A 102,701-nucleotide genomic window follows, 5' to 3' on the forward strand; every position below is an offset into this window, starting at 1 on the left:
CAGGCTAACAGTGATTTACAAGAAAATATCTGAATTACTTTTCAGATAAGTACCGTATTTTCCTTTGTTTTCCCATTTATTGACTGACAGTTCTCGTAAAAGTAACTTTTAGTTAGTAACACAATATTGTGTTACTTTTAAATGTAACTTACCCCAACATTGTTCACAAAAATGTATTCTTTTTGTGTTTTGATCATTTGGTTTGGTCAATGTTGGGGGGTTACATGTAACAAAATTACGGAATTTAATTAAAAAATAAATGTAACTGTAATCAGTTACAGTTACTGAATAAAAATGTCAAATTAAATTACAGTTACTTATGAAAATGTCAACGATTACAAAGGGGGTTACCTCTAAATATTCTCTGTAAAAAGCTAGGATGTTAAATAATATTAATTTGTTGGTTTGTCTTGTTTTTTATGTTCAAGACTCCATTTAACTAATGAGAATTACATTTTTATATAAATAATTCATATCCTGTGATGATTAAAAGTCAAAAAGGCTTGCCATATAGGGAATGTGACACATAAGGATCTGCTGCTCCCCCACAATTCTTGTATAGAGAAACACAATTGTTATCTTATTGTTATTCGTTTATTTTGCGTGTATATGTCTATAAACATGTAGCGTGTGTAAATATAGACGATGGCGATGCCAAGAATAAAGTTTGAGTCTCGACAGAGGTGGTGGTGGTTTTATCAGTAGAGGGCAGTGTGCGATGCTCCTGCTGTGGAGTCTGAGTCTGACTGACTGTCAGTTGTGCTACTATTTCAGTATCTCAGGCGTCTGCATGCACATACTCAGTGTGTGTTTTAGCGAGAAAAAGGCTTTAAATGCGAATCAATGCACTAGCTAGTCGGGTATAATAATTAGTTAGTGTTTATAAGACGATATTGCACCTTATTTGATGAGATTTATTTTATTACAGAAAAAAGAGGCCAGGTTAAACGAGAGTCCCTTAAATATCTATATATACATTCTCTGTTAGTGACAGATAAAGCTAAAGATAAAGAGGGAATCGATAGTTTTATGATTTTATTTGCAAGATTAAATACTTTAATTTCTCAGGATTATCCATCAGATCTGCACGGACGAGATGAGATATTAACCAATGATTTATTCAGCATTTAAACTAAAGTAAATAAGCCAGTTAATGTTTCTCAGCTCCTTATTTCAAATATTATTTTTTGTTTTAAATCTGGTGGTATTTTTTTTAACAGTTTTGCGAGTTCTGTTGTTTATGTGGGTTAGCATCAGCTTTAGCATCCGCACACTAGACGAGCGAAAAGGGGTTAAGCAGATAAAATAGTAAAACTGTGACATCTTAACATTATCATCAGGTTTTTATTTACTGTTTTGAAATACAGATGGTCAGTGGATAGTGTAGTTAGATCATATTAAATCGGGTTAGTTGACCACAGCTGAAGCCATTAGCCGGCGTGCTAACGCGAAGGACATCAGGAGGATTTTAAACCAAAACATTCACTTATTTATTTCCTCGCGTATTAATAAGGACATATATCAGATCGTCGTGAAAGAAGGACGAGGTATAAACAAGACGGCTTTCCTTGAGGAGGAATTGACATCAGGTATGTTTATAAATACAATGACCTCATGCTCGTTTCCTGTCATTATCTGTTTTTAAAGGTTTGTAATTATTGTTGTTACGTTTAATGACTTATTTAGGGATGTAATGCGTGGTTAGCACATGTATGATCATGTTATTAACGTTAAGTTACATGATGGTTGCTAAAGGTCACTGATATAATAACATAAAGATATTGAGTTTATTTGTGAACATATTTTTTATGTATCGTTTTGTTATATATTTCATAATCCCTGTGTGAATAATAGATGCTTACGTTGATGATGAGTACTGAATGTATTATTACATAAGACTCACATTGGGGTAGAAACGTGACTTCATCTTTGCGTGTAAAGTTGCGTGTGTGTTTATGTGCGTGTCTGTTTTTTCTCATGTCTGTCTATATTGTAAAGCTGTTAAAAATGCACATGAGCAGGAATTGTTTGCTTGATGATCTTTTGTAATTATGACACGCACTTCATTGACGATTAATGGGTGCTATTTTTAGTGTGCAATGCCTTGGAGATGTTTGTTTTCAATTTTTGCAGTATTTCAAGGACATTTCAATGTAAGAGTAATTGAAGTGAAGTTCAGTGAAGACTTGATTCAAGCTGGATGTTTGATGTTGATGCTAATGTTGGCTAACCCTGAGAAGACACCATGCAGTATTGTTTAACCTGAAATACTGTCACTAGTATTGGAGAGTTACGTTTGTGACCACAGACCAGAAAACCAGTCATAAGAGTATTTTTTATTTATTTTTTATTGAGGTTTATACACTGAAAGCTTTCCATTGATGTATGGTTTAGGATAGAACAATATTTGGCCGAGGTACAACTATTTGACAATCTTGAATAAAAAAAAAAAAAAATATTCTAAATATGGAGGAAATCGCCTTTAAAGTTGTCCAAATGAATTCCATAGCAACAAATATTACTACTAAATACATTTTTGATATATTTATGGTAGTAAATTTGCAAAATATCTTCATGGAACACAATCTTTACTTAATATCCTGTTGATATTTGGCATAAAAGATAAATCGATCATTTTGACCCATACAGTGTATTGTTGCCTGTTGCCACACAGTTCCCATTGTGACTTATGACTGGTTATGTGGTCCAGGGTCACATTTGAGTTTTAAACGTTATAGGAAGGTATATAGCTACATGTTGCTACACACAAGTATAGTCAACGAATGTCAACGAATCTAAGCAATGAAACAAGCCACTTTCTGAAATAAACTACCCTTGGTGCTGCATTATTGATCCTTTACGAGACAGTCAGTCAGATATCTGGAAATCTGATATGAGGAGTGTAAAATCCTAAACCTTCATGTCATGACATCACCTGTAACTTGAGATGTCCTTTAGTCTGAGAGGATTTTTGTTCACTGAGGTCATCTGGGAATGTCAGCTGGAATTTCAGTTGTTTTCAATGAACCGGACGTGTTAAGTTGATTTAAAGGGATAGTTCACCCCAATTTTTTTAACTCCCCCCTCAAGCCATCCTAGGTATGATTTTCTTCTTTACAGATGAATACAATGAGATAAAAACAAAATAAATGTCATGACGCTTCCAAGCTTTATAATGGCAGTGAGTGGCAGCCAAACATTTGAAGCCCAAATAAGTGCATCAATCCATTATAAATGTTCTCCACACAGCTCGGGGTTTACAAAGGCCTTCTGAAGCGAATTGTAGGGCTGCAACTAACAATTATTTTGGTAGTCAATCAGTTGGCCAATTATTTTTTTTAATGAATTGATTAGTCATGCATATTGATTAATATACAAATAAAATTAATTAATTAGGTCTTATTTAATTCTATAAAATATATTACTGATCTGCCAACATTGTCGCTCTATGATAAATTAAAATAAGCTGATAACATCACTGTTTTCTCCAGTACGACTGTACAGCCAAATCTAATTTTGTTGCAATATTATCCTGTTTGACACTGTGAAGCTGCTTTGACACAATCATCATTATAAAAGCGTGATATAAATAAAGTTGATTGATTGATGATTGATTTATCAGATAAGAACCCATTTTTTATTTTATTGCCATAGCACTATCTGTCATCCAGTGATGCCAGTAACGCGTTACTCTAATCTTACTACTTTATTCCAGTAACGAGTAATCTAACGTGTTAGTATTTCCAACCCAGTAATCAGATTAAAGTTACTTATCCAAGTCATTGTGAGTTACTATTTTAGTCATTTTCCTTAGTAAAAACCGACAGTTTATCAAAATTCTCAGCCTGAGTCTGGCTGGAGCCCGTGTTATTTATTAATTAATTTATTTATTTTACCTTGTTGCAGCCATTAAAATAGTTCAGTTTTGTCAACATAGTTATATTTCGTTTAGTTTCTTTATTAAGCTCATTTAGAAAAATGTTTAGAGCAATTTTTTGTGTGTTAAATTAAAGTTTATATAGGCAAGACAAGTCAAGAGTTGGTTTGAGGCCGCTGGCCGCTTGGTCATCATATAAAACAATTAAAACTTTAATTTAACAAACAAACAAAAAAATGCTCTAAACATTTTTCTAAATTAACTTAATAAGGAAACAAAACGAAATAGGCTATAACTACTTTGACATTAAAAACAAAGTAGTTATTTTACCACCAAGGCATTTTTGATGAGCTGAGGCAGGCTGATATAGACTAGCCTACTGCTTGCAATGGCGCTCAAAAAAACGAAAAGTTACACAATCTAAACATTTTTTTTTTAAAGAACATGCAGGTTGTCTTACCTTACACTTCCGCAAAATGAATATTATTCGATCTTCAATTCCAATTCAAAAAGTGCGGCACATGGAGTTAACTGCAGGCATTTTTTTAAACCCAGCTATTTCTGAATGTTGAAGCCCAATCTCTTACTGTAAAAAAAATAAAAAAAAATAAGTTGAGACAACTTAAAAGTTTAAGGCAACCAGCTGCAGAACATTTTTGAGTTTTCTCAACTTAGGGTCAATAGTTGTACAAACTTTGTGTGAGTTATCTCAACTTTTTTCATGTTAAATATTTGAATTAACTTTAAAAGCTGAATTTGTCATACAAAACACAAGTTGGATTTTTTACGGTGTGGCTGCTCAGTTTAGAGTAGTGGGAGGTTGGCTCAGGTTTACTTTGGAGCGATGATAAATGACAGGAAATTATCATGTTAAAGAAAAAAATGAATTCCCACCATGTATTGAAAACACACAAAAGCAACTCCATATTGCTTTGTTTATAGTTTTCATTTAGCTTTTTTTTTTAAACACACTTTCCTATTCTCCTGGAAAGATACTCTGCTCTTGCTGCAGGGTCAGAGTTCACACGCTGTGTCTGCCAATGGCGGGCGTTTTTTCTTTGCTTTGCAGTGACATCTGGTAAAATAATCGGTAGACATAAATAGTTATAAATAAATAATAAATTCATAATTACTCAAATAAAATGAATGCTCAAATTTGTTTTTGTATTTTTTTGTACACAGATTAAAAATAAACCATCTAAAAATGTTTGTAAATGACCCAAATTGGATAAAAATCTATTCCAAATAATAATAAAATTTATATATTAAAAAAAACATCAATTAAATATAAAAGCACAATAACTGCCAATCTAGGACATATATCTATCATGGAAAATACTCTGCAGTGGTCGCAACACTCACTCAAAATTCACTCAAAATTTACAGGCAGGGAATTGGCCACCTAAACAAAACAAGATTCCCACAAAAGGTCACTAGGAAATTTGTAATAAAAATAAATACAAAAAACTTGATACTCATTGGGGTTTTTTGAGGTTGCACCACATGATATCCAAATGTGGGAACACACACACACACACACACACACACACACACACACACACACACACACACACACACACACACACACACACACACACACACACACACACACACACACACACACACACACACACACACACACACACACACACACACACAAAAGACTGATAAATAAAATAAAAAATTCAAAATATTGCCAATCGCGTTCTAATCGCAACCCAAATGCCTTACAGCGGGGGCGAATGCGATCAGAGCTCGATATTTATTTATCATTCATTATGAGTGTTGGAAACAGTTCTGCTGCCTAATATATTTGATGAATAAAAGGTTCAAAAGAACTGCATTTATTTAAAATAAAAACATTTTTTCAAATTAATTTAATATAAATCTCCTTTACTATCAATTTTTATCAATTTAACACTATATTAAATTATTGATTTATTAAAAAAATAAAAAAAATAAAGAAAAAAGACTGACCCCAAACTACTAACCAGTAGTGTATATTGTTAAAACATTTTGCTTATTTTTTTGAAATTTTTACTTTTTATTCATCAAAGTATTATAAAAAAGTATCACAGGTTATGAAAAAATATTTTTCAGCTTTGATCACAGAAATAAATGATCATTTAAAGTAGAATCAATTGAAAACCAATTATATCAAATTGTAATAATATATCACAATATTCATTTTTTTCTGTATTGTTTTTTTCTTTATTTTTGATCAAATACATGCAGGCTTGATGAGCAGAAGAAACTTCTTTCAAAAACATTACAAATAGTAATGTGTCCAAATGTTTGGCCTGTGCTGTACATATATATATTTATAGTGTTGTGTATTTTCTGGTAATCAAGTAAAGACATAAAACGTGAATTTAATTTATATTTTAATTTAATTAAACTTTTTTTTTGATTATTACTTAATAAATAAAAATGATCAAAACTTTATTTTTAATTACATTAGTGTTATGCTGCCGCGTTCCAGACACGTTTTTGAGCCTGGAAATTACAACTCAAAACGCTGTAGCGTTCACTCCAGGCAATGTCACGCCAAACAACCCGATCACACATAAATGCGTATAAATAGTACGAGTGTGCAATGTCGTGGAAAGTATACGCCAAAACTCATTTTGGCGTGCATATGATACGCACTTATTGCGTATATATGGCACGCTCTCTTGGGTAGGTTTAGGGTAGTGGGGTGGGGGGTTCGTATGTATAATACGCCATAAAATGTGTATCATATGCATGCAAAAAACAGCGTATCATATGTGGTAGCAAGATTTAAACAAAGCATGGCGGACCGTACGGGCCTTATGCTCAATTACAATCATGTCTATCGCCAAAGGTGCTTCCTCCTTGCTTATTTGAGGGAAACAGAGGAGCAAAAACACTGCATATAGCAAGAGAAGCTTTTATACCTTTAGCCACACGTCTGCGGCATTCATTCACGCAGACACGCAGAATTCGTACTTTAGGGCTTTTTGTGGTTTAATATCACCAGATGCGTTCTCTGGAATTTGGCACTGATTGATTTAATGTGTGAGATATTTAATATACTGAGATGAGTTCTCATTCGCTGCTTATTAGGGATTTGGATTGTAATTTATTCTCATTTTAATTAACCGATATTGATTCTTAAATCCCCAAAATCGATAAGTCATCCTTTTGTCAGTTGATGAATGAATGGAACAATCAAAATAATCTTTGTGCTTTCTTACTTTTGATATAAAAAAGTCTCAGATATTAAATTGCATCCAATATTGCATTTTTTTTTTAAATATGTACCGTTTTGCTGCTGTTTAATGTGGTGTGAGAGTGAGAGATCACATGAACTGATCATCTCTGCTTTAATACCAGTTACAGCGCAAAATAAATGCGAATGAACATCTCAAGGTTTGTTAGAAGATACATTACAATGACTAAAATCCATATAATGGCTCATGTGATCGCTCAATCAATGTTTTCAACCACGGAAAGACGTCATTAACACAGCTTGTAAACACATAACATCACATTTACCTCAGAAAAAAACATCCAGTGAACATAAATTTGTTAGTCAGCTAGAAAAATTTACTTTAGAGATGTGCATTTTGATAAATATATTAGGGCTGAACGATATGGACAAAATTTCATATCTCGATTTTCATGCCAGATATCTCGATATCGATACAATACGATATGACTGTGTTCGGTGAAAACCAAGCATTTCTCAGAAAAATATAAAGATTTAAGCCTACATTTCAAAAATGTGTGTCAGAAATGTATTGTTTTTAAGCCTTTCGCACGTACGATCACACAGATGTAATCAGTCTAGACTGGTCCCTGGAGCGAATTATCAAGTGCATCACGATCAGACAGGCGCGCTCAGAGCTGTCATATATCACAACTTTTCTGTGTTTTCAACCACATACTGTTTATTTTAGTTTTCAAACATATAAATTCACATAAGTACTAAAAAAAACAATACATGTAGAGTTTGTAAAATACACACTGATGTCTATGGAAGAGGTAATAATAATCCTTTTCATTATAATTCGACACGTTTTATTCATATCAGATTCACATTGTGTAAGTAACTTCAGTGTTTATTCTATTCCCAGTTCACCAGCCGCTTACTTTTCCAGGTGGATGCTGCACATTGGTGGTGGTTGAGGAGATTCCCCCCTTCAATGTAAAGCGCTTTGAGTGCCTTGAAAAGCGCTATATAAATCGAACGCATTATTATTATTATTATTATTACTTTTAAGTATTTCGGGAGAAGTGGATGAATTCACGTGTTGTAAACATAGGGGTTGTAAATCCAACAGATCTGATTCTCTGAACTGCGTCTGCGGCACAAACTAACACGGCGGCGCCCATCGCGCATACAGCTCAACTAACGCCATCGTTATAAAGGGGTTTAAACAACAGTATACTTCCACTTGCATGTATTTGACAATCAGAATATCAGATATTTCATGCCACAGCTAACACATTTGTGAATATTCTGAATAAAAAAGGAAAATGACATAAAAGCAGATCATCATTCATTCAGCGCTGTTGCGGTGTGTCCCGTGACGAGCAATGACGCGTCACCATCAAGCCCCCCCCCCCACAATATAGTTCCCACGTTCCTGGTAAGTGTGTGTGTGCTGGCTTTAGCGGTGTATTGAAGGGCACTCGTAAAACTGATGTTTGTTGTGACTAGGGGTGTCCATGGTTAACCGATTAACCGTTAAAAATTGCGTAACCGAGTGAAACATTTTGCTCCGTTAGGTGGCGTCAATGACGTGCTTTTAATTTAGTTGTAATATATTTTTGCACCACTAGAGACCGCCAGAGCGCTCCCAGACATTTGTAATATCCACAAGAAGAAGTCATGACCAGCTTTCTAACATGAAGTGGGCAAAGAAAAGTACAGCGTGAGAGCACTTTAAGGGTGCGTTCACACTTGTAGTTTGGTTAGTTTGGTTCGTTTGGTCCGGACCAAAAAACAAAAACAAACATAATAGTCCTGGTCCGCTTAGCGTTCACACGGGCATTTTTAACAGCAAACCTAAAGTTACCGAACCAAAGGCACAGGGAGACGCTCACAACCTGATTGGTCGGCTTATATGACGTAGGAGCTCGCTTACCGAACATTCAAAACAATGCTATGTGCGGATTACACGCGCGGGCATTTTATGCGTGTACATATGGCATTATTTTTTTTACCAGAGAACTCATGAAGAGCTCATGAAATGTTCAAAACATTCAAAACAACGCTGTGTGCTGGATTGAACGCGATCATTTTATGCGTGTAACACATATGGCATTATTTTTTACCAGAGAACTCATAAAGAGCTCATGAAATGTTCAAAACAACGCTGTGTGCCGGATTAAACGCGATCATTTTATGCGTGTGGCATTATTTTTACCCGCTGAGAACTCATGAAGAGCTCATAAAATGTTCAAAACATTCAAAACAGCAGCAGGATTTCCTCCGTTGTGCAGAAAAGAGACGGGCGACTCTTATGCAAAAGAGACGGCCGTTCCGTCGTCTGTACCTGCTAATAATGGGCAACACAGGAACTTTGATGAGAAGAGCCAGGTTTGCTTTTTGTGTGTTTTTTCTAGCATTTTCGAAACATGCTCGTCTGACCAAATATTGATGAGGCTCTTCCTCGTTGCTCTACGTTTGCCCTCTAACGTTAAAGTTACTCATTTTGGATACACCGATCTTTCCGCATCGTCAAATCAGCTGCATTATGCGTCGCATCTTGTGACATTACGTCCGGTTACATGTCTTTGGTCCGTGTTGCGTTCATATATCAATCGAACCGCACCAGAGTTCGTTTGGAAGCGGACCGAGACCCGTCTCTTTAGCGGTCTCGGTCCGCTTGTTTGGTGCGCACCAGGGTTCGGATGGCAGCGTTCACATATGTTCAAATGAACCGCACTAACCGAGCAATCGCACCAGGGTTCATTTTAATCGAACCAAACATGACAAGTGTGAACGCACCCTAAAATTGAGAGTGACGGGGCAAAATGCAAGTATTGCAATGCAGTGCTTACCGCATTTTTCAGGCTATAAGTCGCTCCGGAGAATAAGTCGCATCAGTCAAAAAATGCGTCATGAAGAGGAAAATAACATAAGTCGCACTGGACTATAAGTCGCATTAGGGCAGAAGCAAAGCGGGAGCCGCGCGCGCTGTGCATAACGGATCAGAAGAAAGAAAGTTTGAAGTTAGAAACTTGTGAGGGACTAGCGAAGAGCAGAGGTTACTTTAACTGTAATGAAGAAAACGAAACAAAGCTAATCGCGGACTGAAAGCAAGATGGCCAGAGCTGAAGGAACGAGTCCACAGATGCTTGAACTCTCTGCCGGGAGAGGCTCAGCCGCGCGAGTCAAACGCTGTGTGAATCATTCTCGGCTGCATATTTTACTAATGCCCTAATCATGCAGGCGCCCTCGCGGCCACTTGCATTGCTCGTGAACTGGAGTGCATCTCATCCTAAAACTCAGCGTACGCCTCACAGACATGAAATATATCTTAAGAAAGCTTGAAATGTCTTTAAACAATTTAAAATGAAAAGAAATAGGCTACTCTCTGATTATGTAATCCATGATGTGCATTTCTTTCTATAGGCGCGTTCACTACGGAGATGGCGGTCGTCAAATTAATAAACTAAAAATAATAACCCTGACGCACACTATGGTTAACCGAGTATTAACCGTTAAGGGCCTTGGTTAACGGTTAATGAAAAACTTGAAAACTTGCAGCCCTAGTTGTGACTGCCAGAGTTGTATGCAGGGCGATCGCGGAGAGGGGAAATCTATATCATCGATATCGTTGCTTTTTAATATCTTGAAAGTTCATCTCTAGAGATACGATAACGATATATCGTTTAGCCCTAAAATATATGCACAACATATTCATTATTATTTTTAATGTTCTTCAATATTATCTTGGCACAAGGTCCAGCGGTAAAGAAGAGTGTGTTGACGACAACGTCAATGTAAACTTTTTTGGGGCCGTTTTCTTTGCTGAAACAGCAGTTTTCATTGTAAATCACACCCAGTCTTCTCAGGTACGTCAGCACGGAGACAAAGATCTGCAGATACAACCCAGTTTTGTGCTACAGGAGAACTCTTGAAATACCAGTGTTTTAATATTCTTCAAAGAAATGGTCATTCTGTCATCATTTACACCGCCTTATGTGGTTCCAAAACTGCATGACTTTCTTTATGGGAACATAAACATGTTCTTTTTTTGATAAATGTCAAATTTGTTCTCCTTCCACAGAAGAAAAGAGTCATACCGGTTTGGAACCACATTAGGGCAAGTAAATGATGACAGAATTTTTGGGTGGAGTATCTATAACAGTTTCACAACCTTCAGCCTACATGTTTGAGTTGACCCGTGAATAGAGGTTGAAAGCCAGCGCATTACACAGTGTCATGTTTTCCATGACCATTATGTTTGATTACCTGCCTAATCCGTTGTGCCCCTGAAATCAAACGACCAATCCTTCTGCATCAGATGGACAAGCATTCAAATATTCAAGACCAGCATTCTCTCTGCTTAATTGTGTTTTGTGGCTCGGCTCCAGACAGAGCCATCTGGAGTGTGTGTTTGCTAAAGAGGGCAGCCACAGGATGACTTGCTCTTAGCTCATTACATCAGGGTTTCTGAGAGTGCACCAGGGGTTCAGTAATTGCTGCTTGCTGCATAGATTGTCCAACAAATGTATAATTTTTAAAGTTTATTAAGTTTTAAAATGTATTAAGCATTATTTTCTTATTATTGATTACCCAAAAGTTTTTAATTCATACTGAATGCCAGAGGGCGCCTTCAAGCTGAAAACGCCACATTTGCCTCAGAGAAGTAATTGACGTTAGTTTTCAGGAAATCCATGATGTGAACATAGTTGCCAGGGTCGCGGTTTTCCCGCACAATTGGGCTTTAAAAAAGAAAAATTTTAAAAAAGGAGTTGCGGGAAAAATTACGGCGCCCACGGGTTGCGTTTTTTTGGGCTACAATTAAAAAGTACCGCGGCCGTGAAACAATATAAAAGAGCCAAAGAAAAAATAAAATGGAACGGTTTATTAGTGGGTATTGATCCCCGGGAACGAATTCACTTGGCACTAACAACCGCTGCACGTGAGTAGACGCGTCACTTGAGCGTTTCACAAATCAGGCATCATCCCGTCACATGAGTTATGCCTTTGGTGGTTGAAGCATCGGTTCGGTTGTCCGTGGATGAACAAGCAGCACTATAAAATGTCAGGTAAATGGAGAAAAACCATCACCACGGATGCTTTCTCTCTTTACTGCTGAAATCTATTCAGCACCACATGAGAAGGTTGGGGAAGAGACTAGCATATGTCTAAATGAAGACAGCCCTGAGATTGTAAACTGTACACACAATTTTGGAATCGACTATTTTGATTGTTTTTGTAATAAGAAAACAATCAAAACACACGCACGCACACAAAAATAAGTATCTTCACCAAAGCTGCATTTATTTTATTAAAAATAAAAAAGTAATGTTGACTGTAATATTGTGAAATATTAAAATGTAAAGTAATGCCTTAAAAATTAATTAAGTGAAGGTATAGACATTTAAAAAGTTGAAAAAGCTTTATATTTCAGATAAATGCTGTTCTTTTGAACTTTGTATTAATTAAATAATCCTGAAAAAAAAAACTGTTTTCAACATTGATAATAATCATAAATAATTCTTGAGGAGCAAATCATCATATTACAATGATTTCTGAAGGATCATGTGACACTGAAGACTGGAATAATTCAGCTGAAAATTCAGTTTTGAATCACATAAATAAATTGCATTTTAGAATATATTAAAATAGAAAAGTTATTTTTAATTGTAAAAATATTTCACAATAATACTGCTTAGCTGTGTTTTTGATCAAATAAATGCAGTCTTGATGAGCAGAAGAGACTTTTTTAAAAACAATCAATTTTCAAAACCAAAAGTTTCCAAACTCCAAACTTTTATAATATATATATATAGTTTACTTATTTGTAAGCCCTTTATCGGAATCCAGTGGTTGTCTAATCTGATTGGACACTGAAAAATTGGGCTAGTTTTCATTCCATTTGGGCGGGTTTTGAGTTGTCATTGGGCTAGAAATATTTCTGGGACCTGGCAACCCTGGATGGGAAGCTGACGCAGTGTTAACAGAAGATAGAGACGCTTTGATTAAACATGACGACAATAAACACGACTGCAGTAAAATATGGTGTATTTGAGTTCTTCAAGCCGTCAAGGGTATTTTCATAATAATAAAGTGTATTATAATGCAGTGCTGATTGACATAGAATACTATAAAATAACGCATCGTCTGCCTCACTCTGATGAGAAGCCACATCAGCTCACACACACTCGACTGACGATATGAAGTGAGGTAAAACCTGTTATTAAACGTTGTCTTTTGTTGAACAGGTTTATGAACACTTCACTAGTTTGTGAAGATGTTTTGACTCGTGTTGCTTTTTCAAACGCACGTTATAAGCGACTCAAACTCGCAGTCTTTCAGACGGAGCAGCGTTGATGACAGAGCCGCTGTTCGCTAACACACTGGGCATTTATTTATTTAATTAAAATCGCAGCCTTTGAGCTTTCATAATCGCAGACAAGCCAAATCGTTATTGCGGTTCGATTTCGATTAATCGTGCAGCCCTACTCTCGATACAATGTCAGTATTGCAAATATTTACACTCATTTCTGCACTTACACCTGCATGTCTTAATCATTGAGGATCAAACGCAGGCAGCCAGACGGAGCTTGAAACACAATTATTAAACACGTTAAATGGAAAATATTAAACCCAGTAATTAATGCATTATTATTGACAGCCCTAATGTAAATGTAACATCAGGTACAAAACTGCCATTTGTCATCATCTTTGAGCAAAGTATGAGATCATAGTAACTCACATACTATATTGTACACTTCACAACTAATGTAGGTTAACAGCTTTTCCCACAGGATTTTGTGAGACTATTGGGGATGGACCTGGTTAATGAAATCTGGTGCACTTTGAAAGCAAAATGAAGAGCTTTGAACCCTTTTCAGTGACCAAATTTGAACACAGCAAAAAGTCTTTGCAAGCACTTGTACCTTATATTAAGCTTTTACTTTGATGGAAAACTTGATTTAAAAAGGCATTGCAAGTCACACAAAAGCATGTCTTTATTCCATCAGCTGCTCAGACATCTTGCGGTCAATAGCCCTATTCGGACGGGATTAGTTTAACATGGGGACGTCTGGGTAAAGTCATTTTACCTCAGGACGTCTGTAATATTAATGGTCAATTCGCACAGGATTAAGACATCTCAGTAAAACTAGCAGAAGTGGGAGGAGTAACTCGCTTTACGCACAACGGTAACCTCTGCTGTTATCACATGAGCAAACACAACATGAGCGCCAGTCTGAACTCCGTCTCAGGCTATATATGTGTGCTTTAATAAACAGTAAGGTCCAGTCTAACGATTCTGATTGGATTGTGTTGGTAATAGACACTTTCCTAGAGCTAAAATAAGTGTTGTGCCGCTGCTTTTGATCTTCTTTTTGCTTTAAATGATCTGCGGAAAATACTGGAGGTTTGCCACAGAGTTGTCCCAACACCTATCACGCAACCGAATGCTTCAAGCACCTCCATGCTCGCAAAATGCACATTTTAAAAAACGTTTAAACCGGAAATGACGGAATTTTACCATACATTTTTACAGTGGCTCTATTCGAACGGGATTAGTATTTCCCGAGGTCATTTTTCCGGACCTTTTTACAGAAGGTAAAAGTCTCAGTAAAAGTCAACTTCACTGACATTGTCCGTAATGGTAATAATTCACGTCCACGTCCCCATGTTAATCTAATCCAGTCCGAATAGGGCTAGTGACTGTTATCATCACCCCTTTCTGGAACCAAATTCCCCTTATTATCTGTACAAGGAGCTCACACTAAGAAAAGATAAAACTAAACAAAAAACTTTGATAATAAAAATGTTATGTAAAATATACATACAATATTCTTAAAATACACTCACTGCATCCTGTGTAATTTGGCCTTAAGATAGTGATACAAATCATCAATGTTAATAACACAGGACTATTTTTAAACACATGCACTTATGCAGGGAGGTTCTTCTTTCTTAAGAGGCACCAGAGATTGTAATCTCAGCTGCATTCTTCAAAACTATCATAAGTGCAGATAGATTATAGAGACCATTGGCACTAATGGTGTGTATGATCTACTTTAGGTTACTGTGCTTTTGGGAAGCTCAAAAATGGTACCCAAGTCAGCGTTTTTATATCTGAACTCCCTTTACATTATTATGACGTAGACACGTAAGCATGCAAATGGTTATTTATTGATCCTTCTCATTAAAGGCATGAACTAGATGCATATACCTTATAGCAAATGACACACTGCTTATTCTGAAATCTTAATGTTGCACAAAATAACCATGAACATTGCAGTTCACATCCAAATGGCATGACAGACATGAAACTAATTTTGTGTGAACAAGTCAAGACTTTACACTGCTAGGCGTGAGATTTAGTCTCAAATACTGCTAGATGGTGAAACGGTATTAATTCTAAAAACGCATTTCACGTCCAGCCTAGCCTTACAACCAGGTGTACGTCCAGCTGCAACCGATGCATGGTGTGCTGCAATAACCCTATGATTTCCACAACATGGAAGGAATCCAGTCATAAAATGTAATTTGCTATTTGATGAGGAATGTTACGAAATTTGGCACAGAAACAAAAAGAACTTAACAATCTGTCAAAATAACTAACTTAACTTTAACTTAAAGGACAACCCCGGTGAGAAATGACCCTAGGGGTAATTAACAGATGGTTAGCGAGTAGATCGTTCTCTGGGATGCGTTTTCATGAAAATCGAATGTAAAGAGTTTTATCTCTAAAAACAGATTAGCTTATAACGCTTGTCTATGGGGCACAGGGTAAGTAAAATTAAAGGGGGGGTGAAACACTCAGTTTCAGTCAATCTCATGTCAATCTTGAGTACCTATAGAGTAGTATTGCATCCTTCATATCTCCGAAAAGTCTTTAGTTTTATCATATTTATAAAAGAAATATGGGCTGTACCGAGTCTTTCCGGAAAAAACCGAGCGCCTGGAGGCGTATCGTGTGGGCGGAGCTAAAGAATGACGAGTGCGCGCAAAGCGGTGACGTCCTCAAGCGTGGAGAAACCCATCTATCTCAGCTAATACAGATAATGATCCAGAATCAAATCTGAGGCTGAAATAAATTGAACAGGAGAAACGGCAACATCAGGATGTCCATCTCTGTGGTATGTACTGTATTTAGGGGCCTTTGTGTGCAGTTTATGAGGACATGATTCGGTTTATGGACTATTGTATGTGACTAGACCTTAGAGGTAGCAAGCAAAACGGTTTTGCACGTCAGAGTCAGAATAGTGTAACGTAATACAGAACAACAATGGAGTAACCGTTAGCGCATTTGAATGACGAAGCACGCGATCGTGTCGTTTACTGATGTTTACTCATGCGACGGTAGCCAATAGCAGAGACATTTGAAGTTGATTTACTCACCGGCATCTTCCAAAGCAGGACAGCTCTGTCAAAAACACACTTCTTTGGTATGATTTGGTGAAGTCCTGTGACAGCAGTGACCGTGGAAATCCACTTTGCGACGCGACTGAAGCGATGCCTTGAAGCTTCCCGTCATTTCTGCGTTCAAATCGGTTCAAATGCAGCGCTGCCTTCCCAGAATGCTGTGCTGAAGTGCTGAAGTCGCTCGACGTCACCCATAGGAATAAAGTGGAGCACGGCGCGCCACATATGTGTTCACGGACGACTGGATCTGCAGCTGAGAGACTGTTTACAGCGTGCATTTCCTCTCTCTCCCTCTAGTGACGCGCGCGCACCCTTCCGGGAGAAGAGCCCGTACGGCCCATACAAGGACCTTCCGCTCTATTTAACGTCAAATAGACCCATACTCGAAAAAAACTCGCCGAAACTTGTGAGAAACCGGAAGGAGTATTTTTAACACAGAAATACTCCATCAAACGTCCAACATTAGTTTTTGAAACTTTGTCTATGTTTAGGATGGGAATCCAAGTCTTTAAAGGTGTAAAAAGCTCAGTATGCATGAAACAGCATTTCACCCCCCCTTTAAATCGCTAGTTAATACCACTAACAAGGCTCAAAATAGCCTCACACTAACACGGCAGCATAATGAGGGTCCCTACATGCAAAATGAAGCAGTGAGAACTTTGTAAGTGTACAAACAGTTTAATAAGAAGATATTTTATAAAGACAGTACATTACGTTTACGGACAGGCGCCATCTTGGAAAACAGTCTCGACTAGTCGAGCGACGAGCGCTCAAAGTATCATGTCAAAAAAAATTGAGAAATTTCTGAGACTTCAATTTCTTTAAAGCTTCAAAACAGTGAGTAACCCAGTGCTGTCGCATCTTCTCTTTCTCAATACAATGCGCAAATGGCTTCACATCGCCACCCCGTGCCTGCACTACAAGTGAGCAGCACGCTGCGATACAATATGTTCACCTGCATTTAGCATCAATGAAGCTGTTATCAGAGAATCAGTGGACCACAATGCACTGCTGGTTCGGCATGAACTAATATGACCATTTTGTCCACTACCAATCATTCCTAATATTTGAAACCTGATTTAACCAATAAATTGACTGATGTATCTAAGGGTGTGTTCGTATATATATATATATATATATATATATATATATATATATATATATATATATATATATATATATATATATATATATATATATATATATAACATATATAACAGATCGTGTTTATGAGGATACACACTATATATATATATATATATATATATATATATATATATATATATATATATATATATAAAATATATAACAGATCGTGTTTATGAGGATACACACTAAGACCAGAATTTGACATAATTTTCTGTGTATTTGACTGTTAAAGTGATATAATCCTAGCCTAGAAATCTAGACGCACCCTAGCGGCAGCAAATTTAATTTGCCCGCAAGTGTCGTCTAGGAACTCTCAATACACGTCTGAGCTGAATTCCTCAGAATCTGGACGGGCCAATCACATCATGTATAGAGTCGGTGGGCGGGGCCATAATGACGACGGCCGAGTTGCGTTTGCGTGCTTCTAGTAAACACAGAAACTGGCGAACGGCGGCGGTCGTTTGAATCAGCTTTGACCGCGATCCTGGAAGACTTGGAGTTAAGCTTTTCTCTGAGAAAAGAACAAAGAACGGCACTGAAGTCATTCTTAAAAAGGGAAGATGTGTTCGGAGTTTAGCCGACCGGATACGGCGAATGTTTAATCTGTCAGCGAGCTCTTTTTTACCTTCGTTGCTCTGGTTGGTTGTAGCGCTATCCTATCGCGTGCAGAGGGAGTTTGAAAGACAACCGTTTATCCGCCCCTCGGATTGAGCCGTCAATGGAGAGTTTCCAGACCAAACATCTTGATGTGGGTCTGGCTTGTCAGGCTAATATAATTCGTGAAAGAGAACCGTTTTTTACTCACAAGCTGTTTGTGATGCGGCTTTATCTCTCAGTGATCGTACAAGTTCCGAATAGTTTAAAATTGCTTAAATGTTTAAATTGGTAAGATTTGAAAAGTCGTGCAAATGATAAACTTTAGTGATGATGCAAAACTGGCCAATTGTGTGTGATAATTCTGTCAACTTAGCCTGACGTGGTCATACTCAATTCTAGTCAGAATATGAGTCTGCTGCTCCATTGGGCTGTGATTATGGGGCGTGTTTCAACTCAACCAGGAAAGACCTCAATTGGATAGACCTACAACCAATCAGAGCAACGGAGCGACGCATGACGCTAGTTGTCAAATGTCAACAGACAGAGCTCAACTGCACTGTGTTGCCAAGTCTGCGTTTTTTTTCCGCGGGTTGTTTTCTATGTCCGCGGGTTGAAGCGACTTTTACCTGATATATAGGCCCATGAGTGCGATTTTTAGCAGGCAACCTTGCCAAACAACACACATTTTACCCCCCTAAATGGCATTTTTCCCCGAAGAACCCCCTCGAGAAGCTATTGTTTAGGGCTAGTAGTTGGCAGGTTTTTAAGGATTTTAATGATACACACTTAATAACATCATCATCATTTTTGAGAGAAATAGTGAAGGGAAATGCAGATACAAACAAGCTCTCCGTTTAGGATTCAAACAAATTCAACCCAAGCCCCTTTGATGACGTGATGATTACGTTACTGTCGATCATCCGTCCGTCATCGTCTAAAGCCCGCCCTGATGATTTCATTGGTCCGAACAGTTTCTGTTCGGGGATAATTACTCCTCTATGGAACGAGGCCAGACCGAACCGCCCGACCTGTTGTGGGCGGGACTAAGTTTGCCGCCCGTTTTGTGTGACCGAGACAGAGAGAAGACTCACCAATGCTGAATCAATCATGTGGTTTGTGAAACTGCCTCTCGCAGAAAATTTTTAAATTACAGGGCCATTTTTTAAATACTGTTGAAATGCAATACCTTTGCAAATAAGGCTGTGACGGTGGCAGTTTTTACTACCGAAAAAGTACATCGGCTCAGTAGCACCGATGGTGGTCAGCCAAATATTTTTTTATTGTATGTATTCTGAATATTATGACACGAGTGAAGCACGATGCTTTATTTACAAAATAAATAGGTTCACAATTAAACGTTACCTTGCAGCCAAAACATAAAATTCATGCCGAACGAGATGCTTCATTTATTGATAGCACGCCAAAATGGAATACGAATTGGCATGTCATACATACGCCATTTTATGAGATCAGTCTGCATGTCTTAATACTTTTTTTTTGTAAACGCCATATTTTTTTCTTCTATTCTCCCTTTATTCCACACCGCTGTCTCCACTGTCCTTTGAACGGCTCGTTTGCTTCCTGCTTCTATGAAGCCCATCCCTATGAAAAACTCAATGGTCTTAGATTGGTTAGATGGCCAAATGTAGTTTCCTGTATTTTTATTGGCTGAAGTGCCAAGCACAGGTTGTCGGATAGGCCACGCCCCTTCCCATTACGGGCAGAAGTCACATCTGCGGAGACTAGCAAGGGTTTATGATGTCACCAACCCAGGAAGAAGCTCGTTGTAGTCCAAACCGGCCATTTTTGTAGGCAATAAACTGCCGTAACTTTAAAAGACAATATCTCCGTTTGCATTGAACTTTCAGTGCTGCAACTTTGCAGATACTGTTTGTGCTCAAGCAGCAACATCACACACTAACTTAAGTTAAAAAAGTGAAATTGCATGCAACCACCCCTTTAAAGAATGCAACACAAACGTCTTGCTGACATCCTGAGGAAATAAACCAATTAGATGACGACTTCGAAACTCATGAAGTGTTGCCAGATAAGTGTGCCATATGTCTTAAACCGTGACGTTTGAGGCTGAGACTAGGGAAATGTTGGCGATGGAAGCGCAAGCCGGATCAGGGTTTACCGTCCCGAAACGTACTGTACTGGAGCGCTCTGTGAAAACGAGACATAACTGTGGCTTCATATTTCCCAATCAAAGCTGTATGCTATGGTGTGAACGCTATTAAACAGCTTGAGTGGATCTGATCCCTCATACCTCCTTTAGCTCCATGATTATCTTCCCAGCCTTTGATGGCAGCCCTGATTCATACTTTGTCCTTGTAATTCAGTCGTGACGAGGGCTAAAATTAACCATATAATGGCATGCAGCCAGCAGTCGGTGTAAGGCTCTAATCTACCCAACCCTGCCTGCAAACACACAGGTGGTCATTGAAAGAAGCTTAGTAGGGTCACCTGTCTTTCCTTGTGTCTGTCTCACACTTGTATTCTCTCTCAATCTCCTCCCCATTGAGCTTTCCTCATCCTGAGCCACTCCCACTATTGTGTCAAAACAGATCCGACCTTGAGATGTATTTTCTCCAGACGCTGAACTGCTGCTGAGTGTTTTGGAATGAGATATAATATATTTGACTGAAATATTGTGACTCCGGGTCTATCGACACACATTCACGCATGCAGAAAGATGCATGCAGGGTCGAATGCATGGGTTTAAACTTTAAATTGGACTCAGATCCTGAATGAACACGACTGCATCCTCAGTTTTTCTGCTGGATCTAGTCCCGTATTCAGTAAGTAGAAACTATATTTAACTATAGTGGTTGGCCTTGTTATTACTCACTGAGATTGTTATACATGTGTGATTGATTAGATGTGATTGGGCATCTTTACTGCAACTTAGAGTATAATAACGTCACAACAAATGTTGATCATTGGAAGACAGGTGTGTGAAAAACAATTTGGTGGTACTGAAGTTTTACAGTTCATCTTTGAGGTTGCTTAAAGCTGATTTAAGCAACTGTTAGGGATGCATAGGGAACATTTTGGCTGATACCGATAATTCTTTATATTTGAAAACCTGTAACCAATATATTGGCAGATAAATCTAAAATTTGACAGCCTGATTACAAAAGCAAAAGTCTCTTGTTTTTGAAAAATAAACATCTTTCATATTACCGTTTCAAACATTGCACGCGCTGAAGCTGAAGAGCCGAATGAACACTGAAAACGAAAACGCTTAGAGGATTAATTAACATGAAACCTATATGAGATTAATCAGATATATATGCAGCATAAACATAATAATACAACTTGTATCTGCACAAAATGACACAAACTAACTTACGTGCAAGAATGTGCAACTTCTGTCGCGCTCTTCCTGTAATGCCACGCTAAAACACGGCAAATAAACCCAAAGACTTCACAATGTTTTATTACGATTGTGTTTTCTTTATAATGTTATGTATTATAACAGTCCCAATCATAGTTATTGATGTGCAATAGTTTGAGCTGCATGCGATGGTCACCAGTAAACTTGAGAGCTTTAAAAGGTTAGTTCACTCAAAAATGACATTTCTGTCATTAATTTCTCATCCTCATGTCGTTCCAAACCCGCAAGACCTTCATTCATCTTCAGAACACAAAATTAAGATATTGTTGATGAAATTCGAGAGCTCTCTGACCCCCCCATAGACAGCAATTTAATAACACTTTCAAGGCACAGAAAGGCAGTAAAAAATAACTACTTTATTCAACATTTAATTCTGGCCTGTGTCAGTCTCCTATACCGCTCTACGGCAGCCGATGACGACGCGGGAGCTGCCCTGTAACGTAAACTGCGTAGGAGACTGACACGGGCAAGAATAAAAATTGTTGAATAAAGTCGTTATTTTGGTTTGTTTTTGCACAAAAAATATTCTTGTCGCTTCATAACATTAAGGTTGATCCACTGGAGTCACATGGACTTTTTTAACGATGTCTTAACTACCTTTCTGTGCCTTGAAAGTGTTATTAAATTGCTGTCTATAGAGGGGTCAGAAAGCTCTCGGATTTAATCAAAAATGTATTAATTTGTGTTTTGAAGATGAACGAAGGTCGTACAGGTTTGGAACGACATGAGGGTTTCAATTAATTATTTATTTTACTATTTATTTGATTATTTGATTATTTTTCTCCATCATGTCCTGAGTTTTGGTTCCTTGCCACTGTCGCTTTTGGCTTGCCTTGCTCAGTTGGGGACACTAAAATTTCGCTAATCAAGTTTTCAACTAAATATCCACATAAAATTAATTACTTAATTTAACTGTATCAACTATATAACTGATCAGGCCACATTGTCGCAGCTGTTAACATCACCGTTTTCTGCAGAACGAATGTAGCTGAATGAAATTTTGTTGTAATATTGTCCTGTTTAACACTGTGAAGCTGCTTTGAAACAATCATCATTTTAAAAGCGCTAAATAAATAAAGTTGACTTAACTAATGACAGATTTTTGGGTGAATTAACCCTTTAATATCCTGTTAATTGACTAAACCAAACATAAAATCAGATAAAACTAAATAAATATAATATTAGAACTTAAAATTGCACAAAAGGTTGCGAATGCACAAGCGAACTTCACTGTGCTAGTCATGAAGGTATGCACTCTTCGCATAACAACGCGCTAAAATACCAGCGAACAAATAATTCACAACCTTCTTTGAAGTTTGTGTTTTCATTATAATTTTATATAGCCTATATGACAGACTTGCACTGGCACATGTTGCAATTAAATGCATTTTTCTGTTTCAAAACATTCATGGTGAACAGTGCCCTGAAGTCATTTTTAATTACATTTATTAATCATACATTGTTGGCTAACTGTGTGCTTTGTCATTTCTTAATAACTTAATAACCTAGTGTCATTTCTAAAATGCATAACTTCTGATAACAAATCACTTTAAATTGTAAATTTTCTGTGAAGCTGCTTTGAAACTATATGTAATTATGTATTGTGAAAAGTGCTATACAAATAAATGTAAATATTGAATTGAAATGTTACTGATGTAAATAATAATACATTATCTATCGGCTTTAATGTATCAGCCTAATGTACTTATTGGGTCGATAACATGAACAAAATATTTTGGATGATCGATATGGTGGAATATATTGCACATTCCTAAATGCTGTGGATAGAGTACTCCTCATAAAAGCCATCCTAAAATAGTATAATATAAATACAATAAGCAAGTATAAAAATGCAGGTCATTGCGCCACGCTTTTAGACCACTTCGTCATGCATAAGATGCTGCAAAAGACACAAGTGCAATGGTCAAACGTGTCCGTCGAGTGCTTTTACATTGAAAGGTCAAAATAAAATATTAATAACAATATAAACAACACATAAATATGCAGACGTATAATTCTCTGCCGTGACTTTTTAAATAATGGGCATGTCTTTTAATATAATAAGAATATCACAGGGTTTTTTTTTATAGCTAATGTGCTGGATAAAAGAGTGTAGGCCTACATGTTTAGTTTTATTTTTAGTTCACAACTAAATACTCTTAAATTCTCACATTACTTGCCACTGGTAAAAAAAGGTAATAAAAACATCACGTCAAGTCACATTTATGTATAGCACTTTATACGGTACCAATTGTTACAATTGTTTATTTTTTTTGAATAAATGAAATATCTAAGACTGAATTGCACTCAGTTATGATGTTGTTTGTTTGCAGGCGCTCTCTGCTTTAGTACCCGGTTCACTAAACTGGATGCAAATCAGGTAACCAAAAACATCACCAAAATGTGTGCTAGATTTTGCATAACACAGTACCCACGCCATCTTGTAGACTTCTGGAACCGTTTATTGAATATTTACAGCATCAAATAATAAAAGTCAGCTCAGTTGCATTGTATCCAGTTATAAAGCTCATCTCCATCAGTTGAAAACTGCTACACAAACATCCCTATTTAAAAAAAATGGTTTACCTCCTTTCTTTTTTGCAAAAGTAACACAACATTAATTGCATCAGACAAATAGCTGGGGCGTGATGGTGGCAGCTTTTTACCGCTGTGGTTTACCACTGCACAAATTGCGCTTGACTTGTTAAGGCAAAAACGCATTAAAAGTTAAGAGTACAAAAGCCCTTGAATGTGGAAAGCAATAAAAATGACTAGATTTCCACAAAGATAAATGAGTCGTATATCCCGCTCTGAGCTTTGAGATCAGGGACGGTTGTTTTGCAGCTTACTTGATCAGTCTATATTTGAAAAAAGTTCATCGATCAATCTCTAGGTTGAATAATCTCTTAATCAGGGCATGATTTACCTTTGTGCTTTTATATTAATGGAATGTTCCCCATATATAAAAAAACATTGCACAGCCCTTCAAACATCAGGTTTTGGCTAATAAAGCAGAAGATGAGAGTTCAGTGAAAACAAGCCCTAAAATAGCCACTAAAGCTGCTGCATGTGTACTGAAGCAGACACGAGTGATGTAAGCAGACGAGCCTCACAAATCTCATTTACTGCGGGACAGCCCACATTCAAGCACGTCGCAAAGTCTTAAGAGCAGATTAATGTTGTTTGTGAGTCTCTTTCCAAACAACATTTGGCAGATGAGCCAGGCCCTGACAATGGAAGTTCCCTTGTTCAGAAAATAAATAATACTGCTGAGTTTAGTTTTCTTGTGCAGAGTTTTTAAAGAGAGTGTTCTGTGTGAATTAGGCCTATTATTTGACATGGTGAAGTGCAGGTTTGGGTAGTTTCCAGCCATGTCTATGTTTACATGCCTATTCTTTGTGTGTTTACTGAATATTTGGGTGGGATGCTTCAGGTTTTAGAGAGCATTCGCAGGGCTCCAGACTAACATTTGAGAGCAGCGGATATGTAATTTATAATCGACTTTTGTTTGTGGGGTGAAACACTCAGTTTCAGTCAATCTCATGTCAATCTTGAGTACCTATAGAGTAGTATTGCATCCTTCATATCTCCGAAAAGTCTTTAGTTTTATTATATTTATAAAAGAAATATGGGCTGTACCGAGTCTTTCCGGGAAAAACCGAGCGGCTGGAGGCGTATCGTGTGGACGGAGCTAAAGAATGACGAGTGCGCACAAAGCGGTGACGTCCTCAAGCGTGGAGAAACTCATGGCTATCGAGCTCAGCTAATACAGATATGATCCAGAATCAAATCTGAGGCAGAAATAAATTGAACAGGAGAAACAGCAGCAGCAGGACGTCCGTCTCTGTGGTATGGACTGTATTTAGTGGCCTGTCAACATTTGTGTGTGTTTACTCGCAGTTTATGAGGACATGATTCGGTTTATGGACTATTGTATGTGAATAACGTTAGACCTTAGCAGTAGCAAGCAAAACGGTTTTGCACGTCAGACTAGTGTAACGTTATACAGAGAACAGCAATGGAGTAACCGTTAGCGCATTTGAATGACGAAGCACGCGATCGTGTCGTTTCTGATGTTAACTCACGCGACGATAGCCAACAGCACAGACATTTGAAGCAGTTTTACTCACCGGCTGCTTCCAAAGCAGGACCGAACCTTTATCGCTGGGACCGCTCCGTCAAAAACACACTTCTTTGGTATGATTTGGTGAAGTCCTGTGACAGCAGTGACCGTGGAAATCCACTTTGCGACGCGACTGAAGCGATGTTGTGAAGCTTCCCGTCATTTCTGCGTTCAAATCGGTTCAAATGCAGCGCTGCCTTCACAGAATGCTGTGCTGAAGCTTTGAAGTCGCTCGACGTCACCCATAGGAATAAAGTGGAGCGCGGCGCGGACTATAACGACATAAGTGTTCACGGACGACTGGATCTGCATCTGAGTGTTTACGGCGTGCATTTCCTCTCTCGCTCTAGTCACGCACGCGCACCCTACCGGGAGAAGAGCCCGTACGGCCCATACAAGGACCTTCCGCTCTATTAACGTCAAGCCGACCCATACTCGAAAAAAACTCTCCGAAACTTGTGAGAAACCGGAAAGAGTATTTTTGACACAGAAATACTCCATCAAACGTCCAACATTAGTTTTTGAAACTTTGTCTATGTTTAGGATGGGAATCCAAGTCTTTAAAGGTGCACTATGTAGTATTTTTGCAGTAAAATATCCAAAAACCACTAGGCCGGTGTTATATATTTTGTTCAGTTGAGTACTTACAATATCCCAAATGTTTTCAACTATTTGTAAATTGTGAGAAAATTGCTATTTTAACTGAGGACCGGGACGTTTCAGCATAGCGTTTGAGCGAGTCGCCTGTCAATTGCGTCATACCTGCGTTACCCTCGGTTTCGGCTTTTATTTGGCAGGAGCGCTTTACTCTTAGCAGTGTGAACAAGTGAACGCACGGAGTAAAGTCGTAACATCGTTTTAAACACACTTAAATGTATCTAATATGATAAACAGAGCTGCATTACCTCAAAATCATAACCGGAAGAGCGGATCAGTGCAGGCGCCCGGCGAATGTGTCCCATCCCGTCATAATAAAAGTCCCGGTACTCGCAAGCCGTGTGTTTGTGTAACAATCGCTCCAGCAGCTGTGCTCAGGTCCACAACACTCGCTCCTGCTCTGCTTTACACTACAGTAACGTTAATAACCGCATGCATGAACGTGATTTCTGCCCGTGTCCTATTTTCCACAGGCTGTGATGAGAAGACCACATGTCCCAAGATGCTGCGCTCACACTTTGCGTCATCAAACTACGCATTTGTTTTGAATAGGCGCCCTCCAGTGGACGGAAAGTTGCCTAGTGCACCTTTAACAGTGTAAAAAGCTCAGTATGCATGAAACAGCATTCCCCCCCCCCCCCCCCCTTAAGTAATTCACACCTTTAAAGCATCTGTCGTTCCCAAAACTTTGTAGTCTGTAATTAGATGTCTAGTGAGTTTTAGGGTGCTTTCACATCTCTAGTTCGGTTCATTTGGTCCGAACCAAGGGCACACAATTATACATTGTTGCATTTTTCAGATTTTTTGGTTCCTTTTCACACCACACTGATTGCTTTGGTCCGAACCAGTTGAAACGAACCAAAACGCAGGCACGTGACAACATCCACATCACTCATTGGCCATGGCGTATTTCCTAAACTGCTTTTCGATTGGTCAGAATTTACATGTGGGAAAATTCCAGCAGAAGAGGCAAAGCCAGCAAACTATAATAACACTATGGAGAGACGACTGCGTGGGCCAGTTTTGTCCCTGGACATAATCTACTACACTGTGTGTATTTACCACACTATGCAAACACAACATTTCTATAATGAAGCGCGGATGCGACATGAAAACAGCGTTCTAATGCACTGCAGACAGCGAGCGCGCATCGCTCATCACTTCAAGAGGAGACGTGCATTAATTATTAATTCTTGACATGCTTCCATCTTCCGAAAATATTGCCAACGATCTATCAGGTAATAATATCATGCACACAATGTCAGCGCAGCTAACTACGGCAGCTGGTTCAGTCCAAAAATGATCAGTACTTTTGCAGTTGGTTCTGTTCGAGGTCGGATCACGTTCTCACCACAAACAAACCGCTCCAGAGTTTGTTTGAAATCGTACCGAGACCACCTCTTCAAGGAGGTCTCGGTATGCTTGTTTGGTCCGCTTTTGGTGCGCACCCGAGTGCGATTGCTGCTTTCAGACCTGACCAAACGAACCGCACCAAAGAGGGAAACGAACTCTAGTACGATTCAACCGAACTAAATGAGGCAGGTGTGAAAGCACCCTTAGGCTCTGAAGAATGTTTGACTGGTAAGTGTATGCATAGAAGTCTGCTGGGAGTGGACTTGGACAGCAACAAGCCCCAGTGCATTATGGGTGTTGAAGTTTTCCTGTTTGGGAAAGGGGAAGGCAGCAGCTTTTTTCTCTGTTTTCTCAAAATCATGTAGCACAGATTTAAAAATGTTTTGCCTTTCTACTGCCTAGGCAGCCCAGTTTTATTGAAAGCTCATTTTGCCAGCAGTGAAGTGCTCCTTTAAGACATAAACAGATGTGTTTATGAGGATACTCGCCAGGATGGGATGCATTTTGACATACTTTTGTGTCTAAGTGCAAGATATTTCATGGACATGAACCCATGGAAACCCATTTGGAAAAATGAACCCTAAGCTTTACACTGCATGTTTTGATCGTCAATCTGGCTAGCAGATACATTCGGTTATGCAAGAAAAGTTCGATTGAACCAGCACATGGTTCAATATGATATGCGTATCACTGACAGACCAGGTTTGTAGTTGTCTTCCTCAGTTTGTGTGGCAGCCAACCAAAGGCATTATAAATGGGGTCACTCTCCCTTTTCCTGTTGAGATGCCTGAGGCGTCATACAGCATCGTTCTACTTTTCTTTCATGGCTTCAGTCAGTAATGAGTACTAGCATTTCCAATTAGCAGCTTATTAGTAGGCCAGCAAGAAACAGATCTATAGCTGGAGTTTCTTTGTGTTTTATGCTAATACTGTTCAAATATCAAACATTTTTCTTTATTATCAATAAATAGGTATTGATCCATACTAGGATCACTCAGCGGCAATGATACATGAATGTCTGATCTGGTTCCAATCCAAACTCTTAATTTTTTTTTAAAGATTAGTTCACTTTAAAATGAAAATTACACAATGATTTGCTCAACCTCAAGCCATCCTAGGTTTATACTAGGACAGTATGTGACCAACAGTTACCAAAATGATCACGATTATCAATATTATCATGGTTTTGTTAAAATATAGACGAAAGGGTTTAAAACGAACCAACACACACACACTGAAAACATTCCAACAAATCAACAAACAACAAATAAAACAAGCAGCTCAGTGCACTTTTTTAAAGCAAGATTCTGTTCTGTGGGATTTCCCTCCTTAAGGCCCTTTCACACCGGACGCATAACGGAAAAGCGAAACGAATAAGCGAATATTTCGCGTCAAAACCATTCACTTCTGCCGCGACACAAATTTGCGAGGTTTCAGAGCTCCAACAGTCCAAAACATTCGCTGCATCAGCTGAGAAAACACGGACACTTCATCATTCAGTGAAGACGAGCTTTTCAGTTTATTTAAAGGACCGAGAGGAAGGTTTTGGGTGCAGCCAGTCTTAAGAAAAGCATCTGAAGGGGAGGATGCTAATCTTGAACAGGAGCTTAAACTTTATCATGGCCGGTTCTGCACTTAAGGCCTACTTTCTAAAATCTGTGGGACAATTTGAGGAGCTCATGAGACAGCAGTGCATCTGACGAGACAAACCGCACACTTCAGGGAATCTATCGATCCGAGCAGATGTTTCCAGATGAGTCACAATGTAAACATTTAAGTGCCACAGACTTAAGGCCCTTTCACACTGGACGCGATTTTGACGTGCGAATAATTCGCGCAATGTTTTCTTTTTTTTCGATCCGCTGTTTGTGTTTGTGTAATGATCGCTTCCACTCCGAACGCGAATGTGCTGAGGCGAAAAACGACATTTATTTTTTTCGTTTTTTTCGTTTACTCTAGCAGCAACAAAAACGGCTTCAACCAATCACATAGATGGAAACAAAGGTGACGAAATGTCCAGTTGATGTCACAAGCTATTCAATCAACTTTAACCTTTGCCAGGTGTGGCATTTCTCATGAGATTACAACTGCAGCTGTGTTTGCCCACTGTATGCTACAGACTTATAACTTTTAAGTTATTATAACCTTTTAAAAAAGGTTTTTCTAAACATTGTGTCCGCGATTATGGAAAGTGAACGTGTTGCCATCAGTAGGCTACGTCTCTGGCACTGAAATGTTTACATGTGACTCGACTGGAAACATCTGATCGGATCGATAGATTCCCTGAAGTGCGCGGTTTGTCTCGTCAGATGCGCTGCCGTCTCTGGAGGAGATCCTCAAATTGTCCCACAGACTTTAGAAAGTAAGTGCAGAACCGGCCATGATAAAGTTTAAGCTCCTGTACAAGATTAGCATCCTCCCCTTCAGATGCTGTTCTTAAGACTGGCTGCACCCAAAACCTTCCTCTCGGTCCTTTAAATAAAATGAAACGCTCGTCTTCACTGAATGATGAAGTGCCCGTGTTTTCTCAGCTGTGCCGCGAATATTTTGTAATGTTGGAGCTCTGAAACCTCGCAAATTCGTGTCGCGGCAGATGTGAATGGTTTTGACGCAAAATATTCGCTTATTCGTTACGCTTTTTCGTTACGCGTCCGGTGTGAAAGGACCTTTACTGATGGCAACACGTTCACTTTCCATTATCGCAGACAATGTTTAGAAAAAACAACAACAATTTATTGCTGTCTGTAGCATACAGTGGGCAAACACAGCTGCAGCTGTACAGATGACAGTTGTAATCTCATGAGAAATGCCATGCCTGGCAAAGGTTAAAGTTGATTGAATAGCTCGAGACATCAACTGGACATTTCGTCACCTTTGTTTCCTTGTATGTGATTAGTTGAAGCCATTTTTGTCGAAGCTAGAGTAAAAAAAATCAACATCGAAACTGAAAAAATAAATGTCGTTTTTTCGCCGCAGCACATTCGCGTTCGGTGTGGAAGCGCTCATTACACAAACAGCTGATCAAAAAATAAAACCATCGCGAGAATTATTCAGAATTAAACAGAATTTACTGTGAGTTTTCAAAATTGCGATAATCAAACACAGTTTCAATAATAACCAGACCACCTTATGTATTCAGCTTAGTAACTGGCGTATAAAGACGTTGGACGTATGGCTTTAAACTGCGAGAGACGTTACACTTTTCTTGTGAATTGAATACTGAAGGCTATATATTTTACTTTATAAAGTTTTAAATATGGATATTTTTCTTAGAAAAACCCATCGCTTCGCTTCAGAAGGCCAGGATATTTATTAGTATAACTGATTGTCTTTTTCTAAAAGAAGAAAGTCATATACACCTAGATGGCTTGAGAGTGAGCAAATCATTTTCATTTTAAAGCTACACTGTGTAACTTTTTTAGTTTATTCTTAGCTAAAAACACTCAGTTCTTTCAAAAATATATGTGCTCATTAATGTATATTTACTTCTTTCAAGTAATAAAGTATTCTCGTAAGTTTATAATATGCCATTAAAAATACATACGGGTGAGGGGTTCGAATGCCGGTCGCCATGTTGGCCCTCCATCTTGAAAGTACATTAGCCAAAGAGGGACGTCCGTAAATTCAAGCTTTGCGTTTTAACACTCAATGGCACTCATGGAAGAGGTTGAACTGGAAGCCATGTTAATCTTGGACTAAATCAGCCACCGTAGCAGTTGAAATCAGAATTGAGAGGAACTGAAACAAATATTCACTAGATTGTCATATACCTTTTCACCACTAGATTGGGGGAAATATCACACAGTGTAGCTTTAAAGTGAGTTTTCAATTTAAAGTGAACTAATCCTTTAAAGGTGGGGTGAGTGTTATTTCAACACCGTTTTACAAAACAGACTCGGGCCAAGTCCAATAACAAACTTGTAGCCAATCAGCAAGTAAAGGGGCATGTCTACTATTGATGGCGAGAAGAGCGCTCGTCATTATTCAAAACACACGACGGACATGACGGACATTAGCTGAGAACTAATATATGCTGCTTTTGCTTGAATATGCTTGTGTGTCATGTTCGCTTGTTTGTCCATTTGCGATCGTATTGTGTCTCACTTCAGCGATGATAAAGACCCGTTCATTTCCACACCGTATGGAGCGGCTAAATCTCCTCACTGTGTGCTTCAAGGTCAGCTCACAAAATGTGTCTGACAAGTAAGATACTATACTCCTAATATATGTTTGTTTCCTCCTTTCATGATCTATATAACCCTAATCCGGTCATAATTGTAATATGTCGTTAGTTGGACTTTCGTGCGTGTGTGCAATCGAGTTGTTCATGAGAACGGTTTGAGTTTTTGTGATGGAAGGGGTGACTTTTTTATTGAATATTCGACCTGGATTAGTAACACAGATTCGGCCGGAGTCGTTGTCATAGTCGGAGCTATTAAAATAGGGGCGAGACCATAGACTGTAAAAAATATGGCTGTAGTGTCCGTGACGTCACCCATGGATTCCGATAAGCCGTTCTGAAGCTTAAAGTAGGGTTGAGCTGGGCGTTGCCATCTTGTGAGCGAGTCATCGCGTGTCACTCCCGGATAACAGAAAATGTGCAAAAAGGTGGGATGTGCGTGGAGCTGAGGTGACGCAATAACTATAGACGGCGGATAAATGGCTATTTACTTGTAACCACGCCCTTAATTATGCAGAACTTTAAGGCTTTATATAACGTAAACGAATGAGTTATAAAAAAATTCACCCCCCTCACAGTTGTCATGAAGATCAAAATTAGCCTTATAAGCCAAAACCACAATTTGTACCAGGCTGTAAACATGTTTTTTTCTGCTTTAAAGTTGAGAATTTTAACATGGGGGCTCAATGAGATTCTGCTCCCTTCTGGAGCCATGTAAACACTAGTGGCCAGTTAAGGAATTGCAGTTTACATTACTTCCGTATCGGCTTCAAGAGAGATCGCGGGAGGTTGCCGCTTGGGCGAGACCCTTTTGGGGGTAGGGGCGTGTTTACTTTGGTGATTTAAAATAACAGTAACGGTTACCAGAAAGCACTTACCCCACCTTTAACTCTTTCTCAGATAACGCCTGTTTCACACCGCAAGCGTGAGCAGCACTTCAGCGTAACTACACCGTGACTGCAGCTGCAGACGCGCGAGAGCATTCACACTGGAAGCGTTGGTGCAGCGTCACAGCAGCGGCTCCCACAATGATAGAGCCTATACCTGTCTGAGTATTAAATACTAAACTAAAATAAATTATTATATTTTCTGGGTAGTTTACTTTACTTTTTATAATACTTTCACCCAAACTGAATAATTAAAACAAGTTTAAATGGGTAAATCTTCTACAGATGATTTTTATTCTTCGTTTTCTTTTTCTGCATTTTGAGCGCTTTTGTGATATTATATTTATTTTGTCCATCAAAAGTGTGCTTTCGCTTTACACCGTGACTGCAGCTGCAGACCGAGAGCCTTTACCTGTCTGAATATTAAATACTAAACTAAACGAAAGTTTGTTACATTTTCTGGCTAGTTTACTTTATTTTTTATAATCATAACCATACTTTCACCCAAACTGAATAATTAAAACAAGTTCTTCCACAGATATTTTTTATTTTTCGTTTTCTTCTCTGACATACTCCAGTTATTGTTCAAATACACCACACGTGCTTCCTGTGTGCATTTTAGGCACTTTTTGTGTGAAATCACATTTATTTTGTCCTTTAAAAGTGTGCTTTCACTTTAATTGAGCGTCAGGAGCGTCAGCAGCGCAGCAAAAATAGGCTTGCAGCCGAAACCCCCGCTGCACTGCTGCTCACGCGACGCTCCTGCTCCCGGTGTGAATGCACTCATTGATTAACATGGGCGCCGAAAAAAATACGTGCTGCTCACGCGCCGCTCACGCTTGCGGTGTGAAACGGCCGTAAGGCTTCCCCGCCATTGACAGAATTTTCCGGCAAGTCATTATTTCACTGTTGGACGATAGGGGGTGCTATTATCCGAATCTTCTGAACGAGAACAGAATCTCCTGATCAAACCACAGGCGAATAAGCCGAAACAAGCGATAGAACCATTGGTTAAGCTAATGTGATCATTAAACCACATCAAAACTGCGTTACAGAATGAAATGTCAAACCCATGATAAGGCAAAGGTGAAGCTTTGGGTTGATGGACTCGTGGACAACAGGCTGGATCCTTCACTGAAAGGATCCAGCCGTTAAACATTTACTTTTTGAAATCTTGCACCTGTAAAAAATAAAAGTTGACATCATTATGACTAAATGACTTTTTTTCCAGTTTTACTCTGGAAAGTGTATCTATAGCAAACTGTTGGGAGTGGCCATGGATGGCAACATGCCCAGTGCATTGTGGGTGTTGAAGTTTTCCTACCTATTTAGCAAAACGGAAAACAACCTTTTTTTCTCTGTTTTCGACAGTCCGTTTCTTTTCTCTCTCTTTTCTACTGCATAGTCAGTGTTTTTTATTGAAAGCAAATTTTGCCAGTCCCTTTAATGTCATTTAGAAAGTCTGTAGCAGGTGCAAGCAAAACTGTCTGTCCATGGGAATTGACACTCAAATATGTCCAGCAGAGTTTTATCACAAATGCCTGGAATGCACTTTTGGGCTCTGCTGGATCAATTCTTCAGTTGAGGATCTTTTAACTTGACTTTATTAGGGAATGATGCAGTCAATGGCCTTTCAGCCTCATTCCATCACGACTTCAAAGACATTTTCAATACGAAGGGCATGTGAAACATTCATGTGTCTGTTTTTGTAATAGTTGATAAATGGCTGATTGTGTGCGCTGTGGCATGTTGGTAACACGAGGATTAGACTGGGTGTATTGTCAGAGGTGGATGGCTGTCTGTGTTTGTGTATGAGCTGATGGGACTTGGGCTAATGTAATAAAGGCTCTGAGATCAGCAGAGGCCAGCTGTGTTTGTAGGACTACACGGCTTTCTGGGAAGTGCTCTCAAGGTGCAGTAATGGAAGGTTATATTTTTTGTTGTCTCTAGTTGGTTGAGTGGTGTGCGGTTTGATTAATATTCAAACAATTTAGGCCGATCTCTTTCTTTATATATATTTATTTATTGAACATTTTCCAACTTTAGCAAAACAAAAAACAAAAAAACAAGCACAACAACAAAACACGAGCAAAAGCACAAGCAAAAACAAACAAACAAACAAACAAAACCTTGGCATAAGTAATAATGAGCACATTTAACCTAGGCCACTTGAAGAGTGTGATAAACAGGTACATCACATTTTCAAAACCATTATGTTCTCACTCTTGATTGGGGAAACCTTTCCGCAGAATAGTTGACAATTCAGGACCCAGATTATTGATATAGGGCTTCCAGACACTCTAAAACTGGTCTGGCTGGCCATTAACTACACAAGTTAAATATTCCAGCGGAGCTAGTTCCATCAAAATCTTGTGCCAACCTGATATAGTCGGAGTCTTGTCAGTTATCCACGTCAAAAAAATGTTTTTCCTAGCTGCAAAAGTGAGAATATTATACAGTCTTTTTACTTTTGATAAAATCAAAAGCCCCTTTCACACAGCGATTCCGGCAAATAGACGGATAATGCGTCCCGGCATTTGTTCCCGGGTCGCTAGATTTGGTCCATTCTCACTGCCAGCGAAATACCGTAATATGTGCGCTTTCACACACAACCCGTAACGGCCCCGGATCGAGTTGACACGTGACATCCTGATGTGACGTATAATGGCGAGCGATCTCAGCTTCAGCGCGGATAGTAAGGAGCTCCGTGGTCTCGACTTGTGTCCAGTTTGCGCTCATTTCTGCTTGTTTAATTTGAGTTTCTTTTGTATACGAACACTCTCTGCGTTTAAAACACTGACTAGCTCTTCTGGCACTGCAGGGTTGTATTACTGAAAAAACAAGCTCTAGGAGTCGCACGATAACTACGAACACGTTGCGGCAATAGTTTTGGCTTTTGTTCACACAGCGCTCGTCCCGGGTCGAATCCCGCAATATTACTAGGTCCCCGACCCGGGTTCAATTCGGTAATCAATGCCGGGACGTGGTTGCTTTCACACAGAAGGCGACCCGGCAATGTTTCGGGAATATTGCGGGTCCTACGTGCAGTGTGAAAAGGGCTTAAGTGTCATCAGGCAGACCAAGGAACAAAAATAAAGGATTCAGTACCAACTTCTTATTCAAGATATTACTCATTTCAGAAACTATCTTGGCCCAATATATTTGTAACTGATTACATGACCAAAGACAATGAGTGAGTGTACCAATTTGTGTTTTGCACTTAAGGCATAGAGGTGAGAAGGCATTATTGAATGCATGTCTACGATGTGGTGAAATGTGCATCCTATGTGCAATTTTGAACTGTGTAGCCTTGGCATGATTACATACCGAAATAGATTTAGCATATTTCCAGATATTTCCCTATCCTTCATCACTAATAGAAATAAAAAGTTCTCTCTCCCAAGCAAATCTAGTATTCAAACTACATTTCGGCCGATCTCTTTCCATTAAATGGTTAGTTCACACAAAATGAAAATTCTGGGCTGAATGATTTTGGAAAATAATCAATATGCGGATTTATTTATTTATTTTTACCAATATTGCGATTGTGATTTAATATGCATTTTTTTAAAGCTCTTTAACCTCGGTGTTATTCAACAAAGATGCACTGTAAAAAAAATTGTTGGTTTAACTTAAAAAAGTAAGTAACCTGGTTGCCTTCAAATTTTGAGTTTATTGAAACAAAAAATTTGAGTTGATACAATGAAGGAAATTTGTTTAATAAATAGAAACTCAAAATATTATTGCACCACATAAAACATTTGATAAATCATGAAAATAGTACAATTTTGCATGTTTTACTGCATCATCAAAAATAAAACACACACAATTACCCAAAATGCTTACAAAATCTGTTAATAATATTTTAAGACTGTCGAATCTCATAAAATGTTCATTGTATTAACTCAAATTTTTAATTTCAATGAACTCAAAATTTTAAGGGAACCAGGTAACTTTTTGTCTAAATAATGTTTTACAGTGTGAGCAATAAATCACTGTATGCTAATGGTGGGAATCTTTAGACACCTCACGATCCGTTTCCAAAACAATTCTTGAACTTTTTTCTTATTAATTAATCGTAAATAATACAACTTAAAATATATATTTTTTTAATTATAAGTACTATTTTTTATTACACAAATGTAATTAAAACAATTCTATGTTAAGAATTTTAAATATATAAGCTTAATATAACTTCAAAACATGAAAGCTAGTAAGTAAAATAAAAAGGAAGAACAAATATTTTACAAGCAATGAAGGAAAAGTGCTTTCAGTATTTAAGGGTATCTGAACTGAGTGATTTTATCATCTTTACTGTGGTTTGATTATTAATGATAATCATAGACAGAGGGAGATCTGCATTCACACTAATGCACAGATCTTTTTTAAGATGTAGTTTGTCCTGTCTGTTTAATCCCTTAAGACATTACTGACTGCTGCTTTACAATCATTTTGCGTCCTAAAAGCATTTTGAGACGTGCACAGCCACATGCACGAACAAGAATAAGCTCAGAATGAATCCAGAATCTTTGGAGAGAGGATATTTTCTCCCACCCCTATTGTATAAGTCTGACCAACACAATATTAGATTGATTAAAGAAAAACGGTTCTTTCCTTTAGGCCAGGCCTGTAGGCATAATGTGCCAAGTTGATGCTGCTTCTGCAGACTGCTCGTGTGTCACGTGTTCAGACTGTAATCGCAGTCTTTGCGGTTATAAAATCGTGTTATATTATATTGCAATATTATCACAAATACAATTAATCGTTCTGCCCTAAATTCTGCTATCATTTACTCAACCACACGTCTTTCCAAAAGACTTTGTCCATTTTCAAAGCATAAGTAAAGATATTTTTTATGAAACCCGAGTGATTTCTGCCCCTCAATTGAAGTCCATTCACCCGAAACATTGTTTGAAAAAGTAATGAAGTAATTGATCTGAATCGAGCAGTTTAATCCAAATCTTCTGAAGAGACAAATTTTTTTACTTTTATTTATGTAAACATTAATCAACACTCAATATATTGGGCATATGAAGTATGATGAACAGAAGTAGTGGTTGATCGATTGTATTGAGTTTTGGCCAACTTGTATCATTATATTATATATTTTTTTATTTTGATAGTGTGCTGCCCTGCTTATTTAAGAAGTTGTCATCTAAAGTATGAATCTGTATTTTATTAAAAAAACATTTTTTTTCCCCATATCATTTATTTATAAATTACTAATTTAGTGAGTATATAAAATAAATATACATTTGATTTCAGCAATTTTTATGCATGCGTTTTTGCTATTTAAGTTATATTAAATAGAGTGATATCATATATAGGCTTTATATCGGCCTTCAAAAAATCTATATCGGTTGACCGCTAAACAGAAGTTTTTCATGCAAGCACATGTAATCTTCCACAGAAACCAACGAGGCTTGTTCCCACCGATCAGCAACTTCTGTTAACCGTATTTGATTCTAGCAGTCTTCATTTTGTTGAACCTAAATGTGCTGTTTCTCTTCCTCTCCTAGAAGGCCACATCAAGGATTCTTCCCAGCGCTCTTGAGGCCGGGATCTGTTGGCAGGTATTTATTATTTATTATTTATGTTTATTTGGATAGGGACAGATACAAAAAAACTAAATTAGCTTAAGCTAATTTACAACACTTGTCCCTAGTGGGGATTTCAAAAAAATACAGATTAACATAATTAAAAAGAGCTAAAAATAAAAATAAATACATTACTATAATATAAAATATAATATTAGGGATGCAACAATACAGTTAGTCCACGGTTCAATACATACCTCGGTTTTTAACCACGATTTTCGGTTCGTTTTTTTTTTTTTTTTTCTATTCTTAGGCGACAGGAACAGAAAGGGGTTAAGGAGGTTAAGAAGAAAATGTTTTTATTGTAATACTCTTTCTTTATTTTACTCAAAAGACTTGAAAACCCTACTTAACTTTAATTTTAAAAAAAACCTTGTACACATTTCGGGTGTATTGTATAATATAAAATATATATATATATATAAAGATTTACAGTGGCAGCTCAGAGATGAACAGCAGCATTTAAGTATGAAATTGAATGAATAAATGTCGGCTAAAATTAAAACTACATAGTCTTCAATATGTAATATACATTGATTGAAAACTACTGTGCTTTATACCTTATTCAAGAGCAGTGAGTGATTTTTCTCTTTGTTTTAGTTGTTTTATTAACATAATTTTAGAGGTGAACTGTCCCTTTAAGGACAAGTGTTCACAATCATTAGGCAAGGCTTTAAAACTCGGCTAACTTTAGAGCATATGATTTAATATTTGCTCATATCAACGCGTAGACTCACAGGCACACTCAAAAGGAGGCAAAATAAACTGAGAGAAAATATTTAAAACAGAGAGAAATATAAATAATTAATTAAATGCAAAATTCACCAGCACATATTGAACCGTGAATGCCGTACCGAACGGTTCAATATTGTATTGAGTGTTGTGTGACATCCCTAATATATACATTTATATACACATACATATACACACAAATAAATTTAAAAAATAAAAATAAAATAAACTACACACGTGAGCAGGATTGTTCTTGAATTAACCACAATTTTGTATTTTAAAAACAATGGTAATGTTGGCATGCATTTTAAGTGGTCTGGGTGAGATTTCCATAATTTTGCTTCTTTAAGGGTGCGTTCACACTTGTCATGTTTGGTTGGATTAAAACGAACCCTGGTGCGATTGCTTGTTTAGTGCGGTTCATTTGAACACATGTGAACGCTGCCATCCGAACCCTGGTGCGCACCAAACAAGCGGACCGAGACCGCTAAAGAGACGGGTCTCGGTCCGCTTCCAAACGAACTCTGGTGCGGTTCGATTGATATATGAACGCAACACGGACCAAAGACATGTAACCGGACGTAATGTCACAAGATGCGACGCATAGTCAGCTGATTTGACGACGCGGAAAGATCGGTGTATCCAAAATGAATAATGTACGTTAGAGGGCAAACGTAGAGCAACGAGGAAGTGCCTCATCAATATTTGGGCCGACGAGCATGTTTCGAAAATGCTAGAAAAAACACACAAAAAGCAAACCTGGTTCTTCTCATCAAAGGACCCGTGTTGCCCATTATTATCCGGTACAGACGACAGAACGGCCGTCTCTGTTCTGCACAACGGAGGAAATCCTGGAGCTGTTTTGAATGTTTTGAACATTTTATGAGCTCTTCATGAGTTCTCAGCTGGTAAAAATAATGCCACATGCATAAAATGGCCGCGTGTAATCCAGCACACAGCATTGGTTTGAATGTTCGGTAAGCAGCTCCTACGCCATATAAGCCGACCAATCAGGTTGTGAGTGTCTCCCTGTGCCTTTGGTTCGGTAACTTTAGGTCCGCTGTTAAAAATGCCAGTGTGAACGCTAAGCGGACCAGGACTATGTTTTGTTTTTGTTTTTTGGTCTGGACCAAACTAACCAAACTACAAGTGTGAACGGACCCTTGGGAGTTTGGGCAAACAAGGTTCTCTGGAACGTAATGTTACAATTGAGGCTGAAGGGGTGATGTATGTATTTTGCACAGGTGGGTCAGCGGGCTGGCTCCTCCCCCTCCCGGCGGCAGCGTGCGCTCTCAGCCGCCCCCTCTCACCCCCCGCTCGCCAGGCCTGCGCGCCCGAGCCCATGCTCCCAGCTCCACGCGGCCGTCCAACGCCATGTGTGTCCCGCACACGATGGAGGCGGGCAAGCACAGTGCCATCCAGGGGCAGGCCAGCTGCGACGGGGTTCCCCTGGAGCCGTTCGTGCACCAGGTGGGCGGCCACACCAGCATGATGCGCTATGACGACCACACCGTCTGCAAACCCCTAATCACCCGCGAGCAGCGATTTTACGAGTCCCTGCCACCAGAGATGAAGGAATTCACTCCTGAGTACAAAGGTAAGATGGAAGATTTGTATGCAGTGCACTCTCTTAGATTTAGGGTGTGTTGCTCCAATAAAAAATTACTTAAAGGGTTGGTTCACCCAAAAATGAAAATGTGATGTTTATCTGCTGACCCCCAGTGCATCCAACATGTAGGTGTGTTTGTTTCTTCAGTAGAACACAAATGAAGATTTTTAACTCAACCGTTGCTGTGTGCCAGTCATATAATGCATGTGAATGGGTAACAATTCTATGAGAGCAAAACAAACAAACAAACATGCTTAGACAACATGCACAAAAACCCTGCTGCTCCTGACGACACATTGATGTCTTAGATACAAACCGATCGGTTTCTGTGAGAAACACAACAGTATTTATGTTTTTTTTTTACCTCATATCTCGACGAGTCCCATCTATTGTTCCCACCAACTATTACTTCCGTCTTGTAGGGTCAAACTGGCGCGATCATGGATATATATATCGATTCCTCATTAGTGCCTGCGAGGATCGGTCGAATGAGGCATCTACATAATATATATCTATGATCGCGCCAGTTTGACCTCATCAGACGGAAGTAATAGCGGATGGGAACACTAGATGAAAAAAATCATGCTTAGGCCGGGGACACACTGCAAGCGTGCCGTGAGCGTCTCGGCTGCATGACGTGTCCGTTTTTATTTCGGCTCCCATGTTAACCGGTTAGAGCTTGCATACTGCCTGCTTCACACGCGCGGTCTGAGCCGTGCAGAAAATGCGTGCATGCTTCAAATAGAAGAGACGCCTATTTTTCACGCGACACGCGAGCGTGTTGGAAGCGTTTCCAGGCAAAATAGCATAGGAAAAGATGTTTATTTGCCATTTTGACACGAATACATATTAATAAATGATATTTTCATGTTTGAAAGTCTGTAGGTTAGCATACATGCAGATATTGGCCTATTTTGTAATAATAAAAACAACATAATTACCGATTTTGAAATATTAAACCTGTCAATACAGAACAAAATGTTCTGTAGCCTTTTGCCGTCAATACCATAGATATGGTCAATAGGCTACTGCCGATGTTTTCTTTGCGGTATCAATAGGCAATATATTTATATTTAACATGAAGTATAGGCTTCCCTGTACATCAATAGCAGCAGCAGCGCCGCGTCAGACACGCTTCTGGTGTACAAAGAAGGAGAAAACGCCAGGCAGCTGCCCCGCGGCTGACACTCAGCAGAAACGCCACGCTTGCAGTGTGTCTCCGGCCTTAGACAACATGCACAAAGAGCCCTGTGGCTCATGACGACACATTGATATCTGAAGACACAAAACAATCAGTTTGTGTGAGAAATCGAGCCGTATTTATATAATTTTTTACCTCTAATACAACGCTATATCCAACAGCCTGGAACGCACTTCACTTCCGGTAATGAAGGTCAGTATACACGCTCTGGCATCGTGTACGAGATTCACTTCTGGTAAACTACGCCAGATTGTGTATACCGGAAGTGATGTCTTTACACGTACACGTACAGAGCGTGCTTATATTGACACATTAGCTGTGTCTCATTTCAGAAGGCTGCGTCCTCCGGAGGTCGCATTCGAACGGTGCATACGTCATAAGGCCGTCTCAAAAAAGTGAGTAGGACACTCCAAACGGACCTTCGAATGCGTCCTTCTTTCACAGGATTTCGGAGTGTGCATGAGGTAACCCACAATTCTTTGCGTCTCCGTTAACAACCGTCAATTTTTTTTTATATTATATGAAAAAAGGGCACCACCGCCAGATAAACATGCGAGCGTAGGTGTGGTGTTTAAATTAAGTAGTTAAAGCTTTTGTGTTGTTGTTTTTTAAGCTCTATTCTCAAAAGGATAGTTGTGGTAAACAGGATTACAACTGTTTAGTGCATTTTAAACGTTTAGAACAGTACATTGCTGTCAAGACAAGAAACATTTCATAGTCATTTTCAAGTTATAAATAATTTTCATTCATATAACTGGCGTGAGAGCGCAACGAGGCTGAAATTGTTGGCATAGCAACGTGATACTTCCTGCCTGTGTCCTACGAAGGACATTTAGTTTAAGTCTGATTGAGGACACTCCGTATACTGCATCCTACACAGGACGTGTCCTCCGGAGGACGCAGCCTTCGAAATTTAACGAAATGAGACACAGCTATTGTCTCATTATCACAGTAAACACGACAGCGTTCACAGCATTTGTTTCCGGGCGGACCATTAAAAAATGCATTCTGTAGAATTCAACCAGATGAAACTCAATGAAAATCAACCACTTTGAAACTCCTGAAGTGTTTCCAGATAAGTGTGGCGTATGTATCAGACGTTCAGCCAACGGCCCATGGGTGTGACGTCTGAGGCGGAGACTTCTTGTTGTTTGTTCATTATCTTCTCTTTATTTTGCTTCTGCAATGATAAAGAGACATCTCTTGCATTGCGTGCATTTCGGGGGAAGAGCAATTAATAGTCCATCTTTAAACTCTTCTCATTTCCTGTTTTTCTTATGTTCTTGTTGTCTGTATCATGTTCAGCCATAGATAAAATAAATGGAAAAAGAAGTAAAAGAAATGGAAACGTGAGACCCCATAGACTTCAACGGCGAGAACTGAAGTCAGTTAGAAGCACTCACTTCCTGATGGCTGAGTGAACTGCGCAGGCTCAGACTGAGCTTGAGGACGTAGACGTGACATAAGCAACCTGTCGGACAGTTGGAGGTCTTCTAGTAGTTGTGTAAAGTGAAATCTGAATCATGTTGTTTAAATGTTTTGTCCCGTTGCTTTTGGCTCACTATGGGCTTCTCCCCATTCTTCCCCCTTGACTTTATCAGACTTTATGTCTCCACGTCCCCCAGACTGCCTCATAGACAGTAAAAGATTGTTTCTGAGCATCTACTCCTGTCTATACGTTAATTTCTCTCCTGTACGAGAGTCGTGTTGGTTATGACACAATCTTTAGCCTATTTTTACAAAAACAGCTTCTGCGGAGCGATAGTGTAAGATACAAGGTAATGGAGCCTTTTATGCATTGTCGTGTTTCTTTAGAAATAAACAATGGACAAATGGAGTCTTTAAACGTCTCAGATGTAAAGTTATTCACTGTCAAAGTGACTCAAAAATGAATGGGAGTCAATGGGATGCTAACTGCAGGTGATGGCTTGGTTAGCAATGGCAGCCCCTATGGGTGGTACGCTTTCCGGGGGCTGGATTACCCTCTTGTGTTCAGCTCACCTTTTCTGTGTAAAAAAAAAACCTGTTTGCTGTCAGATAGTGAGGTCTACCAATTACCATCATAATACTGCAGTTGCTCTGGTTTAACAGCTCTCAGGACCGCGAGCAGTGAAGTGGGATGTTATGGCATCCAGTGTCAAGTCAGAAGCTCGTCGAGTCCAGAGACTGATGAAAACAGCCTGGCTAGAAATCTGTCCAGTCTTTCCTCTCCAGTTGTTCAGGTTTAGAGGTCCTCTCTGATCACATCATTCACATCGCCATACGCAGATGTCTTAACCGCTGTTAGGATATTGGTTGCTCCAGTCCACACTATATTCTTTTTGGGGCATGCAGTTTTTTTTTGTTGTTTTTTTGTTTGTTTTTGTTGTTGTGCTGGACAAACAATTGCGATTAATTACAACCAAAATAAAAGTTTGTATTTAAATAATATATTTGTCTGTACTGTATAAACACATAATTATACAAATGCACACTCCTTCATGTATATATTTGAGAAATATTTGCATGTTTATACTGTATATATATTTATATAATTTATCTTATTTATAGATATAAATATTTTATATATATATATATAATTTTTTTATGTATATATATATATATATATATATATATATATATATATATATATACATAATAATTATACACAGTACACACACATACAGTATATTATGTAAACACAAACTTTTATTTTGGATCCGATTTAATCGTTTGCCCTGCCCAAGTGTTGTTGTTGTTGTTGTTGTTGTTGTTGTTGTCTTCTGGTTCCTCCAAACATCTCAACACCAGTGATTACACAGAAGTGACGCTATAAGTCTTAATGTAGGTTTGCATACTTTGTGTCGTAATATTTTTTTATTGCATTGCTATTTATTTATAGCATTTTGTTTGTTGCTGCTAGTAACACAGAAATTACACACCTAAAGTCATGATGACTTTGTACTTTAACTTGAGTGAAAAAAAAGCCAAAGAAGTGCAGATTCCCCAAATGAATGCCTGGGTAAAGCAAAAGTGCCTTACTTAAGTTTTTAACAATCCTGGCAGTCGTTCAGAGAGCCGCTATTATTTGTCTTCAGTGCAAATGTGTATGCGTGACACTCGTGTCTTTTAGCATCTGTCCTGTGTTCACCATCACCAAAACATGTCACATTCTAGATTCACAGCATACCTTCCACATGAACCCTGTGAGTTTTGGTGGGGCGAAATGCATGCCATTCATCTGTAACTTCCACTGACTATTTCAGGCCATGCTAGAGTAACATTGAAGCCTGTTATTTCCCTCATCTAGTCACAGCCGGGGTTATAAATAGGCCTGTCCTGATGAATCACATGGCATTGTTTTCAAATGTCAACAGAGTGGGATGAGTGTTATAAATGAAACTGCCGCAGTTAAGTTTTACAGAAATTTTAGGGGTTACAAAATCATATCACCTGGCAAACAAATATAAGGCGACATGTTTTCCTCATTTCACTGAAGTTTACTCAACCATTTGTCCTCCGAGCAAAAAGAATGGCCCTTGTGCAAGTGTGTGTATATTATTAGTTTAGTCAGATTGTGTTTGTCTAGAATTGTGACCATCAGTGCTAAAAATCCAGGTCATTTCAAAATACACAGGCCTACATAGAGCTAAACCATCCAAACACACCACATAAGCTTCATTCAGATTCCAATATTATAAATGCATGGATGAACTTTATTTTTAATGAATATCCAGCTCACGTGGGGAATACATTGCGCATTTGTTCCTTAATTTCTGATCACGCATTTGTTCGTAAACGAGACTGAATTTGCAGACAGGATGAGATTACATGAATGAATGAAGCCACGGTAATGTGAGTAAAATATGTTTTTATATGTGATTGTATTGCATTGTTACAGATTGTTTGATATAGATCTACTGATTATGTGTGCGTGTCTAACTGAACATACCTTAGCACGCTGTCAAAGGCTGAAGAATCCTTTATTTGTGGTGTCGTTGGTTCATTGCGATTCGCGATTAGACACGGACATGTATGGGCCAGGGCTCGCGAAGCCCAATGTCCAGGGGCTATGTGTTTTCTAGACAGGCTACCAAAATGGTATTTAAAGGAACTGTATGTTAGAAATGTATTTCAATGAACCATAAAATGGCCCTGATATGACACTAGACATTAAAGGTGCCCTAGAATGAAAAATTGCATTAACTTGCCATAATTGCCATAGTGAAATAATAAGAGTTCAGTACATGGACATGACATACTGTGAGTCTCAAACATCATTGCCTTCTCTTTCTTATGTATATCTCGTAAATCAAAAACACAAAAAAATGGGCAAGTGTAAGGATGACAAGGTTTGACAAGGGCCAAATTGTGATGTCTAGACTAGAGGACTGGGTCAGAGCATCTCCAAATCTACAGCTCTTGTGGGGTGTTCCCGGTCTGCAGTGGTCAGTCTCTATCAAAAGTGCTCCAAGGAAGGAACAGTGGAGAACCGGCCACAGGGTCATGGGCGGCCAAGGCTCATTGATGCACGTGGGGAGTGAAGGCTGGCCCGTGTGGTCCGATCAAACAGACGAGCTACTGGAGCTCAAACTGCTCCAGAAGTTAATGCTGGTTCAGATAGAAAGCTGTCAGAATACACAGAGCATCTCAGTTTGTTGCGTACGAGGCTGCTTAGACCTGTCAGGGTGCCCATGCTGATATATTACATTAATGCAATTCCACTATGGTCCAGCGTTGCCATATGGCAACTTTCTCAATGCTGGACGAAGTTGATTTGTGAATAAAAATATCTAGTTTACTTTCCAAAGATGCTGCAAAAAAATAAAAAAATCAGATTGTCAGAATGTCTGATTTGTGGCAAGAAAATATTGTTGGTGAATATTATTTATTCACATTTTTAGTCAGTGATGAGTTTAATCAAATATTTTTCTTCATGGCAATTTTTGTTTATGGCTTCTTTTGATATCAACAGATTTTGTGTTTCGTTAACACTGTAGCAAAAACCAGAAACTCACATGCAATTCCGAGTCAAACTGCCCAACTAAAGTAAACACTGATCTCCATAATGGTGACTTTTTCAATAAAACATCAACATCTAAACCTGTTAATTCTCAATAAGAGCGTCTATAGACGTCTTTCAGGAGCCAAACTCTGCAGGACAGTGGCTCACTAGGACTGAACTGAGAAAAACAATGATATAATTGTACCCTAAGGACCAACTGTGAACCTTTTAAAGGTACAGTTATACCTTTTGTTCCCAGCAGAACAACATTGCACCTCCACTGTACCTTTTTCTGAGAGTGTTGATTAGACTGACAGGACAGCTGATTCTGTGGTTGCCTAGCAACATAAAAAAAACAACGCCCTGCTCTTAAATAAAAAAATAAAAAAAATCAACCAAAAAAAGGCCGAACTGAAACCTCTAACCTGAAAAACGCGTTCTGTCTGTCCGGGGCCTAACCAAGCGCTGTATTTTTCTGTCTAGTAATTTAAATTCTATCATCAAAACTACAGGTGTGTTGTCTATGGATTTTATAACATATTCAGCTATAGAAACAAATACACTAATCAAAATACTGGTTTATCATAAGTAATGAATAATTGATGACGGGCCGTTGAATTATTAGAAAAATAATGCACACCCGAGGTGGTGATGCGGTCATGACGCGAAGCGGAGATATCAAACTTTTATTCCAACTGTAAATGGGTTTTAAACAAAAAGCCGCCAATCAGCCCTAGTCTGTCATGTGTTTGTTTTTGCATGCAGCCCAAAAAGACAATGAAATTAAAAGATGTTTGCTGTCTTTGTGTTTTTTAGCCCTCAGTCAGATTTAGTTTAGACTGCAAAGTCACAATCCAGGTAAAATATATTTTGCCAAGGCTTTGTAGCAGCCTCACACATAATGTCTGTCAATGGCCAGTGTCTGATGTGGATTTTGTATAAAGAAAATGTCATATGTCTTATCTGACTGCACTGTATCTATACTTCAGATATTATATATCATTATTTGGAGCTTATTTAGCGCCTTGTCCCTAGTCTGTGTGTGCTTCTGCCTAAACTAAACCTCTTTGAAAGCAGCCATAAAATATGAAAATGAATTACCTAATTATGCAGAATATCAAAGGCTGGAGTCTGATCAAGGCTGATCTTGGCAGATCCTTAAATCACCTTCATTACCTGAAGGAAAGCCCAGAGCCGTGTCTTCTCAAGGCTGCTGCAAAACAAGCTCTAAAGCCTATTAAACGCAGCTCTTCCTGAATGAGCTCATTAGACGTCATCGCAGTCTTCATTCATCTGGGCTGACATCACTGAGGAGGACTAGGGATGGGTATCGACTGGGTTTTTTACGATTACGGTGCCTAACCGGTACTTTTAAAGCGGTACCGGTGCCTAAACGGTGCCTGAAGCAATACTTTAAAAAAAGCCACAAAACGACAGTGATATTATGGCATTGAAGAATGTCTTTCTATTGATTTTTTAATTTATTTTATTATTCTTTAAATTGGACAATTTACTAAAAGTTTAAAGTATACTTAATATATAAATAGATACAAAACACCATTTACTTAAATTCACAGTAAAAGCCAAAGCCACCTAACCCAACTAATTAACACTAACAGCACTAATACTAGTGATATTACAGCACTAATACTAGTGATATTACAACACTAATACTAGTGATATTACAACACTAATACTAGTGATATTACAGCACTAATACTAGTGATATTACAGCACTAATACTAGATATATTACAACACTAATACTAGTGATATTACAGCACTAATACTAGATATATTACAACACTAATACTAGAGATATTACAGCACTAATACTAGTGATATTACAGCACTAATACTAGTGATATTACAGCACTAATACTAGTGATATTACAACACTAATACTAGTGATATTACAACACTAATACTAGAGATATTACAGCACTAATACTAGTGATATTACAGCACTAATACTAGTGATATTACAGCACTAATACTAGTGATATTACAGCACTAATACTAGAGATATTACAGCACTAATACTAGTGATATTACAGCACTAATACTAGTGATATTACAGCACTAATACTAGTGATATTACAGCACTAATACTAGTGATATTACAGCACTAATACTAGTGATATTACAGCACTAATACTAGTGATATTACAACACTAATACTAGTGATATTACAGCACTAATACTAGTGATATTACAGCACTAATACTAGTGATATTACAACACTAATACTAGTGATATTACAACACTAATACTAGTGATATTACAACACTAATACTAGAGATATTACAGCACTAATACTAGTGATATTACAGCACTAATACTAGTGATATTACAGCACTAATACTAGTGATATTACAGCACTAATACTAGTGTTATTACAGCACTAATACTAGTGATATTACAGCACTAATACTAGTGATATTACAGCACTAATACTAGTGATATTACAGCACTAATACTAGTGATATTACAACACTAATACTAGTGATATTACAGCACTAATACTAGTGATATTACAACACTAATACTAGTGATATTACAGCACTAATACTAGAGATATTACAGCACTAATACTAGTGATATTACAGCACTAATACTAGAGATATTACAACACTAATACTAGTGATATTACAGCACTAATACTAGTGTTATTACAGCACTAATACTAGTGTTATTACAGCACTAATACTAGTGATATTACAGCACTAATACTAGTGATATTACAGCACTAATACTAGAGATATTACAGCACTAATACTAGTGATATTACAGCACTAATACTAGTGATATTACAGCACTAATACTAGTGATATTACAGCACTAATACTAGTGATATTACAGCACTAATACTAGTGATATTACAACACTAATACTAGTGATATTACAGCACTAATACTAGTGATATTACAGCACTAATACTAGTGATATTACAGCACTAATACTAGTGATATTACAGCACTAATACTAGAGATATTACAGCACTAATACTAGTGATATTACATCACTAATAACAGCAAAATAATCTGTATTCTTGGTCTGCTACAAACCAGCTTCAGCTCAGCGTTATTTTGCATTAATATGACAAGATTCTCTGGCCTATATCACCTTATTATCACAGATACTCAGCTGTATTCGGTTTATATGTAGTTTTTTTTCTTTTTTATTCAAAATATTCTCAAACGTGTTCCCTATGTCATGAGCTATCTGATGTTCTGAGTTTCAGATATGTGTGAGTGAACGTGTTTTGTCATTTTGATCACGTTAGTCGATCTATTATGCGCGATGGGCGCCGCCATGTTAGTTTGCACCTCAGAGATTCGGATCTGAAAAAAAAAAAAAAAAAAAAAAAAAAAGAGATTCGGATCTGATGTATCACGTAAATTCATCCTAGTCTCAAAAAAATACATGAAATAGGTGACCGGTGACCGGAGAAGAACAGAGTAAACGATAAAGTAACTTATTTAATGTGTGTCTGATATAAAACAGTCAGATTATAACTCAGAAATGATTCTTATTGCCACTTCCACATCGGCGTGTTTTTGCTGCTTCTGTGCATTTAAATATCTGGAACCTAAAATAAACATGATGTGGTGAAAACACTGAATCGTTGTGATATGTGTCGAGCGCTGAGTGTGTGTGTGTGTGTGTGTCTTTGGCTCAGCTCCAGCCAAAGCGCGAAAGCACGTTTGATGCACCGAAACGAGGAACCAAAATCTGCGTTCTGATTGTGTCCGGTACATACCAGTTATAGTAAAGGTACCGATGCTATATTGGCACCGGGTTTTGGTACCCAACCCTACTGAGGACGGACCACAGAACTAAAATGAGCTTCAAAACAGAGGCATGATGGGATTATTCAGCCCTTCTCACCAGCCTCCTGCCTCATTCTGTACGTCCCACACATTTACATCTTTCTGAGCTTCTTTTTCATCAAACCACACAAACTGTGTAATCTTTTGATCTTCATTTGTATTAGCGTTTTGTTGTGTGCTTTGAATCCCTATCGGCAATGTTTATACATCTTGACTTTCTCTTTACCCAAGCCATCAGAGTAACACAGCAGAAGCTTTTTCTAAATTATCTATTTATATAACTATTAGCCTTCCCTCAGAGACATTAACATCCATAAAATGTTAATAAACTATCATCTACAGAGGTGTAAATTTGTGAATATTTCAAAACACTGATTGGCTTGCACTGTGTCAGTGCCCTAGCAAGAGTGACATCACTACAACACTTTTAGTGCTGTATGCTGTACAGATTTGATGTTGTAAGGGCCGCCCAAATCGTCGAAAATGGAGGCTAACGATCGGCGGGTGAAGGTCGCTGCGCGTTTAGTCTTTTCAGCGGGGAAAATGGGAATTTTATTCCAATTCCTCGTTATCTGACATTTAATTATAATTTAGAATTTGGGTTAGAATGCCATTTGGTTATTTTGTTATTTATATTTAATAGTTTAAGTACGCATTTAATTATTCAGTTTAACCCTTTGTTGAAATTATATCCAACCTGAATAATTCCAGAGCAAGTCAGAATCAATCAAAGTGTAACAATTTATTAACAGTCAGGTAAATGTATAAAGCCAATTACATAATCAATTCAAAGGTAATCCATACATAACATCAAATACTCTGAAGTAAAGAATGAAATGTATACCTCACTTCTGAAAATAACATAATGCTGGCTATCTTGAGACAGCCAACATTATGGGCTGACAGGTTTAAAGTGTCAAGCCCTGAGCTCTTTGCAACATTTCCTTAAATACCCAGAAACAAATGCACAAACTCTTTCAAATGGAAACACAAGTTCACAATGGGAATTTGATTTGATCAAGACTTGTATTGATATAAAGGCCAAATGGCTGAGAGCCACACCCACCATACTAAGACAATATATCTCTAAACCCTTAAAACATTGATTATCTTTTGGTTAACTTCTGTGGGGATGAGATTTTTGTACCAGTCGCACTGAGACATTTCAAACGATATCAAACGCATATAATACTGTATCGTGTGGATTGACATTGTAAGAGAGAGATTCTGGGTGTATTTTCAGTGATCTCAGCATGAGAGAGGGAATGAATTGGGGGAGAGGGGGTCAACAGCGTCTCCAGTGGTGTGTGAGGGACAGTTCAGATGTTAATTTCTTTTATTTTCTCAGAGAGTCCTTGTTCCTCATTCAGACATTTCGGCATATACTAGTTTTTTCAGTCTTACAATGTAAATTCGGTTGTCCTTTATTAACTCCCGGAGCCGTGTGGAGCACGTTTATAATAGATGGATTGGATGCACTTTGTGGGATTCAAATTTTGGGCTGCCATTCACAGCCTTTATAAAGCTTGGATTAGCCAGGTCATTGTATCTCCGATTGTATTTGTCTGAAAGAAGATAGTCTTATACACATAGGGTGACTTGAGTAAATCAGGGGCTAATTTAGATTTTTGGGTGAACTATCCCTTTAAAGGAACACTCCACCATTTTTACAAATAGGGCTTATTCAACTTCTTTCCTATATTTAGATATGTGGGCAAATGCATTTTTGTCTCAGTGCATGGATTGTTTTAGTTTGGCAGGGTCGCCACTAGTTTAGCTTAGCATAATGAATGGAATCCTATGTTGCCAGCTAACATGTCCCGACTAAAAATGATCCAAAAAACCCAATTAAACACCTAATTATTTCTTGTGGCCTGCATATTCACGATAACACATAGCGCTGCAGTTTAAGATTAGGTGTTTTCCTTGGCAGATTTTGACTTGGGACTATATTATGGGGAAGCACAGGCGAAGCAGAGATATCACGGCTCTCATCCTGACGTCCTCCGGCTGTTGAGCGATTGTAATGTGTTGCGTGATATATCTGCTGCGTATTTACTCGTTGTGAATACGCAGGCCACAAGAAGTAATTAGGTGGGGGGTTTTTTTGGATCACTTTTACTAGGGACATGCTAGCTGGCAACATAGGATTCCATTCATTATGCTAAGCTAAGCTAGTGGCGACCCTGCCAAACGAAAACAATGCATGCACTGAGACAATAATGCATTTGCCCACAAATCTAAATGTAGGAAAGAAGTTGAATAAGCCCTATTTCTAAAAACGGTGGAGTGTTTCTTTAACCCTAAGCTGTGAATCTTCTTGTTGTTGTCCAGGTGTGGTGCTGGTGTGTTTTGAGGGTGACTCTGATGGCTACATCAATCTGGTGGCGTATCCATATGAAGAGAGTGAGGGGCTGGAGCATGAAGAGGTGTCCGAAAGAGATCAGCCTCGCCGAAAGCACTCTCGCCGCAGCCTCCACCGCTCCAGCAGCGAGCAGAAAGAGGACCGGCCGGCTCACGACAGCGATGGCAACGACAAGTGAGTGAACATCTGTATACTAGCAATTTGTGTGAAAGAATCCACCACTTATGTCAACCGCAATGAACACAGACAGACTGATCTTATGAAATGGCGTATGTATGACACGCCAATTCGGATGCCATTTTGGTGTGCTATCAAGACGCATAATCGCTTTTTAGCGTGTTTATCAACGCCGTTTCATTCTATCCCCCTACCCCTAAACCGACCCAACACACACACACACACACACACACACACACACACACACACACACACACACACACACACACACACACACACTGCCCCTAAACCTACCCATCACACACACACACACACACACACACACACACACACACACACACACACACACACACACACACACACACTGCCCCTGCCCCTAAACCTACCCATCACACACACACACACACACACACACACACACACACACACACTGCCCCGGCCCCTAAACCTACCCATCACTAGAAACATTCTGCATTTTTACATTTTCAACAAAAAAAATTTAGTATGTGTATAAATCCATTTACAATGTGGACACACACACACACACACACACACGTATATAATGGTTCGTTTCGGCGTAGACATACACGTGGATAGCTCAAAAATGCGCACAGATAACACGCCACTCGGCTTTAGAAAGTGTGTATGTTTATGCAAAGTCATGCTGTCATGTTGACACAGAGAAAAACTTTCAGTGCCAAAAGCCAGGGATGAGATTTTTCTGTATTTTGTAAACTGAGACGTATGACCCACAAAATATGGGTAAAATTGTTGTTTTCAAATATCTTTCAAATATATTTATAAATCCTTTGGGAGAAAATGAGTACCTTCAAGGTCCCTCTGGGGTTTAATGCATGGGTTTTCAAACTTTATGATGCCAAGGACCCCCCAAATATGATAAACCTTTTATGGTACCCCCTTCTTAAAATCCATCTATATGTGACCCTGGACCACAAAACCAGTCATAGGGGTCTCATGAAATGTATGTCATTATCTCCTCCCCCTAATGTCGTTCCACACCCGTAAGACCTCCGTTCATCTTCACACACAGTTTAAGATATTTAGTCCGAGAGCGTATGCAAGTGTATGCACACTATACTGTCCATGTCCAGAAAGGGAATAAAAACATCATCACAGTAGTCCATATGAGACATCAGTGGGTTAATCAGAGTCTCTTGAAGCATCGGAAATACATTTGGGTCCAAAAATAACAAAAACTATGACTTTATTCAGCATTGTCTTCTCTTCCGTGTTTGTTTTCAATCCTCAAATAAAGATTTGAACGGTTATGAATCAGTGAATCGATCAATGATTCGGATCGCCAATGTCACGTGATTTCAGGAGTTTGGCGCACAATCCGAATCATGAACGATATGCTGATTCATGACCGTTTGAATCTTTATTTGAGGATGAACACACACCCTGAAGAGAAGACAATGCTAAATATACAGTCGTAGTTTTTGTTATTTTTGATGCTTCAAGAGACTCTAATTAACCCACTGATGTCTCATATGGACTACTCTGATGATGTTTTTATTCCCTTTCTGGACATGGACAGTATAGTGTGCATACACTTGCATACGCTCTCAGACTAAATATAAAATATCTTAAACTGTGTGTGAAGATGAACGGAGGTCTTACGGGTGTGGAACAACATTAGGGGGAGGAGTTAATGACTGACATTTCATTTTTGGGTGAACTAACCCTTTAAGAGTTTGACAAATCATTCTGAAGTGTCACGTGTGCCATTGCATTGTGGGTAATAGTGTGTGTCTGTAGTCTGCAGGAGTTGAAGAGTCCTCTTCTGGATCTCCACATGCAGTCCGATGTGCCCTTCCAGATGCTGGACAGCAACAGCGGCCTGAGCTCAGAGAAGATCAGCCACAACCCCTGGAGTCTGCGCTGCCACAAACAGCAGCTCAGCCGCATGCGCTCCGAGTCCAAAGACAGGAAGCTCTACAGTATCCTGCTCCACAGCTCACATGGCACAATTTAGACACAGCTTTTGGTTTGAGGGGAAAACTATAAAAAACCATGTTGATAGGCAAGTTCACTTTTGAGTTGAATTGAGCCAATTAAAATAGTACTTCCATAACCTGAGGAATTATAAAAATGGCCAATGTGAAACTGCTCTTTGGACCTTTACATTTACAGTGAGGTATTCTGAAAAGGATAGGTTAGTTTAGTGTATATTTAATACTTTACTTTAAAGCTACACTGTGATATTTTCCCCCATCTAGCGGTGTAAAGGTATATGACCATCCAGTGAATATTAGTTTCTGTTCCTCTCAATTCTGATTTCGTTTTAACTCCTACGGTGGCCGATTTAGTCCAAGATTAATATGGCAATCCCCCACTTCACATTCGACACGGTGCCATCGAGTGTTAAAGGCGAAGCTTGAATTTACGAGTCTGTCCCTCTTTGACTAAAGTACTTTCAAGATGGAGGAGCAACATGGCGACCGGCATTCGAACCCCTCACCCGTATATATTTTCAATGGCATATTATAAACTTACGAGAATACTTTATTACTTGAAAGAAGTAAATATACATTAATGAGCACATATATTTTTGAAAGAACTAAGTGTTTTTAGCTAAGAATAAACTAAAAAAGTTACACAGTGTAGCTTTAAAGTAGGAAGTCAATGAATTATGAACCTATTTATCTATAAGTGTAAATAATGTTCTAATTCTCTCTTTTGTAAATGAGGTCAAATGTATCTGCTAGTTTAAACAGTAAGGACAATAGCTGGTGGAAACATTTTTTTTGTGCCTGATTGCCACTAGTGATGGCCATAAAAGAAACTCTCAAAGGTTTAGTTCACCCAAAAATGTAAGTTCTGTCATTAATTTCTCATCCTCATGTCGCTCCAAACCCAAAAAACCTTCGTTCGTCTTCTGAACACAAACTAAGATTTTTTAATCCGACAGCTCTCTGACCCCTCCATAGACAGCAACTTTAAAAATTAACCAAAAAAAGGGCCCAGAAAGTTAGTGAATACATCGTTAATATAGTCTATGGGACTCCAGTGATTCAACCTTAATGTTATGAAGCACAATACTTGCGCAAAAACAAACTAAGATAATGACTTAATTCACAATCTTATGCTATTCACTTTGTTGGGCTATTCACAAAGTACAAGCGCTTCCAAGAGTTACGGCAAAAACACCGGCTCACCATTGGCTGAGCATGATCACATGATCCCATGCTTGTGTTTCTATGTAAAGTGTTGCATTCAATTCAGTGAACATGAAACTAAAACTGTCAGCTCTAAAAAAAAATCATGCATGACGTAAATCATTTTGCAATTATTATTTGCTGTTCTGCTGTCGTGCTTCCTTAGAGGTCCATTGTCTTGTGCACAATCATGGAAATTAACACAATTTTAGCAGTTTGAGGATGTGTTTGTGAATGAAATTGAGCGTCTAACACTCATTGTGGTAGACACAAGTGTTTTATTTCTCATGACATGACAAAGGCAAGCATTATACCAGACGTACATTTTCTGCTGTGCACACACACTACTGAGCAATTTGACATCAAAGAAAAAGAGGATTGTACTGTAAAAACGCTTTCTGGCAGTAGAGTGATGATTTTTTACCACAACGCACTTCATTTCCTCACGCTGAGCAGTAGGAAGTAGATGTTCATCTCTTTATGACACTCATTTGCAATGCTCCAAAAATCATCATTAATCACCTATGATTGGGTAGATCATGATAGGAGAAAACGAGTTTCTAAGAGAGGCAGAATATTTAAAATCTTGTCAGAGTTAAAGGGATAGTTCACCCAAAATATATTATTTAGCACATTGCAACAATGCACAGTATAAAACACAATTCAAACTAAAATGTTTAACTTGACCTCACTCGTGTGTTCATTAAATAATAATGCACAGGCCTACTGGCCTGCAGAAAGGTACAGAAATTGAATAAAGTAATCAAATGTAAAAAAAACTGCATATTTACCTGTTTAAATGAAGGACTAATCCTTATTAAACTTACAAAAGCTATTCAATCAAGAGCAGTGAGTGAAGTCTTTATCTTTTGTTTGACATTAAACAGACAGCAGTAAAGGCTACTGCCCCTTAAAGACTTAATACAGGGATATGCGTCGTCTTTCTCGACTGTATAACGTTCACTTAAGGCATATTCAGACTGTGTCTGCTTGGATACTCATCAAGATGGACATGTTGACATACTTCTTGTGTGAGTTTGTCTGTTTAAGTGCAAGACTTGAAAGAGAACTCAATATTTGCGCGCTGTGAGACGAGTGCACGCTTCCGGATGATGCACAGAGACAGATCTTCTCTCAACACGCGAGTTCTCATTCTGCCTCTACACGGGTGATGACGGAGAAAACGACTGGTCATATTCGGACATACGGCCGCACTCGCATGCATTGAACAAAGTTTACAAAGAGGGGAAACAGTAGATATTTTTATTTACCCGCCACGGTGGCCGGTAGGTGAAGCGAGTTTACCCGCCACAACTCAAAATCACCCGCATTTGGCTGGTGGTGGTGCTAATTTCCATCCCTGTGCTGAAATCACGTGACATTGGCGATCTGAATCATGAATCAATTCGCTGATTCATAACCGTTTGAATCTTTATTTAAGGATTGAAAACCAAACCCAGAAGAGAAGACAATGCTGAATAAAGTCGTAGTTTTTGTTATTTTTGGACCAAAATGTATTTCCGATGCTTCAAGAGACTCTAATTAACCCACTGATGTCTCATATGGACTACTGTGATGATGTTTTTATTCCCTTTCTGGACATGGACAGTATAGTGTGCATACACTTGCATACGCTCTCGGACTAAATATAAAATATCTTAAACTGTGTGTGAAGATGAACGAAGGTCTTACGGGTGTGGGACGACATTAGGGGGAGGAGTTAATGACAGACATTTCATTTTGAGTCACAGGTCAGCCTTGACATGAAGTTTCTGTGCTCCTGAATGTTTGTGTGCACATGCTACAATGAAGATAATGCATTCATTTACGATAGTGATTAAACTGGAGCTAGCTGTGGCTTATACAGATTTAATACACACATTCCAGCCAATCAGAATTAAGTATTCAGACGGTACTTATGTATTTCCTCTGTTATGATCCTTGACCCAATTCCTCCACCAGAATTTCTGCTGCTGGAAAATGTGGTCCATCATTTCAACTACCCCTGCATCCTGGACCTGAAAATGGGCACCCGGCAGCACGGAGATGATGCATCAGAGGAAAAGGCCGCCCGCCAGATGAAGAAATGCGAGCAAAGCACGTCCGCCACATTAGGAGTGCGTGTGTGTGGCATGCAGGTGCGTACGGCTCTGACCTGAGGTCAAAAAAAAATTGAAATACGTGAGCTGCGACGAGCTACTATTATCGAAGATCTGACGCCGCCGCACTACTGAGAGCGTGTTGATCCTTCATATCTCAGAAGAGTGTCATCAGATTTATAAAAGACAGATACGCTGCACAGATTCTTTCTGAAAACAGCCGAGTTTGTGGATGAGTGGAGTGGGCGGAGCTAAAGACACACGAACGCACACAGACACACTCACACACACTTATCATTGCATTTTCCCTGGATAACTTTCGATTCGCTATATGTTCGTGTTGTTGACATTATATGCACTTACGCGATATTTGCCAACAAAACACATTTGATCCAGTTACGGCTCGTGACTGGGAATAAACAAACACTTGCAGATCTCCATTGCTGCTCTGGCAGGGTGTCCGCGGGGTTTTAAAAAGTATTAAAAAGTGATAAATCAAAATTGTCAAATTTAAGGCCATTAAAAGTGTTAAATGTGGTCTCAGAGGTATTATTTTTTCCAAATTAGGTATTATTTTTTCAGACTATCAGGTGTCCTATTCTGATTGATTGAAATTCTATCTGCGTTCGCGTTAGTTCGTTTAAATATGGGCTTTAGCATATCTGGGCACATAATCAAAGGTCTTTCATCTCCGTCTCTCTCAACGTATGTTTGATGCTGACGTCATATTCAGCAGTCGCTCGGCATCATCTCAGAACACTGCGCGCTCAACAGAAGTGGCTGCATGGCTTACGTTTTATTTTAGACTTGCTTCAAGGCATATCTTCAACGACTGTCCTCATAAGAGCAAATCTTAAACGATTTATATATAGTCTAAAATGAACACAAAGAGTTGTGAGAGAATGAGGCGCGATCCATCGACAGTATATAAACAGTGAGATCCACGAGTCTGTCTGCTCTTAAAGGGACAGCAGCCAATAAAGCTTCCTGTAAGGGAACAGAGAAAATGACTCGCTGCTCTTGACTAAATAACTTTTGTAGCTTTAATAAGGATTAACTATTTAATTTATAGTTTATTCAGTGCAGACTGCATATAACTTTGATAACTTTATTCAATTTCTGTATATTTCCTAACTGTTAAGACAGGAAGGGCAGGAGTAAACATATTATGGGTTTATGTTAGCATTGTTTTAAGTTTACTTAAACTAAAAACTGTTAAAAAAATGTAATGAATGTAAAAAAAAAAAAATCAGTAATACTGGCCTTCATTCATAAAAAGATGCCATTTAAACAAGTATTTAAATATACTGTCTTTATGTTGTTTCTACTTTAATTTGATTAACTGTGAAATTATTATATAAAAATATATATTAAATATGTACAAAAACATTTCTTTTTTATTGTGATTAATCACAGAAAAAATGTGTGATTAATCTAGTTAAAGTTTTTAATCGATTGACAGCACTAGTTTTTAGTATTTTGTTAAATTAAACAACTTATCACAGTTTTAGAAATGTAATATTTGGCTCAGGTTTTGTTGTTTGAAAAAAAAACACTAAATCATTTAATTGCTGAATTACCAATTATTAATGTAAATCAGATGTGTGTGCAGTAATGCTTCTCCTTAACCAACCTTTGTGAATGTTGAGATGTATTTTACTGTGTCTGAATGATAACTTATCACAGATTTCCTCCTGGTGTCGATTCTAAATCTATTCTTTTTTGTATGTTATATATGTCAAAATCTGTGTAAATAATAGAAAGGTCGCTGATTAACACTTGCAATTCAGTGTCGTGATGGTTTTAAAAAATATTCTGAAGGTAGTAAAAAAGGTATTAAAAAGTAGTAAATTTAACTTAAGGATTGCTGTATATACCCTGTCTGGGATTAGGGATGGCGAAAACTAAACATTTTCTTGACCGACCACCGAGCCTCATTAGCCGGTTGAAACCGGTTAACCGATTAGTTTAAAATATGCTGCGCTATTTGAAATAACAGCCGCGAGCCGCGATCCCGTTTTCTTTCTCTCTCTCACACACACACACACACACACTGTCCTAGCGCTGCCGCCTCCCTTCCACTCACTTCACTTTTTTAAAATCCCCCACAGCGCGAAACAAACCCGCAAACGCGCCGCCGAGGAGCTTGTTTGTAATCAGAGGACAAATGGCTCCTTAGTTTCGAAATGGTTTGGGTACGAGGTGATCGCGTTGAAAATAAAGGCATTTGTCCAGCGTTAGAAGCTCATTTGAAACATTGCCGCGGCTCATTTAAGAAAATGACAGCTCCGAAGAGACGCCGCTTTAGTTTGAGGTATAGTGCTAACAATAATAAAGAAAGACGATCAACACCTTATGTGTTACCACTGAAATGTAGATGTAATATATTTCCAAATGTAAGCCCATCTTATGCGGAATGACGCTTCATACTGTCGTCTGCCCTGACTCTAACCTCGAGTGTTTTAGCCGGTTTACTTTTTGCAAACCTTGTAAGCGAATGTTTTTATTGGTTTATTCAAACAGACGAGTTATGAAAAATTGAGTGCGAGGGATATGTCGACTTCACACATAAAGATTTTGGAATGAGACGGCTAACTGTAGTAGTGTTTAGTCCACTGTCTATTAATAGCCTAATTTAGAGATCACTTTTTTTTTTTTTTTACCGACAACCGACAACTTTGATCGGTTAACATTGATACGGTCAGCCATCGGTCAAACGGTCATTGGTAAACATCCCTATCTGGGATAACAAACTGCATCCCCTGTTTCGTTAACACTGGGGTATTTGGGAAGCTAAACAAGATTATCTTCCCTCACAACCAGAAACACACTACTTCAGCGACACTGGTTTCATGATCTTAAAAAAAATGGTCTAGTGCTGCCGACGGCTCCCGTAACCTGAATAAAGCTTGTTGATTGGTGCACTCTTGCTCTCGCTCTGGTGTGTGTGTGTGTGCGCGCGTCTCATCTGGAAGAAGTGCCCATATAAGGAATTCCACCCTTTATGAAGTCATACAGGGCCGTACTCGAAAAAACATTGCAAAACTTATTCGCTATCGGTCATACGTCCAACACGGTTTTTGAAGTCAGAATGCATGAAATAGCATAAGAAAAGCATCTGATCATAGCAACTTGAAAATGTTTCCACCACAAGCTCTGCAATTCGGCTCTCTAGTGATATTCATTTATATAGAACTGTATACAATAGTTTGCTTAAAGGTTTAGTTCACCTAAAAAAATGTATTCTTTCATTAATTATTAGTTTGTCCATCAATAACACTTTCAAGGCCAAGAAAGATAGTAAAGACATCCTAAAAATAGTCCATGTGACTCCAGTGGTTCAACATTAATGTTATGAAGCAACAAGAATACTTTTTATGCACACAAAAAACTAACAAAAACAACGACTTTCTTCAACAATTTCTTATAGTCGGTTTCAGACTGTTGACGTAGTGTGAACAGTGCAGCACTTCCAGCTCACCATTGGCTGTTGCTGTTCACGTGAGCACCACAACGCATGCATAAAAGTCATTCTTCCATAAAACTAGGAAGTGCTATACTGTTTACACCATGACTTTACGTTTTCCCCCTGCATTCCCCCTTGCTTTTGCACTATGGCTGGTGCTGAATCAGAGGCAGACGCACTCAGCGCTTGTCATAAATCATAACTATTCAGTGTTTTCAACTACATAATGTTTATGTTAGCTTTCAGACATTTAAATACACATAAGTACTAGCAAAAAAATACATTTAGAGTTTGTAAAATAGACAATGGTGTCTTTGGAAGCAGCAATAACAATCCATTCAAAAATAATTTGCTGACGTGTTTTATTCATATCAGACTAGGGATGCTATCGTGCCTGATACCAAGCTCATGTACTTGTACTGGTACCGGTTAAAATATCCCGAATACCAAAGGCTGATACCTCATGTGAAGTAACTGATGGATTTTTGTGTGCACAGAGGCACCGGCGACAGGAGCAGACACACTGTCAGCCTCAGGGTTGTGGAAATACTTCAAAATTAATGACAACAACCCACACATTGCGAGCTGCATGCTTTGTTCTGCATTATCAATAGGAGGTATGAAACCCAGTACATATAATAGTAACCTGATAAAACATCTGAAATTAAAACTTAAAACTTAAATTAAAAGAGAAAATGTCAAGCGATTACCCAAGAGGCAAAAAAATAACAGAGGTACTTACCCAATTCATTATTCTTTTTTGATAAGCGCATAAAATTAATACTTTTCATTCCAGCAATAATAAAGAATCTGTCCTACATTCATTAGTCTCACTGTGTTGTGCTTGAAAAAAAATTATAATACAAACCCGATTCCAAAAATGTTGGGACACTGTACAAATTGTGACTAAAAACTGAATGCAATTATGTGGAAGTTTCAAATTTCCATATTTTAATCAGAAAACATTATTTTATACAATATAGATGAGATATCAAATGTTTAAACTGAGAAAATGTATAATTTTAAGGGAAAAATAAGTTGATTTTACATTTCATGGTATCAACAAATCTCAAAAAAGTTGGGAGAAGTCCATGTTTACCATTTATTTTCAGTCTGCAAACGTCTGGGGACTGAAGAGACAAGTTGCTCAAGTTTAGGAATAGGACTGTTGTCCCATTCTTGTCTAATCCGGACTTCTAGTTGCTCAACTGTCTTAGGTCTTCTTTATCGCATCTTCCTCTTTATGATGCGCCAAATGTTTTCTATGGGTGAAAGATCTGGACTGCAGGCTGGCCGTTTCAGTACCCGGATCCTTCTTCTACGCAGCCATGATGTTATAATTGATGCAGTATGTGGTCTGCCATTGTCATGTTGGAAAATGCAAGGTCTTCCCTAAAAGAGAAGACGTCTGGATGGGAGCATATGTTGTTCTAGTCTAGAACTTGAATATACCTTTCACCATTGATGGTGCCTTTCCAGAACTGTATGCTGCCCATGCCACACACACACTCGTGCCACCCCATACCATCAGAGATGCAGCTTCTGAACTGAGCGCTAATTACAACTTTGGTTGTCCTTGTCCTCTTTAGTCCAGATGACATGGCGTCCCAGTTTTCCAGAAAGAACTTCAAATTTTGATTCGTCTGACCACAGAACAGTTTTCCACTTTGGGCCAATGCTCATTTAAAATGCACTGTGGCAGAGAAAACGCCTGCACTTCTGGATCATGTTTAGATATGGCTTCTTTTATCAATGTTTTCTGGAAGTATTCCTGAGCCCATGTTGTGATTTCCATTACAGTAGCATTCCTGTATGTGATGCAGGGCCTGAAGATCATGGGCGTCCAGTTTGGTTTTCCGGCCTTGACCCTTACACACAGAGATTGTTTCAGATTTTCTGAATCTTTGGATGATATTATGCACTGTAGATGATGATAACTTCAAACTCTTTGCAATTTTTTTTCTGAGAAACTCCTTTCTGATATTGCTCTACTATTTTTCGCCGCAGCATTTGGGGAATTGGTGATCCTGCCACTTGTTGAGACTGCCACTCTGAGAGGCTCTTTATATACCCAATCATGTTGCCAATTTACCTTAAAAGTTGCAAATTGGTCCTCCAGCTGTTCCTTATATGTACATTTAACTTTTCTGGCCTCTTATTCCTACCTGTCCCAACTTTTTTGGAATGTGTAGCTCTCAAACAAAATCACGATGCCTGTCATTGCGATGTCTGTCAGCCATGCTGCATCGTCTATCAGCCCAAGTATTTGGCAAGCTGTTTTGAACTCGTCTTGGCCTGATTTTATTTATAAAATTACATCTCATCAGTTTGTTCTTCAATTTAGCTTGAAGTATATCGGGGCCTTTAATCATGGTACTCATGTAATGACTCCCAAGTTTGAATCTAAAATGGGACAGGAGTCGCTTACATTTCCTGGAAAACAAAAGTAATTTTGTAATTTGTAAATGTAGGTGTGTTTGTACTGATACTGTGTGTGTTACATGTGAAATCACACACTTTAATGTAGGGCCCGTTTACATGACAATGGCATTTTGGGAGCCTGAAAACACTTCACCAACTGGCCCGGCATGAATAATACAGAATCTTTTAGCCGTTTTCGCAGATCCATATGAACTTTTTAGTTTTTTGTTTTTAGTAAACGTACCCTCAAAGAATACTTTCATAACTATTGCTGCAGTAAAAGTTTTATTTTTACATAATTACTCAGCACCGGTGCACACATGAAAATCAAAAGAAGGAGATTTGCCATTTCTAATGCTGTAGTTTTTTGGATTATTGGAAACATTGATGTTTTTAAATAAATTATGTAACAAAAGATAACATTACAAGTTGTTGTTGATTTGCTTGTCTGATAAGGTCAAACATTATATTGAACTTGAGAGCTTCATGGCTATTTATATATTTATATCTCACCTGTTAAGTAAGAATAAAGCAGTCTCTGTGTTGCTTTTAAATCCTTCCAAACCTTTGAAAAGGCAAACTAATATTGATGCAGTAGTTAAGGCAGTTTGGAAGGTGGACTTTTAATTTATTTTTTGGAGTCTCAATTACATTTTGTAATTCTTTATTTTAAAAAAGTCACAAAGTGTTGCTTAAGACGTTGGGTTCACCATGAGCAAAGTGGTTGAAAGCAAGAGCCATTGAAAGGCATGAAGCGCGTATAATCAAGCCTTGACAGAATATAACAGCTGATTTATATCTCAGGGCTTAAGCCTTGTCATGTGCTCGTCCTTCAGACAAGTAAATCGGTCATTCGCTTGTCTGAATAAAAATGTTGCTTGTCCGGAAAAAAATTTGTTGTAAATATAATTTATACCCAAGCAATATTCTCATCAGGGTTCATCAGCTCTGATGTATTTAAATCTGCATATTTGTAATCTTTATGTAATCTTTATATATATATATATATATATATATATATATATATATATATATATATATATATATATATATATATATATATATAAATAAAATAAATTCTTACATTTTAAATTAGAATAATAAGACACTGTATGGCTGTTACCAATTAAATTAAATCATTTACAATGAAAAATTACAGTACTGTCAGGAAATATTTTTAAATATTTTTTTAATTATACAAATAAGAAATATTGGGAGAAAATTATGTTTTTTAAATATGAAACTAAACTAACAGCAGGTGGTGGTAGGAGACCTTCTTAAACGGATAAGACCAGCTCATCCTGGAGTGTCTGCTGAGCCGTGTCAATTGGTGTCTCCTCTGAATTTGCCTCACCGGCACGTCATGCTCAATAAACCCGTCTGCGGCGCGATGACTCCGATCCTTCAAACATTCATATTTTTGTGTTCTCGACGCACCATCCTCAATAAACCCGTCTCTTGCGTGATACCTCAAACTTTCGAATATTCCGATCTAATATGATTACTGACCTGCAAGGTGGCCAGAATAATAATCATACACTGTTTGATGATTGGAGAACTGGCACCCCGACTGAGTCTGGTTTCTCCCAAGGTTTATCGCTATATGATAAATTAATATGAGCTGATAACTGATCACTGTTTTCTCCAGAGTGACTGTACAGCGAAATCTAATTTTGTTGCAATATTGTCCTATTTGACACTGTGAAGCTGCTTTGAAACAATCGTCATTGCAAAAGCGCGATATAAATAAAGTTGACTTGACTTGACTTAATTCACCCAAAGGGATAGTTCACCCAAAAATTAAAATTACCCCATGAATTACTTACTCTCAAGTCATCCTGGGTGTATATTAGGGTCAGCAGTTCAGCAGTTCGGATCACGTCAAACTGCTGAAATCACGTGACACTGGCGACCTGAAGCATTGCTCGATTCACTGATTCATTAACCGTTTGAATATTTTTGGAGCAGCACAGAAGAGAAGCCAATGCTGAATAAATTCATAGTTTTTGATATTTTTGGACCCAAATGTATTTCTGACGCTTCAAGAGACTAATTAACCCACTGATGTCTCATATTTGAGGCAACGTGGGGGAGAGGACGCTGGCGTCGTCTGTTCGCCGCTTCTCCACCCACAAATCATGTTAATGTGCTATTAGATTTAGATTTTATTTTATTTCCTTATGTTTGTGACTAGTCTAACAGTCAGAGCTACTATTGGGGCTGTTGCTGATTGCTGGCAGCCACTGAGAGGACGTTGTTCGTCGTTTCGCCGTTTTCCACCGCTTCTAATGTTTACGTTTGAATTGCTGCGGTTAGTTGGTTCTGGTTTGGAGGACATTTGATGTTTCTCGCCGCGACTGCTCACTGGTGGTTTCCCTTGGGCTTAAGCTGCATGGTGGCTGAAGTTTGCACCGGGCTAGCGTCATCTGGGCCATCGTAATCGGCGTCCGGCATGATGTTGGGATGTTCAGCTTCTCGGCTGCGCCGCTGTTCCGTCCTGCATTGCGGCCGTGGAGCGGCTTGGACTTCTGCGCCGACCCCGGTGTGTCCACAAAAGTGCCCGGAAAAATGTTCTGCCTCCTGCATGGTGCTGCGGCGATCCCCATCGTTTGAATCGTCATGAAGACCCATCATCTGGTCTTCAGCTTGTCCTGCCTCGGCGATGTCATCAGGACACACTGCCGCTGGGAGAAATTTAAAACATGTGATGTAACATCTGCAAATTTATTTCCCTTGTAAGTGCTTCACTCCTGTGGTAATAATCACATAAAACACCATTCACATACAAAACACAGGGTCAATAACGAAATTATAATTTTAAGTAAAAAAAAAAAAATGTAGATAGGACTATATTAAAATAAAAAGTGCACAACTCCTCTGGAAGAAAGCTACTTTTTTCTCTCGCGTGTAACCTAGTGCGGATTCCATATTTGGGTTAGTAAAATAACGAAATTATAATAGAAAATTGTATTTATGTAAAGAGATAAAATACAGAGTAGCCTATATTAATTATATATTTGTATACAAATTAAAAAACCTAAAGCACCTAAACACACCAAATGAACACATTCAGAAGATGCGTAATAGTGGAAACAATAATGCGTCTAACTGTGGAAACATGGAAAATTCACAAACAACGGAAAATTCCATGTTTGGTGGGAAAAGAGTTAATTACCGTAGAGTATGATTAACTTATTGACTTGTGTCGATATTAAACGAAAATGCACTTGTATTTATCTGCAAAAGTTTCACATACCGGAGCTTTCAGCATAGTGTTAACGTATAAATAGTCGTCTACTTTAAAGACATACATGTGCATACACAACAACTGGCTAAGCATCATTGCCAGACTAAAGCTGCCAGAAGTTTTTGCCCAAACTTCAAAGACCCATTTAAATGATTAAAACTAGAGGCATTTCTTAACTTTAATGTTTCTTTAATCATGAAAACTACCTATATACAGCATGTTATATGCATATGTGTTTGGGACAAAGGGGAACACTGTCGCATTTTGAGCTGATATATGCTGCCCATAATAAATAAAAGTACAAGACAGACAGGGGTCGGAGGAGAAAACACCAGAAAATGTGACCGGATGGACAATATTCGTCTGTATTTGCAATACACACGCCACGTTTCAGCTGCGCAAGACAAACGCTGGGAGTGTGAAAGCGCCACGAGTCTATCCGGTCCCTTAACCACATTTTGTCATGAAAACATGTGCAAGAAGTGCAAGGGGAAATGAGCCCCCACCTACCAACACACACACACACACACACACACACACACACACACACACACACACACACACACACGCACACACACACACACACACACACACACACACACACACACACACACACACACACACCGAAACACACTTTTAAATACATTACCACCAAATATAAAACACATTTTTATTCACCTCAGTTTCCATGAGGAAATGATAACTTAAATAAGTTATCAACAAATGCCTATTAAAACATTTTAACATTCTCATTTTTTTCAAGAGTACTGTCTTTTTCTCCATTCGATGATATGCCTGATGACTTAATTAGACAAGTTTTTCTCGTCTCGCAAAGAGAAAAAGACTGCAAACACATTACCAACAAAAACACATTCCTTCCATGATTGTTGCGAGTCGCACTCACGCTGATATAAAATAATTAATTAAATACCTTTTTACAATGAGCACTTAACTCATAAATAACTATAAAACAATACAATAACTAGAGAACTGGATATCTAAAATCAGCTTAAAAATGCAATGAAACAGGCTAATTTACAGGTAGACTACACTGTGTTATTTCATCAGTCAAGTCGTGTGAAAGTCTGGATGTTGAAAGTTTGCACACGTAACATCTGAGTGAGAGAGCCATGATCTCGCTGCATATAGAGAGTTCATATATAGGCTCGCACAGTTTTGTGTGAGAGTGAAATAAATCTGCCTGTGAGCAGAGATTTGTTACATGAATGCATTCTCGCAGTACAATATGCACCCTTGACAATAGTCGTTAAAATAACGGCATAGAAATGGCCTCAAATTAACTTTAAAGCTACACTGTGTAACTTTTTTAGTTTATTCTTAGCTAAAAACACTTAGTTTTTTCAAAAATATATGTGCTCATTAATGTATATTTACTTCTTTCAAGTAATAAAGTATTCTCGTAAGTTTATAATATGCCATTGAAAATACATACGGGTGAGGGGTTTGAATGCCGGTCGCCATGTTGCCCCTCCATCTTGAAAGTACATTAGCCAAAGAGGGACATACCCATAAATTCAAGCTTCGCCTTTAACACTCGATGGCACCGTTGTGAATGTGAAGAGGGGGATTGCCATGTTAATCTTGGACTAAATAGGCCACCGTAGGAGTTAAAATGAAATCAGAATTGAGAGGAACAGAAACTAATATTCACTGGATGGTCATATACCTTTACGCCGCTAGATGGGGGAAAATATCACACAGTGGAGCTTTAAAAAGAAAAAGAAAAAACAAGTCTTGTCTGAAACCTACAATCGTTTTTCTTTATTATTGGTTCAATTGAATAGAGAATATTTTGTGCTCAACCACATCCGTGAGTGCTTGGGGTCATCGCCTATGCTCTCATTGGCTGGATGTCCACACCACAGGACATCGAGTCGGCCGACAGCCATATGTGGCGAGGCTTCAGCGAGCGTCTTTGAGTAGTTCACACAAAGATTGGTGAGCGCCTTGGTCACAGCCCAACCTGTCGCCGTGATCGTTAACTTGCGAATCTGGCTTAAAATCCTGTAGTGTGATCTTGGCATAAGCTGAACAGCCAATCAGAGTTCTCTCTCTCACTGACGGCCTGACGCTGATTCTACAGATTTAATCAGGCCAAAAAAACAACAACAGCATCCCACTAGAGCCAACAATGCGAAACACACCAAAAACTGTTTGCTTAAAGGGTTAGTTCACCCATAAATAATTCGGATTGCGTGTCAAACTGCTGAAATCACGTGACATTGGCGATCCCAATCATGAATCAATTCGCTGATTCAGAACCATTTGAATCTTTATTTGAGGATTGAACACAAACCCAGAAGAGAAGACAATGCTGAATAAAGTCGTAGTTTTTGTTATTTTTGGGCCAAAATGTATTTCTGATGCTTCAAGAGACTCTAATTAACCCACTGATGTCTCATATGGACTACTGTGATGATGTTTTTATTCCCTTTCTGGACATGGACAGTATAGTGTGCATACACTTGCATACGCTCTCAGACTAAATATAAAATATCTTAAACTGTGTGTGAAGATGAACGGAGGTCTTACGGGTGTGGGACGACATTACGGGGAGGAGTTAATGACAGACATTTCATTTTTGAGTGAACTAACCCTTTAAAGGGTTACTTCAGCGATTAGCATATTGCTTTGTATCAGTAGAAACTCTGGAGTATATTTGAATGATCATGCCCCCCTCCCCCACCTCCATATACCCCAGAGACAAGAGATTTATGCATTGTGTTTCTGGAAAAAATACTCAGATGACACAAATATCGTCATTTTGCGTCATCAGGGAATTTTTTGGCCAGAGTCTAAAGAGGGAGCTATTTCTGCATGTTTTCAACTCGCGCATGAGGGGATGGGATCACACTCGCAGCACTCAGCTCGGGCAGCCGCAGGCATTCATGTAAACGGTGCGGAGCAAAGTGAGTGTTTCAACTTCTCAAATGAATTCCTATTAAAAGTGAAGCTTCCAAAGGCATGAACTGAACACGCGCTGTGAATGTATGCCGCAGCCGCGCTTACCTCAGCTCTGGTGATGAATGTAATCTGACTCCTGCTGCGTTTGTGCCGTGACTAGCTCGGCTCACTCACATTATATTAAACAGACATGTTCAATTTTTAATTGTAGTGTCTGTTTTCTAGCTGAACTGATTTTATGAAAATGAACGCGATGGCCAAGTGATTCAGTAGCAGTGGCTTTGGGATTGGCCTCGAAGGACAGCGAAGCCAGTGCATTCTGGGAGTTGTTGTCTTCCATCCCTATAAGACAAGAATACATTTTCTGTCTTTTCTCAGTCTAGAAGACACCAAATTCAAGAATTATTTCACATTTCTACTAAATTAAGGACCCAGTTTAAATACAAAACTTAATGCTAAATCACTGAAGTAACCCTTTTAAAAACGTCCTGATGTTGCTCAACTGTCGGCTTGGTGTGTCCCTGGTAGGGGTGTAAGAAAATATCGATACATGTGAGTATTGCTTTATTATGTTTTGCAATACTGTATCGATTCTCAAAAACACTGTATTGATATTTATATATTTATTTATTTACATCCAAGATTTGTGGTTCTGTGTTCGAATTAAACCACAGACTGTATACAACCCAACCGCTAGATGGCAGTGTTATCTCAGAACGTATCGGAGAAGGTGAATGTGTGTGTGTGCATTAGCATTAGCAAACCTCGATAGAATTATTCCGCTCCCGCGGTTAACAAAGCTGAAGTGTGGACTCATTTTGGCTTCATCGACAAAGAAGCCACTAAGGAAATCAACAAGAGTCATTTTGATTGCAAAATAGGCCAAGTTAAAATCCAGTACTCGGGAAACATTGAATCGGAGAGCTCGCTTAACATCCAGACGTCATCCGCGCTGCTGAGAAGCATTTCAATAGAATTTAGCACATTTTCCTCTCAGTAACAAAATTAACACGCATCAAAACTGACAGCGGTAGCAGCAGAACGAAAGCATCTGATTATAGCGATGTGGATACGGATACACCAGCTCTGCAGTTCAGTAGCCTACTTGAAATGGTACTTTATACAATAGACTGCGTTTAAGAAAGCAGCTTTACAGAAACTCATTCAGTCATTCAGTCATGGAATGGACTATGCACTTTCTGTTGCTAAATAGTTTAGAAATGAAAAACTGGTATACTGTGAACCTTTAAAACATGTCCACATAAAAAATCCTGCAGTCACTTTACTATTTCCCTTTACTTAGATTGCACAAAATAGTGATCAGTGATATAAATGATACTGTATTAATTAAATAAACAATTACTTGTTATGTTTTATGCATATGGTTGTGTTCATTATTCTTTTAAATTATAAAATGTATTCATACAATATCGCAATATATCGTATCGTGATACGTATCGTATCGCCAGATTCTTGGCAATACACAGCCTAGTCCCTGGCTTTAGCCTATTATCCATTATCAATCGCCACATAAAGGGTTAGTTCAACCAAAAATGAAATTTCTTTCATTAACTCCTGCCCCTAATGTCGTTCCACACCCGTAAGACCTCCGTTCATCTTCACACACAGTTTAAGATATTTTATATTTAGTCTGAGGCCTTTCTGTCCTTTGAATTTAAGTGTATGCACACTATACTGTCCATGTCCAGAAAGGGAATAAAAACATCATCACAGTAGTCCATATGAGACATCAGTGGGTTAATTAGAGTCTCTTGAAGCATCGGAAATACATTTGGGTCCAAAAATAACAAAAACTACGACTTTATTCAGCATTGTCTTCTCTTCCACGTTCCTCAAATAAAGAACGGTCATGATTCGAATCGTGTGTCAGACTGGCAAACTGCTGAAATCACGTGACATTGGCGATCCGAATCATGAATCAATACGCTGATTCATAACCGTTTGATTCTTTATTTGAGGTTTGAAACCAAATGCCGAAGGGAAGACAATGCTGAATAAAGTCGTAGTTTTTGTTATTTTTGGACCCAAATGTATTTCCGATGCTTCAAGAGACTCTAATTAACCCACTGATGTCTCATATGGACTACTGTGATGATGTTTTTATTCCCTTTCTGGACATGGACAGTATAGTGTGCATACACTTGCATACACTCGGACTAAATATAAAATATCTTAAACTGTGTGTGAAGATAAACGGAGATCTTACGGGTGTGGGACGACATTAGGGGGAGGAGTTAATGACAGACATTTCATTTTTGGGTGAACTAACCCTTTAAACTAAATTAAAGAAAATCGGAATCATTCTCGCGTTTTGGTGGTTATTGAGATTTTAATGCAGGCTACTTGTGTGGTTGGGCAAGTAAATTTCTCCTTCCGGTATCCCTTTAAAAAATCCTGTGGTAACGTCGAGCCCTGTATTTCCTGAATCACAAGCCACATTCATCGTCATATAGTTGCCTTACCAACCTCTCCTTCTCTCCTGTGCTTACTCTGCAGGTGTACCAGATGGACACTGGTCATTATCTATGCAGGAACAAGTACTACGGCCGGAGTCTTTCCATTGAGGGATTTCGACATGCACTCTTTCAGTTCATGCACAATGGGACACAACTGCGCAAAGACCTTTTCGAGCCTATCCTGAGCAAACTGTGCAACCTGAAGGCTGTCCTGGAGCGCCAGGCCTCGTACCGCTTCTACTCCAGCTCGCTGCTCATCATATATGAGGGCAAGGATCCGGAGTCTGTCGACGGCTGGCAGAAAGCCTCAGATCTGCCGCCTGAAAAGGAGAATCGGGCCACCCCGCTCGGGCCTCAGGACCCACACACCCCTCCTCAGGTGCTGAGTGTGGACGTGCGCATGATAGACTTCGCCCACAGCACCTTCAAAGGTTTCCGGGATGACCAAACCGTCCACGACGGACCCGACCGCGGCTACGTATTTGGACTAGAGAGCCTCATCAACATTTTGCAGCAAATCCGCGAGGAGAACCCGTAGCCAAACCCGTCGTTCCTTCAGTTGCAGTCCAACGTAAAAAAGCTTCTCCTGTTGACATTTTCATAGAAAACCCAACGATGTTCATAAAGATTGCACATTGACCCAAACCTAAAGGTGTGTTTTCTGTTTCTCAGTTAGTATTTGAAACCATGAGGGATTCGTGCACTCAAGAAATGGAGGAAGGTTCTTGAAAGAAATGGCTACTGGTCTGCCTCCCCTCTGAAGATGTTTCAGTTTGTTTGTCACATGGACTCATCGCCACCATGTGGCCAACTGAAGATCTGCAGTCATGAGCTCAGGGCACGTCCGCTGTCAGGGTCTCTCTTAAAGTTTGGGATTGCCATAGAGCAGAGGTCTCCAATCCTGCCCCTGAGGACCCACTGTCCTGCAGAGTTTAGCTCCAACCCTAGTTAAAGACAGCTGAAGATACACTGCAAAAAATGCTTTTCTTACTTAAACAAAATTCCTAAAAATTCTTACATTAAGAAACATTTACTGGACAAGAAAAAATTATTGTCTTTTTGGGGGGAAATAACTCAAAATTAAGAGAGTTTTTGCTTAAAATAAGCTAAATAATCTGTCAGTGGGGTAAGCAGAAAAAAAGCTTGTTTTAAGATTATTTTGCTCACCCCACTTGGCAGATTATTTTGCTTATTTTAAGCAAAAACTCTCTTAATTTGGTCTTGTTTCTAGTCAAAATTTCACAAAGTTCTTACATTAAGAAACATTTACAAGACAAGTAAAAATTATTTTCTTGTTTTGGGAAAAATAACTCAAAATTAAGAGGGTTTTTGCTTAAAATAAGCTAAATAATCGGCCAGTGGGGTAAGCAAAAAAATAACCCATTGGCAGATTATATGGCTTATTTTAAGCAAAAACCCTCTGAACTTGTCTCAAAATAAGACAATTACTTTTGCTGGTCTAGTAAATACTTCTTGTTTTAAGAATTTTCAGATGTTTAGACTAGAAACAAGACAAATATACTAAGTAAGAGAATCATTTTCTGCAGTGTATTGAAGCAGGTTGGAAATAAACTTTGCAGGACAGTGGGTCCCCAGGAGCAGAGTTGAAGACCTCTGCCATAAAGCGAGAGTGTGTGTTTGTGTGTGTGTGTGTGTGGGTGAACACACATTTTACCCCAAAATCAGAAGAAATAAATCTTATTATATTGGTTAAATGAAGTCTGTTTTGGGGAGATTTGTGTGGCATTGTTTTCATGATAAATGAAGCATGAAAGAATTTCTCCCCAAATGCAAACAACAACAAAACAAAATTTATCCAGAAGCACTGAATTATTATAAATATACTTATTTGTGTAAACAATGTCACAATTGCAAAAAAACCAAATCTTTCTCTTCATGCAGTATTGTATTTTTCTTGTGTTTTTTGGGGTGGGGTGTGGCGGCACACAGTCCTCAGCAGTTCTCCAGGAGTTTTAAAGGGAGCCGTTTAGCTCAGAGGCGTCGATTTAAAGCTTTATTGTAGGAGTTTAAGGTCGTAAACACTCATCTCTGATGACAAGAGGATGAATCTGGCCTTATGGCAGTAGTTGAATACACAGCTTAGCTATGTGCGTCTATTTAAGCGGTCAGGTGATGTTTTTGTTTTGTTTTTTTTTGGTAGATATCTTACTCTGTACATTTAGAGCAATCATACCATTGGACGGTTTTTACATATTTGTTGGGATAGTATATTTGTAGTCTTGAATTTAGATTACCCTTGTGTTACAAAGTCTTTCCGTGTCAGTAACGAGGTTATCATTACAGAAGAAAACCTCAATGCAAAAAAATAATTTTCTTAATCCGTCAAAATCATCCTTTAAAAGCTAAATTGAGTGAGGTATTCGTGTTTCTGACCCCATTGGCAAATATTGTCTTAATATTTGAAACAATTTTGCTTCCTTCACCATTTATTGTTTTAGGCATATTTTGATATTTTTGCTGAAAAACGATCGAGATAAAAGGACTGATTAAGAAACTTATCTTTGCTTTAGTTAGTGCTCACTAACATCTGCACTGTAAGTGTTTATAAAGACCATTACAAGAGCATGACGTTTCTTTTCGTTTCGTTTTGGAGTCATTTTAAAAGGTTGTCTATTAATTACACCGACACACAGTGACAATTTCCCCACCATCAGCAAATGTAGCAAAATTCGTCCCTATTTGTTCTCGATTTGAGAATGACCCGTTCAGCATGTTCTCTGTCTAGATGAATCATTTATTGCACTATAGTGTCATCCTTTTGCTGAAACATGGACACTTTTCTGCATTCTCTGGGAAACAGACATCACATCCGCCTGTAGTAGCAGTCGAGCAAATATACTGTAATAACTTTGTTCGTTCGTCTTGTCCTACATTTATTGACTTTGGTCACATGTGGTGTATAAATCATAAATCGACATGGCATCTATGCGGAGTTGTGCCGTAGGGATGTGTGTGTATTTAGACGTGTGATTTCGGTCAATAGCCATAACTGGGACGCCCAGGATTAATGTCTCATCACGGCACATCCGATCATTTCTGTGATCGTTGAAGGGAAATGTTTGAAGAACAAATGCCACATGCGTGATGTGATGTGTTCTCTCACAATGAGCATTGTACTAAAGTTATATTTGTCATATATCATTACTAACATGTTGGCATCATTGGTTAAAGTGTAGCTGGTTTGTGTATCTAAACCTTTCAACGCAGATTCATAGGTTTGGCATAAAAACAAAGAATATTATTAACCCTCATCCTGAAACGATCCTTTTCTCTTTATTGTTGTTGCATGGATGGGTATTTTTTTAAGAAAAAAATAATATGACAACTTTGAATGTGAGATATAAATTGTTTATTTAAGCACAGTTGTCTTGTCTCTTTAATATTTTGCTGCTGTTTTGGATTTGACCAAAGAAAGCAGAAAGAAGCACCACAAACATTTAAACCGTAACTCTGAATACAAAACACAACATAGCAGGAATTATGTGTGTGTGCACTGTGCAGTGAAAAAATTAAAAATAATAATCAAACAAATCCATTAACTGATTCATTTCTACAAAGCAAAATAGCCAAATAATGAACCAAAGATTCAAGGTACATTTCACATCAGCGAAAAGGTGTAACGTTTTTGAGCTGTCGACTGTTACGGACACTGATGTATGTGACTCAAATATCATTTTTTTCTGCCATATCTATAGTGACTAATTTAAAAGATATTTGTGGTCACTGAATTTTAATCATAAAACTACCAAAATAATATTTTGAACAGATTTAATAATGTCATGCAAAGCTCCAAAAGCCCATGTGGATGTAAACGAAACCCTGAAATAATATCAAAAGAATATTTAAAATGTATAAAAAATAAAATAAAATCCGTAACACAGTTTAAAATGACCGTAACCGACAGGAATGGTTAACTCAAGTAACATATAGTTGACAATGACAGTAACATCGTTGGTAAGGTCAACTTTATTATCCCCAAAGGTCGTTTTGTTTCACAGCCAGCTGTAAACCATACAATCAGCCAAAACAAACACACAACACTACAACACACAAAGAAAAAGAAGAAAAAAAGACTTCCAGAAATAATTTGCCTATAGAATAATACAAATAAAACCAATAACAACTTTTTCTTAATTCTATCAATCCTTCAAAATGCTAAATGATATCGACGAGCAGAAGGAAGCGACTTAAACACATTCTGCCAGGGGTGGCTGGAGTATCTCATCATTAACTCAGACCTTAGCTTTAGACAAACACATCCACATGAGCCTCCAAATTCAACTTTTCATCTGTTATAGTACCAATGCATTTAAATGAATCATTAGTAACCACAGGAGATGACTGTAGGAGTCTTCCTAAAATCTATAATTATCGCTTAAGTTTTAAATGCATTGATGTCAAAAAAAGGACAAATTGCACACATTAATAAAATCTGCCTGTATGATCAGGATCCTCATTATTAGGACAATGACAGTAACAGAAAGATGTTTTCATCTCTCTTTACCTCTGGCTGTTTTTATTATATATATATATATATATATATATATATATATATATATATATATATATATATATATATATATATATATATATATATATATATATATAATTTGTTTTTGGTTAAATGTCTGAAATAAACTATGTGGTTAAAACAAGCTCTCTCTCTCTCTCTCTCTCTCTCTCTCTCTCTCTCTCATATATATATATATATGCTAAACAAAATTGCTTAAAGTTGCTAAATGGGACTACAGAGATTGGGACATTAAACTTCAGCATGGCAAACAGGAACACATCAGAGTTAAATGTATATCAATGGTTCTGTGTGTAGGAAACGAGACGCTGTTTCAGTCACTGATGCTGAACACCCTCAAGGTGTGACGAGCCCATATATAGATTCAAATAATGGTTATTTTTTGACATTGATGGTTACACTGAAGAACTTTTAACATGAAACCTTTTAGGTTATTAAAATAACATAAATCTCATTCTTACGCCCGTTTCACACATACTCCGTCTGCAGTGCGTGTGCGGTGCGTATTTTTTTCAGTACCCATGTTAACGGATGACAGCTTTCAGACTGCACGCGGATGCAGTCCGTCAGTCCGTTCCAGGAGCGTTGCGTCTGCAGCAGTGCACGGATCGTTTTCGTACCGAGTCTATTTTTTGCTGCGCTGCGCTGCGTTGCGTTGCTGCATTAAAGTGATAGAACATTGTTCGCATTAAAATAAACATGTACTGACGCGAAAATCTAGTAATTTCACCACAGATGCATATCATTTAAAATATACTCTTGTTTCAAAGTCAACACATGGCTTTTTTTTTCTCAAGTAAAGCAACAAAACGACACCTTACCTGGCATTTAGGTAAAAAAAAATGTGCCATAATGGAGAGCACTCGTACTTTCTTGGAGGTGAAATGCAAAGTTATTTTTGACCTGCAGGATTTCTTTTAAAAGGGTTTAAAAACGAAAGAAAAGACGACAGTCGGCTGTTTTTGAATAGACTATTCTAAGTTTCTAATTTAAAATGTTTATGATTTTAGGCTATAACCTATGTTTAAATGTTTTGCCTTTTGTGTGAGCTAAATCTAAAGTATATTAATATATAAATATGAATTAATGAATTGAAAAAATGTTGTTTAAATGTAGGCTTGTAGCCTACGTTAACCTGTCTACTCAGAAAGATTAAACAAAGAGAATTGCAATTCTGATGAGCCAAGATCAGTAACAACTTCTAGATTTTAAATTAAAAAATCATTAATAAATGCTGTGTTTGTGGAATGTAAAAGCGGATCAGTTGCGGACTGCAAACGCAGCATATGTGAAAGGACTACAGGGTGTGGGGCTCCTGCAACGCACACGCAACGCACACGCAACGCAACACGCACCGCACACGCAACGCACACGCAACGCAACACGCACCGCACACGCAACGCACACGCAACGCAACACGCACCGCACACGCACTGCAGACGGAGTATGTGTGAAACGGGCGTTAGACTTTGTTCTTTTAAATTGTTCAATAAAAGGTTATTTGGGGAACCCAGAAGTTGTTTTTATGGCCTAGTCACATGCAGTTCATTAGCTTATAGTGCTAGTAACACCCTCTGAGACGTAGCGTCAATGCTTACAGAGTGACTGTCAGTTCATCAGCCATGAAAACATCTGTGCAGACTGATAAAAATGAACCTGTTTGAACTAGTGTCTGGCAGAACCACCATTTGGATCTGGCCACCTGAAATCATAATCATCTTTTACTTTCCTGAATGTTGATGCAGACTACATCTTCACAACATGTATTGCACTCCTTTTACAAAAATCATCATGGGTTTATTGAATACAAATCTGCCATCACACTGATTATACAAACAAGCTAGACAAACAACTCTTTTTCCTGCTTAATATTACACCTTTGGATGAGTCCATCTTCGTGAGGTGTGATGTCTAAAGAAGTAAACCCTTATGCACTGTTGAGGTCTGGGGTGACCCGAAAGGGACTTTGTTGAAATAATAAAAATAGAACAAAATTGGAAAAATGGGCAAGCGTAAGGATTTGAGCGAGTTTGACAAGTGTCAGATTGTGATGTCTAGAGGACTGGGTCAGAGCATCTCCAAAACTTGTGGGCTGTTCCCGGTCTGCAGTGGTCAGTCTCTATCAAAAGTGCTCCAAGGAAGGAACAGTGGAGAACCGGCCACAGGGTCATGGGCGGCCAAGGCTCATTGCTGGCCCGTGTGGTCCGATCAAACAGACGAGCTACTGGAGCTCAAACTGCTCAAGAAGTTAATGCTGGTTCTGATAGAAAGGTGTCAGAATACACAGAGCATCTCAGTTTGTTGCGTATGGAGCGGCATAGACCAGTCATGGTGCCCATGCTGACCCCTGACCCCGCCGAAAGCACCAACAGTGGCACGTGAGCATCAGAACTGGACCACGGAGCAATGGAAGAAGGTGGCCTGGTCTGAGGAATCACGTTTTCTTTTACATCATGTGGATGCCGTGTGTGTGTGACGCTTACCTGAGGAACACATGGCCCCAGGATGCACTATGGGAAGAAGGCGAGCCGACAGAGGCAGTGTGACGCTTTGGGCAATGTTCTGCTGGGAAACCTTGGGTCCTCCATCCATGTGGATGTTACTTTGACACGCTCCACCTACCTAAGCATTGCTGAGACCATGTTCAGCCTTTCATGGAAACGGTATTCTGGTGGCTGTGGCTCTTCCAGCAGATAATGCTCCTGACACAAAGCACAAATAGTTCAGGAATGGTTTGCGGAGCACAACGAGTTTGAGGTGTTGACTTGGCCTCCAGATTCCCCAGATCTCAATCCAATCGAGCATCTGTGGGATGTGCTGAACAATATACAGTATGTATAATACAAATTTCTCAATACTTATAACACTTTTTTTAAACTCTTCACTCATTGAACACAATATCAGTCTATGTGGATCATTTATCATTGTTTTAGTACAAAATACATTGATATAACATGGATTTCTTTAGTCATTCAGTCACAAATGACACCGAAACTCCTCCTATGGTACTATACTTTTTTTTATATGTGGGTGGAGGGATAGGCGAGCTGTGCAGACTGCCTGAACGTAAGCCTCGTATAGGATTAATCAGGGACAGCTGTGACCCAGAGCCCTGTATACTTACTTCATATGACTTACTTAATCATTAAAACAGTTAAACTATATTATGTTTCTGCTCTCCTCATTCAACGAACACACGGACTTGAGGAAATTAATGCGAGTCCAACATTAGACACCTTATTATTTTAAGGACATTGTATTCATATAGCACATTTAAACACAGCAGAACTATCCAAAGTGCTGAACAGAGTAAAGAAAAAAATGTATATAAACCAATCAAAACAGACCGTAAAACAGAAGATAATAATAAAATGAATAGAGATACTGTATGTTCTAAGAGATACGCAATAGAAAGAGATATCTCCCTGAGTTTTTAGATAGGAGTGAGGGATAGAAAAGAGAGTCCTGTCTGAAGATCTTAAAAATGTGGAAGATGACAGAGGAGTAAGAGCTTTAAAACAGATAACAGGATTTAAAACTGAATTATAAAATGGATCAGGAGCTAAAATTGGAGTGACGTGATCATATTTAATTGTATTGCCCCAGTAAGGGGCAATTTTGTACCATCTGGAGGCGTAATGAGTTACAGTATAAGCTTGAGGTAACAAAAGCGTGAACCTTCTCCAAGTCTAGGAATGACAAAAATGAGTTATGTTTGGAAATATACTGCAACTGATAACTGATAAAAAATATTCTTACAATATTCTTAAGTAATATTGATTCTGGGAAAGTTTTTTGTTCATAAATCAAATGTATGAAATGTGTAATCATTTTCCATCATTAGATTGTATGAAGATGAAAAAGGCACAAACACTTGTTAGAGTCTTGTTTTTCTTTTTGTAATTTTATTTTATTATTATTTGTAAATTTAACTAATGCGTGCATTGCTTAATTCTTGTTTTATTTGTATTCATCGATGCCTTTATAGATGTATATTTTCGTCATATTTCGTTCTTGGTGTTCAATAAAAAAGGATGAAAAATTTTCTGTAAAAAAACAAACAAAAAACTTCCAAGAAGATGGACAAAGACATGCCTACAAACAAATATGTAAGGGTAGCCGACAATGTTTAATTTTTAATTTATCTGGTTTAATCATTTATTTTAGGAGTGTTTGTGTTGCGATGACACCTAGTGGCGGAGATGCAACATTTTACAAAATAAAAAGTTGTCGGTTACCGATGTTATCACAAAAAATACGCTAGGCGCAGTCAGATATGATTAAATTATGATTATATTTAAATTCATAATTAAATCACTGTGCCCTACTCACAAAACTCTTCAAATATTAACGCAATTTAAATCATGGTGCGTGTAAAATGCGTTGTCCAAATTAACAACATTGTCCTAAACTAATTTTATATATTTATTTAATAACTATAGATGCTTGACTTTTCTTATGAAGTTATCTCTCGACTCTTATTCACTTCTGCGCCACGTTGTTATGAAATGATTGGACCGCGTGTGTTATTTCAATGGGGGAGACTAGCAATCTGTTAATCCATTATTTTATTTATAATTAGTTTTCTAGCATATTCTGTAAAATGTATGTAAAATTAAAACGTTTAACATACTCTCCAGTCATTTTAAATTATGCTGGCATGTCGTTCAATTTACCGTACTTGACGCCAAACGCCTAGAGGTCCCCCCGCAACACTGGTACAGTCCAGTGACCCATGACGTCACGGCCCTGGTCCCGCCCTCACGCTGCCCCGTCATCACTGTACGGAACTCAACTCATCATCACAGAATATATTACAGAGCCTTAAACCTGTCAGACTGACACGACATTAAAGATTAAACAGAGTTTACTCGTGTAAGTGAGTTTAAAGCCATGTTTTGTTGATAACTTGTCTTCTAATCATCAAATCAGAGCAGCAGGTGAATCGTTTATTTCGGTGAGTTTATCATTAAATCAAATGATATCTTGTACATGAGCTGTACAGTTTTACTGTGTTGTAATAATAATACTTTGTTAAGTTGTATTAGTTATATGTTATCCTTTTCTTAAATAGATACATATAAAAATATTGAAATTAGTTTTTCAGTCAAATATTATCATCGTTATTTTGAAATGAATGAATGGCTAGTAAATGAAAATGGCCAAAATGTTTCCAGCATACATGGGAACTCCTTCAGTACTGTTTAAAAAACATCCCATAATATTATTAAAAATATGTGGGAAATAGTCATAATAAAGAATGAAAGTGTGTGTCCAGGCTTGACTGGTTGGCAAGTTCTTTGTACAAGATAGAGAGATGATTTTCAGGTATTACAGGTGTGTATTACGTCACGTGGGCCTTTTGTGTTCTAATGGGACATACAGGTGTCAAATACTTTCCTTTGTGACTTTCAGTGTGTAATAGTGTCTCTGGGTGCCTTTATAAATATTGATATAAGGACTTGTTAGAGCTGTAACCTGTTATTTCCAAATGTTTCTCATTGTGCTTCTCAGGTACCACTCGTACATGATTGCGCCTGATGCCCATCTGCACTGACTGCTTTCTGATCTACTGACCCACAATGAAAGCTCTGATTCTTGTCGGTGGCTACGGCACAAGGTTACGGCCGCTCACCCTCACTGTGCCCAAACCACTGGTTGAGTTCTGCAACAAACCCATCCTGCTCCATCAGGTGGAGGCTCTGGTCAAGGTATCTAAAACACTACAGGCAGATTTAGTTTTCTTCTGAAGTATTACATTTGGATTTACATTCATTTGATGTTCACTGTTGTTGGTGTTTTTGTGGTCAGGCTGGAGTTCGTCATGTAATTCTGGCTGTGAGCTACATGTCTGAGCTGTTGGAGCGAGAGATGAGGGCGCAGGAGCAAAGGGTATTTAATGAACATTCATGTTTTAGATCAGGGGTTTTCAAACTGGGGGTCCCCAGGGATCCTCCAGAAGATTCTAAGGGGTCCCCAGATAAATAAAAAGACAAAGCAAAAGTGGTTAAAGTCTACCAAACGTTCTAACTGTTTCAGGTCCAAATGTTTCTCTCCTTTCTTGATGTATACATACTTTCCAGAACTGTATAGGTTTGCTTTGTTTCTTTCTAGTGAGTTTCTTTCACTATAGTCCCCTTTATTTTGCTCACTCGCTGGAGTTTTAAGGCAGTATTCTTAAGGCAGCAAGTAAGCTGCTTACATACATTTTTGTGAGAGACATATTTTTTTTTTTTATTGAAAAATGTTCTTCTTTGAGTTTATATCCAACATTACAAATAGCCAATTTCATTTTGGAAACAATATGTTGTATTTATAATGCCTATTTTATATTTATCTAACAGTTTAAATGTTTTTTTAACACATAAAAATATATAGATGGATTTTAGGAAGGGGTCCTTCATAAAAGTTTCATCAAATTTGGGGGTCCCTGGCATCATAACGTTTGAAAACCCCTGTTTTAGATTATACAAAAATTATTCAGACACCAGATATCATTTTTTATTAGTGGGTGCAGGAAACAATATTCATTTATGTAAGTGAAAATAGCAAAATTAAGTAAATTTGGGACCAAATTATTCAGACACTTTGACCTGATTGTGTTTTGCTTAAGTGTTTTTACTTGTATTGCTAATGTGACATTTTATACCACAGATTGAACAAAATGAAGCATTGCTTGGTCATTGGTTGAGTTAAATTGGTATCATCTAATTGTGTACTTATATTTAGCAGCTGATTTGTTGATTTTAACCCATTACACACCTTTAAAGTAATCTGACATTATCAAGAGTTCTTGTCATATTTTATTACTGTTTTCTAAACTAGTGTATAAACTGTCATAATGGGAGAAAATGTTGAAGGTGTCTAAATACATTTTGGTTTGACTGTAGGTGGAGAATATCAAATTAATACAATCTTATTTGTGATTTTGACAGCTTGGAATAAAAATCTCCCTTTCACATGAAAAGGAACCTCTAGGCACTGGTAGGTGAACATTTTCTCATCGCTTTGACGGCACAACCCTCAGCCAATGTGACAGAGAGTGTAAAAATCGTTACCTTTTTTTTCCAGCTGGTCCTCTGGCCTTGGCTCGAGAGCTGCTGACCGACAATGAGGAGCCTTTTTTCGTCCTCAATAGCGATGTTATCTGTGATTTTCCCTTTGAAGACATGCTGAAGTTCCACCAACAGCATGGCAGAGAGGGCACTATTGTTGTAAGTAGAGGCCGGCCGATTGTGGTTTTTACCGATAATGATAACTAGGTTGGACCAATAACCAATTAATTAACAATTAACAGGATGCCGAATGAAAACAAACATACATAAAATAGTGCTGAACTTTATTACAAACATTTTAAAACTTTACTGAACCATAAAAATTCAAATGTACTATTCTTTTTAAATACAAAAAATGTTGATCATTCCTGTTAGTTCATAGTAGCCTGACAAGCCAGACCCTCATCAAGATGTTTGGTCTGGAAACTCGCCATTGACGGCTCAATCTGAGGGGCGGATAAACGGTGGTCTTTCAAAAAAAAAGGTGAAGCAGAGCTTGTTGATAGATTAAACATTCACCGTATCCGGTCGGCTTAACCCCGAACACATCTTCCCTTTTTAAGAATGACTTCAGTGCCGCTCTTTGTTCTTTTCTCAGAGGAAAGCTTAACTCCAAGTCTTCCAGAGTCGCGGTCAAAGCTGATTCGAAAGATCGCCGTTCGCCAGTTTCTGTGTTACTAGAAGCACGCAAACGCAACTCGGCCGTCGTCATTATGGCCCCGCCCACCGACTCCATACACGATGTGATTGGCTTGACCAGAGTTTGGCGTTTACAGCTCAGACGTGTATTGAGAGTTGCTAGACGACACTCGCGGGCAGATTAGATTTGCTGCCACTAGGGTGCGTCTAGATTTCTAGGCTAAGTTCATAGTGCATTAACTAAGAGACTTCAAAATGTAAATGTTGAAATGAATAATATTATTAATCATAGTTAGTTACAACTCTTATTGTAAAGTGTTACCGTTTCATATAAATTCAAACAGTCATGCTTAAAGGTGGCCATCTTAAAATATACACCATCACGCATAACATTATGTCCACCTTCCTAATATGGTGTTGGCCCCCCTTTGGCTGGGAAAACAGCCCTGACCCATCGAGGCATGGACTCCACTAGACCTCTGAAGGTGTGCTGTGGTATTTGGCACCAAGTTGTTAGCAGCAGATTCTTTAAGTCCTGTAAGTTGCAAGGTGGGGCCTCCATGGGTCTGACTTGTTTGTTCAGCACATCCCACAGATACTCGATTATTATTAGTGACTTGTCTGTTTGATCGGACCACACAGGCCAGCCTTCGCTCCTCACGTGCATCAATGAACCTTGGCGACAGGGTCAATCTCAAATTTTGTGTAAAATGTGGTCTCACTGTCAGAGATTTGAATATGATTCAAACCTATATGTGCAGTTTGACCATGACCCGACCTGTGGCCGGTTCTCCACTGCTCCTTCCTTGGAGCACTTTTGATAGAGACTGACCACTGCAGACCGGGAACAGCCCACAAGAGCTGCAGTTTTGGAGATGCTCTGACCCAGTCCTCTAGCCATCACAATTTGGCCCTTGTCAAACTCCTTTCCTTAGAATCCTTATGCATTTCCTCAAATCCTTAGAAGCATTTTTCCTGCTTCTAACACATCAATTTTGAGGACGAAATATTCACTTGCTGCCTAATATATCCCACCCACTAACAGGTGCCGTGATGAAGAGTTCATCAGTGTTATTCACTTCACCTGTCAGTGGTCATAATGTTATGCCTGATCGGTGTATATATTGTATGCTCTTACACTTTATTTGATTCTATTTTAGAATACTTGATGATAATCTCTTTAAAATAACTGAAATCAAATGCATTTCTGATTTTGTTTCTGTTGCCTGCATGACGATGCAGTTTGCTTTGTCGCGTCACTAGCTTTATATATGCTACTTTGTTGCTTAACGAATGCATAAAAGTGTCCTATACTATAAGCTGGATATAAACTATTGTGAATAAATAATAACAATCATGAAATGAAACTTGCATGTGTGAAAGGACTCTCATGCGTTTTGTCACATTGTTTTAACCGCTTGTGGTAGGTACATACTGCACTAATGCAGCATCTAGTCAACAAATGAATTACTTTATAATGATATGAAAACAGGTATGGTAATGGACTGTATTATCATTTCATTGTGTGTTTTAAATCTGTATCTGAAGTGTCCCGCTATTTATAGTTTGAATTACACAAACCTATATGAGAAATGTCATTAGACAAGTACATTTTTAGATCCTAACATACTGGTATGTTGTAAATTTCTCCCTCTCCTAATTATTTCTCATACATTTTACATCTCGAAAGGAGTTAGGGTTAGGAACATTACTCCTACATTAGGAAGTGCATAATGTACATTAGGAACATTATTAAGGTTAAGGAACATTACTCGCCTGACTCTGTTACTTCCCCGCATTAACATCTGACTGATTTTTTTTTTGATTGTTGCTAGGCAACGTGGGGGAGAGGACGCTGGCGTTGTCTGTTCGCCGCTTCTCCACCCACAAATCATGTTAATGTACTATTAGATTTAGATTTTATTTTATTTCCTTATGTTTGTGACTAGTCTAACAGTCAGAGCTACAATTGGGACTGTTGCTGACTGCTGGCAGCCACTGAGAGGACGTTGTTCGTTGTTTCGCCGTTTTCCACCGCTTCTAATGTTTACGTTTGAATTGCTGCGGTTGGTTGGTTCTGGTTTGGAGGACATTTGATGTTTCTCGCCGCGACTGCTCACTGGTGGTCTCCCTTGGGCTTAAGCTGCATGGTGGCTTAAGTTTGCACCGGGCTAGCGTCATCCGGGCCATCGTCATCCGGCATGATGTTGGGATGTTCAGCTTCTCGGCTGCGCCGCTGTTCCGTCCTGCATTGCGGCCGTGGAGCGGCTTGGACTTCTGCGCCGACCCCGGTGTGTCCACAAAAGTGCCTGGAAAAATGTTCTGCCTCCTGCATGGTGCTGCGGCGATCCCCATCGTTTGAATCGTCATGAAGACCCATCATCTGGTCTTCAGCTGTCGTGCCTCGGCGATGTCATCGAGACACTGCCGCTGGGAGAAATCTGAAACATGGAGTGGACCACAGTGTGCTGCGGAGCTAACAGAGACTTCCACCATCAGCTCTGTTTCTGTTCACCATCAGCTCTGTTTCTGTTCACCATCAGCTCTGTTTCTGTTCACCATCAGCTCTGTTTCTGTTCACCATCAGCTCTGTTTCTGTTCACCATCAGCTCTGTTTTCTGTTCTCCATCAGCTGTTTTCTGTTCACCATCAGCTCTGTTTCTGTTCACCATCAGCTCTGTTTCTGTTCACCATCAGCTCTGTTTTCTGTTCTGTTTTCTGTGTTGGTTGATTGTTTGTAGTATTCTAAATTTTTACTTGTTATTCATTTTTTGTTGTTGTTATTTTTTCCCCCCTTTGTTGCACTTTGAGATTCTTCAGAATGAAAAAGTGCATTATAAATAAAATCTATTATTATTATTATTATGTTCCAGGTGACAAAAGTGGAAGAACCTTCTAAGTATGGCGTGGTTGTTTATGAAGGGGACAATGGACGAATACACCGTTTTGTTGAGAAACCGCAAGTGTTTGTCTCCAACAAAATCAACGCTGGGATGTACATCTTCAGCCCTGCCATGCTGAGAAGAATCCAGGTCAGAACTGACCCAAAAGCCATTTCACAACCGGTTACAATCATTGTACATTTTCATGGGTTAAAAACTCAATTAAAATACATTCAAACCAAAATTTATTCAGACATTTTCTCACATTATCACAGTTTATTTGCTATAGTTTAGAAAATTGTAATAATGTATTACAATAACTGAGTTAAAATGGGTCATAATAAATTAAGCTTGATAATGTCAGATAACTTTAATAGAAAGGATTAGATTAAAATCAACCAATCAGCTGATACATTTAAGTACATAATTAGATAATACCAATTTAGGTCAACCAATGAACAAGCAATGCTTCATTTTCTTCAGTCTTACCTGTAAAACGTCGCATTAGCAATTAAAGAAAAAACACTCAAACAAAACATGATCAGATCAAAGTGTAATTTTAGCCAATGTCGCGTGATTTCAGCAGTTTGAGACCCGATCCGAATCATGAACCAATACTCTGATTCATAAAGGTTAACTTTGTTTTGAAATCGGCCATCATTATATAAGTCGTTATTTATTTTTGTGCAGAAAAATCTTTCTTGTCACTTCATAAAATGATTGTAGAGCCGCTGTAGTGAGATGGGCTTTGTATCGACGTCTTTAGTGCCTTTATGTGTCTTGAGAGAGGAAATGACATTGGTGTCAATGAAGGCCTTTCTGAGCCATCGGATTTCAACACTAATATCTCAAGTATCACAAGTAAGCAATCACAAGTATTCACAACCTTTGTCATGACACTCAAAATTGAGCTCAGGTGCTCCTGTTTCCACTGGATCATCGTTGAGATGTTCCTACAACTTGATTGGAGTCCACCTGTGGTAAATTCAGTGAATTTGGACACGATTTGGAAAGGCACACAACTGTCTATATAAGGTCCCACAGTTAGCAGCATGTCAGAGCACAAACACAGCCTTGAAGTCCAAGGAATGATCTGTAGACCTTAGAGACCAGGACTCGATCGAGACACAGATCTGGGGAAACATTTCTGCAGCATTGAAGGTCCCAATGAGCACAGTGACCTCCATCATCCGTAAAGGGGAGAAGTTTGGAACCACGAAGACTCTTCCTAATGCTGCCGCCCAGCCAAATTGAGTGATTGTGGGAGAAGGGCTTTAGTTAGGGAGGAGACCAAAAACCTGATTGTCACACTAACAGAGCTCTAGCGAGAGAAGAACCTTCCAGAAGTACAGCCATCTCTGCAGCTCTCCACCAATCAGGCCTGTATGGTAGAGTGCCCAGACGGCACATGACAGCCAATCTGGAGTTTACCAAAAGGCACCTGAAGGACTCTCAGATCATGAGAAACAAAATTCTCTAGTCTGATGAAACAAAGATTGAACCCTTTGGCCTGAATGGCAAGTATCATGTCTGGAGGAAACCAGGCACCGCTCATCACCTGGCCAACACCATCCCTAAAGTGAAGCATGGTGGTGGCAGCATCATGCTGTGGGGATGTTTTTCAGCGGCAGGAACTGGGAGACTAGTTAGGATCGAGGGAAAGATAAAATGCAGCAATGTACAGAAACATCCTTGATGAAAACCTGCTCCAGAGCGCTCTGGACCTCAGACTGGGACGAAGGTTCATCTTCCAACAGGACAACGACCCGAAGCACACAGCCAAGATAACAAAAGAGTGGCTACGGGACAACTCTGAATGTCATTGAGTGGCCCAGCCAGAGACCAGACTTGAACCGATTGAACATCTCTGGAGACATCTCCATCTAACCTGACGGAGCCTGAGAGGTCCTGCTAAGAAGAATGTGAGAAACTGCCCAAAAATAGGTGTGCCAAGCTTGTAGCATCAAACTCAAAAAGATTTGAGGCTGTAATTGGTGCTAAAGATGCTTCAACAAAGTATTGAGCAAAGGCTGTGAATACTTATGTACATTATTACATTTTTTCTCAGTTTTTTTTTTAATACATTTGCAAATATATTAAACTAACTACGTTCATGTTGTCATTATTGGGTATTGTTTTTTCTAGAATTGAGAGAAACAAATGTTTTAATCCATTTTGGAATAGGGTTATAACAACAAAATGTGGAAAAAGTGAAACGATGTAAATACTTTCAGGATGCACTGTACATAAATTAACTACAATGTCCTGAACCCGCTGATATCCAAACGATATCTGGTGTCTGAATAATTTTTGGTTTGATTGTATGTACATACATACTGCTTAAACTATATGAAGCATATTTTAAGTATTGTAAAATACAGTATTTTGCATTGTTGTGACAATTTCCTGACAATTTCCCCTTCAAATTCTCATTAACTTCTCATTGTACTGCCTTTCATTTATGATGTGCATAACCTCATTGAATTGCATTATTTACTGTAGTAGAGTATATAATTACTGTAAGTAAAGGCTCTAAACATAACATGAAGAAATGTAACTATAGTAAAAGAATTTTCTTGCTGATCTCTGTATAGTTTTATCAATCAACTTTATTTATATAGCGCTTTTACAATCACGATTGTGTCAAAGCAGCTTCAGTGTCAAAAAAGACACTGACACAATAAGACCGTACAGTCGCTCTAGAGAAAACAGTGATGTTATCAGCTTATATTAACCTATCATATAGCGACAATGTTAGCAGATCAGTATTATAGTTTATAGAATTAAATAAGACCTAATTAATTAATTTTATTTGTATTTTTAGTTGAATATTTTAGTTTAATCTATATGCGGAAGCCATTTTTGAAAAATGAAATCCTGAACATATCACACTTTACAAGTTCATCTACCATGCATCAGTGTAGCTCAAACAGTGGAGCATGATGCCAGCAAAGCTAAGAACATGCGCTTGATTGCCAGGGAACGCATGACAAAATATACACCTTGAGCAATGTAAGTTGTTAGTTAGTTGCTGTTACCGAGATTTGCGCAATATCAGTTATGCCAGTGATTTCAGGCAGAAGGATTTTTTTCCTGCATGCTTCCAAAAAAAAAAAAGGTTTTAATTTTGCTGAAGTTTTCAATATGTTCCTGTATTTTGTCTCTTAGTTGCGGCCCACTTCAATTGAGAAGGAAATATTTCCTGTCATGGCAGAGGAGAGACACCTTTATGCCATGGAGCTGCAAGGTAAAGGATCACACACCTTTCCACTGACACACACTTCCAATGCAAGCATATATTGATATATTGAACACTATATTGCATCCGTATGGCGAGCCTTTATTTAGGTGTACATTCATATAAATCCTTCACAGTTTATCTAAGTAATCAAATGGGCCTTTCACACCTAAAATTGTTAACCCCAGCCCTCTTAAACCCTGTGTTAGCATAATCCTTGGGATATTTTTCCTTGTTGTCTTAACCCTGGTTTTGGAATTAGAGTATTGAAATATAGGTGTGAAAGGGCCGTTAAAGGTGCACTATGTAGTATTTTTGCAGTAAAATATCCAAAAACCACTAGGCCGGTGTTATATATTTTGTTCAGTTGAGTACCGTATTTTCCGGACTATAAGTCGCTCCGGAGTATAAGTCGCATCAGTCAAAAAATGCGTCATGACGCGGAAAAAAACATATATAAGTCGCACTGGACTATAAGTCGCATTAGGGCAGAGCTGGAGCCGCGCGCATGCGAGCACCTGCTCGCGTGCACTCGCTCGTGCCCGCTTCACTGCATAACCCGAGCAGAAGAAAGAAAGTTTGAAGTGAGTGAGAAACTTGTAAGGGACTGGCGAAAAGCAGAGGTTACTTTAACTGTGATGAAGAAAACAAAGAAAGCTAATCGTGGACTGAAAGCAAGACGGCCAGAGCTGAAGGAACGAGTCCACAGACGCTTGAACTCTCTGCCGGGAGAGGCTCAGCCGCGCGAGACGAACGCTGTGAGACTCGTTCTCTGCCGCATATTTTACAACATGCTGTTTGTGTTTTGCAGAATAAGATTTTCTTTATGGGGGCATTTTGTTTGTGTTCAGTCTTTCTAAGTTGTTGTCTATAAGTAAATATTAGGCTACAGGAGCAGCATAGAGCGCATTCTCGCGGCTATATGTTTATTCTTGTCAGTCAGTATGAACTAAATTTGATATATAAGTCGCACCTGACTATAAGACGCAGGACCAGCCAAACTATGAAAAAAAGTGCGACTTATAGTCCGGAAAATACGGTACCTACAATATCCCAAATGTTTTCAACTATTTGTAAATTGTGAGAAAATTGCTATTTTAACTGAGGACCGGGAAGTTTCAGCATTGCATTTGAGGGAGTCGCTTGTCAATCGCGTCATATCTGCGTTACCCTCGGTTTCGGCTTTTATTTGGCAGGAGCGCTTTACTCTTAGCAGTGTGAAGTGCAAGTGAACGCACGGAGTAACATCATAAAATCATTTTAAACACACTTAAATGTATCTAATATGATAAACAGAGCTGGATTACCTCCTAATCATAACCGGAAGAGCGGATCAGTGCAGGCGCCTGGCGAATGTGTCTCGTCCCGTCATAATAAAAGTTATTTGCGAGGCGGGTATTTGTGTAACAATCGCTCCAGCAGCTGTGCTCAGGTCCATAACACTCGGTCCTGCTCTGCTTTACACTACAGTAACGTTAATAACCGCATGCATGAACGTGATTTCTGCCCGTGTCCTATTTTCCACCGGCTGTGATGAGAAGACCACATGTCCCAAGATGCTGCGCTCACACTTTGCGTCATCAAACTACGCATTTGTTTTGAATAGGCGCCCTCCAGTGGACGGAAAATTGCATAGTGCACCTTGGGCTTTTATGTTTCAAGGTTTAACTTTGCATTTGTATGCCCTGGGTTACCATTCTTATTTGCATATTTACCTTTTCATTATCATTAATTGGATAATCACAGAACATAACTTAAACAACGACTTGTTTTGATCTTATGCATAAGTTAGGTAAATATATTGCTGACTGTACCATCCGGTTCAAAGTTATTTTCTTTGCTCTTTTTCTCACTCGGAAGGTGTACAGTTCTTTGAGGTTGGGCAGGGGGCGCCAATAACCCATTGTAGTTTCCTTCTGTCTTATTTTGTTGCTGAACCAAACAGACAGTTGTATATGAACACACTCAATGATGGCCTAGTAGAGCTGTGTCAGCTGCTGCTGTGGCTGGTTGAACTTCTTCAGCTGAAATATAGTTTATAATTATTAAATTATAAATGATCATTGTAGGGATGCATAAATCCTCACAGAAACTGATGTAGGATGTTATAGTATCTACGAGCTTGTCCAGATCGGTGTCTGCAGCTTTAAAAACACTCCATTTGAAGCAGTTTTACAGTTCCCGCTCTGCTTCATTCATTAGTCCGTCTTTTTACAGTCTTTATTAAAGGTTTAGCTGATTTCAGTTTCTGCTTGTAGGTCAGTTTAACATTAACAACAGTGATCAGAGAGGCCCAAAGCTGCACGTGAGAAGTGTTAAGCCTCTATCAAGCCTGGCGCCAGTGCACAAGTCTGTCCCCCCAGAACATGCTTTCATTTTGGTTGCTGACCCCCATGAGACACACTGTAAATTCTCCCCTAATTTGTTTGACCTGCCGTCGCTCCTGGCTTCCTTTCTGCTGGTGTAACAGTGGCCCAGAATATTACTGCCTCTGGGACATGTGTTTGTGTGTAATGTGATTTCTGTATTTTGGTAGTTCTCGGGTGGGATTTGTTTAGTTAAAATCTACAAGAAAGATTATAAGAGTGTCCTGGTTTCATTGTTAAGTGTGTGTGTGTGTGTGTGTGTGTGTGTGTGTGTGTGTGTGTGTGTGTGTGTGTGTGTGTGTGTGTGTGTGTGTGTGTGTGTGTGTGTGTGTGTGTGTGTGTGTGTGTGTGTGTGTGTGTATATATTACACATACCAGTATTTAATATACGTATATCCGTATTTTTATGAATTCTAAACAAACATGAACAACGCCTTGGATAGTTGACAGATCCGCGCTGCATCGTCACGAAAGTTAAGCTACACTGTGTGATATTTTCCCCCATCTAGCGGTGTAAAGGTATATAACCATCCAGTGAATATTAGTTTCTGTTCCTCTCAATTCCGATTTCGTTTTAACTCCTACGGTGGCCGATTTAGTCCAAGATTAACATGGCAATCTCCCTCTTCACATTCACAATGGTGGCATCGAGTGTTAAAGCGCGAAAGGCGAAGCTTGAATTTATGGGTATGTCCCTCTTTGGCTAATTTACTTTCAAGATGGAGGGCCAACATGGCGACCGGCATTCGAACCCCTCACCCGTATGTGTTTTCAATGGCATATTATAAACTTACGAGAATACTTTATTACTTGAAAGAAGTAAATATACATTAATGAGCACATATATTTTTGAAAGAACTAAGTGTTTTTAGCTAAGAATAAACTAAAAAAGTTACACAGTGTAGCTTTAAAGAATTAACTAATTGAAATATTCAAGCGCAAGAATCTCAAAATCAAAGTGATTTTAAAATCAATTTGTTTTTTCATGTGCTGTGTGGGATGTGGGAAGTTTACAACATCTAAAGAGCACCCCCATAAAACCAGACAGCTTTCACAGTCATATATGTTAAAACACAATCTACCACAATGTTGACTCCGCTCTGAATAGCTGAAAGCCAGGGAGATGTAGTACATTGTCAGGAATGACTTGCCTCAGCCAGGTTTCAGTGAATCACAATGCTGCAGTTTGAAAAGTCCTTATTTGTGCGGCTGAGGAGAAGACGTTCATCGGTTTTGTTATCGGAGATCAGAGGTGCTCTAGATGGACATTTGGGAACACATTCCAGAAGCCGCGTTCATGGAGGCTTGACCATACCACGCTGTTCTTTCTCCATTTGCATCTGATGGCATTTTAAGCAGCACCGACTAGAATGTTCAACAAAGATTTGAGTAATCAAACACCGGAAAAATATTATCTGTTTTTCTCTGGAAGAACTGAAAGAAAAAGAATGACTAAACACAGAACAATCAAACAAAAATAAGCCAAACCTGTTTTGTTGCTAACTAAGATAAACGTCTGTGTTCCAGGTTTCTGGATGGACATTGGCCAGCCCAAAGACTTCCTGACAGGCATGTGCATGTACCTGCAGTCCGTACGGCAGCACGCGCCTGAGAGGCTCCGCACCGGTCCTGGCTTCCTCGGAAACGTTCTTGTGGTGTGACATTTTTATTATCCTCCGTCTCCTTACATCAACATACATTAAGGGGAGATTTACTTCTTGTTTAGTCTGACTTGTTGATATTAATTATGTAGTCTGTGTCCACAAGGGGATCTCACTTTACACACTTGTAATATTTTGTAGCATCTATTTAAAGAAAGTCAGTCCACTTGACATCCATATTCATAACACGCCTGGCAGCTATTCTCAGCTTCCATTTAGTTTTTACCAGGAAACACAGAAATCCACTTTGCTGTTTGTCAAAAATATATATAAACTTACAACAGTAAAATCATAACCGTATAATTAGGCTTGTCAGACTTTTACTCAGGAAAAACAAAAATGTAATTATTCTCGAATTGTTTCGTTAGTGAATGAGATGAAAGACTGAGGGCATATAGGGCCCTATCATACACCCGGCCCAATGTGGCACCTGGCAAGTGTATTTTTCTGGTTTCAGCCTGACTTTCACGTCCTGTTACTTTCTTTAAATAGTAAATGCGTTTGTACCCATTTGGACGCCCTGGTCTGAAAACGAGGTGTGTTCAGGCACATTGTTGATGTGTTGCTATTATGAGGAACTGAAAACTACTGCACAATATTCTTTGTGTTATTTAAAGGGCGCATTAGTTATAGGCGGGTACACAGTGTGCTTACAATCTGCTTATTACACGCGCAGCACACACAAACATTTTTAAATATTGAAAATGAAAGGATTCCTCTCTTGAGAAGTGTTTAGTCTTTCTGCTCACAAATTCCTCCATGTAATCAGTGAATCTGCCATGGTGCAAGTGTGACTGGTTTTTAAAGGGAATGTGAGATGAGACTCTGATTGGTTTGTTGCACATTACGCCCAAAACACACCCATGACTCATTAAGAGACAAGGTTCAACCCTTTTTGACCATGAGCCGACCACCTGGTGCGCCAACCAATATCATCACAGTGGAGATCCATAACTAGACACAATATATGTCCAGTGAACTAACAACATGACTGAAGTAAGAGAAACATTTAGGGACAGTTGTAACTGCTTTCACTTGGTCAGATTTGTACTCACTTAAAAAGTGCAAGGTTTAAAGTTATATAGTCAAAGAAAGAAGATGCAGCTGGCTTTTAGAGGGTTAGTTCACCCAAAAATGAAAATGTGCTGATCCCCAGTGCATCCAACATATAGGTGTTTGTTTCTTCAGTAGAACACAAATGAAGATTTTTAACTCAACCGTTGCTGTGTGCCAGTCATATAATGCATGTGAATGGGTAACAATTCTATGAGAGCAAAACAAACAAAAAAAAAAAAACATGCTTGGACAACATGCACAAAAACCCTGCTGCTCCTGACGACACATTGATGTCTTGGACACAAAACGATCCGTTTGTGTGAGAAATAGAGCCGTATTTATGTAACTTTTTACCTCAAATACAACGCTATATCCAACAGCCTGGAACGCACTTCACTTCCGGTAAAGTAGATCATTATACACGCTCTGGGTTTATATCCAGAGCGTATATATTTGACCTTTGTAAAAAAAATACATAAATACGGCTCAATTTTTCACACAAACTGATCGGTTCGTGTCTAAGACATCAATGTGTCGTCAGGAGCAGCAGGGTTTTTGTGCATGTTGTCTAAGCATGTTTTTTTGTTTGTTTGTTTTGCTCTCATAGAATTGTTACCCATTCACATTAGGGTTGGGCGATGTCACTTAAATCGGCAGCTGACGATGTGTACAGTAAAACATCGCGATGGACGATGATATCGTCCGGGGGGGACGAAAAACGAATATTTTAGTTTCGTTTTCGTTTTTTCGAACTATAGCTTAGATCAGTTCAAAAAAAATCAAGACCGACCCTACCCAAGCCAATGCACCCGAGAGACCGGCCCTGCCCGACACATTAACTGTAATTATGAGCCCCATTTAAACCCGACCATTTTTGAATAGTGCGAGCCTGTAATGACTAATGAGCGGAGTGGAGCCGGTGTGATCAGCTCAATAATCCGCAGGCGCGCTCATGAACCCGCCGGTAAAATGATGTTCGTTCAAATCCAGCTCAGACATGCCATACATCTGTAGCTTACTATACTTGATGTAGCCATTAAACAATGTTTTTAATTTATGTTTAAATAGTATAGCCTAATATTATTTTTTAATTTCATCTGATTATGATAGGCGAAGTGCAAAGATGCGAGTGGGTCAGAAATGATTTTGGTGGTTATTTTTAGTTTAATATTAAGTTTTGTTTTGTAAAAAGCCTTTCTTTCGTTTTGTAAAAATTGTATCTTAATTTTAATAAAAGTTTCTTCGGCCAATTGCATGTATTTAATTAATAAGAAGCAAATAGGTAGCCTAATATGAGGTCGCGGAAGTGATCGCTTTCAATGATCATGAACTGGAGCGCGTCTCAAATAAACTGAAACGCAGCAGGCTTGCCTCACAGACATGAGGAATATGTAGCCTAAAATGTGTAGAAACGAAAAGATTTAAATAAGCATGATCAGTGTTCAGAACTCACGGTAAACAACCAGCGTTAAACAGATGATCACGGCGATAGGCGGGATGTTAAAGTTTGAGGGATTCTTTTTTTTTTTTTTTACCTCATACTGAATATGTTCGGGTGAAAGCACATTTTAAACAGGTAGCACTTATTCACACACGAACTAATCGTTGTCTCTGATGCATTCAAAAACAAGTGCTTATACCTGCATAGTTATCAGTAGCCAGTAGGTATACAGTTATTCTATTATTCTATTATATGATTTTGAATGAGCAGAAATCTGTATTGATCCGTAGATAAAATAACTGATGAAAACGTTCATCTTTCCAAACTTCCAAACATACAAACAAATTTGCACTGCAAAAAGCATCAATATTTCACTTTTGATAAAGCCAGTTTGGCATAGTGGGGGGAAAATGCACACAAATGTTCCAATAAACCACGTTGAAACTAGGCTCTTAATCTCCTATTGTTTATTTTTTTATATTTTTTTTCAGTTAATGCAGGTTATAAACCGAACTTTATAGTGATATTTCAGAGCTTACTAAAATACTTTAGCAGTTATTAGCCACACATTTTCTCAGAGCGAAGACGGAGCGCTGTTTCTGATATTAGTGAGCGAGGCGGGGAGCGGGAGATGGTGAACCCGGAACGGAGCTGGAGTGGAGGGATTTTTGAATGCTTAGAAAGAGCGTGGAGGGGAAATTGCCGCCGCTACACTCCGCTCACATAGGCTACTCTGGTGTCGACTCGCAAGACTCGCAGCGGGGTGGGGGCGGGGGCGTGGCATCACGATGGCGTTTCTCCATCGTGATGTCGCACAACCATCACGATGGACGATGATATCGTCCATCGGCACAACCCTAATTCACATGCATTATATGACTGGCACACAGCAACGGTTGAGTTAAAAATCTTCATTTGTCTTCTCCTGAAGAAACAAACACACCTACATGTTGGATACACTGGGGGTCAGCAGATAAACATCACATTTTCATTTTTGGGTGAACTAACCCTTTAAGTATGATGCAAGCAGAATATGGTACATGTACTGAAAAATATGACGTATGCTATTTACCCAGGACCCAACGGCAGTGATCGGGGAAAACTGTACCATCGGGCCTAATGTGACGATCGGAGCTGGGGTGGTTCTGGAGGACGGGGTGAGAGTAAAGCGCTGTACCGTTCTGAAGGGAGCGCACATACGCTCACACTCCTGGCTGGAGTCGTGCATTGTGGGCTGGAGCTCATCAGTTGGGCAGTGGGTGAGTTTCACACACACTTTCAGCGATACGGCTCAATAGTGAACACCCAACTTTTCTGCAGCCTTTGATTCGGAAGTATTTTGCACATTGATTTTTCTCCATAGCAATCTCAATGGAATCCTTCTAAGAATTATAAGCCATGATCCAAGCAAACTACTTTAAGATAAAGAATGACAATAATAAGGACTTTCATTCAAAGCACAAAAGACAAAACCAAGTCAAGTCAGCTTTATATCTGTAGCGCTTTACATTACAGATCATTTCAAAGCAGCATTACTGTGATAAATTGAAGAGCCCCTTTCACACGTACAGTCTTTACTGGTAAAATACTGGTAAAGGGATTGTGTGAAAAATGCCAGTAAATCAGTTCCAGCTTTCCAGTTACCAGTCAGGGAAGTTGTAACATGGGAGCCGGAGGGGTCAGTTTTAGATCGTTGAGGTCATGGCAAAAAAACATTTTTAAAAGAGCAGCAAAAATGTATAAGTTGGCTATGTAGGCTATAAGCAATCATCAGGTTGTCATTCATTGAAGGATCAAGTCAATTTATTGTAAACATATTATAATAAACACACAGGGTGGTTAGATACTGAGATGTTTGTTAACACTTTAGTACGGGGAACACATATTCACTATTAACTACGACTATTGCCTCAATAAACTCCTAATTTACTGCTTATTAATAGTTAGTAAGGTAGTTTTTGTAGCATTTAAGTTTAGGTATTGAGGAGGATTAAGAGATGGAGAATAAGGTCATGCAGAATAAGTCAATAATATCTGCTTTATAAGTGCTAATAAACAGACAATAGCCTAGTAATATGCATGATAATAAGCAACTAGTTAATAGTTAATAACTGAACCTTAAAATAAAGTGTTACCAGATGTTTTGAACCCTACTTCTCTATACTCACTTTTGGCTCGTACAGTTTTTGTGTGTTATTTTGTATGATGAGGTTTGGTTCTTCAATTGTGTTGGCCAGGTGCGGATGGAGAACGTGACAGTTCTGGGCGAGGATGTGATTGTGAACGATGAACTCTACATCAACGGTGCCAATGTTCTGCCTCATAAGTCCATCACAGACTCTGTTCCTGAACCACGAATCATCATGTGAAAACAAACCTTTCACGCCCCTCACGAAGTGCCCGAGTATGTGTTTGAAAGGTTTGCACTGGATGACAGAGAGAATCGGCTGCTGTGTTTAATGAGCATGATGGGAAAGGTGTTATTTGTGGAGTGTCTGAAGAATGCAGTCATTGATTGTGTTGTGTCTGCAGGTAAATCACATCTACAGTAGATGTTCTCCGACTAAAAGGCTGCACCACACGTTTCTGACCTGTAAAGTGCTGTTTTTATTTCCCTCCAAGTTTTTATTTGTGTTCTCCATTACTGACAATAAGCCCTGGACTCACCTTGCTTTGGGATATTTTGTTGATTTTGAGACACCTGTGTCTAGTAAGTATGTTGGTATTCTTTTTCATCGTATTTGTTTGTTTGTAAGGGAGCTATGTAATTCTTTTTGGATAAATCTCGGTGCCTGTAGAAAGAATGAAAAGTATGTTTATGTATCAGATGAAGCAGTAGCTGATTTACTGTGAAGTAACCTTTAACACCTGTAGTGTGTACTAAATTATGCAAAACATATTTTATTCATCACTCAATGTCATGCAGAAATTTGATGGAGACTTCCTGTGTCGATGAACAAAGTTAAAAACAGACATTCAAATAGAAGCTCTGATGTCTCTATACACAGATGAAGATTTTTGATGTATTTTCTATCAAAAAAATATAAACCATTGAAACATATTTTTTGTCATGTTCTTTTGAGTTTTTACTTTTAGCAATTTAAACCATTTTAACTTTTAAAGCTGCAGTCTGTAAGTTTTGCCTCTTTGTCGCCATCTCTGTTTGAAACCTGCAATTGCAGTTATTTGTGGAATTACCATCTTTACGTGGGTTGTGCACCGAGCTTGTGTGGCTGTCAGTCATTCACAGCACCGGTTGAGATACTGTACTTCAATCACAGATTCTATGTCATGGACAGGGGCGTGGGACTGGGGGGATAAAGGGTACTGAGTAACCAGGGCCCAAGGCAGGGAAGTCCGTTTTCTATACATACACATACATGGTACGGGGGCCCAGCAAGATGGTTTGTACCCAGGGCCCAAAATTTGGAGCTACGCCACTGGTCATGGATGACCATTATTATGACCGAAATAAGAATTTACCCTGCAAAGTGAACAAGTTACATGTCAGCCACTTTTGTTCTGACCAAATGAGGAAAAAAAACACATCATAAATCGTGCTAACAACGGTGATTAAATCGAAAAATTGCTTAGCTCAAATCATATCAAACCATGCAAATTATTATTATTGTTATACTTTGTTCTCAAATTGTTAATGCTAACAATATTGTATTTAGTTTGTATACGCGTTACCTTTAGATTTAGATTTCTGTTCAGTCTAATCATTTGCTTTTGATCATGGGTGAATCTCCAGTTGTCACTGATGATTGTCGTTTGAACCTTTTTGGATTACAATCCACCATCAAAATGATATGTTTAATTATTCCAGCTGCTGTGAGAAAAGGCTATCAATGATCCGCCACCTGCAGCAGGTGCAAGCCTCCTCACGTGTGTGCCGGGCTCCTTTTTTATGTATACAGACCTTGATAACCGTTGTGAATCGGGATAAGGTAAGTAAAAAAGTTATGGACTGCAGCTTTAAATGCTTTTTTGGAATGTAAATAGAAATAAGACACCAATGATTCATGCACATGATTTTTTAAATATTGTTTTTATTACAGAAATGTAGATGAAAACACATGGAATCCATGGAAATGTCTTTATGTTTTCACACTGAAAGGCAGACATCAAGTGGAAATCATTAAAGCATTCTCATGAAAATATTATAAGAATTGTTAACTATTAAATTGTGAAATATGAAAACAACTCCAGTCATTTATAATTTAAATAACAAAACATTGATATGTGTAGGCTACATCAAAGTTCACAAAAAGTCAATTATTGTAAAATAATTAAATGCTGTATTTGGAGGAAACACTGAAATGCGAGCTTGTTCACCTTATTCTCGAGTGATGTAATGCAAGGGTTTTCAAACTGGGTTCCGGGGACTCCCAGGGGTCCTCCAGAAGGTTCTAAGGGGTACCCAGAAATTAAAAGACAAAGCAAAAAATTATAATTTCTACTGAACATTCTAACTGTGTCAGTTCTAAATGTCTCTCTTTCCTTTCTTACCATATACTTTCCAGAATTGTATACAGGTATATTTGCTTTGTATCTTTCTAGTGAGTTTTAGCCCCCTTTGTCTTGCTCACTTTATTTTAAGGCAATTATTCTTAACACATCAAGTAAGATGCGTACATACATTTGTTGTGAAAGTTGTATGTACAAATAATTTTTATTTGAAA

The 102,701-nt window shown here is 38.6% G+C and overlaps 2 protein-coding genes across 4 annotated transcripts; both read left to right on the top strand.

Annotated features, from left to right (window-relative positions):
* Positions 1-750: 750 nt before the first annotated feature.
* Positions 751-76,504, top strand: ip6k1 (inositol hexakisphosphate kinase 1). Of its 2 annotated transcripts, XM_067416343.1 has the most exons (8): positions 751-1,589; positions 38,335-38,388; positions 40,389-40,741; positions 53,105-53,309; positions 55,092-55,273; positions 58,454-58,629; positions 73,167-73,697; positions 73,799-76,504. In XM_067416343.1, the coding sequence occupies exons 3-7, from the start codon at positions 40,519-40,521 to the stop codon at positions 73,662-73,664; spliced, it is 1,284 nt and encodes a 427-aa protein (XP_067272444.1). In that variant the 5' UTR covers positions 751-1,589; positions 38,335-38,388; positions 40,389-40,518; the 3' UTR covers positions 73,665-73,697; positions 73,799-76,504. The 2 variants fall into 2 exon arrangements, with proteins under 2 accessions (XP_067272444.1, XP_067272442.1); XM_067416341.1 differs by having other exon boundaries at positions 73,167-76,504.
* A 5,937-nt stretch (positions 76,505-82,441) lies between these two features.
* gmppb (GDP-mannose pyrophosphorylase B) lies at positions 82,442-101,076 on the top strand. Of its 2 annotated transcripts, none has more exons than XM_067414918.1 (10): positions 82,442-82,635; positions 83,193-83,389; positions 83,490-83,570; positions 84,614-84,662; positions 84,750-84,892; positions 88,246-88,404; positions 91,423-91,501; positions 95,386-95,513; positions 99,093-99,275; positions 100,254-101,076. In XM_067414918.1, the coding sequence occupies exons 2-10, from the start codon at positions 83,261-83,263 to the stop codon at positions 100,383-100,385; spliced, it is 1,083 nt and encodes a 360-aa protein (XP_067271019.1). In that variant the 5' UTR covers positions 82,442-82,635; positions 83,193-83,260; the 3' UTR covers positions 100,386-101,076. The 2 variants fall into 2 exon arrangements, with proteins under 2 accessions (XP_067271019.1, XP_067271020.1); XM_067414919.1 differs by having other exon boundaries at positions 83,202-83,389.
* The last annotated feature ends 1,625 nt before the right edge of the window (positions 101,077-102,701 follow it).

This window comes from Pseudorasbora parva, chromosome 14 (assembly GCF_024679245.1).
Source record: "Pseudorasbora parva isolate DD20220531a chromosome 14, ASM2467924v1, whole genome shotgun sequence".
Classification (NCBI taxonomy): Eukaryota; Metazoa; Chordata; class Actinopteri; order Cypriniformes; family Gobionidae; genus Pseudorasbora; species Pseudorasbora parva.

Bases quoted from the DNA above. Each gene is read 5' to 3' on its own strand.
- ip6k1 (XM_067416341.1), top strand. From the start codon at position 40,519: ATGTGTGTCCCGCACACGATGGAGGCGGGCAAGCACAGTGCCATCCAG. The intron at 53,310-55,091 runs GTGAGTGAACAT...GTGTGTCTGTAG, and splicing joins GACAGCGATGGCAACGACAA to TCTGCAGGAGTTGAAGAGTC. The intron at 58,630-73,166 runs GTGCGTACGGCT...CTTACTCTGCAG, and splicing joins TGCGTGTGTGTGGCATGCAG to GTGTACCAGATGGACACTGG.
- gmppb (XM_067414918.1), top strand. From the start codon at position 83,261: ATGAAAGCTCTGATTCTTGTCGGTGGCTACGGCACAAGGTTACGGCCG. The intron at 84,663-84,749 runs GTAGGTGAACAT...TTTTTTTTCCAG, and splicing joins AAAGGAACCTCTAGGCACTG to CTGGTCCTCTGGCCTTGGCT. The intron at 91,502-95,385 runs GTAAAGGATCAC...TCTGTGTTCCAG, and splicing joins TTATGCCATGGAGCTGCAAG to GTTTCTGGATGGACATTGGC.